Source organism: Salmo salar, chromosome ssa04, assembly GCF_905237065.1.
Source record: "Salmo salar chromosome ssa04, Ssal_v3.1, whole genome shotgun sequence".
Lineage (NCBI taxonomy): Eukaryota > Metazoa > Chordata > Actinopteri > Salmoniformes > Salmonidae > Salmo > Salmo salar.
The window spans coordinates 37,704,246-37,848,424 of record NC_059445.1 but is presented as its reverse complement, the minus strand read 5'-3'; the positions used below and the strand labels follow the sequence as shown (position 1 = coordinate 37,848,424).

Here is a 144,179-nt window from a genome sequence, read left to right as displayed (position 1 = left end):
CCAATGATGTCAAGCAAAGAGGCACTGACTTTGAAGGTAGGGCTTGGAATACATCCACAGGTACACCTCCAGTTGACTCAAATTATGTCAATTAGCCTATCAGAAGCTTCTAAAGCCATGACATCAATTTCTGGAATTTTCCAAGCTGTTTAAAGGCACAGTCAACTTAGTGTATGTAAACATCTGACCCACTGGAATTGTGATACAGTGAATTATAGGTGAAATAATCTGTCTGTAAACAATTGTTGGAAAAATTACTTGTGTCATGCACAAAGTAGATATCCTAACCGACTTGCCAAAACTATAGTTTGTTAACAATACATTTGTGGAGTGGTTGAAAAACAAGTTTTAATGACTCCAACCTAACTGTATGTAAACTTCCGACTTCAACTGTACCTTCTCTTTGTAGCTGCATCATAGCCGAGGGCATGGAGTCTATAAAGGGATATATAATGTTGTGCTAGATTACTGCACACATAGACTGATTAGGAGGTAGGTGTCCTGTTTCATGATTCTCCCCTCTAAAGGGCATGGTCCATCACACAACCGTTGGAATACAGCAGTAGCCACAACATGAGCCTACATGTAGTTTGACTGAAGCCTACCTACTCCCATTCTGACTTTAAATAATAGAGTTATTATCATGTCGTGAAATATAAAGTCTGTCGTAGAACTTTTGAAATGCAGCTACTTAAATAACATGGACATACTTGAGCACAAGAAAGGCCTAATTGTAGTATGTTCACTGTAGCCTACTCCCATTCTAACTTTGATAATAAAGTGATTCTACCCATAATCCGAGATTTTTGATTTATGTTCGTTTAAAAAACGTGTAGCATAAGAAAAATGTATGGGATGCAATTTTTTTCAATGCAGGGTCTAGACAATTTTCCTTGAGATGAGCCGCAACGGGCTTTTCTTGTATCAGGGGCAGAGGGTGGGTCCATGAAGGGGTCTTGTTTCATGTTCGGTGATGAGACGCGGGCGGAGTTTCAACAACCACTGAGAGGAGAAATAGTGCAAAAGATAGGCTAATGTAGGCTACTGTAAATATCAAACCATACTTGGCCGGCCAGTGTTTAGTGGGGACTAAGGAATGGTTATCAGCGTGCCTGGAAACGATGCAACTTTATAATGTGCAGTAGTAGCTTTCAAAGTTTAGAGGCCAAGTTTACAGAAGAGAAGCTTGGACGTTGTAAACGCAGAAGACCGTCATGATGACGAATGAGAATCTGCGGCAGAAACAATGTTTCCACTCTGCATCCTAGGATCATCAATTACGCGCGTGTGTCTACGTATTATTTCAAGAATGTGTGTAATACAAAAAGAAAAACCAGAGACTAGAGTGCGAGTACCCTAACGACTCTGTCCAAGTACACTCTAAAATCAGTAAAAATGCACGCAGTTACCAGCTTCTCAATGGTCAGTTTGCTAAGTTTTGGCTACCTATCCATGGACTGGATCAAGCCGAATCAAGTGGAGGAGCACACTCAAAACGATGCCTCTATTACGTTTGAGCCTAAGCAGCCACCACACATTATATTCATACTGACGGATGACCAAGGCTTTAATGACATAGGTTATCACAACCCGGACATTCGGACTCCAACTCTGGACAAACTGGCTGCGGAGGGGGTGAAGCTGGAGAATTACTATGTTCAACCTATCTGCACTCCGTCACGCAGTCAGTTGATCACCGGCAGGTAAGCATAAAAGCCTCACCATCAGCATCGGGCGTTTTGACACGGATATCCTTGAACATATGCTTGTAATTGGTTCTCTTGATCACAGATTAAACATAACACTTGTTGTTTTATGTAGGCAACATTATCGGCAATGAGAGTGTACAGCCAGGTGAGTAATTACAAGTATAGCGAAACCACAAAACGTTATAATGCATCATCTCCTGATCAAGATGCTGGTTGCGTTTGGTGATAAATATGTGCATGCATGGTACAATGCATTCCTTTGTTAGCCAACTTGTGTTCCCCTTAGGGCCTAAGAGTCCCTAAGACTCAGAGCCCCTAAAAATCTGTCGTTCTGCCCCTGAACAAGGCAGTTAACCCACTCTTCCTAGGCTGTCATTGAAAATAAGAATTTGTTCTTAACTGACTTGCCTAGTTAAATAAAGGTAAAAAAAATTAAGAAGACTGAACAGGACAGTGTTCTAACATATGTAGAGTACTTTTGAAATGTCTCATCCAACCCTGAAAACAACTGTTAAATGTTTATACTAATGGTGTGTCCCTTGAGCTGACTCATCCAGAGCAACCACAACATTTACTGGAAGTACTACTGCTGGCATCGACAGTATGTCATAACAGATGAGTTAGATGATCATTCATAAGGTTAGGAATTCTCAGCGAATGAAGGCGAGTTGGGAAAGCTAAACAAAACTGGTTCGTTTTCCCACAGACATTGAACAGAGGTTGAATACATCAACGATAGAGGTCAGGGATACTGTCATTTGCCAAATAGTCGACTTATTTGACTAAAACCTACCAGGAAAGAGCTGTACACTGTTGGGGAAGATCAATGCTGTAGTAGATACCTCTGTTTCTACCCAGGGTACATGAGCAGAAACATCTGCTGTTGAGAGCAATGTGGAGAGCTGCAGGATGAGGCCAGTATTGTGAAACAATGGCTGAGGGCTGCTAAAGACTTGATAAACACAACCATATGAGCGCCAGGGTAGGAAAATAATTGAAAGGGAACGACACGAATGCTTGGATGGAGTCCTTGCCTCCTCAAAGTTATGTGTCTCTGAAACACACACGGGCCATATTCCCTCTATCATAGTACTCAGAGTAGGTTGGACTTGTTGATATGTCCTAACATCGCTTAAAGTTCACAACTTGGGGGAGGTCTTATCAGGACAATGTACGTTTGTGGAAACATTTTGTGAAAGTGGATTGCTAGGAACTTTTTTCATTGCAGGGTTTGCTTGACCGACTGTTTTTGAGTGGTGAAGTTGACATACCACACAGCTGCTGCACTGCATCCTGAACAATAGCTGTGGGGCCGTCAATAACGTGCGTGCGTGCGTGCGTGCGTGCGTGTGTGTGTAATGGGGTTGGTTGGTAGCCTGTCACTCGGGGATCTCTCTTGCAAAGAAACAGTTCACCCCAGAGTCTGAATCTCCAAAGTGTTTCTAAGAAGAATTGAATGAGCTGTTTTCTCCCCAGCAACTCTCAGCTGATGAACAACCCACAGGGGAGGGTGATGAACAGGAGCAAGACAGTTGTTTTTTGGGCTGAGGAGTGAGGACATGACACACTCACTATGTGCCTGAAAGAGATGTGGACAGAAGGCCAAGGCCTAATAGAAACCATCCTATTGACTGCTAAAGCTGTGAGGAAGGGAGAGAGAGAATAGAGCCATGGAATGTTTCTGTATAGGTGTGTGTATATCTACACTGCGTCACCCATTACATGAACTCTCAGTGGACTCTCTCTCACCACATGCTCATTTGGACTTGGTGTGGGTCGTGGGAGGAAGGGACTTGTCTGAAGGAAGTGGAGTGTGTCTGCTTACTGCAGTGTAGACCACCCAAATATCAGACCACGCTAAGAACCTGGGTGGCCAGACAAACGGTATATAGGGACAAGGTGCAAGTGTTTTCATGTGGTACAGTGTAACTGAAGTACTACACAGTAATACAAATAGGCACATGTTCAGGACTGATGAAAACTTCAATATCTCTTCTTTTACCTGGAATGTTTTGGTATTTCTGTTAGTGGCCGCAGCACCTTTTCAACCTCAGCCATTGTGGTGTTTGCTATAGTTCAATAGGGGGATATACTCGTTCTTCTGATTCCTGCAACATTCCTTTGCTCGCTCACCCATATCCTTGCAAAGTATCCCGTCAGTACCCTTCTCCTTCCCTGGTGGGTGACAAGCTGTTGCACACTCCATAGAAGCACACTTCTGGCCGAAAACAGATGCTAATGTTTAGAAGAGTTTCCTTCAAGACTAATTAACTTAATGAATTGCCTTTTATGTCTTGAAAGCTGCAGTCAGGCTGTAAAACAAGCTTTGCCAACCACATAGTAATTTAATGGTTGGTAGATCACAGCCTACTTATCTGTGAGGAAAGTGTATCTTCAATAAGAGTGTTCTCAGCATCATGACTGTATTTATCAGCTCCAGCATTGAATGGGTTTATTTTACACAATGAGTGAAGATGAATAAGATGGACATTAAGTTGGACATTATTTCTCCCTACACAGATACCAGATCCACACAGGCCTCCAGCACTCCATCATCCGGCCTCGCCAGCCCAACTGTCTCCCCCTGGACATGACCACGCTCCCACAGCGGCTGCAGGAAGCGGGGTACGCTACTCACATGGTGGGCAAATGGCACCTTGGCTTCTACAGGAAGGAGTGTCTGCCCACGCGCCGAGGCTTCCACAGCTACTTTGGCTCTCTGACGGGCAGTGTGGACTACTACACGTACGGCTCCTGTGACGGACCAGGCCTGTGTGGCTACGACCTCCACGAGGGGGAGACCGTGGCCTGGGGCCGTGGAGGCAAGTTCTCCACCCACCTCTACACGCAGAGGGTACGCAAGATCCTGTCCACTCACGACCCTTCCCGCCAGCCCCTCTTCATGTTCCTCTCCCTCCAGGCTGTACACACGCCCCTGCAGTCGCCCAAGGCCTACATCTACCCCTACCGCGGGATGGGGAACATAGCCAGAAGGAAGTACGCAGCCATGGTGTCCATCGTAGACGAGGCTGTACGAAATGTCACCTACGCTCTGCGTAAGTACGGCTACTATCGCAACAGTGTGCTCATCTTCTCCACTGACAACGGTGCCCAGCCGTTCACTGGGGGGAGTAACTGGCCCCTACGGGGGCGTAAGGGGACCTACTGGGAGGGAGGTGTCCGTGGGGTGGGCTTCGTACACAGCCCCCTGCTGCGTCACAAGCGGAGGGTTTCCAAGGCCCTCCTGCACATCACTGACTGGTACCCAACCCTGGTTGGTCTGGCTGGGGGTAACGTGTCACTGACTGAGGGTCTTGACGGCTACAATGTATGGCCAACCATCAGTGAGGGCAGAGAGTCCCCACGCCTGGAGATCCTCCATAACATTGACCCCCTCCACCGGCGCGCTGGCCTGGCGTCTGGGTCTGGACAGGAGGCCCAGCATGTGTGGGACACCTCGGTCCAAGCTGCCATCCGGGTGGGGGACTGGAAGCTGCTAACAGGGGACCCGGGCCATGGAGACTGGGTCCCACCACAGGTACTGGCCAACTTCCCAGGCAGTTGGTGGAACCTGGAGCGGAACACTGAGGGAACAGGGAAGTCTGTGTGGCTTTTCAACATCACAGGAGACCCCTATGAACGCAGTGACCTGGCTGTGCAGAGGCCTGATGTGGTCAAGAAGCTGCTAGCACGTCTGGCCTACTACAACTGCACTGCTGTCCCTGTTAGGTTCCCCACCGACGATCCCCGGGCCAATCCAGACCGCAACGGGGGGGCCTGGGTACCCTGGGTCGGGGGGGACGAGGACGAGCCGAAATGGAACGGGGTCTATAAGAAAGGGAGGAATAAAAAGAAGAAGAAATGCAAGCTGTGCAAACTGAGATCCTTTTTCAAGAAACTGAATACAAGGATAATGTCCAATAGAATATGAGGGAAAGTCAATGATACTCAGTCACAAGTAGCCTATACATTTAACACTGCAAGAATAATCTGAGCCAGTAAACACTTTGTGTGTGTGTGACAATGGAAAATGATGTTTACTATACTGCATCTCTTTGAGTGTGCTTTCATATGTGTTTTGGCTGTAGGACTATTGGGTTCTATTGTTTTTATTAAATGTTCTATTTGATCCATTTGTAGTGTGTAGCTAAGTGAATTCAGCATGTTTATGTTGACCTACTCACTTGGGGTTATTTCAGCAGTAATGACATGAACTGACCTGTTTTTTTCTATATTTTTGAAAATATCTAAGTAAAGAAATAACAGTTTTAATTAATTAATTAATTAAACAGAAACTAATGGGTGATTTCTCATGAAATTAGAACAAAACAAGCCCATGATTTTGGGGATTCTCATATAATTTAATCGATAGAAGAGTCCTTTGGAGGAAGGATTGTTGACATGTATTTGACATTTGTATCTTTTTGGCCTTACCAGGGCCTCCGTTTAAAGCTGTGATCCGCGATAGTCAAAACAGAGCCATTGGCCGCCCCAAGCGCATTTGTTTTGGTTTGAAGAAACTAGCATCAAGTATTGTGGTATAAAAAAAAAATCGTAGTACATACTATACTTTTCTATCGCGTGTGCAATGATGTGCTGATGTCTGAGGGAAAAAACTGTTCGTTGTTTAAAAACATCTTTGTTATTGTAATATTGCAAATGGACATTGCAGTTTCACCGCTACCGATTGCAGCTTTAAGACTCGATAGTGTTTTACAGCTTGCTCTGTAATATGAGTAGTATTTGGAGTTAAATAATAATTGCCTTACATTAATTAATGCATTTTGTAAAATATAGACATGTAAAATGTACCATTTTTGATTTGGAAAATGTTTCTATTGTTGAACATAATATATTCAATGGACATATCTACGTTCCAGAGTGGGATCTTTGCTAGTTTTAAAGTAATGGTCCATTTTAAAGAGAAATATGTGCATGTTAGGCAGGTTTCCATTTAAGTTTATACTACAAAGCAAAAGCTATGTCGCAAAAAACATTGCAACATGTGTAATGGAAACTGCAGCTATAGGATAAATGTTCTAAAGATCAACTAAATGTTTATCCATTCGACAGGGGTGGGTTTTTTATGTTGTTTTTCTTTGTTTAGTGTGACAAATGATGTAACCTGTGTTTTTCGAATAAATGATGATTGCCGAATAATTTCGGAGGTACGTGGGGCATGTGAGGTCACCACATGACTACAGTGCCTTCAGAAATGATTCTTCACACCCGATGACTTAAAAAAATTGTTACAGCCTGAATTTAAAATGGATAAAATGTAGATTTTTTTGTCACTGGCCTACACACAATACCCCATAATGTCAAAGTGGACTTGTGTTTTTCTAAATGTTTACAAATAAATGAAAAATAAAATCCCGAAATGTCTTGAGTCAATACGTAATCCTACCCATTTGTTATGGCAAACCTAAATAAGTTCAGGAGTAAAAATTCACATAAGTTGCATGTACTCCCTCTGTGTGCAATAATAATGTTTAACAGGTTTTTTTAATGACTACCTCATCTCTGTAACACACACAAACAATTATCTGTAAGGTCCCTCAGTCGAGCAGTGAATTTCAAACATAGATTCAACCACAAAGACCACTGAGGTTTTCCAGCGTCTAGCAAAAAAGGGCACCTACTGTTTTGTTACATGGGTAAAAATAAAAATATATCCGTTTGACCATGGTAAAGTTATTAATTACACTTTATATTGCCGTATGAATACACCCAGTCACTACAAAGATACAGGCGTCCTTCCTAACTCAATTGCCAGAGAGTAAGGAAACCGCTCAGGGCCCATGAGGCCAATGGTGACTTTAAAACAGTTACAGAGTTTAATGGCTGTGATAGGAGAGAAGTTAGGATGCATCAACAACATTGTAGTTACTCCACAATACTAACCTAATTGAAAGAGTGAAAAGAAGGAAGCCTGTACAGAATTAAAATATTCCAAAACATGCATTCTGTTTGCAACAAGGCACTAAAGTAATACTGCAAAAAAAATGGTCTTGAATACAGGTGTTATGTTTGGGGCAAATCCAATACAACACTTACTGAGTACCACTCTCCATATTTTCAAGCATAGTGGTGGTTGCATCATGTCATGGGTATGCTTGTAATTGTTAAGTGGGGAGTTTTTTCAGGATAACAAAGAAATGTAATGGAGCCAAGCATAGACCAAATCCTAGAGGAAAACCTGGCTCAGTCTGCTTTCCACCAGACCCTGGGAGATGAATTCACCTTTCAGCAGGACAATAACCTAAAACAAAAGGCCAAATCTACACTGGAGTTGCTTAACAAGAAGACAGTGAATGTTCCTGAGTGGCCTGGTTACAGTTTTGACTTAAATCGGCTTGAAAGTCTATGGCAAGACTTGAAAATGGCTGTTTAGCAATGATCAACAACCAATTTGACAGAGCTTAATGAATTTTGAAAAGGATAATGGGCAAATATTGTACTTTCCAAGTGTGCAAAGCTCTTAGACACTTACTGAGAAAGACTCCCCGCTGTAATCGCTGCCAAAGGTGATTCTAATACGAATTGAGTCAGGGGTGTGAATACTTATATAAATGAGATATTTCTGTATTTCATTTTCAAGAAATGTGCAAATATTTCAAGAAACACGTTTAAACTTTTTCTTTATGGGGTATTGTGTGTAGATGTGTGATTTAATCCATTTGAATTCAAGCTGTAATACAACAAAATGTGGAATAAGTCAAGGTGTGGTGGAATACTTTCTGAAGGCACTGCATAAAGCTCCACTCCACATATGTAAATGCCTACTGCTTGCTAAATCTATGTTTCAACTATAAAAAAAGAATGTTTCTTTGCAGGACAAGGATTGTCTTGACTTTCAAGAATGCCAGAATTGCTTCACCTTGCTTTTCTGGTTGGCTGGATGCAAGATTCACCATCCAATTATTTCAGATATACAGGAGTGCAAGTCTCACCTTGTCACGGACCATGGCAATAGGCTAATTTGACACATGAGAATTATTAGAATAGGGCAAATATTAGTCTACTCTTGCATTCTGTCCATGCTGACTTGTGTGTGCTACCAGAGACATTAAACAAATAGGTGGGGAGGCATACAGGCTGTCGCAAATTGGATCATTTGTCAATAAGTAGAAGAGATCCTCTCCAGAACGTTGATATGCATGTAGAGTGTATTATGGTCAACAATATATTGAAAAATTAGCCAGATATATTTGTAAAAATATTTTTTCAATATTTATAACTATATGTAAGAAAATACTACTCATATTACATAGCAAGTGGTGAAGCTTCCTATGAGACCAATTTCTGCTTTGTAGCAGCTACAGATGAAACATTATGGAGTCTTAACGGACTTAACAGACATTTAGGTAAGGCCAAAATATCACAAACATTCGAACTTCAATTAATTATTTCCCAATTATGCTTTAAGATACAAATGTCAAATATATGTCAACAATCCTTCCTCCAAAGGACTCTTCTATGGATAACATTTTGTGAATATCCACAAAATCATGATCTTGTCTTGTTCTAGTTTTCACACTAATGTCATATTCCTCTTCACTTCTTTGTGAAAACCACAGACATCCTCACCTTGACAACAGACACGGACCATTGGTCGCTTCTTATACAAGTCACTTCCTTGAATATACTGTATGTCATCCTACACCAGCTGATAGGCCAACCTGGTCTCATAGACTAGACGTAACATAGTAAATGTCAATCCGGGACATTGCGATTAGTATGATATGTTACGTTTGGTATGTTAAATAAGACAGATGGATACTTAAGGCAAAGGAAAACTGAAAAGAAGAGTGTTGGTGAAATGCTTAGTCCGTAGTTATTATTTTCTGATTGCTCTCTTAATGTCACAACCGTCTGGTAAAAGTTGTTAAGGGGCTGTGCTGATAGTGTCTTGTCTCCAATGGAAACCATTAAACTCTGTAGTTAAAGATGCACTATGCAGAAATCTCTCAGCCATTTCCTGGTTGAACAGATCTACCACTTCAAAACTGCAATATGTAACTTTTTGGGTGACAAAACCAAATTAACATAGAAATGTTGTCGAATTGAAAGCAAGTCTAAGAAGCACATAGAATATGTTCTATGTGCGCTAATTCTATGCTTCCCGTTCTTAAGTTTTGTTTTTGAGTCTTTTACTTTGGTTTTGTACACCAGCTTCAAACAGCTGAAAATACTATATTTTTGTTTATGTAAAAGATAGTTCACAGCGGTTTAGATGGTACAAAGATTCTCTACACTATAGTTGCTTGTTTTGTCACATAAACTGAAATTAGGTGAACTATTATAATTTTAGCAACCAGGAAATGGCGGAGTGATTTCTGCATAGTGCATCTTTAATGATTTATTCAGAAGTCTACCAAGAAAGTACTGTAAGTGGAGCTCTTAGCAGTGAATTTAAACACAAAGGTCTGTCTGGCCCTCGTAGCCCTTTCCTGCAGTCAAATGACCTAGTGGCCTCATGGGTGGAATGCTATTAATATTTTTCATAATTACATAATTAATAAACTTTTTTTTAAACACAGAATATCTAGTGTTTCTATGTCAAACGGTTTTGTTATATTTCAGTCTTCTGTAATGTATATAAAGTGTAATATTGGGATGCAAACTCAAAATGGAATATATTTCAACTCTATATCTGACATGGTACAGGCGTCTTCTTTTTTCTAAGCCCATAACCTTGTGTGTGAGGTGTATACTTTTGTTTCAAAGTAGATTTGTTTAAGACCCTGATTTAGCCCACTGCAGTAAAAGGTTAAACACAGCTGGGGACTACTTCTTCTACACACTATAAATAATGTTTTCACCAAAACACTACAGTTTTAGACTGACTCTGCTCTCCGTCTTCCAATTTCCCTGAGAACAGCATGACACAAGCTTTCAGGAAGCTAACCAAGAAAACAACTTAACTGTAGTATAAAGTCAAAGTATTTACTGTGGCTTTCAAAAAGACTAAAGATCATTAGAGGAGTGAATACAGAAAGACTCATCCAAACGTAATTACCAGTATCTCCTGACCTAATCGGAGGCGTCCAAGAAAAACAAAATGTCCAGGAAAAATACTCGGGCCATTATCTTTTATCTGCAACTGTACAGTAAACTAGATGTAAATTGATAGTTTAATGGCTTGAGATAGCTGACAACATGCTTGGTTGAATCTGGCAACTTAAGAAATATTGTAGTTTTTTCGATCAGAAATTGATTTATCCATTTAATATCATTGGGCTCATGCCCAGAAAAGATATACATTATGTTTTGGAACAGATTAATCACACTAAAATGTTTCTCTAGATTATTGTTGTTTCTTAAAAGTCTTCCCTCTCCCTAACTTTGGCTAAAAGGTTAATTATTTCTGTCACAAATCAAAACATTTAAGAAAATGCATGCTAATTTAGAGCATGTCACAAAGACATAGTTTGTAACCGAAAGGACAGTTAATATCAAAGGTTTATTGTGACTGAAAATAGAGAAATCTGCCATTGGAGACCTCTCCAGTTGACAGTGAGTTGAAGAAGTGTTTGTTTGCGCTTTGAAGAAGGTGGCATTGAGCAACGCGCAGTCAGTCATTTGTTTTTTGTTGTTGCAATGGATGCATCTCAATCCATCACGTCCATTGGACACAATTTCACGTGTACAACATCTACAAAATTGGGTTAATTGCTTTTTACTGGCCAACTAGACAAGATGTAGTGGAACAGACGATTGTAGTCTACAACAAAGGGTGAAAAGGAGAATACCGTTTTAATTTATCGAGCTCTTCTAGAATAGATAGGGAGGCTAGGACCGCTAGGGCATACATTTACAAAAAATACTGTTATGGATTCAGCTGAATTTCCTGGCAGGGAGCCAAGCAGGCATCTGGTTAAGGGTTTTTAATGATATCCCCCCTCATCGCTTCCTTCCCAGGGATCTATCTAACACACACAAACACACGCAAACAAACAAACAAAAACCTGTATTTGTGCCTACCCAAAAAAGGGGTTAAATATGTGTAAAATATATATATATATTTATTTCCTGAGCTTTCTTATATCTCCTAGATATAGGACAAACACTTCAAAACCTAGTTTCTTATGATTAAAATCTTTACTGTCTTTTTAGCCATTTATGAATGTGTTCTTTTTTTTTTTATACGTAAAGGGGTCCTGAAATTCAAAATCCATAGTATGACCATCTTAACCCTCCTGCTGTGTTCCGGTCGAATTGGACCGATTTACAAGTTTTCTCTCTGAAAAATGTAGTTCATTTAATCTGATCGTCATAAGGTTCCATGACTTTGTCCACACAGGGCATCTGAACACACAAAATACATTTTGATGATTTTCATTACATTTTGGGTGTTTTATTTAACTTTTGTACACCTGTGGTGTTCCCGGTCAAAAATGACCGGTCATTTGAAATGAATGGGTGAGACTACAATTAGTGTATAACATTTTGTTCAGGCACATGTCCATTCATCAGATGGACACACTTCCTCTCCCAGGCATGTGTTTGAGCATACACACACACACACACCTCACTCCCCTTCTTGGCTTCCATGGCAACCCCCACGGGAACCTTTCCCCAATAGAATCTTACCCCCACGGGAACCATACCTGTTGGCCTTCTCACAAACAATCGCAACATTGTTTCAATAATATATAGAACTTTTCTCGCAGCTCTGGTATATAAAGCTTTTTTGAGGCCTTGCTCACAATCCATTCTGTGGCAGCACAATGACCAAAGATATACTGTATGTGAGATTCTTGATCATGTCTTTGATCATGACACTGGTGAGGAGGAGAGAGTCCTTGTTAAATTTTGCCACAAAGTAGTCTGTGATAAATAGCACAAAATGTTTCATCTGAGTATTTGTTATAGTGAAAATAATCCATACATTATGCTTTGTTTACTCAAAAACGAGTTGTATGAGCTCAGGTCATTGAGGCCTACAGGCCATCAATAGCAAATAGAAGTTCAAAACGTGTAATGTTCACAAGAACTTAAATTGATAAAAAGATCTAACACAACATTAGGTGATAATATATGTATTACTATGGATTTATAATCAGCTATAATGGGGCGGTAATTTTGAACCGGGAACACAGAATGAGTTTAGATGAAACGAACACAACAGGGGGGTTAAAGCAATTCCATATGTCATCTTTTACAATGTGAAGAGCTTTTACTATTTGAGCTCAGATCCTCCTGTGACCTTTACCAGTATGAAAAGGAGCATGGATGGTGTAAAATTGGCATGATTCACATAATATTTCAAATTGGCATGATTCACATGTATTTCAGACACTATCTCTTCTGTGGTATCCACTTCCGATTAGGGAATGTGTTAGACAGGTATATTTGTACATCTCACCACCACCTATTATAATCCCCTCAGAGAAGCCATCTCCATAACGAGACAGTAATGGCTGTCCCCCATCCAGTGGCATTAAAGGGCGACTGACTTTAAAAAGCAACGAATGCTTTTGAAAACGGCCTACAGTACGTGGCATCGATATAAGTCAGAAACAGATATTCTAGTGTCAAAATGTACTAGAAAGTGTAAATAGGATAATTTTGGTCATAAAGTCAGTCTCGTCTAAAACAGAGTTTGGAACCCCCATGCGTCACAACGGGTAAATTAAGGTTGGGTTTCGATTTGACGATGTCCATTTGCCCACTAACATGGGGTGAACAGCTGCGGTGATTGCTCTCTATCCAATAGCATAGACAGTGAGACAAACCTGCCCAGCAGCTCCAACTTCGTTTACACATTTTTTTTTACTTGAGAAATACTGCACCAAACACCTTAGTTAGATGTAAATTTGCACAACTACAACATCCTCGGAAAAAAACGTCAAAATGAATTACATATTTATTTTGTTAAAGTATTTAGATTCATTCTGGGGGTTTTGAGGAAGTGAAATAGGCTTCTGTGTCTACATTGTCTCATAAGGGACAAACATCGTTAACCAAACGCAGAATCGCTCAGGAAACACACCTCCACACACCTCCAAGACTGAAATCTTGTTTATTTTCTAATGAGCAACACATAAACGCACGTGCCAATCGACGTGTTCAGAGGTTCTTTAAACACCAGCCATGATGATAATACTCCGTACAGCCCTCTAGAATATCTTCAAGGAAAATGGTTAATTGTTATTGTCAATTCCCTGCTAGGAATATTAGACACATCTAAAGGGAAAGGGATGAATGTGGTAGAGGATTATTTATGATTTATTTCCAGATTGGTGGAACATTTCTATCAGTGAGCTCTCAGAAAATAAGCTTGTCGAAGTTCTTAGCTCAGTGCAGTTCTTAACTTCTCAGCAGACCTACTGAGCACAGACGTCAGTCAATTCAAGGTCTATTCCATGTTGGTTCAACGTGATTCCATTGAAATGACGTGGAAACAATGTTGATTCAACCAGTGTGTGCCCAGTGGGGAGGACTGTGCTGAGTGACTCATGCCTCTTTCACTCTCCATGTTCTTTGTTTAGGACCCTGATGTCCTAGTTCTCATCATTGTGGTTCGCTCCTTATCACTGTGTCAGATTTCTATCAGGACATTTCCGTCAAGAACAGGTTTTACACTGCTAGCTCATTGCCTGCCAGTTCTCTTTCAGAGCTTGATTCTATGGTATGCTGTAGCCCTGGCTGCACTCACAGGCCCTGCAGACAAACTCAACCTCAAAGTCTCCTAATCTGATCCAGCACTCTGCTGTACTGTCATGCCTCAGTCTCATCTCAGATTACCATGCTTTATTGACTACGACTGCCAAAGAATGTTCTCTGCTCACTGGTGGTCTGGAGACTCGGTTTGGACTATTAACATTAGTTACACAGTCACATCAACCCTTCTTGCTACCTGTGTACCACTGGCTTCTGACATCGCACACACTCCCGCACGCACGCACGCACACACACACACACACACACACACACACACACACACACAGAGACTGCCTACACGTTAACATTATATTGGCCTGCTGGCTACGTCATCAGTTCAGTTGTCAGTAGGTTTCCTGTCAGTGGTCATAGCTAATGATCTCACCCAGAGGTAATCTAATAATGTGGACTAGCAGATCCTCCAGGCACCTAGCTTCTGGACTGGAGTGCGCATCGTGCACACCAGCAGTCTCTCATGCGAGTGGCAACATGCAATAGTGGGGGAATAAGGTTACGGTCCACTTCACTGTAGAAACATAACTGAGGCTGTCAACATTGTTGATGTTCATGTGATTTACACTCTTCAGCATCATTAGCATCCTGGAGCCTGGGGGATAGTCAGACTTGACCTTTGCCTTGACTCGCTCTCACACACCTCTGCGTTTTCCTCTACACAATGCACAGCCTTTCAATCATAGTCAGATTGGGGTGGAAAGATCTGCTCAGACTTGTTAGACCTGAGTTTGACTTCTGTCTACAGAGCATTCCTCACCAATAATAGTATAGTAAATCTAGTAAATAGCCACATACACTTAGTATACCAAACATTAGGGGCGGCAGGTAGCCTAGTGGTTAGAGCGTTGGGCCAGTAACCGAAAAGATGCTAAGTCGAATCCATGTGCTGACAAGGTAAAAATCTGTCGTTCTGCCCCTGAACAAGGCAGTTAACCCACTCTTCCTAATTGTAAATAAGAATTTGTTCTGAACTGACTTGCCTAGTTAAATAAAGGTAAAAAACACCTTTCTAATATTGAGTTGCACCCCCCCTTTTTCCCTCAGAACAGCTTCAATTCGTCGGGGCATGGACTCTACAACGTGGTCGAAAGCGTTCCACAGGGATGCTGGCCCATTTTGACTCCAATGCTTCCCACAGCTGTGTGAAGTTGGCTGGCTGTCCTGTGGATGGTGGACCGTTCTTAAGACACATGGGTAACAATTGAGTGTGAAGAACCCAGCAGCTGTGCAGTTCTTGACACAAACCGGTATGCCTGGCACCTACTACCATACCCCATTCAAATGCACTTAAATATTTTGTCTTTCCCAGTCATCCTCTGAATGGCAAACATACACAATCCATGTCTCAATTGTTTCAAGTCTTAAATATCCTTCTTTAATCTCCTTAGTCTCCTTAGTCTCCTTCCCTTCATCTACACTGACTGAAGTGGATTTAACAAGTGACATCAATTAGGGATCATAGATTTCACCTGGGTTCACCTGGTCAGTCTCTGTCATTTTGCATACTCAGTGTATTTCTACTATATGAAATTAAATCTTCATACTTTTTATTCTAAAATCTTCTAACATCTACGTCCACTGTGTCTACAGTGTGACAGCTCTCCATTGAGTAGGCAGTGAGGGAACAAGTCTCCACAGGAGGCCCCAATCAGGAATAAATGTCAGTGGGAAGCTCTCTTGGAGACACTGAGCCTAGCATCGTACCCTGGCAGAGGTACCATTGATGCTGATTCTGTCTGTCAGGTAGCCAAGCTCCACAGGAGCAGAACTGCAGGAAGGAGCCTCGGGACTCCCTGCGGAACGCATGGCATTCAGTTCTAAAACGGGGTGATTAGATAAGCCACTGAATGTCATTAGATTAAAGGGCGGAGGAAGTTATTAAGAACTTGTTGTGGGGTTTTGCTATTGATGCGGTGGAACTGGAAGACTGTTAAAGCAAAGACTGCAGTTATCTGTATTATCACTTCTACATGTGTCAAGTTACAGTCTCTAGTGAATGCCTACACACCCCTTGCACAGTCTTCAGATTTTGCTGTCTTAAAACTAATTCTAAAAGGGATTAAAGTTGTTTTCTTTCCTACCGATCTACACAACTGACCGGACATACAGTACATCCTCTGTATTTATTCTCTGTATTCCTCTGTATTTTAAGGAATGTTGGTGGCAGCATCATGTTATGGGTATGCTTGTATTAAATATTAAAGAAGCAAATCCCAGGTAAAAAGTTAGAGGAAAACCCACCTGAGTTTTATTTTTCAACCGGACAATTACATAAATGTTAATGCCAAAGATACATCAGAATGAAGTGTTGTGATGGCTTGGAGGGGAAGGCTGCCATCTTATCGGCTCTTAACCAACCATGCTATTTTGTTTGTTTTTTCTCCTTGTTTGTAACTTGTTTTGTACATAATGTTTCTGCTACCGTCTCTTATGACCGAAAAGAGCTTCATCAGAACTGCGATTGCTCACCTCAAACTGGATGAAGAGTTCTTCTTCAATGAGTCGGATGGGAGGGATATAGTAAAGACACCCGACAAGGTCCAGATCCCTGTTATTCGCTGGAGAAGGAAACGCAGATTTCGCGGAAAGAGATCAATGTGCCTTGTGAGGATCAGGCGACGAGTGGCTAATCTGCCCATGCCTTCCGTCCTGCGAGCAAACGTTCAATCTCTGGAAAATAAATGGGACGAACTGAAGCACGTTTATCCTACCAACGAGACATTAAAAACTGTGATATTTTATGTTTCACCGAGTTGTGGCTGAACGACGACATTAAGAACATACAGCTGGCGGGTTATACACTCTATCAGCAGGACAGAACAGCAGCCTCTGGTAAGACACGTAGCGGGGGCCTATGCATTTATGTAAACAACAGCTGGTGCATGATATCCAAGGAAGTCTCGAGGTTTTGCTCGCCTGAGGTAGAGTATCTCATGATAAGCTATAGACCACACTATCTACCTAGAGAGTTTTCATCTGTATTTTTTGTAGCTGTCTACATACCACCACAGACCGATGCTGGCACTAAAACCACGCTCAATGAGCTGTATGCCGCCATAAGCAAACAGGAAAACATTAATCCAGAGGCGGCGCTCCTAGACTTTAATGCAGGGAAACTTAAATCAGTTTTACCTAATTTCGATCAGCATGTTAAATGTGCAACCAGAGGGAAAAAATGTATAGACCACCTTTACCCCACACACAGAGACAAGTACAAAGCTCTCCCTCGCCCTCCATTTGGCATATCTGACCATAATTCTATCCTCCTGATTCCTGCTTACAAGCAAAAATTAAAGCAGGAAGCACCAGTGACTCGGTCTATAAAAAAGTGGTCAGGTGAAGCAGATGCTAAACTACAGGACTTTTTTGCTAGCACAGACTGGAATATGTTCCAGGATTCTTCTCATGGCATTGAGGAGTACACCACATCAGTCACTGGCTTTATCAATAAGTGCATTGAGGACGTCGTCCCCACAGTGACTGTACATACATACCCCAACCAGAAGCCATGGATTACAGGCAACATTCGCACTGAGCTAAAGGGTAGAGCTGCCGCTTTCAAGGAGCAGAACTCTAACCCGGAAACGTATAAGAAATCCTGCTATGCCCTCCGAAGAAACCATCAAACAGGCAAAGCGTCAATACAGGACTAAGATTGAATTGTACAACACCGGCTCAGACGCTCGTCAAATGTGGCAGGGCCTGCAAACTATTACAGATGACAAAGGGAAGCACAGCCGAGAGCTGCCCAGTGACACGAGCCTACCAAGCAAGCTAAATAACTTCTATGCTTGCTCCGAGGCAAGTAACACTGAAACCTGCATGAGCGCATCAGCTGTTCTGGACGACTGTGTGATCATGCTCTCCGCATCCGATGTGGCCACAGTTTCATTGACATTTACAAGCTACCTTCAACCTGTCTGAGTCTGTAATACCAACATGTTTCAAGCAGACCACCTTAGTCCCTGTGCCCAGAAAACTAAGGTAACCTGCCTAAATGACTACCGACCTGTAGCACTCACGTCTGTAGCCATGAAATGCTTTGAAAGTCTGGTCATGGCTCACATCAACACCATTATCCCAGAAACCCTAGACCCACTCCAATTTGCATACTGGACCAACAGATCCACAGCTGATGCAATCTCTATTGCACTCCACACTGCCCTTTCACTCCTGAACAAAAGGAACACTTATGTGAGAATGATATTCAGCTCAGCGTTCAGCACCATAGTGCCCTCAAAGCTCATCACTAAGCTAAGGACCGTGGGACTAAACACCTCCCTCCACGAACTGGATCCTGGACTTCCTGTCGGGCAGCCCCCAGGGGATAAGGGTAGGTAACAACACATCCGCCACACTGATCGTCAACACGGGGGCCCCTCAGGGGTGCGTGCTCAGTCCCCTCCTGTACTCCCTGTTCAGTCATGACTGCGTGGCCAGGCACGACTAGAACACCATCATTAAGTTTGCTGATGACACAACAGTGGTAGGCCTGATCACCGACAACGATGAGGCAGCCTATAGGGAGGAGGTCAGAAACCTGATCATGTGGTGCAAGGACAACAGCCTCTCCCTCAACTTGATCAAGACAAAGGAGATGATTGTGGACTACAAGAAAAGGAGGACCGAGCATGCCCCCATTCTCATCGACGGGGCTGTCGTGGAGCAAGTTGAGAGCTTCAAGTTCCATGGCGTCCACATCACCAACAAACTAACATGGTCCAAGCACACCAAGACAGTCATGAAGAGGGCACGACAAAACCTATTCCCCCTCAGGAGACTGAAAAGATTTGGCATGGGTCCTCAGATCCTCCAAAGGTTTTACAGCTACACCATCGAGAGCATCCTGACGGGTTGCATCACTGCCTGGTATGGCAACTGCTCGGCCTTCGACCGCAAGGCACTACAGAGGGTAGTGCGTACGGCCCAGTACCTCACCGGGGCCAAGCTTCCTGCCATCTAGGACCTCTATACCAGGTGGTGTCAGAGGAAGGCCCTAAAAATTGTTCAAGACTCCAGCCACCCTAGTCATAGACTGTACTCTCTGCTACCGCATGGCCGCACCCTTACCAGCTGGGGGCGGCCTGTCAGGAAGTCTAGGATACAGTTGCAGAGGGAAGTGTTTAGTCCCAGGGTCCTTAGCTTAGTGATGAGCTTTGTGGGCACTATGGTGTTGAACGCTGAGCTGTAGTAACTGAACAGCATTCTTACATAGGTGTTCCTTTTGTCCATGTGGGAAAGGGCAGTGTGGAGTGCGATTGAGATTGCGTCATCTGTGGATCTGTTGGGGTGGTATGCAAATTGGAGTAGGTCTACGGTTTCCGGGATGATGGTGTTGATGTGAGCCATGACCAGCCTTTCAAACCACTTCATTGCTACCAATGTGAGTGCCACTGGGTGGTAGTCATTTAGGCAAGTGACCTTAGTGTTCTTGGGCACAGGGACTATGGTGGTCTGCTTGAAACGTATTAGGTATTACAGACTCGGTCAGGGAGAGGTTGAAAATGTCAGTGAAGACACTTGCCAGTTGGTCCATGCATGCTCTGAGTACACATCCTGGTAATCCATCTGGCCCTGCGGTCTTGTGAATGTTGACCTGTTTAAAGGTCTTTCTCACATCGGCTACAGAGAGAGTGGTCATACAGTCGTGCGGAACAGCTAGTGCAGTCACGCATGCTTCAGTGTTGCATGCCTCAAAGTTAACATAAAAAGGCATTTAGCCCGTTCGTAAGGCTTGTGTTGCTGGGCAGCTCGCGGCGGTGTTTCCCTTTGTAGTACGTAATTGTTTGCAAGCCCTGCCACATCCGACGAGAGTCAGAGCCAGTGTAGAGGATTCAATCTTAGTCCTGTATTGACACTTTGCCTATTTGATGGTTCGTCTGAGGGCATAGCGAGATTTCTTATAAGCGTCCGAATGAGTGTCCTGCTCCTGAAAGCGCTCTAGCCTTTAGTGCGGATGTTGCCTGTAATCCATGGCTTCTGGTTGGGATATGTATGTACAGTCACTGTGGGGACGACGTCGTCGATCCACATACTGATGAAGCCAGTGACTGAGGTGGTATAATCCTCATTGCCATTGGATGAATCCCGGAACATATTCCAGTCTGTGCTAGCAAAACAATCCTGTAGCGTAGCATCCTCATCATCTGACCACCTCCGTATTGAGCGAGTCACTTGTACTTCCTGCTTTCGTTTTTGGTTGTAATAAGGAATCAGGATTTGCCAAATGGAGGGTGAAGGAGAGCTTTGTACGCATCTCTGTGTGTGGAGTAAAGGTGGTCTAGAGTGTGACATGCTGGTAGAATTAGGTAAAACGGATTTAAGTTTGTATGCATTAAAGTCCCCGGCCACTAGGAGTGCTGCTTCTGGATGAGCATTTTCTTGGTTGCTTATGGCCTTATACAGCTCATTGAGTGCGGTCTTATTGCCAACATCGGATTGATGGCTACGAAAAATATAGATGAAAACTCTCTTGGTAGATAGTGTGGTCTACAGCTTCTACAGCTTATCAAGCAATACCGCAAGACTTCCTTAAAACCTCTCTTGGGGAGGTGGGACGCTACCGATTTCAAAAAGGCTTTACGGCGAAAGCATAAATTAGATTATGTTAGGAAAGTTCCAACACAAGGAAAACCACACAGCCATTTTCCTAGCAAGGACAGGCGTCAGAAAAACCAGAAAACCAGCTAAAATTATGCACTAACCTTTGACGATCTTCATCAGATGACACTCCTAGGACATCATGTTACACAATACATGCATTCTTTGTTCGATCAAGTTCATATTTATATCCAAAAACAGCATTTTACATTGCCGCGTGATGTTCAGAAAATATTTTGCCTCCAATACTGCCGGTGAATCAGCACAACAATTTACAAAAATACTCATCATAAACGTTGCTAAAATATTAAACTGTTATTCAAAGAATTATAGATGAACATCTCCTTTATGCAACCGCTGTGACAGATTTCAAAAAAGCTTCACGGGAAAAGCACACTTTGCAATAATCTGAGTACTGCGCTCAGAAAAAGACATCAAGCAATACAGATACCCGCCATTTTGGAGTCATCTAAAATTATTAATAGCATTGTAAATCAAATCAAATCAAATCAAATCAAATTTATTTATATAGCCCTTCGTACATCAGCTGATATCTCAAAGTGCTGTACAGAAACCCAGCCTAAAACCCCAAACAGCAAGCAATGCATGTGAAAGAAGCACGGTGGCTAGGAAAAACTCCCTAGGAAAAACTCCCTAAAATGGCCAAAAACCTAGGAAGAAACCTAGAGAGGAACCAGGCTATGAGGGGTGGCCAGTAAGCCAGTGACTCAGCCCCTGTAAAAGGGTTAGAGGCAGAGAATCCCAGTGGAAAGAGTGGAACCGGCAAGGCAGAGACAGCAAGGGCGGTTCGTTGCTCCAGCCTTTCCGTTCACCTTCACACTCCTGGGCCAGACTATACTTAATCATAGGACCTACTGAAGAGATAAGTCTTCAGTAAAGACTTAAAGGTTGAGGCAGACCATTCCATAAAAATGGAGCTCTATAGGAGAAAGCCCTACCTCCAGCCGTTTGCTTAGAAATTCTAGGGACAATTTGGAGGCCTGCGTCTTGTGACCATAGCGTACGTGTAGGTATGTACGGCAGGACCAAATCGGAAAGATAGGTAGGAGCAAGCCCATGTAATGCTTTGTAGGTTAGCAGTAAAACCTTGAAATCAGCCCTTGCCTTAACAGGAAGCCAGTGTAGGGAGGCTAGCACTGGAGTAATATGATCAAATTTTTTGGTTCTAGTCACGATTCTAGCAGCCGTATTTAGCACTAACTGAAGTTTATTTAGTGCTTTATCCAGGTAGCCGAAAAGTAGAGCATTGCAGTAGTCCAGCCTAGAAGTAACAAAAGCATGGATGAATTTTTCTGCGTCATTTTTGGACAGAAAGTTTCAGATTTTTGCAATGTTACGTAGATGGAAAAAAGCTGTCCTTGAAACAGTCTTGATATGTTCGTCAAAAGAGAGATCAGGGTCCAGAGTAACGCCGAGGTCCTTCACAGTTTTATTTGAGACGACTGTACAACCATCCAGATTAATTGTCAGATTCAACAGAAGATTGTTTAATCGTTTAATCAAAAGCTTTGATTTGGGAATTCTAAATTCCAACAGAACAAAGTGTGTACTGTAAGTGGTCTGTCCAGAAGAGGCCTACAGGGCAGTACAGCAAGCTTGTTAAAATATGTAGCTGCTATTTTAGATGGAACTCAACATGTCAGCTGTGTGCTCTCCCAAATGTCTAATAAATGAGTCTTTATAAACCAAGGTTGAAGCAAAGCAGATACACTGGTTTGTATGTAAAATCACAGAGAAGAAAAAATACTTTCTAAATAATGGGCCATTTAGTTTTTATATTCACTTACCTTTGATGATGTTCATCAGAAGGCACTTCAAGGAATTCCCAGGCCCACAATAAATGTTGTTTTGTTCAATGAAGTCCATAATTTATGTCCAAATAGCTCCTTGTTGTTTACGCGTTCAGTAAGCTACTCCAAGTGTAGGAAGCGTGGCCAAAATGTCACGACGAAAAGTCAATAGAAGTTATATTTACGTTCGTTCAAACATGTCAAACGTTGTATAGCATCAATCTTTAGGGCCTTTTTAACTTAGAACTTCAATAATATTCCAACCGGACGATTCCAATGTCTTGAAAAACGTTTTGGAACACAGCTACCCCTCACGTGAATGCGCTCCAATGAACTCATGTGCTTTCCTGAGTCAACAACTTCCAACTTTCTCTGTTCGCTCTCTGTTCACCATAGACGCCTCAAACAACTTTCTAAAGACTATTGTCATCTAGTGGAAGCCTTAGGAAGTGTAAAATGAATCCTAAGTCACTGTGTGTTGGATAGGCAATGACTTGAAAGGACTACAAGCACCAGATTTCCCACTTCCTGGTTAGATTTTTCTCAGGTTTTTGCCTGCCATATGAGTTCTGTTATACTCACAGACATCATTCAAACAGTTTTAGAAACGTCAGACTGTTTTCTATCCAAATCTACTAATTATATGCATATTCTAGTTCCTGGGCCCGAGTAGTAGGCCGTTTAATTTGGGTACGTTTTTCATCAGGCCATGAAAATACTGCCCCCAAACCCAAGATAGGTTAATATTAGACCTTGTGCCGCAGCAGTTATTAACAAATAGATACTCACCACCACCCCTCGTCTTACCAGACGTAGCTGTTCTGTCCTGCCAATGCACGAAAACCCAGCCAACTGTATATTATCTGTGGCCTCCCGAGTGGCGCCGCGGTCTAAGGCACTGCATCGCAGTGCTTGAGGCGTCACTACAGACACGATCTACAGATTCGATCTCAGGGTGTGTCGCAGCCGTCCTTGCCCGGAGACCCATGAGGTGGTGTACAATTGTTCCAGCACAGTCCTGATTAGGGGAGGGTTTGGCTGGCTGGGATGTCCTTGTCCCATTGCGCTATAGCGACTCCTTGTGGTGAGCCGGCCGCATGCACGCTGACTTCGGTCACCAGCTGTACGGTGTTTCCTCCAACACATTAGTGCGGCTGGCTTCCAGGTTAAGAGAGCAGTGTGTCAAGAAGCAGTGCGGCTTGGCTGGGCCATGTTTTGGAGGAATTATGGCTCTCGACCTTCACCTCTCTCGAGTCCATACGAGAGATTCAGCGATGGGACAAGACTGTAACTACCAATTGGATATCACAAAACTGGGGAGAAAAAGGTGTAAAAATCCTGTATAATATCCGTTTCATCATTCAGTCATAACTCGGTGAAACACAAGATATTACAGTTTTTAATGTCCCGTTGGTAGGATAGTCTCGAACGGAGCTCATCCAGTTTATTCTCCAGGGATTGCACATTGGCCAATAGAACGGATGGTAGAGGCGGGTTACCCACTCCTGACGTCTTTTATTTATATTTCTTTAATTTTCTTTCCCTTTGAAAATGTGGAGTAGGTTGTGTAGATCTATAGGAAAAAAATCTAATAGAATCACTTTTTAGATTTAATTTCAAACACACACACACACACACACACACACACACACACACACACACACACACACACACACACAGAATACATAAACAGAGTAAGAAAGACAGGGGAGAGAGAGAGAAGGGCCAGCTGTGCTCCAGAGATCAAGTGATGATGACTCATACCTTTGCGTTGCCATGGAGATGTTGGAATTTTTCTGGTAGAGGTACTGAGTGAGTGAATCTTGTGAGCATACAACAATTGCACAACCTGCTAGGAGGCAGCCGAAACACACACACCTATGTAGGCAAGAGGCGCAGTCACTCATCTCCTTTAGGCAGGCCAAAAATGGGGCACAGAAATGCATCTTCTTTGTTCCTTCCAGGATGGTTATATGATTCACCCTCTATGAGCTCACACTCGTAGTCCTCACTTTTTTCTTACCTCTGCTATTATTCAATGCAAAACTAGAACAAGTGAGATTATATGGTGTGTATTTAACAGTTGTAGTTGTATGAGTGGTGTGCAGGACCATGACTCATTTCAGTTCATGTCAATTTAAGTGTACAGGGATTGCCTTGCTCATACATTTTCATCATCATGTCATACTATCAACAAGACACATATTTGGTTTTCTAGATACACTCATAGAAAAAAAGGGTTCCAAAAGGGTTCTTCGGCTGTCCCCATAGTTAAACCCTTTTTGGTTCCAGATAGAACCTTTCTTGGTTCCAGGTAGAACCCTTTTGGGTTCCATGTAGAAGGGTTCTACCTGGAACCAAAACGGTTCTACCTACTACCAAAAAAAGAGTTCTACAAAGGATTTTCCTATGGGGACAGCCTAAGAACCCTTTTAGGTTCTAGACAGTACTTTTTTTTCTAGGTGTGTAGACCTTGTGATCTAAAGCTGAATTTGTTTAAATTACAATTACAAAGGCCTAGGAAAACCTGTGATCAAATCAGATATGTGACATGTATACTGAACAAAAATATAAACACAACATGTAAAGTGCTGGTCCCATGTTTCGTGAGCTGAAATAAAATATCCCAGAAATGTTCCGTACGCACAAAAAGCTTATTTCTCTCCAATTTTGTGTACACATTTCTTTACATCCCTGTTAGTGAGCCTTTCTCCAATGCCAAGAAAAGGCCATTCTAAAATGTGCAGTTTTGTCAAACAACACAGTGCCAAAGATGTCTCAAGTTTTGAGGAAGCGTGCAATTGGCATGCTGACTGCAGGAATGTCTTCCACAGCTTTCGCCAGATAATTGAATTTTCATTTCTCTACCAATGTCGTTTTAAAAAATTGGGAAGTACATCCAACCGGCCTCACAACCGCAGACCATATGTATCCACACCAGCCCAGGACCTCCACATCCGGCTTCTTCACCTGCAGGATCGTCCAGCTGGTGAAACTGAGGAGTATTTCTGTCTTAATAAAACCCTTTTGTGGTGAAAAACTCATTCCAATTGCTTGGGCTCCCCAGTGGGTGGGCCTGGCTCCCAAGTGGGTGGGTGTATGCCCTCCCATGCGCACCCATGGCTGTGCCAGTGCCCGGTCATGTGAAATCCATAGATTAGGGCCTAGCAATTGACAGATTTCCTTATATGTAACTCAGTAAAATAGTCAAAATTGTTGCATGTTGTGTTAAAATGTTTGTTCTTTATAGATTCAACGCATTGATGTGTGTCATACCGCCTGTAAACACTTGGGGACAGTAATGATCTTGTGTTATACTCCGCTTCATTAGTGCCTCATTAGTCTTCAAAAGGGGGCAATTATGCTGTTTGGTGACTAAATGCAGGGTTTCCCAAACTCGGTCCTAACACCCCCCCCCCAAATACACATTTTGTAATTGCCCTAGCACTACATAGCTGATTCAAATAACCAACTCATCATCAAGCTTTGATTATTTGAATCAGTTGTGTGGTGCTGGAGGTAAAACCAAAATGGGAAACCCTGACTTAATGCACCTTGAGAGTCCTTGAAAGCCCCTCTTCTCACCACATGAGGCAAATTAGCAGCTCTGTGAGTTGCCTGAATAGACGTGGATTCTAGGCACATTATAAACGAATATCAACATGAGCAGGCTGCTCTGATTGGGGCGATAGGCCGCCTGCCAGAAACCAACAGTGGATCTGAGTTCATTGAGTAGATTTGCCATGAGGAAATATTCCAAACATTTCTTCTTAATGAAGACTACAAGTAATATGAAATTATTTGATCAAACCCATGTGCATCGCCATAGATTCTTTATATAAACCTATTCTATTTGGTGAAGGACGGAAAGAAATATAAAAACTTTCAAGATTCACAATGCCAGAACTCCTGTCCAAGAGAGGAGCTTTTAAAGAGTCTTTGGCACACTCCAAATCTAGGCCTAATGCCTTTGAGACTTGATCTGAGGGACTAAACCTAACATTAATCCCATATGCCCTGGCAAAGGCTTTCAAGAGATTGGGATTTGCAGATGAGGATCAACACTGACCAGCCTGTATCTATCCATCTGTGGGTTAGCTCTGTCCCTAGCTGCACAGGTAGAGACGCTGGGTCTGACTTCATCCATAGAGATAGATAGATCTTTGTATCTTTGCTATTATGGCATCTGTTACAGCATGTGCAGTGCCATTAGGCTATCTCCATTTTAAAGTAGTAATTTACAAACCATAGGCAACCCAAATTAAATAAGATAATGCTCTGATCATTGGCTGATTGCTCCCAACTCATTGGAATCCCCACCCAGTTGACTACTTTAAATGGTGAAAGCACCTAATGGCAATGTCACTGCTAAAATAGGTTATATCAATCTAGATCAGGAATGGGCAACTCAGGGTCAGAGCTGGCCCTAGCCCTGTTGGGGGGCTCCCCCCACCTTGCAAACAAAACATTGACAACAGAGAGAAAGTTTTAGAGGAAATTTCCAGCATAGTTCCGCTACTGGTGACCCGCTGGTCGAATTTAGCCCGCGGGTTGTTTTATTGTGGCCCCAAGTTTTCTGAACAAAACATTTTCTTTGTTGGACAAAAAACACTGTAAAACACTGGAAATCAGCTCCAAGTGATTTTCATTTTGGAAATCTCTTCCCAAGTATTCCCACGCATAATACGATGTAATCGTGTAAGTGTAAGCAAAGTTTGAAATCATTATGTTTAAGTCAAGTAATATTTATCTGTTTGGGCTTCTGTAATTATGTTCCGGGCCCCCTAACCATCCACTCAAGAAAAATTCAGTCCGTGAATTTAGTTGATGATCCCTGCTCTAGACTTTTCTATCTAATTTCTTACCCGTTTATTTTTTTTACCCCTTTCTCTCCCCAATTGGTTGTTACAGTCTTGTCTCATCGCTGCAACTCCCGTACAGACTCGGGAGAGGTGAAGGTCGAGAGCCGTGCGTCCCCCGAAACACAACTCATCCAAGCCGCACTACTTCTTGACACAACGCCCACTTCCCACCCGGAAGCCAACCACACCAATGTGTCAGAGGAAACACTGTACACCTGGCGACTGTGTCAGTGTGCACTGCGCCCAGCCCACCACAGGAGTCGCTAGTGCGCAATGGGACAAGGATACCCCTGCCGGCCAAACCCTCCCCTAATGATGATGGGGCAATTGTGCGCCGCTCCATGGGTCTCCCGGTTGCGGTGGGCTGCAACAGAGCCTGGACTCAAACCCAGAATCTCTAGTGGCACAGCTAGCACTGCGATGCAGTGCCTTAGACCACTGCGCCACTCGGGGACTAATTTCCTACCAATTTCTTACTCAGTTTAAACAGCATCTTGTGTTAACCGAGACATTTGCAGGTGTCAATCAAAGAGGAGATTGATGCCTAACACTAAACCTTCAACCAAAGAACAATATATCTCTGTTCTGGAAAATGTTGGTGATATGGTATATTTCTAGCTGTATAGTCAATATGAATCATCCAGAGTCTTGATATTAAAGATAATAAACAGACAAAATGTATAATACATTTCCATGTCAGTTGAGAACTCTGGACATTAAATTGAACTACAATAAGATACAAAATCAGTAATCATCTGAAATTATAGAACACATATAGATTAACAGTGCCTTCAGGAAGTATTCACACCCCTTGACTTTTTCCACATTTTGCTTAAAAATTGATTAAATAGAGATGTTTTGTCACTGGCCTGCACACAATACCCCATAATGTAAAAGTGGAATTCTATTTTTAGAAATGTTTACAAATGAATAGAACATGTCAATCTGAAATGTCTTGAGTCAAGAAGTATTCAACCCCTTTGTTAAAACGAAATACACTACATGACCAAAAGTATGTGAACACCTGCTCGTCGTCGAACATCTCATTCCAAAATCATGGGCATCAATATGGAGTTGGTCCCCCATTTGCTGCTATAACAGCCTCCACTCTTCTGGGAAGGCTTTCCACTAGATGTTGGAACATTGCTCCGGGGACTTGCTTCCCATTCAGCCACAACCGCATTAGTGAGGTTGGGCACTGATATTGTGCGATTAGGCCTGGCTCGCAGTCGGCGTTCCAATTCATCCCAAAGGTGTTTGATGGGGTTGAGGTCAGGGCTCTGTGCAGGTCAGTCAATTTCTTCCACACCAATCTCAACAGAACATTTCTGTATGGACTCGCTTTGTGCACGGGGCATTGTCATTCTGAAAAAGAAGGGGCTTTCCCAAACTGCTGACATAAAGTTGGATGCACAGAATGGTCTAGAATGTCATTATATGCTGTAGCGTTTAGATTTCCCTTCACTGGAACTAAGGGCCATGAAAAATAACCCCAAACCATTATTCCTCCTCCACCAAACTTTACAGTTGGCACTATGCATTGGGGCAGGTAGTGTTCTCCTGTCATCCGCCAAACCCAGATTCGTCCGTCGGACTGCCAGATGGTGAAGCAGGATTTATCACTCCAGAGAACGCATTTCCATTGCTCCAGAGTCCAATGGCGGCAAGCTTTACACCACTCCAGCCGACGCTTGGCATTGCGCATGGTGATCTTAGGCTTGTGTGCAGCTGCCCAGCCATGGAAACTCATTTCATGAAGGTCCCGATGAAGAGTTCTTGTGCTGACGTTGCTGACAGTTTGGAATTCGGTAGTTCAACAGCACATGGCCTAACCACTTCACGGCTGAGCCATTGTTGCTCCTAGAAGTTTCCACTTCACAATAACAGCACTTACAGTTGACAGGGGAAGCTCTAGCAGGGCAGAAATTTGATGAACTGACTTGTTGGAAAGGTGGCATCTTATGACTGTGCAACACTGAAAGTCACTAAGCTCTTCAGAAAGGCCATTCTACTGCACATGTTTGTCTATGGAGATTGCATGGCTGTATGCTTGATTTTATACACCTGTCAGCAACAGTGTGCCTGAAATAGCCAAATCCACTAATTTGAAGTGGTGTCCAAAGACTTTTGTATATATAGCCTAAGTTCAGGAGTAAAAATGTGCTTAACAAGTTACATAATAAGTTGCATGGACTCACTCTGAGTGCAATAGTAGTGTTTACCTTGATTTTTTAATGACTACCCCACACATACAATTATCTCTAAAGTCCCTCAGTCGAGTAGTGAACTTCAAACACAGATTCAACCACAAAGGCCAGGGAGGTTTTCCATACGTCACGAAGAAGGGCAGCTATTGGTAAATGGGTAATTTTTAAAGCAGACATTGAATATCCCTTTGAGCATGTTGAAGTTATTCATTACACTTTGGATGGTGTATCAATACACCATCACTACAAAGATACAGGCGTCCTTCCTAACTCAGGTGCCAGAGAGGAAGGAAATTGCTCAGGGATTTCCCCATGATGCCAATGGTGATTTTAAAACAGTTACAGAGTTGAATGGCTGTGATAGGAGAATACTGAAAATGAATCAACAACCTTGCAGGAACTCCAGAATACTAACCTAATTGACAGAGTGAAAAGAAGGAAGACTGTACAGAATAAAAATATGTTTGCAACAAGGCACTAAAGTAATATTGCAAATGTTATGTTTGGGGCAAATCCAATACAACATATTACTGAGTAGCACTCTCCATATTTGCAAGCATAGTGGTGGCTGCATCATGTTATGGGTATGCTTGTAATCCTTAAAGACTGGGGAGTTTTTCAGGATAAAAAACAAATGGAATGGAGCTGAGCACAGGCAAAATCCTGGAAAAGGAGACAAAGGGCTGTGAGACAAAGGTTTAATCCTAGACACATGGAAAGTGGGATGTATGAGGGTACGGGGCAACAGAAGATGAACAGCAGAGGGGCTAAGGATTTTAGAGATGGGGAATGGACCAATAAAATGGGAGAAAATTTGTCGAGACTCCATCTGGAGGGGCAGCTCACGGGTGGAAAACCATACCCTTTGCACGGCCTGATAGCTGGAAGCCGGGGTACGGTGGTGATCCATCTGTTGCCGATACCTGAAGGTGGTCTTAAGAAGAGCGGACCGGGCTCTCTTCCAGGTACGCCGACAGCGGCGGACGAACATCTGGGCAGAGGGTATGCGGACCTCTTCCTCTTGCTCAGGGAAGAGCGGGGCCTGGTAACCCAATGAACACGGAAGCTGGGATGACAGGTGAGTTCAGAGGAATGGGCCCATTCCAGGATCGGGGACCAGGCAGAATCTGGGACGGACATCCGGTTACAAACATCCGTCTGCACCTTCGCGGTCCCAGCTCTCAGTACCTCAGACTAGTGTAGCTGCTAGACAGGAGATAGGGAGGATGGTCTCAGAGTTAGCTGGTGTAGTAGCAGAACTATACAGGCTTTATATTCTTGGACCCAGGGTGGTAAGCGATGGTAAAATTGAATCGAGTGAATAACAGAGCCCAACGAGCCTGCCTTGAGTTGAGGCGCTCGGCGGTGCGGAGATATTCGAAATTCTTATGTTCTGCCCCTTCAAGCCAGTGCCTCAACTCCTCCAGCGCCATCTTGACCGCAAGCGCCATCTTGACCGTTCCCCGATTTTCCACGTCATAGTTCCTCTCAGCGGAATTGAGATGATGGGAGAGGAAACCGCAGGGATGCAGCTTTTGGTCCTGGACAGAACACTGGGACAGGACGGCCCCCACTCCAATGTCCGAGGCGTCAACCTCCACCACAAACTGACGGGACGGGTCCAGATGGATTAGGATGGGGGCTGTGGTGAAACGGTGCTTCAGATCCAGAAACGCCCGTTCAGCAGCTGGGGACCACATGAACGGAACTTTGGGAGAGGTGAGTGCAGAGAGGGGGGAGGCCAGGGTGCTAGCCCCGAAAAAAGCGTTGGTAGAAATTAGCAAATTCCAGGAAGAGTTGCAGCTGCACTCTAGATGTGGGTTGGGGCCACCGCTCTCACCTTGTCAGGATCCATCTGAATGTTCCCTGCAGCGATGACGTATCCCAGAAAAGAGATAGCAGAACGATGAAACTCACATTTCTCCGCTTTAACAAATAGCTGGTTCTCCAGGAGGCGCTGGAGAACTTGTCGGACATGGAGAACATGCTCTTGAGCTGACCGAGAAAAGACAAGGATGTCATCGAGATAGACAAACACAAACCGGTTCAACATGTCATGGAGCACATCATTGACCAGGGCGTGGAACACTGCGGGAGTGTTGGTCAGACCAAACAGTATAACCAGGTACTCGTAGTGTCCACTAGCCGTGTTGAAGGCTGTCTTCCACTCATCTCCTTCCCGTATCCAAACCAGGTGGTAGGCATTCTGAATGTTAAATTTCGAAAAGATGGTCGTCCCCTGGAGAGGCTCGAAAGATGAGGAGAAGAGTGGTAGCAGGTATTGGTTTTTACAGGGATTTCATTGAGGCCCCAGTAGTCGATACACGGGAGCAGGGTTTTGTCATTCTTTTCCACAAAGAAAACCCTGCGCCGGCAGAGGAGGCAGAAGGATGCATGATCCCAGCAGCTAGAGAGTCCTCAATGAATACCTCCATGGTCCTGGTCTCCATGACAGACAAGGAATAAAGCCGCCCAAGGTGGTGTGGTGCCTGGGGGGAGGTCAATAGCGCAATCGTAGGGTTGATGCAGAGGAAGGGATGTGGCGCGAGCCTTGTTGAAACCTCCTGGAGGTCCTGGTACTCCGTGGGAACAGCGGAAAGATCCGAGACTTTCCTGCAAACAGGAGGATGTTCTAGGGCAGGCTGCGCCCCCTTAAGGCAATGTGCATGGCAGAACGGGCTCCAACCCAGGATATAATCTGTAGCCCAGTCGATCAGGGGGTTGTGCCTCTGGAGCCATGAAAATCTCAAAACCACAGAAACTGTAAGAACTCACAGTGATTACCTGACACTCGCAGGTTAATGAGAACCATACTGTGAGTGACCCTGCCAATGGAGTGTCCATCCAAAGCTCTTGCGTCCATAGGAATGGAAAGGAGTTGAGTAGAGATACCCAGATCAGATACCAGGGTAGCGTCCATGAAGCTCTCGTCAGCCCCAGAGTCAATGAGCACCCAGAGAGATTTTGACCGGTCACCCCACAGCAGGATAGCGTGGAGAGGAGTACGAGTAATGGCGGTTTGGAGACTCCCTGTATGGCCCACCAGCGTAACCACACCTACTGATAAGCCTGTTTTTTTACTGGACAGGTGGCTATGTAATGTCCTGTAGTACCACAATACAGGCAACTGTTGGAGCTCAACCTGAGTAAATGTTCACTAGGCGACAATCTTGCCCCGCCCAGTTGCATGGGCTCAGGAGGAGATGAGTCACCAGTCCCGGATGATCCCTGAGGGTACTCGGGTGATTTTGGATTCTTTCGGCAATGCAGACGTCGGGGACTTCCGGGGTTCTTCGGAGGCGAGGGAGAAACCGTGGACAAGCGAGTGTGGCTGAGAACAGACCTCCTCTCCCTCCTGTGTTCCCGTAGGCGCACATCGAACCTTATAGTCAAGGCTATGAGGGAGTCGAGGTCCCTGGGTAACTCCCGGGCTCCGAGTTGATCTTTGATTTTCTCTGATAATCCATGAAGGAAGGTGTCGAACAGGGACTTTGGGTTCCAGGCACTCTTGGCGGCCAGTTTACGAAAGTCTACCGCGTAGTCTGCCACACTGCGGGAGTCTTGACACAGACGAAGTAGCTTCCGAGCCACCTCTCTCCCGGACACGGCGGAATCGAACACCTTCCTTACTTCCGCCACAAAATCCTACTGACTAAGGCAAACGGCGGATTGTTAATCCCACACCGCCATTGCACAGGCAAGCACCCTTCCAGACATCAGTGTGGTGGATATCTTCGACCAATCCAAAGGAAACGAAGAGGGTTGCAGCTCAAAGATGAGGGAGCACTGGGAGAGAAATGCCCGGCAGGTTCCAGAATCTCCAGCATAGCACTCCGGAGAAGGTAAGCGGGGTTCTCGGAAAGCATCGCTAGTAGCGAGGTTACTCAGGACAGGCAGAAAATTCGGAATCGGAAGGCTAGAAAACTTGAGAACTGGTAACACAAGGAAAAACATGCTGGGTCAACTTGACGAGACAAGACGAACTGGCAACAGACAGACAGAAAACGCAGGTAAATACACAGGGGATAACAGGGTAAATAGGAGACACCTGGTGGGGGGTGGACACAAGCACAAGACAGGGGAAACAGATCAGGGTGTGACATCCACCAGACACTGGGAAACAAATGCACCTTTCAGCAGGACAATAACCTAAAACACAAGGCCAAATCTACACTGGAGTTGCTTAACAAAACGACATTGAATGTTCCTGAGTGGCTTAGTTACAGTTTTGACTTAAATCGGCATGACTTGAAAGTGGCTGTTAAGCAATGTTCAACAACCAACTTGAGCTGAAAGAATTTTTATAATAATGTGCAAATATTGTACAATAAGTGTGCAAAGCTCTTAAAGACTTACACTCTTAAAGTCTCACAGCTGTAATTGCTGCCAAAACGGATTCTAACATGCATTGACTCAGAGGTGTGAATACTTATGTAAATTAGATATTTCTGTTTTTAATTTTCAATAAATTAGCAAACATTTCTAAAAACATGTTTTCACTTTGTCATTACGGGATATTGTGTGTAGATGGGTGAGAAAAAATCTCTATAATCCTTTTTGAATTCAGGCTGTAACACAACAAAATGTGGAATAAGTCAAGGGGTACGAATACACAGTAAAAGGTTCTATCTCAATAATTAACATGGTGCAATACAGTCACATGTTGTACAACCTCAACATCCAACCATATGGTTGAAGGTTGAGATTGTACAGGTTGAAAGTTGAGATTGTACAGCATGAGACTGTATTCCACCATGTTAATTATTGAGATAGAACGTTTTACTAATGATGCTCACATTATGCGGTTGTTTAAGCTCCCACACATGAAGGCACTTATAGAAGACTCTAGATAAGAGCATCTGCTAATTTACTCCAATGGAAATGTACTTGGAAAGAAGGCCTATCTCTCTTCTCCTACAAGTTATTCCCCCTTCTGCCCCCCCCTCTCAATGTGCCAATCATTCTTGCAATCCCTGCATTCACTGAATCTCCTCTTATCCAGGGAGAAAATAATGGGAATCATTTTCTCATCATGCTCTCCCCTCCTTCCTTCTCATCCCCTGCTTTCTGAGGAGATGCTCTCCCACCCAGCAGACCGTAAATGCTCAGCCTTGTCCATGCTTGACAGAAATGCTTTCACTCCAGGCAGAACAACAGAAGGCAGCAGCAGGAACAAAGTTTGTGTGGTTGACGCGTAGCCTGTAACAGAAGTGATTCACTCACAAAGCCCTGGGCCGGGCGAACTGCTGGAGTAAGAGGAGGGGACTAGGGTGGAACCTTGTTTTTGTATCCCCCCCAGGGTTCTGTTTAGCTGGAGTGTCAGTATTTTCAATTTTAGCAGACACTCTTATCCAGAGTGACTTACAGTAGAGTGCATACATTTTTCATACTGGTCCCCCATGGGAATTGAATCCACAACCCTGGCATTGCAAGATTCATGCTCTACCAACTGAGCCACTGGACAGAAGAGGGTGGAGGGGGGCTGGGCAGTGATGGAATCATAATGAATCTCCCAACCGTGTCAGAGACCGACTGTGTATGTCACCAACGAGGAATGACCTATCAAGCTTTATGTTTTTAATCTGTTCCCTATGGGGTCTGCAGGTTCACAGTGGCCTTAATGTGTTAGTGGCTCAATAGGTTGTGATTGACAAAGGGGGTATGAAGGAATCATCAATGACAAATGCAGTACTTAAGGTATCTTCTTCATGGATAATTATATTCCCTTTATTCTATATGTGACATGGTTTGCACTAGACTAGCATCTGGTCACTTGGCCGTAGTATGTAATACATTAACCTGTAGGCTATAACTAAAGTGTTGTCGAATATTCCTCTGTTCTGTCTTATCCTCATTCATTGTTGGGTCATAGTGTTTCTTCCAAGCGTTGCCATTATTTTCATGATTGTACATCAGGGAAATATATTCAAGCTGAAGCAATAGAAAGATCAATTATTCCATAATAAAGTTAATTATTGATATCTTAATATCTTTGGGGCTTGACTAGTTACGTTGGTGGATTGAAATGGCTGTATATGGAATTGTTGACTGCATTAATATTACAGTTTGGTAGTATTTGTGTGTATGCACATGTGTTTATATGTGTTTGTGCTCATTTATGTGCTTTTCCATATGTGTGCACTGTTTGAACGCCAGTGTGTGTAGCTGCCTCCTCTCCTGCCTGCCTGTCTGTCTGTGAAGTGTGCACTTGGAGAGGATGGGGATGCAGTTGCCATGACAATGGGGCTGTGTATTCAGGAGTGCAGGCAGAGCTGCGATTGGAGGAACCAAGCGAAGCGGGCGGGTGAAATGCTGGAGCAAACCTGTCAGCCAGCATCCCCCATTCACTTCCACTCGGTAGATCAGGAAAGTGATAGAGACTCTTGGCTCTCATCAAGGCTTCCAACCATCTTCCACAAAACATTCGACTAAAGGCAAGGACCACCTGAAACCCACCACCTCAGATCCAGCATGGCCACCATTACCTGCACCCGCTTCACTGAGGAATTCCAGATGTTTGAGGAACTGGGCAAGTAAGTTCCACTGGAGATGTTACCTTTTTTTACTAATCCAAAGTGGTATTTGGAATTGCATTTCAGGCCTGTGTGACAATGAAAGATGACCTCTTAGTTCAGTTTGAGTGAGAGGCATATGTTTACAGCCAGTGAGGGAGGCAGGGTTGATTAAATATCTGGTGTCAGAAATGAATGACATTAGGCTTCTGAGGAATTCCTTTATGGTAGGGGAGGGGAAAGGTCTTTTTAGCTGATGAAATTGAATTTCTATGAGAGAAGGGGAGAGAAAGAATAAAAAGAATGATGAAGGGATGAAATAGAGCAGTGAGAGAGAGAGAGTGGCTTGGTGCTGAGAGTTTAAGAGGGAACAGGTGGCAGTGGCAAGTCAGGGAGAAAGGTCTCACTTCTGATGGAACAATGTGAAACGAAAGACATTTCCCGCCTGAGAATTACTTCAGAACTCTTGACAAATTCAATTTTGCTTCATGGAGTGCGTCTTGAGAGAGGAGCATCATCAGTCAGAAGACAAAACCGTAGGTAGCTAACTGTTATCACAGGAAGCTGGATGATGTCACTGAGTGTCTTATTGGAAATTCAGTGGAATGAGGCGAGAAGACGAGACTTTAATATTTTATGTCGGTGCTCAGTGGTTCACTTTCATCCTCTACTGGTAACACACGAAACACACATTCTCCTTCTTTCCCATTATCTGCTGCTACGAGACAGCGCAATAATGTCGATCGTCTGATAGTTCTCAAAGAATTCACACCGGGTCAAAGAATTTTGAATTGTTCTCTACCAATCGAGACAGAAAAGAGGACACATTGAAATTGCTTATTCTCTGTGTTATTGTGTTTATAAAATGTAATGTTATTTGTCACATGCGTTGAATACAACAGGTGTAGACCTTACCCTGAAATGCTTACTTACAAGCCCTTAGCCAACAATGTTGTTTTAAGAAAATAGAGCTAAGAAAATATTTACTAAGTAAAACTAAAGTTGAAACATTTTTATAAAAAAAGTAACACAATAAAATAACAATAATGAGGCTATATATAGAGGGTACCGGTACCGAGTCAATGTACGGGGGTACAGGTTAGTCAAGATAATTTGTACATGTAAGTAAGGGTAAAGTGACTATGCATAGATAATAAACTTTCAGATAGTCAGATAATTTCAGATAGTCCTTAGGTATAGGTGTTTGTGTTTGAGATGTTAAATTGTCCTGGATTGTAATGCTTGATGGTGCTACATGAAATGCTTGATGGTGCTATATGTAATGATTGATGGTGCTATATGAAATGCTTTATGGTGCTATATGAAATGCTTGATGGTGCTATATGAAATGCTTTATGGTGCTATATAAAATGCTTGATGGTGCTATATGAAATGCTTGATGGTGCTATATGAAATACTTGATGGTGCTATGTGAAATGCTTGACGGTGCTATATGAAATGCTTGATGGTGCTATATGAAATGCTTTATGGTGCTATATGAAATGCTTGATGGTGCTATATGAAATATTTGATGGTGCTATATGAAATGCTTGATGGTGCTGTATGAAATGCTTGATGGTGCTATGTGTAATGATTGATGGTGCTATATGAAACGCTTGATGGTGCTATATGAAATGCTTGATGGTGCTATGTGTAATGATTGATGGTGCTATATGAAATGATTGATGGTGCTATATGGAATGATTGATGGTGCTATATGTAATGATTGATGGTGCTATATGAAATGTTTGATGGTGCTATATGAAATGCTTGATGGTGCTATATGAAATACTTGATGGTGCTATATGAAATACTTGATGGTGCTATATGTAATGATTGATGGTGCTATATGAAATGTTTGATGGTGCTATATGAAATGCTTGATGGTGCTATATGAAATATTTGATGGTGCTATATGAAATACTTGATGGTGCTATATGTAATGATTGATGGTGCTATGTGAAATGCTTGTTGGTGCTATATGAAATGCTTGATGTGCCCCTTGTGTTTAGAGCATTGTACTCTCAACCATCTGAGAGTTGTGACACATCTACAGAAAGGGTCCCCACGCAACTCCCTCTCTCTCTCTCTCTCTCTCTCTCTCTCTCTCTCTCTCTCTCGCTTGTTCGCTAGCACGCACGCACGCACGCACGCACACACACACACACACACACACACACACACACACACACACACACACACACACACACACACACACACACACACACTCACAGGTAGCCAAAGCTGCTTACATAATTTCATTTGGGGGTGGCAATCCAATAGTTTGACATGGACATATTTCATAATACATACAGTACTATATATATACTACTGTTCAAAAGTTTGGGGTCACTTAGAAACGTCATTGTTTTTGAAAGAAAAGCACATTTTCTGGCCATTAACATAACATCAAATTGATCAGAAAAACAGTGTAGACATTGTTAATGTTGTAAATGACTATTGTAGCTGGAAACAGCAGATTTTTTATGGAATATCTACATAGGCGTACAGAGGCCCATTATCAGCAACCATCACTCCTGTGTTCCAATAGCACGTTGTGTTAGCTAATCCCAGTTTATTATTTTAAAAGGCTCATTAGAAAAACCTTTTGCAAGTATGTTAGCAGAGCTGAAAACTGTTGTGCTGATTAAAGAAGCAATAAAACTGGCCTTCTTTAGTTGAGTATCTAGAATATCAGCATTTGTGGGTTCAAATGCAGGCTCAAAATGGCCAGAAACAAAGAATTTCTTCTGAAACTCGTCAGTCTATTCTTGTTCTGAGAAATGAAAGCTATTCCATGCGAGAAATTGCCAAAAAACTGAAGATCTTGTACAACGCTGTGTACTACTCCCTTCACATAACAGCGCAAACTGTCTCTAACCGGAATAGAAAGAGGAGTGGGAGGCCCCAGTGCACAACTGAGCAAGAGGACAAGTACATTAGAGTGTCTAGTTTGAGAAACAGATGCCTCACAAGTCCTCAACTGGCACCTTCATTAAATAGTACCCGCAAAACACCAGTCTCAACATCAACAGTGAAAAGGGGACTCCGGGCTGCTGGCCTTCTAGGCAGAGTTGCAAAGAAAAAGCCATATCTCAGACTGACCAATAAAGAGAAAAGATTAATATGGGCAAAAGAACACAAACACTGGACAGAGGAAGATAGGAAAAAAGTGTTATGGACAAACAAATCTAAGTTTGAAGTGTTCAGATCACAAAGGAGAACATTTGTGAGACGCAGACAAAATGAAAAGATACTGGAGGAGTGCTTGACGCCATCTGTCAAGCATGGTGGCAGCAATGTGATGGTCTGAGGGTGCTTTGGTGGTGGAAAAGTGAGAGATTTGTACAGGATAAAATGGATCTTGTAGAAGGAAGGCTATCACTCCATTTTCAAACGCCATGCCATACCCTGTGGACGGAGCTTAATTGGAGCCAATTTCCTCCTACAACAGGACAATGACCCAAAGCACAGCTCCAAACTATGCAATAACTATTTAGGCAAGAAGCAGTCTGCTGGTATTCTGTCTATAATGGAGTGGCCAGCACAGTCACTGGATCTCAACCCTATTGAGCTGTTGTGGGAGCAGCTTGACCGTATGATACGTAAGAAGAGCCCATCAAGCCAATCCTAACTTGTGGGAGGTGCTTCAGAAGGCATGGGGTGAAATCTCTTCAGATTACCTCAACAAATTGACAACTAGAATGCCAAAGGTCTGCAAGTCTGTAATTGCTGCAAATGGAGGATTCTTTGATGAAAGCAAAGTTTAAAGGACACAATTATTATTTCAATTAAAAATCATTATTTTTGAACTTGTCAATGTCTTGACTATATTTCCTATTCATTTTGCAACTAATTTCAGGTATGTTTTCATGGAAAACAAGTACATTTCTAACTGACCCCAAACTTTTGAACGGTAGTGTATATATCTATTTTTTTTGTTAACGCTAAACTCTCACAGGTGATGGTTGTGCTGCGCACACATCGTGTCTGATGAATTAGCTGACATTTTGACATCATGAATGTAATGTGAGTGCAATTTTCCGGATCAGAACAGATCTGAATGTTGAAAGTGGCAATGATGATTACGGCGCTGAATGATGTTTGGCCGTGTCCCTTCTGTTTCCGTCCTTTACTGGCCTTTTTCCTGATGTGTACTGACAGTAGTACTGAGGAAATAAACGATGTTACAGTGGCCAGGGTGAAGCCCTGTCTCAATCTGGATCCATTATGGTAGGCAGCACACAATCAAGTTCATGTGTCGTTTCGAGACTCACAAGCAATTCCTAACACAGTAACTCAATTAACCAATCTTTCCAGAGAAAGAGAGAGAGACGATGCTGTCTGTTTCATCTGGTTTGGGAAGAATGAACTGTCTTGTCTGTGTGTGTCCCCCCTCCTCCCCCCCTCAACACACACACACACACACACACACACACACACCAAAAACACACACACACACACACACACACACACACACACACACACACACACAGCCGATCCACAGGGCTCCTTTGATCTACTTGCTGTTTCCCTAAGGCCACTTGAGCTACGCACACAGAGGGAAAAGGCCACAATGGTTGGATAAAAGAGATGGCAGATTAGGTTTGGAACAGAAGCTTGGGCTAGCACTGACCTCATGTCTCTGTCTTCAGTTTGAAAGGTGGTGGTGTCTCAGTCATGGGGATCGCATGTTCTTAAACTCCAACCTGCAATCGTGCTATTTGTACAACTCAAAAGTGTTTCGTGCCTAATGGCAAGATGCCAGTTCAAATATCAACCGCAGTATTTGTCAAATTTTCCTAAAAGAATGCCCACAGTGCAATTGTCAGGGAATGTATTTTTCCAGTTAGACTGTGAATGAGCGCTATAGCCTCGGTCTGCATTTAGCTTGCAGTTTAACTTTGACCATGAAATGAATGAGGCATTAATCATTTTAGGTGCAAAAACGTTACATTCAAGTTAATTGGAAAACGAAATTAATATTCACCATAACTGTGCAGTTCAATATGCATTTGTTTCTCCTGCTTTTTCCCAGGGGAGCTTTTTCTGTGGTGCGTAGATGCGTCAAGGTCCTCTCAGGGCAAGAGTATGCTGCTAAGATCATCAACACCAAGAAGCTTTCTGCCAGGGGTGAGTCTTTCTTATCCCACTCCAACTCCCCTAAATATGTTTTAACAGTCCTTATGGCCATTATTGTATTGTTGGGTTTTCAGTTTGCAAGAAAGGCATTTCATTGTACTTGTGCATGTGACATTGAAACTTGAAACTTGAAACGCATTTCATCCTCAGTTTTGCCAGAATCCTTAGTTGGGTACTGACAGACCTGGAAAACGCTGCTGGCTCACATTTTGAAAATGGTTTGAACTGACTGGATATCTGACTGTGGTTTTCCACAGTTTGATTGGCACATTCATTTTCAGTTCCCCCCCTCTAGTCCTAAAGAAGGCAGCCCTACTTATGATCATCTGTTAAATGAATCTGATCAATAACTACTGTTATTGATTAGTTTAGTCTGTGATCCTATGCTTGACAGCAGGTTTGGGGTAAAATACTTCTCCATAGACACCAAATTGATGTCGCCTTTACTCTTAGTATTGCTGGTCCATTGAAATGAATAACCTTAAAACTATTTGAGATAAACAAGTAGCAGTGAGTTCATAATAGTTTGTAATAGTTAATACTAGTTAATAATGGTTCATAATAGTTAATAATGGTTCATAATAGTTCATAATAGTTCGTAATAGTTAATAATGTTTCATAATATTTCATATTAGTTCATAATACTTAATAATGTTTCATAATAGTTTGTAATAGTTAATAATAGTTAATCATGTTTCATAATAGTTAATAATAGTTCATAATAGTTAATAATGGTTCATAATTGTTCATAATAGTTCATAATAGTTAATAATGGTTCATAATAGTTTGTAATAGTTAATAATAGTTAATAATAGTTAATAATGGTTCATAATAGTTCATAATAGTTAATAATGGTTCATAATAGTTCGTAATAGTTAATAATGGTTCATAATGGTTTATAATAGTTCAGAATATTTTATAATAGTTCATAATGGTTCATAATAGTTCATAATAGTTAATAATAGTTAATAATGGTTCGTAATAGTTCGTAATAGTTAATAATAGTTAATAATGGTTCATAATAGTTAATAATAGTTAATAATAGTTAATAATGGTTCATAATAGTTAATAATGGTTCATAATGCTTCATAATAGTTAATAATGGTTCATAATGGTTCATAATAGTTAATAATATCTAATAATGGTTCATAATAGTTCATAATAGTTCGTAATAGTTAATAATAGTTAATAATAGTTAATAATGGTTCATAATAGTTCATAATAGTTCATAATAGTTCATAATAGTTAATAAGGGTTCATAATAGTTCAAAATACTTAATAATGGTTCATAATAGTTCATAATAGTTCATAATAGTTAATAATGGTTCATAATAGTTCATAATAGTTCATAATAGTTAATAATGGTTCATAATAGTTCATAATAGTTAATAATGGTTCATAATAGTTCATAATTGTTAATAATAGTTAATAATGGTTCATAATAGTTCATAATAGTTCATAATAGTTAATAATGGTTCATAATAGTTCATAATAGTTCATAATAGTTAATAATGGTTCATAATAGTTCATAATAGTTAATAATGGTTCATAATAGTTCATAATTGTTAATAATAGTTAATAATGGTTCATAATAGTTTGTAATAGTTCATAATAGTTAATAATGGTTCATAATAGTTCGTAGTAATTAAAAATAGTTAATTACATTTACATTTTAGTCATTTAGCAGACGCTCTTATCCAGAGCGACTTACAGTAGTGAATACATTTCATAAATTTTTTTTTCCCATACTGGTCCCCCGTGGGAATCAAACCCACAACCCTGGCGTTGCAAACACCATGCTCTACCAACTGAGCCTCACGGGCCACGCTCGGTTCATAATAATTCATAATAGTTATTAATAGTTAATAATGGTTCATAATAGTTCATAATAGTTAATAATAGTTAATAATTGTTCATAATAGTTCATAATAGTTAATAATAGTTAACAATGGTTCATAATAGTTCGTAATAGTTAATAATAGTTAATAATGGTTCATAATAGTTCATAATAGTTAATAATGGTTCGAAATAGTTCGTAATAGTTCATAATAGTTAATAATGGTTCATAATAGTTCATAATAGTTAATAATGGTTCATAATAGTTCGTAGTAGTTAATAACAGTTAATAACGGTTCATAATAGTTCATAATAGTTAATAATAGTTAATAATGGTTCATAATAGTTCATAATAGTTAATAATGGTTCATAATAGTTCGTAATAGTTCGTAATAGTTAATAATAGTTAATAATGGTTCATAATAGTTCATAATTGTTAATAATAGTCAATGGCACAAAGGTGCCTTATAGCTGGAATCCTTAATGATGAAATTGCCACATCTGTTTGGGGTATTACAACAACAAAAAAGTTACTGCAAACAACGAACACTGTTTTCTTCCCGATGACATCATTGCACGTGCGATAGAACAGCAGAATATGTACTGCAATTTTTTGGACCAAACTGCTTGATGCTCCTGACCTCCGTTTCGTCTAACTAAACAAAAACAATAACAAAGTGGCTGAGGGAGGACAGCGGTTCTGTTTCCCCTAATGCGGATTCCGTCTTTAACGTTAATTAACAGGCTAGCATATATCAAGGCATTCTGAGGGACCGCACAGCAGCCAAAGTATTCTTCTTTTCATTTAAAAAAAATCGGATTTTCTGGTGCTGTTGAGATGAAAAACCTATGCTGTGTCTAAAATGGGATCCTATTCGCTACTTTTGACCAGGGCCCATAGGGCCCTATATAGGAAATAGGATGCCATTTCGGATGCAGCCCTACTGTCTGGTAGGAGTGTGGGAGGAACCAGAATGCCCCACAGGTACGCTAGTTATCAGCAACTCACACCTCCTACACAATGTTTATTTGATATACTGTTCATCAATGTATGTACCTTATCATATAAAACAGTAAAAAATCGATATATATCTTGTATAAAAACCATAGATAATATTCACATGCATGGCACACACACCACACGCACTCACTCAAGTCAAAGGAATCCATCCTAACTCAATCAAGACTTATCATGTCTCCTTGGGAAACACTGTAAGGCAGTCAAAAAAGTTGACGTCTGTCTTAATGCATCCACTTGCATTCATTTTGCGTTGTGCTGAGCTGAATTGGCCTTCAGGGGTTGAGCCAGAGCAGCAGCAGCAGTTGAGTGATACTACTCGACTGAAACATGTTGACATCTCTGCTACAAAGAGACTGTGAAAGAATACACAAGTAGTACAGGAGAATGGCTGGGAGTATGCAGGAATTCGTTTATGCAAATTGGACATTTGCATAATCTTACTGCCACGTATAGTCTTTTGACCTGGTGAGCCAGAATTTGGGTTTATACTTACAATACATTTCAGATTTGGGTGAATCTCCTTTTACGAGCATGTTACAGAGTGGTGGAGTGCAGGGAGCATGACTCCTCATTTAACTAACCCATGTAGCCTCATTGTATCACTGAGCTGCTGGCGGGCAGACAGGCAGAGAAAGTGCGCTGAACCAGAGGAGTGCACCAGAGAAAGAGCATGAATAGCAGAGCTATTCATAAAATATTTCCTCTCCTCCTCTCTGTCGGCCGAGAGAGAGAGAGAGAGAGAGAGAGAGAGAGAGAGAGAGAGAGAGAGAGAGAGAGAGAGAGAGAGAGAGAGAGAGAGAGAGAGATCTTGTATTAACAGGATGGAGGATATTCTAGCCTGAGGTAACTTCTGAGAATGTAATGAACAATAAATAGGCGATGGAGATTTCCTCTACTTTGCATCTATGTCTTCATTTAGATCTGTACTGTACCTACAGTTTTATGTGATATATTTAACTTTGCATCACAACATTTCATTATGTATGAGCTTTTTTTTACTTGAAAACAAAACATACAAACATCTACACTGTTTACATTGCTAACAGCCAGATGAAATTCAAACATCATGGCCGTGTATTGTAAACTGTTCATCTTAATTTGGGCATTTAATGGCTTTCGGGCCGTTCAGATTAACAGAGGAATGTGCTTGTTTTTCTTAATTGTATTTCTGTATTTTTTTGTTTCCTATGCTCCGCCTTGAATGAAATATGTATGTCTATATTTGATGTCTAATTGCTGCTGAGCTCCCTTGCAAAAGAGACTTTGGTCTCAGTGGGACTCCATGCTAAAATTAAAATAACAATACAATTAAAACAAATACCTAATCATCGTCAGGATTCCTGAACAGATCACGGCAGCAAGCCCTGAACTCTTGTGACCCCGGCCAAAATCCATGACTGTTAAGTTAGCTAAGTCAACTACTGCTGTAGTCAACAGCTGAACATAAAGTCAATTCAGAGTTGACAAGGTCCTCATCAGTAAGGGAGAAGTGACTGTGTAGCACAGCCACGCACACCCACTCACTGCCTGTGTGTCGACACACAGGACACTGTTGCCTGAGGAGGCATGAAAGCCTCAGTGGCTCCTTTGTATGGCAGCAACTCTCATCTGAAGTCATTAGGCTGTGCCAGACTGGCAGGGAATGGAAGCACAGCCACGACGACAAGTGCAATCTGACAATCTCCCCTAAACATTCCGACAGGCCCAGGTTCACTCCTCTCATACAGGGGTGGTGATCCAGTTTTAATTAGCTAGCTACAATATAAGCAGAATCAAACTGGTTTGAGCATGTTATTGGGTCCTCATCCCCTGGTTAAAGATTGATTCTAACAAAGACAGCTTCCTTGACCCCCTCACCTCAGCTGTGAAGCCCACTGCCTTACAGTGGCGGTCAGTTTTCTTGAGCATGGCCTTATTTCTATTACAGCATATTGGATGACTGTCATTCATATTCCGTTCATGTAGTTCAATCTAACAGCGATAGGTTTAGGCTGCTACATGATACTTGAATTTTCCCTATACCCATCATGAGGTTGCTGCAACCTAGCCTATGAATGACAGTTTACAAAGTAGGTGCCCACAGGTTGAGAGACAAATTTGAGGTGACAGACAGTGACATACGGACGGACAGTGACATTCAATACCGCCTTGCACACTCTTGCCTCCATCTAGCTGATATAGGGTATACTCATTAGTCCAACAGTTGTAAATGAGAGTTTCTATTGGACAAATTCAGGTATGTTTATCCCCGTTTTGCTTACGTTTAAAAAACGTCTTCAACAGAATCAGCGGAATGAATACACAGTTCATTTTCATAGCAGCCATGTTGTATTCCTTCACGCATCTATGCACTCTCCTCCTCTCACCTTTTCCCTTCACTTGGACTTCAATGTATGTGACCAGGCAAAAAAATAACATTCCAAGCCAAACCACTACATACAGTCTACATCGTTGTCACCATATTAACTAATGTAACATCATAGTCAGCATAGCTAATAGAACTAACATGTTAGTAAACCCGCTACAATCATGCAGTAACGTTACAGTGTACAGTCAGTAAGCAGTTATACCGGTGGGCCCCAGCGGCAATAAATTAGTAAATCCAAAAATGTACCTTGACATGGAAGAGTTCCAGTTTTGTGTTGGAAAGTCATATCCAGCTAGCTAACATAGCATCTCTCTGTTTGAGCAGGGTGTTTGCTAGCTGAGTAACATTAAGTGAAACTGAAAGTGGAAAAAAATTACTATGGCTCTCTCTCTCTATCTATTTCTCTCTTGCTTCTCCTTCATTTTGGAAGAAATTCAATTGTTCTAAACTGCTCAACTACTGTCTTTCTCTCTCTTTGAGTCAACTACTCACCACATGTTATGCACTGCAGTGCTAGCTATCTGTAGCTTATGCTTTCAGTACTAGATTCATTCTCTGACCCTTTGATAGGGTGGACAACATGTCAGTTCATGCTGCAAGAGCTCTGATAGGTTGGAGGACGTCCTCCGGAAGTTGTCATAATTACCGTGTAAGTCTATGGAAAGGGGTGAGAACCATGAGCCTCCTAGGTTTTGTATTGAAGTCAATGTACCCAGGCTACACCATGGTGCTACACCATGGTGCTACCCTACAGAGTGCTGTTGAGGCTAATGTAGACCTTCTTTACAAAATAGTGTGATTTAAAATATTATTTGGTGACGTGATTATATTTACTATAGTTTTATCTAAAAAAGGATAACTATTTAAGTTTTACAATTTAAATTTTTATGAAATTCACTGAAGAGCCTCCACTGCTGCCTTACTCTACCTCACCATGTCCCACATCTGTACTCAGTCTGGTCTCATAGACTAGACGTAACATAGTAAAATGTAAATTCGGGACACTCAAATTAGTATGATATGTTACGTTTGGTATGGTTGCATAAGACAGAAAGTGACTTAAGACAAAAACTAAAGTAGGGTGGTTGGTCGGGGTGGATGTGTATGCGTATAAGGCAAATAGCAACCCTAAGGTTGCATGTTTGAATCTCATCACGGACAACTTTAGCATTTTAGCTGATTAGCAACTTTGAAACTACTTACTACTTTTTAGCTACTTTGCAAGTAATTAAAATGTTTGATAAGCCTTCCCCAAACCCTTTAACCTAAACTTAACCCTAACCCTAAACCTTAACCCTAAACCCCTAACCCTAACCCCTAGCATAGCTAACGTTAGCCACCTAGGTAACATTAGCATGAGCCACCTAGCCACCTAGAAGTCACAACATATTGTATGTTTTGCAAATTCGCAACATATTGTACCAATTGTAATTCATAACATATGATACAAAATGGATGATGGACATCCACAAATTAATACATATATAGTGCCAGTCAAAAGTTTGGACACACCTACTTATTCAAGGGTTTTTCATAATATTTACTATTTTCTACATTGTAGAATAATAGTGAATACATCAAAACTTTGAAGTAACACATATGGAATCATTTATTAACCAAAAAAGTGTTAAACAAATCAAAATATACTGCTCAAAAAAACAAAGGGAACACTAAAATAACACATCCTAGATCTGAATGAATGAAATAATCTTATTAAATACTTTTTTCTTTACATAGTTGAATGTGCTGACATCAAAATCACACAAAAATAATCAATGGAAATCCAATTTATCAACCCATGGAGGTCTGGATTTGGAGTCACACTCAAAATTAAAGTGGAAAACCACACTACAGGCTGATCCAACTTTGATGTAATGTCCTTAAAACAAGTCAAAATAAGGCTCAGTAGTGTGTGTGGCCTCCACGTGCCTGTATGACCTCCCTACAACGCCTGGGCATGCTCCTGATGAGGTGGCGGATGGTCTCCTGAGGGATCTCCTCCCAGACCTGGACTAAAGCATCCGCCAACTTCTGGACAGTCTGTGGTGCAACATGGCGTTGGTGGATGGAGGGAGACATGATGTCCCAGATGTGCTCAATTGGATTCAGGTCTGGGGAACGGGCGGGCCAGTCCATAGCATCAATGCCTTCCTCTTGCAGGAACTGCTGACACACTCCAGCCACATGAGGTCTAGCATTGTCTTGCATTAGGAGGAACCCAGGGCCAACCGCACCAGCATATGGTCTCACAAGGGGTCTGAGGATCTTATCTCGGTACCTAATGGCAGTCAGGCTATCTCTGGCGAGCACATGGAGGGCTGTGCGGCCCCCCAAAGAAATGCCATCCCACACCATGAATGACCCACCGCGAAACCGGTCATGCTGGAGGATGTTGCAGGCAGCAGAACGTTCTCCACGGCATCTCCAGACTCTGTCACGTCTGTCACGTGCTCAGTGTGAACCTGCTTTCATCTGTGAAGAGCACAGGGTGCCAGTGGCGAATTTGCCAATCTTGGTGTTCTCTGGCAAATGCCAAACGTCCTGCACGGTGTTGGGCTGTAAGCACAACCCCCACCTGTGGACGTCGGGCCCTCATACCACCCTCATGGAGTCTGTTTCTGACCGTTTGAGCAGACACATGCACATTTGTGGCCTGCTGGAGGTCATTTTGCAGGGCTCTGGCAGTTCTCCTCCCGCTCCTCCTTGCACAAAGCCGGAGGTAGCGGTCCTGCTGCTGGGTTGTTGCCCTCCTACGGCCTCCTCCACATCTCCTGATGTACTGGCCTGTCTCCTGGTAGCGCCTCCATGCTCTGGACACTACGTTGACAGACACAGCAAACCTTCTTGCCACAGCTCGCATTGATGTGCCATCCTGGATGAGCTGCACTACCTGAGCCACTTGTGTGGGTTGTAGACTCCGTCTCATACTACCACTAGAGTGAAAGCACCGCCAGCATTCAAAAGTGACCAAAACATCAGCCTGGAAGCATAGGAACTGAGAAGTGGTCTGTGGTCCCCACCTGCAGAACAACTCCTTTATTGGGGGTGTCTTGCTAATTGCCTATAATTTCCACCTGTTGTCTATTCCATTTGCACAACAGCATGTGAAATGTATTGTCAATCAGTGTTGCTTCCTAAGTGGACAGTTTGATTTCACAGAAGTGTGATTGACTTGGAGTTACATTGTGTTGTTTAAGTGTTCCCTTTATTTTTTTGAGCAGTGTATATTTTATATTTGAGATTCTTCAAAGTAGCCACTCTTTGCCTTGATTACAGCTTTGCACACTCTTTGCATTCTCTCAACTAACTTCACCTGGAATACTTGTCCAACAGTCTTGAAGGAGTTGTCATATATTTTGAGCACTTGTTGCTGCTTTTCCTTAACTCTTTGGTCCAACTCATCCCAAACCATCTCTATAGGGTTGAGGTCAGGTGATTGTGGAGGTCAGGTCAACTGATGCAGCACTCCATCACTCTCCTTCTTGGTCGAATAGCCCTTACACAGCCTGGAGGTGTGTTGGGTCATTGTCCTGTTGATAAACAAATGATGGTCCCACTAAACGCAAACCACTTGGGATGGCGTATCGCTATAGAATACTGTGGTAGCCATGCTGGCTAAGTGTGCCTTGAATTCTAAATAAATCCCTGACAGTGTCACAAGCAGAGCACCCACACACCATCACACCTCCTCCTCCATGCTTCACGGTGAGAACCACACATGCGAAGATCAAGACAAGGCGGTTGGAATCAAAAATCTCAAATTTGGACTTATCAGACCAAAGGAAAGATTTCCACCAGTCTAATGTCCATTGCTCATGTTTCATGGCCCAAGCTAGTCTCTTCTTATTATTGGTGTCCTTTAGTAATGGTTTCTTTGCAGCAATTCAACCATGAATGCCTGATTCACACAGTCTCCTCTGAAGCATTTATTTGGCTGCAATTTCTGAGGTGCAGTTGACTCTAATGAACTTATCCTCTGCAGCAAAGGTAACTCTGGGTCTTCCTTTCCTGTGTTGGTCTTCATGAGAGCCAGCTTCATCATAGTTCTTGATTGTTTTTGCGACTGCCTTTGAAGAAACTTTCAAAGTTCTTGACATTTTCCTTATTGACTGACCTTCAAGTCTTAATTAAAGTAATGATGGACTGTCGTTTCTCTTTGCTTATTTGAGCTGTTCTTGCCATAATATGGACTTGCTCTTTTACCAAATAGGGCTATCTTCTGTATACCACCCCTATCTTGTCACAACACAACTGATACGCTCAAATGCATTAAGAAGAACTTCTTAGGGATCGCCCCCTTTTTTAAAATCTTCGCCTAAAATGACATACCCAAATCTAACTGCCTGTAGCTCAGGCCCTGAAGCAAGGATATGCATATTCTTGGTACCATTTGAAAAGAAACACTTTGAAGTTTGTGGTGGAAATGTGAACTGAATGTAGGAGAACATAACACAATAAATCTGGTAGAAGAAAATACAAAGAAAAAAACAACTGTTCTTTTTGTATTTTCTTTCTACCACCAGATTTGAAGTGCAACAGAAAGGTCCCACATCTAGCCTTCACTCTGGTTGTATTTACGATGGTGTCCACAAGAGGGCAGCAATGTATGTGCAAAGTTTCAGACTGATAACGTGAAGTATGAGCAAGCTACATGACATTTAGTGTGAAGTCACCCAGGTACATTTGGGCAAATCGTGAAGGGCACATTTACATGACATCTTTCTGCAAGAATATCATCAAATCTGTAAACTTGGACTTTGATTTAGCTTTTCCAGTATTAGTAGCCATATTGTAAGTTCAACATTTGCAAAACAGCCAGTTGTCATAACTTCATAACTCTCCATATTCTTGCAAATGTTGTCCAAAAAGAAAAGGCTTACTGTCGCACAAGGTTAGCAGCCAAATTTTGCAACAGATAGATACAGGGTTTCCGCATACTCCCGTAAAGCCCAGCTCATTGGCTATCTAGCTAGCTTTAATGCTTATTTGACAAAGTTACAGTCAATCATGTGAAGACCCGCCGTGTCATCGGCGCACCATGACGGCGTCGCTCTCTGACCAAATTTGGTGTCCTATAGGATATACTACACTCCTAATGATATAGTGAAGTCTGGTTACGTTCTAGGATCTCTGAGGAATAAATACGAACATAATTTGACTGGTTGAAACAACATTTAGGGTTAGATTTTCACAGATTCCTTTCTTTGCAAATTGAACGAGTGGAAATACAAAATCGATCGTGCATGCTTTATGGACCTTTTTAGGATATGAAAAAGGATTTTATCTAACAAAACGACACTTACTGTTATCTCTGGGACCCTTGGGATGACAAATCAGAGCAAAATTTCAGAATGTAAGTACACATTTCACCTTCGGAGGTGAATTTATCAAACCTATCGCAGTGAAAAAAGTGTTTTGTTGTTAGGAGCTCTCCTCAAACAATAGCATGGCATTTCTTCGCAGTAATAGCTACTGTAAATTGTATAGTGCAGTTATATTAACAGGAATTTAAGCTTTCAGCCGATATAAGACACTTATATGTACCGACATTTGTTGTTTCTCTAAAATCTGCGATTGTGACACACGGCGCTGCATGATTTATAACTACCCCGTTGACGGGACTCCTATTTCAGAAGGAAAGAAATTCCACACGTTAACTTTTAACAACCTGTTAATTGAAATGCATTCCACGTACTACCTCATTAAGCTGGTTGAGAGAATGCCAAGAGTGTGCAAAGCTGTCATGAAGGCAAAGGGTGGCTACTTTGAAGAATCTCAAATATAAAATTTATTTAGATTTGTTTAACACTTTTTTTGGTTACTACATGATTCCATATGTGTTATTTCATAGTTTTCATGTATTCACTATTATTCTACAATGTAGAAAATAGTAAAACTAAAGAAACCCCCTTTTAAATGGTACCATAAACGAAACGTAACATATAGTACTAATTGGAGTGTTCTGGTTTTATGTGTACTATGTTACGTCTACCAGTCCAGGTTGCTGTGCTGTATCATCCTCCTCTCCTTTATCCCTGGCACACAACTCCCATTTCACCCGGTCTCCCATCCCTCCTCCGCACAATAGATTCTTCTTTTATCCATTCCTTTTCCACTAAAGCCCAACACACTCAGTCCTATTAGGGGATTTTAAGGGTCACTGTCTGTTCAAGATGGTGCATTTCATGTTGCCATGATTCAAACTTAAAGTGTCATAATGAAGCATTGACTTTAAACTTGGCTTTCCAGGTCTTTTGCTTCACATTTGTTGAAGTGTTCCTGAACAGCATTAGTCACTAAGGTGAGAGAGTTACACAACTCTATACCTTCCCCGTGGTGGGAGTTTGTGCAATGTGCACATTCTTTGTAATACCAAGTCACTTTGTGTCTTGCGTGGGAGACTTTACTGAGAAAGACTGTGATGAATCAAACGCTCTGATTCATTAATATTAATGAGTTAACAATTCCTGTCTTTGAGTGTCATCAAAGGTTTTTCTTCAGTTGGTTGTGATGCAACCCATATAACAACCAACTGAGCTGCTGAAGGAAAGGCTCCTGAGCCAACTGATGGCTCAGTGGAAGACAACATCAATACCAACATATTTGCTTAAAATGGTTGAAATGTACTTGTATTGCTAGGAGGAATGCATATTGTATACTGACTCATCTTTCCAGAGTCAGAGTATACCTGAGCTTACTGCTCTTCCAGATAAGCACCACTTGCTTGATATTTAGTTTGAGTTTAAATAGGTAGTGTTGTGTGTTGTAATGAAGTATCAACATTTCAAAACCATTTTATTGTATGAGAACTACACTAAATATCTCATCACTAGAACCACAGCATTGTGACGCGGGCGTTGACCACCAGGAGAGTCTGATATTGGCTCGATGTTCTGACCATGTCCTCCTACTGGGCTCTCATGTGAAGGGCGCACGGTGACACATCATTTAAACAACAACAAGAGGCCGTGTTGGACTGCTGGGTGCAGCCTGATTGAAGGGCCCTCAGAGGACCTGGCGTGGGGCCTGCTGATTCCCCTGAGAGGGAGGAGGCGGAGGGAAGAGAGGAGGGAAGGAGGGGAAAGCGTGGAAGGAGGGAGGGAAGAGAGGGAAGAGAGAGGAGCGAGGGGAGGGAGGGAGTGAAGAGAGAGTAGGGAGGAAGGGGAGGTATAGGCAGTAGGAAGGGTACGGAGGGGAAGGAGAGGGTGGCAGACTGAGCACATGCTGAGTCTCTACCTACTGACTCTCTAATTGCTGACTCTCTCTAATACTGTTTTTCTACCACATTCTTGCCTGCATGCGCTTTTTATACCTGCCGTGCGCATGCCGGCATTGCCGGGGAAAAGTGGTGGTAGTGGTGTGCAGATGCTGGTGGGCGTCTATTTTAATAAATCCATTGAGAGTATACACCATCAAAAATAAATCCATTATTCATTAGTTTAGACAGGTCCTAAGAAACATCAGACTAATCAAATGTATTTTCAAAAGAATAGAATAGCATATTTTGAGTATAATGAGGCCTATGTACAGGTCTGTGCAGCCATGGCTGCCATCCAAATGAAATCAATAGTTCATTATTTTGTTTCATTAAACGGACAAGACACACCTACCCAATCACATTCAACAGACATATATTTTACAGTAAGAATATAACAGAATATAAAATAATAAAATACAATAATATTCTTGATTTAGGCTACGTTATTGCATGCTAAATGTTTCTGATGAGTGATAGATGAGCAAACTCACCTCAACCTAGCTAACATTTCACCAGCCTAATTGTAGCCGATAACCAATATCCAAACAGAGATTTAGTGAAAACAAAAATCTGACATTGATTTATCAAGAAGAGTCCCCACGCTTGTCTCAAAGCAGCGCAACGCTGCTGTTCCAATAATACCGGTGTTGATGTGGTTATCATCTCGTTGACCACACGCAGGTAGGCTATTGCTTCAAATGTTTTACAAGGATTGGATGACTTTAGTAGTTTTAGTAAGCAACAATTTGATACATGCTTTCAATTGGATTAGCCTACTTTATTCCAATATTTTCCCTATTCCATGATATTTATTACCACAGTAATTCCAGCCTGGTCTCATAGACTAGATGTAACAGAGTAAATGTAAATCCAGGACACTCAAATTAGTATATGTTTAGTATTGTGGGTGGGTGGTTTAAGTATTGTGGGTGGGTGGGTGGGTGGTTGGTTGGGTGGGTGGGTGTATAACACGAATTTCTAGCAACCCAAAGATTGCAAGTTCTCATCATGGACAACTTTAGCATTTTACCTGATCAGCAACTTTACAACTACTTACTACCTTTTAGCTACCTTGCAACTACTTAGCATGTTACCCACATAGCCACCTAGCTAGAATTCATAATGTATCATATGATTTGCAAATTCGTAACATATTGTACATTTTGAAAATGTGCAACATATTGTACATTTTGAAAATTCGTAACATATTGTACATTTAGAAAATGTGCAACATATTGTACATTTTGAAAATTCGTAACATATAATACAAATTGTAATTCATAACGTATAATACGAAATGGGTGATGGACATCCACAAATGAATACATACCATAAGACACATAACATATCATACTAAATGGAACTAACATATGGAATTGTTTTAAGATGGTCATACTGTGGATCCTTTAGATATTTCAATTTGAATTGTAGGACCCCTTTAGGTATCAAGAAAATAAATAAATGATTAGTTAAAATATTGGATTTGGCCTTTACTACTATAGACCAGAGAAACACATTGAATAACACATTCATAAATGGAAAAAAGACAGTAAAAAATAGCTAGAAAAAAATAGATAGATTGACTACTAAAAGACCAAAATATATCACTTTTGCAACGAACTGTCAAAATGAAGACCAGAATTTACGTGTTTCAACTATAACTATGCCAAAAACATCTGGTTTTCGATTAAAAAAAATTCTTCATGAAAGTTACTCTTTAGGAGCATAGTTTGTGCCAATGCCTCCTCAGCATTGTGCTTTCATACTAAGCTGTCATTTACTGAAATGATTACTTGTTTTTTTGGCGGAATTAAAAGTTTCGGCTTTGATTTAGGCAATACCTTTCAGATATAAAGAAAACGCAGAAAAAAAGTTGGCGGTATGGTAAAGTTGGTGGAAAAAGTATGAAAGGTACAACATTTGCCGTTTCTGAAAAGGACATATTTGGGTATTTTTGGAGACTTTGTTCATGTTTAGCCATGGCCCCCATACTGCAGAACAAGCAATGAAGAAGTCTACTGCTGGGGCGGTAAGTTTCTCAAAACCAAATGAAAGGAAATCAAAATCAAATGTATTTATAAAGCCCTTCTTACATCAGCTGATGTCACAAAGTGCTGTACAGAAACCCAGCCTAAAACCCCAAACAGCAAGCAATGCAGGTGTAGAAGCACGGTGGCTAGGAAAAACTCCCTAGAAAGGCCAGAACCTAGGAAGAAACCTGGAGAGGAACCAGGCTATGAGGGGTGGCCAGTCCTCTTCTGGCTGTGCCGGGTGATGATTATAACAGAACATGGTCAAGATGTTCAAATGTTCATAGATGACCAGCAGGGTCAAATAATAATAATCACAGTGGTTGTCGAGGATGCAACAGGTCAGCACCTCAGGAGTAAATGTCAGTTGGCTTTTCATAGCCGGTCATTGAGAGTATCTCTACTGCTTCTGCTGTCTCTAGAGAATTGAAACCAGCAGGTCTGGGACAGGTAGCACGTTCGGTGAACAAGTCAGGGTTCCAAGGCCGCAGGCAGAACGGTTGAAACTGGAGCAGCAGCACGGCCAGGTGGACTGGGGACAGCAAGGAGTCATCAAGCCAGGTAGTCCTGAGGCATGGTCCTAGGGCTCAGGTCCTCAGAGAGAGAGAAAGAAAGAGAGAAAGAAAGAGCGAAAAAGAGAGAAAGAGAGAATTTGAGAGAGCCTACTTAAATTCACACAGGACACCGGATAAGACAGGAGAAATACTCCAGATATAACAGACTGACCCTAGCCCCCCGACACATAAACTACTGCAGCATAAATACTGGAGGCTGAGACAGGAGGGGTCGGGAGACTTCTATAACGTCCCTTTTACATCAAAAATAGAGATTTGGTTAAAAAAAGTAAACCACTCCTTTAATATGACCTCCTCATGCGTTAAATCACAGGTCACAATAATATGATGCACATAATTAAGTTACTGTCTAATGAGTTGGTGTGCCTCTGTAATTGGCTATGGAAGACTTGGCAGACATTTCTTCATGAGATAAGATACATGCAGATGCTTTGCTCCAAAATGATTAGCGGGGATTTTACATGTACTATTTACTTTTTTACACAAAGCCTGCCTCTCTACTTGCTATGTAGAGACTGACTTTGGGTTGGGGACCCTCAGGTGTAAGGCTCAGGTGTAAGGGTGAACAGAATGGATTGCATGGAGCAGGGAAAGACACTTGGCTGAGTAGTAGGGGAGGTCCATTAGCATTCTGATAATATACTGCTAGGCCAGGAGGAGTTGGTTGGAACATTTAACCCAAATCAGCTGTGAGTGAGCTTTATTTCTGACTTTCGATTTTTAAAAAGGCATCACAGCAAAATGTGTATTAGTTATGGTAAAATCAACTCAAGGCATCACACTATCCAGAAGTGTATTTATTGTGCGTCTACACGGAGACAAACAGCAGGTTTTCGTCCAGGGTCAGGTCCATGTTTGCCTAGATATGAACCTTACAGGTTAAAGTCCATGCAGCAAGAGTGCAAAATAAGACCACCCATTGGCATGGTGTCTGTGTCGATGTGTTAATCAATACTGTTCATATGTTAAGTTGTAAATCCATTCACTGAACACTGAACACCAATGATACTGTACAAAGTTCCACTGGTATGGTGTATTGGACATATCATTTTCTACGGCTTATGTAATTTGCTGTTTGCCTGTTGTTGGGTAATACATGATTGGGAAACGGTTTTGTATGGTTCATTGTCGTCTCACACTCTCCTTGTATATTGCCGTTGACCTGTGCTCAGAGTTGTTGAAGCTTTTATTTGAAATCCTCCCCGTTGGATGATATATACAGGGTTATAATAACTAAGTTTGCTGTGACTTTTCCCTCTGTAGTTTTTTTTCAAACTCATATATCTTATAATTCTATTTCTGGTATATTCTGCCAGTGTTGCTTAGCAACACCATTTTCAAAGTCCAGAACATATCTTTGCTTATACATTACAGTGGATACAGTACAGTACAGGAGGTCTGTACGGAGGGGAGATTGTCATACACTTATTAAAACGCTGGTACGGCAGCAAATATTATAGAAGTAAAGAATGAGGTGATATTTGTTTCATATCTTGTCTGTCTAATGGTGGAATCACTGAAACATTACTCATTTATAATGATAAATGTAGCTGCTACACAGCACTTGGGGTTCTGTGAAGCTTCTGCTCACACGAGAAAAGCCTGGATGATGGAGGAGGCTTGGTTTATCCAATCTCCGACGCGATCATGAACTTGATAAAGAGGGCAATGCCTTTGTACGACTTTAGGGCTGATACAGGCCTTCTCTGTCCCTGATTGCGCTCTACAGATTGTGCAGACAGTGAAGGGCTGTATTATTAAATAGAGGGGTAGAAATTAGGAGGGAAAAGGGGGTCTCCTCTTCCTCATTTGCCAATTTGGATTGCTCATTAATACCGCAGAAAGCCCTCCGCTCTCACACAGGAAGGTAGCATTTATTTGGCAAAGCGGCATTGTTATTTCACTGGCTGCCCTCCCCCTCACTTTCATTAGTGGGGAAAGTGGCTCGTGGCGATGTGACCTCTCTCTTTTCCTGAACCTCCTCCTTTGCACCATGCCCATCATCACCCCCTCCCACCCTCCCACCCACACCCTCATTACACATTACCAGCACTGTCAACCATCAGCATCTACAGTGCCTTCAGAAAGTATTCAACACCCTGAGTCTATACATGTTAGAATCACATTTGACAGTGATTACACCTGTGATTCTTTCTGGGTAAGTCTCTAAGAGCTTTGCACACCTGGATTGTACATTATTATTTAAGAAATTCTTCAAGCTCTGTTAAGTTGGTTGTCTATCATTGCTAGACAGCCATTTCTAAGTCTTGTCATAGATGTTGAAGCCGATTTAAGTCAAACTGTAACTAGGCCATTCAGGAACATTCAATGTCGTCTTGGTAAGCAAATTCAGTGTATATTTGGTTTTAGGTTATTGCCCTGCTGAAAGGTGAATTTGTCTCCCAGTGTCTGTTGGAAAGCAGACTGAACCAGGTTTTGCCTGTGCTTAGCTCTAGTCCGTTTATTTTTATCCTAAAAAACTCCCCAGTCCTTGCCAATGAAAAACATTCCCATACCCAGGGCTCCCGAGTGGTGCAGCAGTCTACGGCACTGCCTCTCAGCTCTTGAGGCGTCACTACAGACACCCTGGTACAAATCCAGGCTGTATCACAACCAGCTGTGATTTGGAGTCCCATAAGAGTGGCGCACAATTGGCCCAGCGTCGTCTGGGTTTGGCCGGTGTAGGCTGTCATTGTAAATAAGAATTTGTTGTTAACTGAATTGCCTAGTTAAATAAAGGTAAAATGACATGATACAGCCATCATCATTTAGGTTAGTATTGTGGAGTAACTACAATGTTGTTGATCCATCCTCAGTTTTCTCCTATCACAGCCATTAAACTCTGTCACTTTTTTAAAGTCACCATTGGCATCATGGTGAAATCCCTGAGCTGGTTTATTGATTCACCATCCAACGTTTAATTAATAACTTCACCGTGCTCGAAGGGATGTTCAACGTCTGCTTTAGATTTTTTTTTACCCATCTACCAATCTACCAAGTGCTCTTCATTTGTGAGGCATTGGAAAACCTCCCTGGTCTTTGTGGTTGAATCTGTTTGAAATTCACTGCTTGACTGAAGGACCTTACAGATAATTGTATGTGTGGGGTGAAGAGATGAGGTAGTCATTCAAAAATCATATTAAACACTATTATTGCGCACAGGCAGAGTCCATGCATCTTATTGTTAAGCAAATACGATTTTCTCCTCCTATTTAGGCTTGCCAACAAAGGGTTTGAATACTTATTGACTCAAAACATTTCAGCTTTTCATTTTTAATTAATTTGTAAACATTTCTAAAAACATAATTCCACTTGGATATTATGGGATATTGTGTGTAGGCCAGTGACACAAAATCTCAAAGTAATCCATTTTAAATTCAGGCTGTAACACAACAAAATGTAAAAAAAGTAAAGGGGTGTGAATACTTTCTGAAGGCACTGTACAATATTTTTTCCTTCCGTATCATCAACACTGGTATTTATGGTCCAATGCAGCAATTTTTGTAATCTACATTTCAAATAATTTCTGGGTAACAATTAAGTACCGTATTGTGATTGTTTTCAATTAAAATGGTCAAAAAGAAACAAAAATTGCTTCTTAGAAAAAAGCAATTTTTCTAGGACTGTGAGGGTGTGGTCTAAGTGAGGGACCTAACTAAAGGAGCCTAATTGGAGGGATATGTATCCTGAAAAATAGCTGTTATTGGTGGAGAGGTTTGAAACTCCCTTTGTTATTTGTCTATTAACTTAAACCGCCTGGTGACTTCGCCAGGCAGGCCAAAACGCCAACTTGAAAAAATGCTGAAATTTCAGGCCTTATTTTCAAACATCTCTTAAGGAAAAAGGGTATTATAATAATATAATGGTATTATAAGAGTATTATTCAGTATTTAGTAATTTATTAGGATCCCCATTAGCTGTTGTCAAAGCAGCAGCTACTCTTCCTGGGGTCCACACAAAACATGAAACATGACATAATACAGAACATTAATTGACAAGAACAGCTCAAGTACAGAACGACATGCATTTGCTTTGCTCAGAGCTGTTGCTTTATCTGTTTTTTTAAACCAGGTTTGCTGTTCACTTGAGCAATCTGAGATGGGAGTTCCATGCAATCATGGCTCTATATATTACTATGTGGAGACTGTGGTGGGGTAAGTGTGTGAGTCAGAACTGTGTCAGAACTATCATTTGAATTTTTAATTACAATTTTTATTGAACGTTTAAAATATACAATATACTTGCAGTGAAGCCGCTCAACAACTACATCACATTAGTCATCTAACAGACTCCCATCCAGAGCGACACACAGAAGCAACCAGGGTTAACACCTTGCTCAAGGGCACGTCGACAGATCTCCCACAAGGTCAAAAAACGGGGACCTGAACCAGTGATCCATCAGCCTCCGGCCCAAGCTCCCAACCGCCAGCCATCCAAGACCCCCCCCCCCCCCACAGTTCCTCAAGAGCTGCCCCTCAACCATCCGAACCCCCCCCCCCCCCCACAGCCTCAGAAAATAAATAAATAATATATTTTTTTATTTTTTATTCCCCATTCCCCACCCCCAAGACCCAATGCACCAACAAAATGAACAAAAGAGAAAAAAAGAGAAAGGAAAACTGAAAATAACAATGCAAAAATCAACAAAGGCATCAAGGACAACAAAAATTATAACAGCAAGGCCAACTGTCAGTGTTTGAGTGCATGTACCGCACTATTTACCTGTGTGTGTGTCCGTGTATGTGCACATGTTGTGCATTTGAATGAGAGTGTGTGTAAATGCATGTGTACAAACACCTGCAAGGCATCAGCCTCAGGCAAACCAGCATTAGCTGTAAAAACACTGCCCCTTAGTGTCATTCAAACGTACTTTTAATTATGTTTTATTTTGACTTAATTTTTTTTAATACTTTTATCTTTGAACGTCATTCTATCCCCCGCCCAGCAACTCCACTCCCACTTGTCTCCAATTCCATATCCCAACCCTCAGCTTCCCTCAGCCCCTCCCACCTATCTCTGCTGGCCACCCTCTTTGGATTTCTACGCACCATATATCTTTCAGCTATGCTGTGTTGTTTAACATATCATTTCAATCTATCTAATCGAATAGAATCCACAGATTGTGAGTTGAAGATAAATACTTTTGCTAAGAGTATGAGTATATTATTAATTGACTGACCCGGTCTCTCCAGATCTCTCAACAGTACTATTTCTAGGGTCAATTTTAGATCGATGCTATGCATTTTCAGCCATTCCTGAACCTGAGACCAGAAACAGGCTACCTGAGGGCAATACCAAAATAAATGGTCTGTTGATTTTGAATCCTCACAACAAAATCTGCAGAGCTTCGATGATTGAATGCCCCAAATATTCAACATTTTGTTGGTGGCAAGAATTCTATATAATAATTTTTGCTGAAAAGCACGAAGTCTTGAATCTTGCAGCATTTTATATATCAACTCGTACACCCTGTAGCATGGAATCGGTAGATCAAATATCTCTTCCCAACTATTTTGCAATCTGTATGGCATAGCTGTCAACATCCTGGTCCTCAAATGAAACTGGCATACTTACCTATTTATGCTATTTTTATTCCTCCACCAGTTTTGATCCTTTATATTGGGCAGACAGACCAGTTCCCTACCTCCTCCCACTGCCACCTGCCTCCTCTATTTTTGGGGTAATGCTGTAATCAATTGGTTGTACTCTTGGATTGAGCAGACCTTCCCGTACAATTCTGATAACTCCATGAAGGACATAACTCTACTGTTCCAATGTACAATATCATTTACAAAATACAATTTCAAACATCTTTCCCATAAATACAGGTATTTTATCAACCAGCACATTTGAGTTCAGCCATAATATTTGTTGTAATATTTGTTCTATCTTTTCAGGGGGATAAAATTCGAAATAGTAGCCAGCTCTGCAATGCTTGTTTGAAAAAGAAAGATACTTTGAAAAAAGTATCATTTTCAATTAATCGAAAATGAGACATGGCAATCTGCACAAAGGCAAAAAGGCAATTATTAAAGAATGGATGAGCTTTTCTTAAAAGTAAAAAGTAAAACTTTTGAATAAGTGAAGCTTTTAGAGAGGTTTAGTGCTTTTATATTTAATGATCTCAACCCACCCAATTCATATTCATTATATAGATAGGCACACTTTCTTTTGTCTGGTTTAGCATCCCAGATAAAGCTAAATATTTTTTGCTCATATTATTCGAAAAACAAATCATCAGGATTAGGCAGCACCCTAAAGTAAGTTAGTAAACTGAGATATGACTAAGGAGTTAATCAGGGCAATTTTTCCATAAATAGACAGCTATTTACCTCTCCATGGTCGCAGGATCTTGTCTATTTTTACAAGTTTTCTATTGAAATTCATTGTGGAGAGCTCATTTATATCTTTTGTGATATGAATACCAAGTTTGTCTACTTCACCGGTAGCCCATTTTATAGGTAAACTGCAGGGTAATGTAAAAGTTTTATTTTTTTAAAGATCCAATACGTAATATTGTACACTTATCATGATTTAGGTTTTTGTCCAAAGAATCCAGAAAAGTTATCTAGACCTTCAATGAGACATTGCAGGCATCTAGCTTGCGGACTTAATATAAAACTTGAGTCATTGGCATACATGGACACCTTTGTTTTTAAGCTGTGTGTAAGTTGAATATGCAAACTGTTTGGAATTCAACACATTAATATTATAAAAAGAAGAAGTGATGCAGTCAGTCTCTCTTCTACTTTTAGCCAAGAGAGACTGGCATGCATAGTATTCATATTAGCTCTCTGATTACAGTGAAGAGCAAGATGTGCTACTCTGTTCTGGGCCAGCTGCAGTTTTTCTAGGTCCTTTTTTGCAGCGTGTGACCGGGCAATAATCAAGGTTAGATAAAACTACAGCCTTCAGGACTTGCTTTGTGGAGTGTGGTGTCAAAAAAAGCAGAGCATTTCTTTATCACGGACAGACCTCTCCCGAATTTTACAACCATTTAATCACTATGTTTTGACCATGACAGTTTACAATGCAAGGTAACACCAAGTCATTAAGACTCCTCAACTTTCTCAACAGCCACATAAATCATTATCAGATTCAGCTGAGGTCTAGAATGATTTCAGAGCCAGAGTGTTGAATAATCAGACGTACAGAGTTGCAGGTGTTATTGTAGTGTACAGTGAAAATCTTAGGCTTCGAGCTCCAATATGCAGGACAAAGTGAAATAAAAGAATCAAAATGGTAATCACGAAACAAACGGATTATGAAAATGAGAGAAAAACACAAAGTAGAAACCTGCAATGTTTTATTGGAGCTCAAGTCAAGGCGCCCTCTGTTGGTGCCATCTTAGCCATCTATCCGCAGATAACCAGCTCCATAGACAGCCCATCATCAGGCCACAGAGCTGCTGAACCAGAGCCAGACCAGCTCTGGCCTGACAGTTGAATTATTACACAGTTCTGTACATCGTATTTGACATGGAACCTGACAAAGACCCATGTCTGGGAAAGAGACATACTGTATCCTGCATTATGAACCTGTCTGTGTTTTTTTCCGTTTCAGATCACCAGAAGCTGGACAGAGAGGCCAGGATCTGCCGACTGCTGAAGCACTCAAACATCGGTGAGTTCTTTCGTTTTTGGAGGCCAGTCAGGTCATGCTGGCTTCCTCATCCTATTCTCACTCTTTCAGTATATCTCAGAAGCACTATGATCCATTCAAATAATTGTTTGGTTATTCTGTCTCATTGATTGGCTGACTCCACAATATTATGTGTTACGTTATATACATTCTTTCACACTAGCTAATATGAAGCAGTTCAGACTGGGACACTTCAAAAAGATACGTCACTAATCTTGGATCAGATTCTTTCGGCAGCATAGAAAACGTATTGTAAACTTACTGTTGTCTGCGTTGATGTAATCTGCCTCCATTGAGCAGAATCATGTGCCCAGTGAAAGTACGACAGCCATCCAGAGAGACAGACAGCTAGCTGACTGTTGTGGTTCCTGTGCGTACAGCCGGGGAACGTCACTCTGTGACAGCCTGAGGTGTGGCACCGTCAGAGCCGGCTCAGGACCACAATCGGTAATTTACTGATTAATAGGCTGAGAAGCACTTTCCTACTTTTCTCAGCCCCATACGTGTTTAATAATGCATCCCACTCGCTGCCATGGACAAGATTGACTGTACAAGATCTCTCCATCACAGTTGACTCCCCGGTGTCCCCCTCCCAGAATGCAAAGAACCTTGGCATGAGCCTGGACAACACCCTGTTGTTCTCTGCAAACGTCAAAGCAGCAACTCGCTCCTGCGGAGTACAACCTTTTCTCACACCGGGAATCGGCGGAGGTCCTAATCCAGGCTCTTGTCATCTCCCGTCTGGACTATTGCAACTTTCTGTTGGCTGGGCTCCCCGCTTGTGCTATCAAACCCCTGCAACTTATCTACAACGCCGCAGCCCGTCTGGTGTTCAACCTTCCCAAGTTCTCCCATGTCACCCCGCTCCTCTGCACACTCCACTGGCTTCCAGTTGAAGCTCGCATCCACTACAAGACCATGGTAATGCCTTCAGGCTACGCTCCAACCCTACCCCCCAAGCGAGCCCTCCGTTCTGCAACCTCTGGTCTCTTGGCTGTCCCTTACGGGGGTCAGGTCCTGTTCAGTCCAGTCCTAGCTCTTCTCTGTCCTGCTACTCCAATGCTGGAACGAGGTTCCTCCTGATGCTAGGACAGCATAGTCCCTGCCCATCTCACCGAAAACGTCTGAAACCCTACCTCTTCAAAAAATAATGTTAAATAAGACATATGTCTTATCCACCCCCCATAAAAAAAGCTTTCACTTTTATTTTTCTACTAGCACTGACTTTGCTGATAGCTACTTTATTGAGGAAAATTGTACTACTATGACTGTGATATGTGGTTGTCTCACCTAGCTATTTTAAGATGAATACATTCATTGCAAATTGCTCTTAATAAGAATGTCTGCTAGATTACTACATTGTAAATATAACTGCATTATTAATCTGAAGATGTTTTCAACCGTTTGAAGTGTGTGAGAGAGAGGGAGAGGGAATGAGAGAGGAAGAGAGGGAACACGACTTGACAGTACTGTACAGTATGTCTAACCCAGCCTCCGAGTGGTCAGAGAGAGAATCAATACGAGTGTGGCCTGTGGATGACCTCAGATAAGGTTGTATGCTGTTTTGTGATCTGTCAGGGATAGAGGAGAGAGAGAGAGGGGGAAGCTGAAACATCCAGCCTTCTATCAACATTAAACTGAATTCCTCCTGCTCCTAAACAGACAGACGGGGAGGAAAGGAATACATTATCTGCTGTCATCTCGCTGAAGATTTGCCCCTGTGGCCGTGTATGCATTTTATAGCCCTTGTGGGAAATTTGCCTGCACAGACTGCAGCTCAATAGAATAAAGATCATCAGCGTCAAGCTCTCCCCTGATAATGTAGTCATGTTCCCGGGTTCTGTACAGTATAGGCTCTGACGTGAGCTAGCTGCCTTTTTCTGAATCCGCTGGATGCATTGAGACACACTTCCCTCATCCTGTGCTCTCTATCCCTGAGCCTAACCGACCATCACAGGCTATTAACGAACTGGCCCATGTCCAGCGTTTTTCATGTGCTCCTACATCCACCATGCTGGTTGAGACGGTGCAGAGCACCAGTTAAAACCTCCCAATTGACTTTGCAGCCTTCGGATTGACTCGTTTTGTTTATCGGCACATTCTTTACATGGCAGCCTTCCTCTGCCGAAATCGGGGGCGGCTATTCGTCAAAGAGCCAAAGTCCGCCCACATAGATCCAGGAGAGGAGAGAACTAACGTGTTGGATGAATTGGCTCTAATACTCCTAATTCAGGCTCATCACGCCAAGGGCTAGGGGCCAGGTTTGGTACGTTTGGTTCTCAATAGAATATGCCAGTTTTTTTTGTTGTTGTAAGTTGTGTGATTCCTGGGAATGGTTTTTTGTAGAAGACCCACTCAAACCCATTACGACAGTAACACCCATATAGCGGTTTGGAGATATCCTAAAGGCTCATGCTTTTCATGTTTGGTGGATTGACAGCAGTCCCTACCTATATGATGATGTTGCCACACTTGAAGGCATTGTGTTCTGCTAGGGATAATTGGCGTATCAGTGTAGAGGCTCTCAACCGTGTAATAAAGCTTTCCTCAGTGTGTTGTCATATTGCTCTGTGGGAGAGACAAAGTACTTTAACCATCCCATCCCTATTCAGCTAGAATTCCTTCTTGAATAGCGGTGGTAAATGCTGTCCCTTGACTTGGACGCCACGTAAAAACAATTTCAAAGGACAAAAACATGACAAAGCATACCTTTTCTGTTTTATTTAACTGTTATACGAAGACATATGTAAGTCTGTTAAACTGCAAAACATCTATTTGTATGCATTGTAGAAACTACAGGGGACTAGCAAATTGGCTTGTCCCGCTGGATGTGTAGAGGTGTAGTGATATGTTTTTGGGGATTTAGAGAAATCAATCTATTATTATGAATGCTAGACAGTAAACAAAAGTATTTCATATATTATATAGGTCAATAAAAACAAGGGCTATTAAAATATAGAATGAATTATGTCACTTTTGTCAATTATTTTTAAAGGACTGATGACCGTAGATTTCTAGAAAATGTACCCAACATTTCTCATTGGTGTTACTACTTCTACTGGTGGCACAATGTTATCATAATGGTCAAAAAATATACACTGCTCAAAAAAATAAAGGGAACACTTAAACAACACAATGTAACTCCAAGTCAATCACACTTCTGTGAAATCAAACTGTCCACTTAGGAAGCAACACTGATTGACAATACATTTCACATGCTGTTGTGCAAATGGAATAGACAACAGGTGGAAATTATAGGCAATTAGCAAGACACCCCCAATAAAGGAGTGGTTCTGCAGGTGGGGACCACAGACCACTTCTCAGTTCCTATGCTTCCAGGCTGATGTTTTGGTCACTTTTGAATGCTGGCGGTGTTTTCACTCTAGTGGTAGCATGAGACGGAGTCTACAACCCACACAAGTGGCTCAGGTAGTGCAGCTCATCCAGGATGGCACATCAATGCGAGCTGTGGCAAGAAGGTTTGCTGTGTCTGTCAGCGTAGTGTCCAGAGCATGGAGGCGCTACCAGGAGACAGGCCAGTACATCAGGAGACGTGGAGAAGGCCGTAGGAGGGCAACAACCCAGCAGCAGGACCGCTACCTCCACCTTTGTGCAAGGAGGAGCAGGAGGAACACTGCCAGAGCCCTGCAAAATGACCTCCAGCAGGCCACAAATGTGCATGTGTCTGCTCAAACGGTCAGAAACAGACTCCATGAGGGTGGTATGAGGGCCCGACGTCCACAGGTGGGGGTTGTGCTTACAGCCCAACACCGTGCAGGACGTTTGGCATTTGCCAGAGAACACCAAGATTGGCAAATTCGCCACTGGCACCCTGTGCTCTTCACAGATGAAAGCAGGTTCACACTGAGCACGTGACAGACGTGACAGAGTCTGGAGACACCGTGGAGAACGTTCTGCTGCCTGGAACATCCTCCAGCATGACCGGTTTGGCGGTGGGTCAGTCATGGTGTGGGGTGGCATTTCTTTGGGGGGCCGCACAGCCCTCCATGTGCTCGCCAGAGGTAGCCTGACTGCCATTAGGTACCGAGATGAGATCCTCAGACCCCTTTGTGAGACCATATGCTGGTGCGGTTGGCCCTGGGTTCCTCCTAATGCAAGACAATGCTAGACCTCATGTGGCTGGAGTGTGTCAGCAGTTCCTGCAAGAGGAAGGCATTGATGCTATGGACTGGCCCGCCCGTTCCCCAGACCTGAATCCAATTGAGCACATCTGGGACATCATGTCTCGCTCCATCCACCAACGCCACGTTGCACCACAGACTGTCCAGGAGTTGGCGGATGCTTTAGTCCAGGTCTGGGAGGAGATCCCTCAGGAGACCATCCGCCACCTCATCAGGAGCATGCCCAGGCGTTGTAGGGAGGTCATACAGGCACGTGGAGGCCACACACACTACTGAGCCTCATTTTGACTTGTTTTAAGGACATTACATCAAAGTAGGATCAGCCTGTATTGTGGTTTTCCACTTTAATTTTGAGTGTGACTCCAAATCCAGACCTCCATGGGTTGATAAATTGGATTTCCATTGATTATTTTTATGTGATTTTGTTGTCAGTACATTCAACTATGTAAAGAAAAAGGTATTTAATAAGATGATTTCTTTCATTCAGATCTAGGATGTGTTGTTTAAGTGTTCCCTTTATTTTTTGAGCAGTATATATAAAATGCCATGCCCAAATGCCACCGTAATTCAAGAGCGACCCAAACACATCTATATTCAGATAGCCTAACAACAGCCTGGACAAGTGATTGGTAAAGGAAAGGTTCTTAAAGAGGCTGACATCAAAGATTTCCATCAAGAGTTCTCAGGAAATACACCATTTGGGACAACCTAGTCACAACCCATAACAGAGGGGATATGGAAAGCCCTGCCAAGAGAACCAAAAGCAGACAGCGACAGGCCAAAAGCATCACCATCAGGAAGTAACACCAGATTGGCCTTTTCCTCTGCTAAAACCCTCTTTGTGAACAAAACAGCAGTTCAGGATCACAAGGCTATCAAAACCGATGAGGACATTTAGAATGTCACTACTTCCATGACTACTTTTGAAAAGTTCCCTCTCTATACCTCCGTTTGGTATAGGATTTCTGCAGTTTTTAGGAAATAAGACATACTTTAAGTGTAGACAAAAACAACAAGCAAAACCCAGCAAAAAAGGAAGTGGGGGGGGTGTTGTTTAGAAATGTTGAAAGTGGCGAATGCAAATCAAAGTATTTTCCGGCAACGTTAAGCAGAATGAATTGAGATTGCTGTTTCAGGCTTATGTAATGGTGAGACGGTTGCTATGTATCGGTGTTGGCAGGTGAAGGTATCTAAACTGCAGTCTTCCACTTTGTTCCCCTTTCTATCTCAGCACCCACACACAAAAGCACGTGTGTCCTCTCCCCTCTCTCTCTCTCTCTCTCTCTCTCTCTCTCAGTGCACACACGCCCACACACATGCACACAGAGCAGCACAACACTGCCTGCTGGGGGAGGGGAGGAGTGTGGTGGGCACTGGTGGGTAGAAGAGAGAAAGAGAGAGAGATTCTCTCCATCGCGGAGATAACATAAGGACAGCAACAGGACATCAGAAGCACTATCTAAGCTTGACTAAAGTAATTCATGAACAGTATATACCACATCACTTCAGTTAGGCCTACCTATAATCAAAACCTAGATATTCTCAAAAAAAGTATGTGAACACCTGTTCGTCGATTGTCTCATTCCAAAATCATGGGCATTAGGGACTTGCAGGGACTTGCATTCCATTCAGCCACAAGAGCGTTGGTGATGTCTGGCACTGATGTTGGCTCGCAGTCAGCATTCCAATTCATCCCAAGGGTGTTCGATGGGATTGAGGTCAAGGATCTGTGCAGGCCGGTCAAGTTCTTCCACACTGATCTCGACAAACCATTTCTATATGGACCTTGCTTTGTGCACGGGGCATTGTCATGCTGAAACAGGAAAGGGCCTTCCCCAAACTGTTGCCACAAAGTTTTAAGCAGAGTCATCTAGAATGTCATTGTATGCTGTAGCGTTAAGATTTCCCTTCAATGGAACTAAGGTGCCTAGCCCGTACCATGAAAAACAGCCCCAGACCATTATTCCTCCTCCACCAAACTTTTCAGCTGGCAGTATGCATTCAGGCAGGTACTGTACCGTTCTCCTGACATCCGGCAAACCCAGATTCATCCGTCGGACTGCCAGATAGTGAAGCGTGACTCATCCCTCCAGAGAATGCATTTCCACTGCTCCAGAGTCCAATAGTGGCGAACTTTATACCACTTTAGCCAATGCTTGCCATTATGCGTAGTGATCTTTGGCTTGTGTGTGGCTGCTTGGACATGGAAACCCATTTCATGAAGCTCCCGACGAACCGTTATTGTGCTGACATTGCTTCCAGAGGGAGTTTGGAACTCGGTGAGTATAGCAACATGAGGACAGACGATTTTTATGCGCTTCAGCACTCGACGGTCCCATGCTGTGAGCTTGTGTGGCCTACCACTTCGCGGCTGAGCCGTTGTTGCTCCTAGATGTTTCCACTTAACAATAACAGCACTTACAGTTGACCGGGGCAGCTCTAGCAGGGCAGAACTTTGACGAACTGACTTGTTGGAAAGGTGGCATCCTATGACGGTGCCACATTGAAAGTCACTGAGCGCTTCAGTACAGGCCATTCTACTGCCAATGTTTGTCAATGGAGATTGCATGGCTGTGTGCTCGATTTTATACACCTGTTGCTGAAATAGCCGAATCCACAAATTTGAAGGGGTGTCAACATACTTTTGGCCATATAGTGTATTTTGGGGAATGTGAGACACTGTGATTTGACATATGCAGTGGACTGGGTGATTGAGATGTGTGATTTAGATATTTGAAGGTTATTGACTATGCATTCTATGTGTGAAATATTAGGGCTTTCCTGCATATGTTTACTTATTTTCTCTCTTTTCTCCATCCAGTGCGTCTCCATGACAGCATCTCAGAGGAGGGGCATCACTACCTGATCTTTGACCTGTGAGTAATGCACTGCCGTGAATTTATCTGCTGCATCATTCCGTCTGCTTTCACACACACAGTGAGGATGATTGACGTTAATGACACAGTGATGTTTCTGGTTTGGGCGGTAGCTTGACGTGAGTCTTGATGTGTGTCCTACTCTCACTGATCAGAGCAGTCCGTATAAGACGGAACCACAGTGAATCACTATCTACCATTAATATTAGTAGAGGTCCTGAATTCAATGAGCTCCTTAGTAAGCTATACAGTATAGGCTGTGGTTTGGATCTAACTGCTAGTTATGGCTAAAGAGCCCATGTAGTGTTGAGTGTACTTCGTTTGAGTGCACCATAATAGTTCTGTAAAAGTCACCATTATAAGCATTTTAAACACTCAAATGATGTAATACCTTTCAATGCCTTTCAAGGAACTGTTGATTTCAGTCTGCAAAACAGTGATTACAGTATTCTGGAGGCGTTGAATGCTTTTCATTACAGAAACTGGACACTTTAACATTGGTAAAGTCTTACAGTATTGTAACTTTAAGAGAACTCTTCTTGCATCCGTTGTGAGGTGTCTTCTTTTACCTGCCTCTTCCCTGTTAATGTCTCTGAATGAAAAACAGCTTTGTAAGTGTGAGACAGTGAGCAGCAGGACAAAGTGTTGCATAAGAAGATCTTGATGACAATGCAAGTTATTCTTAACTGATTTGAAACAGCAGGGTATTGTTAAGAAGCAGTCCCATGAGCACAACTCCATACAATATCTTCTCTTTGCTTATTGTGCCCTATCATTTGTTATAAGGCCCAGTGCAGCCTCCTGTGTTTTATAAATATTGCCACACTATGAGGTTGGAATAAATACTGTGAAATTGTGAAAATTATGATAATGTCCGTTTAGTGTAAGAGCTGTTTGAAGTTTCAGCCTGTTGTGGTGGGATGGAGTTTTGGTCTGCCTGGTGACATCACCATGCTGTGAATTTGTTAATAGACCAATAAGAAATAGTTCCAAACCTCTCTGCCAATAACAGCTAGTTTTCAGTTTCCCCCTCCCGACTCAGACCACTCCCAGACAGTCCTAGCAAAATTCTTGCTTGAGAAATTGGTCTTGCTAAGAAGCTATTTTTGTTTCTTTTTGACCATTTGACCACAGTAAAATACTTAAGTGTTACCCAGAAATGATTTGATACTGACATAAAAATGGCTGAATTGGGCCTTTAATTCTGTGAGATCAGCCACAGATACTTAGTGAAATTTCCAAAAGGACACAAATGAGAGACTAGGAAAATACAAACTAAATTACCTTGGATAGTCTTTAAAGCTGACACATTTTGGAGCAAACTGCTTTGTCAGAGCCCAATCCCTCTGTACTAGCAGGTTTATAAAATAGGCCCACAAATACAGTGCATTCGGAAAGTATTCAGTATTCACTTTTTCCACATTTTGTTACATTGCAGCCTTATTCTAAAATGGATTAAATAAAAATGTTTCCTCATCAATCTACACTCAATACCCCATAATAACAAAGCGAAAACAGGTTTTTATGTAAATTCCTTATTTACATAAGTTTTCAGATCCTTTGCTATGAGACTCAAAATTGAGCTCAGGTGCATCCTGTTTCCATTGATCATCCTTGAGATGTTTCTACAACCTGATTGGAGTCCACCTGTGGTCAATTCAATTGATTGGACATGATTTGGAATGGCACACACCTGTCCCACATTTGATAGAGCATGTCAGAGCTAAAACCGAGCCATGAGGTCGAAGGAATTGTCTGTTGAGCGCCGAGACAGGATTGTGTCGAGGCACAGATCTGGAGAAGAGTACCAAAACATTTCTGCAGCATTGAAGAACAAAGTGGCCTCCATCGATACTTACATGGAAGAAGTTTGGAATCACCAAGACTCTTCCTATAGATGGCCTCCCAGCCAAACTGAACAATTGGGGGAGAAGGGCCTTGGTCAGAGAGGTGACCAAGAACCCGATGGTCACTCTGACAGAGCTCCAGAGTTCCTCTGTGGAGATGGGAGAACCTTCCAGAAGGACAACCATCTGCTCAGTACTCCACCAATCAGGCCTTTATGGTAGAGTGGCCAGATGGAAGCCACTCCTCTGTAAAAGGCACATGACAGCCCTCTTGGAGTTTGCCAAAAGGCACCTAAACGACTCTCAGACCATGAGAAACAAGATTATCTGGTCTGATGAAACCAAGATTGAACTCTTTGGCCTGATTGCCAAGCGTCATGTCTGGAGGAAACCTGGCACCATCCCTACGGTGAAGCATGGTGGTGGCAGCATCATGCTGTGGGGATGTTTTTCAGTGGCAGGGACTGGGACACTAGTCAGGATCTAGGGAAAGATGAACAGAGCAAAGTACAGAGAGTTTCTTGATGAAAACCTGCTCCAGATCGCTCAGGACCTCAGACTTGGGCGAAGTTTCATCTTCCAACAGGACAAAGACCCTAGGCACACAGCCAAGACAACGCAGGAGTGGCGTTGAGGCAAGTCTCTGAATGTCCTTGAGTGGCCCAGCCAGAGCCCGGACTTGAACCCGATCAAACATCTCTGGAGAGACCTGAAAATAGCAGCGACGCTCCTCATCCAATCTGACAGAGCTTGAAAGGATCTGCAGGGAAGAATGGGAGAAAATCCCCAAATACAGGTGTGCCAAGCTTGTAGCGTCACACCGAAGAAGACTCGACGCTGTAATCGCTGCCAAAGGTGCGGCACCAAATTACTGAGTACAAGGTCTGAATACTTATGTAAATGTGATATTTTATAGTTTTTTTGATACATTTGCAAAAAAATCTAAAAAAACCTGTTTTTGCTTCGTCATCATGAGGTATTGTATGTAGATTGATAAGAAACATTTTTTAAAAAATCTATTTTAGATCAAGGCTGCAACGAATACTTTACGAATGTAGTTTATCTGACTCACCAACACCACAGGGACCAGCTCCCAGGTGCAACATTTCTCCCATGCAGCAGAAAGCCAGGCAGGGTGTTCTGCTCTGGAATCCACTATTTTAGTTGAGGCTGTCTGATAGATGGATGGCCTCACACCCACCTATTAAATGGGAGCATGGACTTCATCATACTGACAAATTGACAAGGCAATTTCCCCACACTTTCCCACACTGAAGGCTGCTTTGAACTTTGAAATGTCAGCACCCACGCCCTTGCACTCATTGCAATACATTACACACTGGTATGTGTTGCCCTAAGCCCTGAGAATGCATATTTTAAAGGATTCATACTCTCATAGTCTGTACTTTGCAACAGTGAGACGACGAATAGAGTTTTGTCAATGATTTGCCTTTTCTCACATCAGAAATGTACCATTGAGGTGCCTGTTAGGTTCCATGTCAACATGTCTCAGTGGCTGATATGAAGGGTACAGGGAAGGGTGTATTTCTCTCACATTGGCTCCATGCTCCAGTCCACCTGCATCCTTGAAACCGGCAGCCTCACAATCCTCTCTTCCTCAGAGTGACAGGCGGGGAGCTCTTTGAAGACATTGTTGCTCGAGAGTACTACAGCGAGGCCGACGCCAGGTCAGTGAAACCACCTCCCAGAGCGACTAGGGTTAAGTGCCTTGCTCAAAGGAACAGACAGATTTTTCACCTAGTCGGATCAGGGATTCAAACCAGGGACCTTTCGGTTACTGGTCCAATGCTCTTAACCGCTAGACTACCTGCCTCACACAGCATACACAGATACACACATCATACACCAAAACACAGATACACACATCATACACCAAAACACAGATACACACATCATACACCAAAACACAGATACACACAGCATACACCCAAAACACAGATACACACAGCATACACCAAAACACAGATACACACATCATACACCAAAACACGGTTACAAACATCATACACCAAAACACGGTTACACACATCATACACCAAAACACAGATACACACATCATACACCAAAACACAGATACACACATCATACAGATACACATATCATACACCCAAACACAGATACACACATCATACAGATACACATATCATACACCCAAACACAGATACACACATCATACAGATACACATATCATACACCAAAACACAGATACACACATCATACACCAAAACACAGATACACACATCATACACCAAAACACAGATACACACATCATACACCAAAACACAGATACACACAGCATACACCAAAACACAGATACACACAGCATACACCAAAACACGGATACACACATCATACACCAAAACACAGATACACACATCATACACCAAAACACAGATACACACAGCATACACCAAAACACAGATACACACAGCATACACCAAAACACGGATACACACATCATACACCAAAACACAGATACACACAGCATACACCAAAACACAGATACGTGAGAATAGCAATGTAGAGATTTCAACGTAATAATTTGAGCTGTAAAATGTATTAAATTAGGTGGATTATACAGAGGTCACCACACTCCCAATCCAGAGAGATTAGGGCGGACCTAAAGGCATAGATAAAGAACCCTGACATATATTGTCTAAAGATTTTTATCCCAGGCTATTACAACCCTTTTTTGTGATGTAGTCAGTCAGAGGCCTTTCTTTTCTTTCTTGAATTATTGGAGTGTTCATTTGGATTGATCAGCTTTACCTGCATAAGCCCCTTCATGGATAGAGAATTTCCCCACTTCACCTAACCAGTGAAAGCTACTGACTGGGCCATTGATTTGCAGTGACAGAGCGACAGGACAAATTAATGAATAGAATCAAATGGAAACAGATGGTTGTGGAGGTGTAGGAGTGACCTCCAATCAATGTACACGTTTCGCTCCGGGCTTAGTGTATCAGTCTCTCTCTCTCTCTGCGGACCGGGCTCTCGCTGCTCCACTGCTTGATTGACAGCTGAGTGTAGTGGCTAATTAGCCTCCCACTGACGCCCAGCCCAACATGCAGAAATTCATTAGACAGGCTTTGGCCCATGCTACTCTGTTGATCGACAGCTTTAGGAAAATGAATGGCCAAATCTAACGGCTCGTTGTGTCTTTATAGGTGCAGAGACCATTTTTTCCCCAAATGATGTGTGGATTAATGCTGAAGCAAAGCCCATTTTCAATAGCACTCAATTTAATGCCGCCGAACTCCCAGCCCACTCAGTCGTTCTGTTTTCTCTCTCTCTTCATAGTCATTGTATTCAGCAGATTCTGGAGGCAGTGCTTCATTGTCATCAGATGGGAGTCGTTCACAGAGACCTGAAGGTAAGATTTAAAAAGGAATACATTGAAAGACACTGACGATATTCGGCACAGTCACCGACTGTTTATCCACTGCAATACACTCCACTCTGATGGCATTGTTGTCATTTGTTTGTGTATCAAAATTCAGTTTATCACATTGGATTTGAATTTAAAGAAAGTATACCCGGAATGTTTAGATGATATATTTTGGGGATATTGTAATGAATTGAAATACATTTCACCCATTCATTTTAGTCGTCCAGACTCTTTCATTTGAACCTTAGAGCGACGATCAGCAGTCGAAACAATAAAGTGGTCTGCCCGCCACTGTTTCAGTAAAAAACTGACAGAGCTATGGATGCAAGGAGTCACCCTCCATGATGTCAAAAGTATAGTTGTAACCATGTTTTGAAGCTATACAGTGTACGTTTACATTTATTTTGCAAACATTGGAGTCAAACAACCTTATATTTTGGGTTCTGGTGGGGTACGACAGCTCATATGAGGCATTTATCAGTAATATTCTTCAAGAATCAATGTATATCATTCATTTATAAGTCCAGAAATGGATGTAGCAACTGCCGTAGCAATTACCCCTTTAAAGGACACGTCTATGTGTTCAATGTTTGCTCAGGCTTCAGACAACAGACCATTTGGGCTGTGATTAGAAGCTTTGTTCCTACTGAATGGTTCTGTGAGGACCACCTCTGTGAAATGTGACATAATTGCACTGTGGTTACAGTGGGGAGGGAGTGTAGGATGAGATGGGATGGGATGTTAGCAAATCTGTTTCCAGCCGTCACACCCCCACACTGTTCTCACAAAGAGGTCTGACGGGAAGAGGAGGAGGAGGAGAGGAAGAGGGAGAACTAGTCATAAAACATAAGGTTTAGTCAGCAGCATACGGGACAATAATAACTTTTGTTAATACCGCTACAGTCCTCAAGTCATACTTTATTCAGTTCAGGGACATTTATTTTGGGAGATTCAGCACCACAATGTCATAGCAGGTCAGTCCAGGTGGAACAAGGACATGATGGGTGGTTGGTTAGGGAATCCACCAATCACCTCCTCTGGTCCCCACAGTGAGTCAGGCGTTACTAAAGACTCCTGACCTGCCTCGCCTCGTGGCTTCGTCCTCCTGTGTGTCATAACTCTCTACAGTATCAACTGCATTCTTAAACTCTACTGCTATTTTCTCATGATGACTTAGTGCTTTATTGATTTATAGTCCAGGCAAATCATTCGTTAAAACCGATTTTAATAGTGCCACGTGCTGTAGCGGTCAATCTGTATCCACATTTATTTTCTCATCATCATATCCCATTAAGACGGATTTAGCTTGCAGGCCACAATCACTTGAGATGGCGATTGCAACTCAAAGTCATTACTGGGGTTGTGTGAATCTGATGGCACACCCTCTTCTATCCACTCCGTTTGGTTCTGTCTGTTCCATCTGTCCGTATTCTGGATGTTACTGCTGACCTGATGGCGACCATCAACTTCCTTCACACAGCACATTGACATGACAGACAGAGGAAATCGGCAGTAAGCAAGAGGAGAAGCAGAAAAATGTGAACAGAATATCAAAAGCCCATACAAAACATTCAGGGGACATGCTGCTAAGTCATGTCCTCTGCACACAGTTTGACGATTATAGAATAGGCATTCACTTACAGTGCAACAACCGTCAATCCGTTGTTCTGTTGTCAACTTGTCATGTACAGCACGTGCACTTCATATCTCAATGTCAGCTCGAGGGACCCATAAAAGAATGGGGTTTCTAATTTACAGTAAAAGCGGCAACAAAACCTCACACCATCTCCATCATTTCAGACGGCATTGTGTGTGCTACAATATCTGCTTTGTTGTTGTGTCAATGAAGGACAGATAAAGCACAGGATTGGTTCCAGTGCTGTCCCATTTATAGTCCTACATGTCCAAGAGCCGCTATCATAACCCCACACCCTTTCAGAGGTGCATTTGGCTGCGTTTACACAGGCAGCCCAATTCCGATCTTTTTTCAACTAATTGGTCTTTTGACCAATCACATCAGATCTTTTCGAATCAGATCTTTTTCAGAGCTGATCTGAAAACCAATTAGTGAAAGAAAGATCAGAATTGGGCTGCCTGTATAAACGCAGCCTTCTTGCTCAATCTTTCAAAGGTACATTTTTTAAATCTTTCTTACAGACTGCTTCAGCACTCACACTGTTATAAACATACACTAACAAATTCCCGTACAAAGAGATGCCCCCGAGGGAAGATGGAATGATAAAATGGATTTCTGTGTGTGTGGGTGTATGTATGTGCGTGTGTGGTGTATGTCTGTGTGTATCAGGGGGTAGATAACATCTCATAGCAGTAGCAGAGTGGGGGGGTGTCATTCCTCCACCTGTGTGGGAGGACGGATTTATCAGAGCTCTCTAATGCCGCAACCACAAAAGAAACTGAACACTATTCAATCAGGCCCAGAATCATGTCTGTCTGTCACCCTATTCCTGCTTGTGCTCAGGTCTCTTGTCTCTTCTCGCTGACTGATTGGCTATTCTCTCTTTGTACCCAGCCTGAGAACCTTCTGCTTGCCTCCAAGTCCAAGGGTGCTGCAGTGAAGCTGGCAGACTTCGGCCTGGCCATCGAGGTTGAGGGGGAACAACAAGCCTGGTTCGGTAATGGCTAATGGCTGATATTAATCGTAATTACACACACACAAAAAATAAACAGAAATGCAAATAAGGAATGGCTTCTAAAGCAGGTCTACTTATGCAAGATTTAAGATGTATAACCAGCAGGGAAACTGCATAGGGGGGTCACATAGAGTCATGAGAGAAGAAGAAGGAGTTTTCTGAGCACAAAGAATTCCAGTCTGAATCTTCAGAGGGAAATAAATAATTAAAAGACTCCCGTGGAATCCAATCAAAACAACTCTTTGCCTCGAACATCCTCAACAACAACAAAAAAACAGCTACTCTGGAGAAATACCAACAACTAAAAACAAAGGGAAACATATCATTAAAAAAAACACCAAGGTAGGAAAAAAGACTTCCGCAGCACCGACTACAACAGGGGAAACAGAAAATGGGCTGTTTGCTGCTTGTTTTATTTATGAATTGTCATCCAGAAGTAGAAATGTCACCACAGCGTCATCCAGATTCATTTGTAGTGAGGCCCGCTGTGTAAAACCGTCTTGTTGGAATAGGTTAGGCACAGCTCACTTTTCATCACTCTGCTCTAACTAACCTAACTGACTGACTGGTGCTGCCTTGTGATTGGTGCCCTTAGGTCCAGAACAGGGCCGTGAACAGACCTTTCCACACTTATTTATTTTTCATACAAATAATTATTTTTTTTGCACAGTCCTATTTATTTCTGCAAAAACACACTCACTCATCACAAATTGTAAGCAAGATAGTTACAGTGCCTTTTAAAGACATGATGGTCACAGAAAATCTATGATTTTTAATCCAGCCAATTCCATGAGCCCCTGGGATAGGAGCTCTCCCTTAACCAGGATGGAAGTCTCTCTGCTGTCCCAATGCTGTGGTTTTCCGTGCCTGCTTGAGGATGTCCTCAGTAATTTCTCACAGTGCCTCTCTTTCAGATGTTTCATCGGCCTGCCCCTCGGGACTGTGCTGTGTTCAAAGACACACTGAGCAGAACGTCCTGTGAACAGGTCAGGGTTCCATAGCCGCAGGCAGAACAGCAGAAACTGGATCAGCAGCACAACTAGGGCTGTGGTGGTCACAACATTTTCTGCACGACCAGGTGGACTAGGGACAGGGTCGGCCAGGTAGTCCTGAGGCATGATCCTAGGGCTCAAGTCCTCGGGGAGGGGAGAGAGAGAGAGAGATGGGAGAATTAGAGGGAGCGCACTTAAGATCACACAGGACACCAGATCAGACAGGAGAAATGCACCAAATAGGACAGTCTGACCCTAGCCCCCCGGCACATAAACTACTGCAGCATAGACACTGAGGACTGAGACAGGGTGGATCGGGGGACGCTGTGGCCCAATGGGACGATACCCCCGGGCAGGGCCAATCAGGCGGGATATAACCCCACCCACTTTGCCAAAGCACAGCACCCACACCACCAGAGGGATGTCAACAGATCACCAACTTACTACCCTGACACAAGGCGGTGTATAGCCCACGAAGATCTCCCCACCACAAGAGCCTGAGAAGACGCAAGACCGGACAGGACGATAACGTCAGTGACTCAACCCACTCAAGTTGAGTATAGCGGGGGAATAAAAGCCTGGCAAGACGTGATGCACGCCTCCTAGGGACGGCATGGGAGAGTGCTAGCAAGCCAGTGACAGCTCCCGTAATAGGGTCAGAGGCAGAGAATCCCAGTGAAGAGAGGGGAGCAAGCCAGGCAAAGACAGCAAGGGTGGATTGTCACTCCAGTGCCTTGCCGTTCACCTTCGCACCCCTGGGCCAGACTACACTCAATCATAGGACCTGATGAAGAGATGATTCTTCAGTAAAGACTTAAAGGTTGAGACCGAGTCTGCGTCTCTCAAATGGGTCGGCTGACCATTCCATAAAAATGTTGCTCTATAGGAGAAAGCCCTGCCTGCAGCGGTTTGTTTAGAAATTCTACTGTAGGAATAAGCAGGCCTACGTCTTGTGACTGTAGTGTACGTCTAGGTATGTACAGCAGGACCAAATAGGAGAGATAGGTAGGAGCAAGTCCATGTAACGCTTTGTAGGTTAGCAGTAAAACCTTGGAATCAGACCTAGCCTTAACAGGAAGCCAGAGGTTAGCACTGGAGAAATATGATACATTTTTTCACACACCTTCACGAGTGTGGTCTCAGTAGTATGATGGGGTCTAAAACCAGACTGTCTTCAGGAAGGTTGTGAGTTGCTGAGCAAAAGCGTTTTCAAAAAAATGTTAGGAGGAATGGGAGATTTGGCATATGCCGATAGTTTGGCTTTTTCAGGATATCATCCAAATAGAGGGGTGCTGAGGATGCTGCAGCACCCCCTGAAAAATCAAAAAAGAAGAAAAAAAATCACAAAAGTAGTGCACTGGGCCTTTACTAGTCCTTTATTAATGGATCGATATAGCTGTCTGTAGCGAGGGCAATTCCCCCCGACAAAAGTGGTGCACTGGGCCTTTACTAGTCCTTTATTAACGGATCGATATAGCTGTCTGTAGTGAGGGCAATTCCCCCCCCACAAAAGTGGTGCACTGGGCCTTTACTAGTCCTGTATTAACGGGTCAATATAGCTGTCTGTAGCGAGGGCAATTCCCCCCCACAAAAGTGGTGCACTGGGCCTTTACTAGTCCTGTATTAGCGACCGATATAGCCGTATGTAGCACAGGCAAAAAAATTATAATCCTGCACCACCCCGTTGACAAGAAATGATCAAACTATGATACTTACATTATGGTCACCGCTTGCAAGATCCACTGTCAATGATGGTACAGCGTCCATCTTCAAGATTAGCTTCCTGGCAAGACCCATCGAATGTTCTCCCTAATTGATAAAGCAACTTCGCTCGAAATGTGGACTGCACACGCATGACCTGATCTTCATTTTCTGTTCGGCCTGTCCATCCGAAATGAAAAGTAGCCACTGCTGTCATATGTCTTCATTCTTTGGAAAATAGTGTAGCATTAAATTTACACTGACTTCCAGTAACAACACTATGTGCTTTTGCCGGCATGCTAGCAAGTAGCTTGCTAACTAACAGTCACACCACAGATGAAAGGTTACCAGTATCTTTGGTAGTGTGTTCTGCTTGAGCTTACGGTTTGTAAACAAAGCAAGGGATAGGCGCACGTGTTGATGGTTTTAAGCCGGTACATATTTAAATGATTAAACCATGTTCAACTTAATAAAAACATGGTTTCCCATCTCCGGAGGTTAAATAAAACAATGACTATATCAAGTGCATATTAAGTGCCAAATAAAGTATAAAGGTTGAACGTAACAGGGTTGACGACTTCATCTTAGAGCTACAATATGAAACTTTTTGGGCGACCCGACCAAATTCACGTTGAAAGGTGAGTTATATATCTGTCATTCTCATTGAAAGCAAGTCTAAGAAGCGGTAGATCTGTTCTATGCGTATTATTTCTATGCTTCCTGTTCTTAAGTTTTGTTTTTGCGTCTTTTACTTTTGGTTTTGTACACCAGTTTCAAACACCTGAAAATACAATATGTTTGGTTACGGAAAATATTTTTCACAGCGGTTTAGAGGGTCAATGATTCTCTACACTATACTTGCTTGTTTTGTCACATAAACTGAAAGTATGTGAACTTTAGCAACCAGGTAATGGCTGAGCTATTTCTGCATAGTGCATCTTTACTAAATCAGACATAAATCCCTTTGAGACAGGGGAAATGGAAGGTTGTTATGTGCAACAGGGAGGAGCAATTGAATGCAAGCTTTTAAAAAAAAGGACATTTTTAAAACATTTCGAGCCTGTGGGTAACAGTTTTGTGAAGTGTTATGATCAACCAACTCAGTTTACCGCCAAAAAGAGTAGAACCAGCTCACCAGCTTTTACACCATATTTTGAAAAAAGAATTTCAAAGGGAATAGTTTAACCATATTAAAATGAGAGAGTTCAGTTCATGTAACAGGGTTGACTTAAAATGAATCACAATTTGTGTCATCACTAATCACATTAAGGAAATAATCATCTTCAGAAATGACTTTGTCAAAGCAACAAGATAAGTAGATCTTTACAAACTTCAGGGTTAAGTCACAGAGGGTGCACGGATGCAGAAAATGCTGAATTTTGGTACTTTAGCGAGTATTTTTTTCATATTAAAAATCTGATTTATCAAAATCTCTTTGTGGCCTATTTTAAATGCCACTTCCCTGAATATAACAGCCTTTTAAAATTCAAAAGGAATTCCTTTGGTTGAACGACCCATGTCGTTGTTTTAAAACTAGGAATGTCTTTTAGTATTCAGTTCATTTTTAATGAACCAGAGGACACTTATCCAATACCCACAATTCATTTTTAAAGACACACCTCTCTTAGATCAGGATGATGTTCTAAACCCTTTGGGGGATGCCTGGCTTGTTGCTATATTTTTTTGATTTTCTAAGAAGTGCTGGTGGAGCTGTCATCCACCTCTGCTGCTCATTATAATCAGGGTTGGGGATTAGGTGATTACATGTAATTTGATTAAAAACTTATTTTAACTGTAATCCGTTACGTTATTAGCAAACATATTGTAATCATATTACAGATACTTTTGAAAAATGAAATAATTACTTATTGGATTATTTTTGCAAAAAAATACATTATGAAACCTTTCTGTTTTCTCAATGACATTCAATTCAGCATTGAAAAGATGTGTAGGTTTAAGTTTGTTCCACCTGAGCGAGTCTGACCACAAGTCAGAGACCACATGATGATACAACAAATGCCTATAATGGCTCCTTTGGATCCTTTGTCTTTATCTAATGCCTCTTAAGGGGAAAGTAACTGAAAGTAATCCAAAAGTAATGTTACTTACCCAACCCTGATATAATTATTCTATACACATTACACATACACATTCATGGAAATGAGTCTCGATATTTCAACCTTTTCTTTGTTCACAGTGTGTCAAACCCCAGGTTGGTTCCATGGGTCTGGAGAATAAATGGAAGAATGTATTCTTCTTCTCTGTTTTGATGATTGATATATACAGTAATCCATAATCTATCCAAGTAGCAAGCAACCTTGTTAATTGTCAGTGATAATCATTTCACATGATTTGCAATCCATATTCTCTCCCATGGGCAAATTGATTTAGTTTAGTGGATCTGCTGTGACACAATGTCTGGAACAAAACGAGGCTGGAACATGAGAAGATGATGTGAATCCTTAAAATGAGAGTGAAATAAAGCTCTCATCACCCCTCATAAAGAGTTAATGTCCAGACTTACCAGAACGTTAGAAACCCGTCTGGTTAAGGTAGGTAATAAGGATACGGACTGCACACCACAAATTAAGCCCTATTGAGAGAAGTGTAAGGCAGGCGGCCCCAGGAACCTGTGGATGATGTCAAGTTAATTACACTCTCTTACATTCCGGGGGAAGATAATAATCAGAGCAGGTCTCTCTAACACTGTGCACTGTTCTTGGTTTGTGACAGAATACTAAGTGGATTTTCTACAGAGTTCTCAAGGAAGACTTCTGTCTTTTCTTTGTTATATTGCGACAAAGGTTGAAGTATTCTATGCATTCAGGAATTTGAAGATGGTTATCTCTTTACTGTACTGTATTACAGTATATAATGGATTGATATGGTTAGTGTCACTTCACACATAAAACAACATGTGCATTTGATCGAAACCTATATCAATATGTATTGCATAGCATTACGATACCAGTATTTAGAGCGTTATATGGAGCTATACTTTATCCCCCTGTTGTTTTACTTTCACTGAGAGTAACCCTTCTAGAGCTTTATAAAATGATCCGTTTGGATCCTGGATGTTATTCAAGATAATACATGATTAATGCCTGTGGTTTATCAACCCCCTGTCTCACAGCCCATCCAGGCAATTCATAAACTTCCTCTCCAATGGGAAAAAGCATCTCAACATTATTTCCCATTGCTTATTGCCTATCGTTTGATTTCAACAGAGCTGTATTATCTGTGACTCATTGCCTCTGTCTGGATGTGATGCAGGCTTTGCAGGGACACCTGGCTACCTTTCTCCTGAGGTTCTGAGGAAGGACCCATATGGCAAAGCTGTGGACCTGTGGGCTTGTGGTAAGCAGGGCGGCTTTCAGATATCCACCTCTTTCCTTGTTTGTTTTTCTCTACGTCTGAGTTGCTACTCCCTACAGAAAACATGATATAGACTTCACACCTGATGTGATGAGTTTCCTCATTTATACAACTTTGTCTTTATGTTGTCTCAGTTGGCCAGACTCGGGATTGCTTCAGATTCTAACCTACTAGAGTTATGTTGACAAAAAAACCTATGATTTAGTGCACCAGTTTATTTATGGGGGCCTGTTGGTTTCATCCCAAGGTGCAGAGATGAGTTCTCTGTCAGAGCAGAGGAAAGAAGGCAGCCGTGCATTGATCTGATCGGAGCTCTCTCTACACTCTTTGGGTTTCAAAAGGGTACTTTTAAGTTCCAGGTAGAACCCTTTTTGGTTCCAGGTAGAACTCTTTTGGGTTCCATGTAGAACCCTCTGTGGAAAGGGTGCTACATGGAACCCAAAAAGGTTCTATATAGAACCAAAAGGGTTCTACCTGGAACAGCCGAAGAACCCTTTTTGGTTCTAGATAGCACCTTTTTGTTCTAAGAGTGTATGTCTATGTACATACTGTACCACAGGCCTCTGTGTCAACAAGGTGGCAGAATTCACTCTCCAATTGGCCCTCCTCTGGTCTATTTAGATAGACGATCGAAATTATACCCGATGTGTGAAAAACTTTTACCTAGAACATAGTACATGTATATATCATATGAATCATATGTAAACATTATATAAACTTTGACAATATGCAGTGGTACAGGAACTTTTCACATTGTGCATTTGTCACATGCTTCCTAAACAGCAGGTGTAGACCACAGGAGGTTGGTGGCACCTTAAATGGGGAGAACGGGCTTGTGGTAATGACTGGAGCGGAGTCAATGGAATGTATCAAATACATCAAAAATACTCTTTCCAGGTGTTTGATTCCATTCCATTTGCACCGTTCCAGACATTAGTATGAGCAGTGCTCCCTTCAGCAGCCTCCTGTGGTGTAGACTAACAGTGAAATGCTTACTTACAGGCCCTTCCTAACAATGCAGAGAGAAAAATATAGAAAATATTATAACAAGCACAATGAGTAACGGTAACTTGGCTATATACACAAGGTACCAGTACCGAGTCCATGAGCAGGGGTACTAGGTAACAGTCGTGGCCAAAAGTTTTGAGAATGACACAAATATTAATTTTCACAAAGTCTGCTGCCTCAGTTTGTACGATGGCAATTTGCATATACTCCAGAATGTTATGAAGAGTGATCAGATGAATTGCAATTAATTGCAAAGTCCCTCTTTGCCATGCAAATCAACTGAATCCCCTCCAAAAACATTTCCACTGCATTTCAGCCCTGCCACAAAAGGACCAGCTGACATCATGTCAGTGATTCTCTCGTTAACACAGGTGTGAGTGTTGACGAGGACAAGGCTGGAGATCACTCTGTCATGCTGATTGAGTTTGAATAACAGACTGGAAGCTTCAAAAGGAGGGTGGTGCTTGGAATCATTGTTCTTCCTCTGTCAATCATGGTTACCTGCAAGGAAACACATGCCGTCATCATTGCTTTGCACAAAAAGGGCTTCACAGGCAAGGATATTGCTGCCAGTAAGATTGCACCTAAATCAACCATTTATTGGATCATCAAGAATTTCAAGGAGAGCGGTTCAATTGTTGTGAAGAAGGCTTCAGGGCGCCCAAGAAAGTCCAGCAAGCACCAGGACCGTCTCCTAAAGTTGATTCAGCTGCGGGATCGGGACACCACCAGTACAGAGCTTGGTCAAGAATGGCAGCAGGCAGGTGTGAGTGTATCTGCACGCACAGTGAGGCGAAGACTTTTGGAGGATGGCCTGGTGTCAAGAAGGGCAGCAAAGAAGCCACTTCTCTCCAGGAAAAACATCAGGGACAGACCGATATTCTGCAAAAGGTACAGGGATTAGACTGCTGAGGACTGGGGTAAAGTCATTTTCTCTGATGAATCCCCTTTCCGATTGTTTGGGGCATCCGGAAAAAAGCTTGTCCGGAGAAGACAAGGTGAGCGCTACCATCAGGCCTGTGTCATGCCAACAGTAAAGCATCCTGAGACCATTCATGTGTGGGGTTGCTTCTCAGCCAAGGGAGTGGGCTCACTCACAATTTTGCCTAAGAACACAGCCATGAATAAAGAATGGTACCAACACATCCTCCAAGAGCAACTTCTCCCAACCATCCAGGAACAGTTTGGTGACGAACAGTGCCTTTTCCAGCATGATGGAGCACCTTGCCATAAGGCAAAAGTGAAAACTAAGTGGCTCGGGGAACAAAACATCGATATTTTGGGTCCATGGCCAGGAAACTACCCAGACCTTAATCCCATTGAGAACTTGTGGTCAATCCTCAAGAGGCGGGTGGACAAACAAAAACCCACAAATTCTGACAAACTCCAAGCATTGATTATGCAAGAATGGGCTGCCATCAGTCAGGATGTGGCCCAGAAGTTAATTGACAGCATGCCAGGGCGGATTGCAGAGGTCTTGAAAAAGAAGGGTCAACACTGCAAATATTGACTCTTTGCATCAACTTCATGTAATTGTCAATAAAGCCTTTGACACTTATGAAATGCTTGTAATTATACTTCAGTATTCCATAGTAACATCTGACAAAAATATCTAATGACACTGAAGCAGCAAACGTTGTGAAAATTAATATTTGTGTCATTCTCAAAACTTTTGGCCACGACTGTACTATACTGTACATATAGGTAAAGGTAAAGTGACCTGACAACAGGATAAATAATAAACAGTAGCAGCAGTGTATGTGATGAGTCAAAATAGTTACTGCAAAGAGGGTCAATGCAGATAGTTTGGGTAGCCATTTGGTTAACTATTTAGTAGTCTTATGGCTTGGGGATAGAAGCTGTTCAGGGTCCTGTTGGTTCCAGACTTGGTGCACTGGTACCGCTTGCCATGCGGTAGCAGAGAGAACAGTTTGTGACTTGGGTGGCTGGAATCATTGAAAATTTGCAGGGGCTTCCTTTGACACCGCCAGTTATAGAGGTCCTGGATGGCAGGGAGCTCGGCCTCAGTGATGTGCTGGACCGAAATAACTACCCTTTTTAGAGCCAAGGAGTTGCCATACCAAGCGGTGATGCAGCCAGTCAAGATGCTCTCAATGGTGCAGCTGTAGAACTTTCTGAGGATCTTTTCATGCCAAATCTTTTCAGCTTCCTGAGGGGGAAAAGGCATTGCCGTGTATGTTAATTCATGGACCATGTAAATTCCTTAGTGATGTGGACACCGAGGAACGTGAAGCTCTCGACACACTCCACTACAGCCCTGTAGATGTGGATGGGAGTGTGTTGGGCCCTCTGTTTCCTGTAGTCCACGATCAGATCCTTTGTCTTGCTGACTTTGAGGGAGAGGTTGTTGTCCGGCATAATCTAGAATGAGCAGTTTAACCTTGTGGTTTGATAAAAAAAAAAAGGAGAAGGCTCATCGCTATGTATAGCTGTATTTCTCTGCCTTTTGATATTGACCTTGAGATGCATGTGGGCTTCATGGCCAATGGGTTCATGGCCAGGCTTCGGGGGAGTGAGAGGAAGTCACAGGATACATAAGGTTGATGGCTAAGGGGGGCAACAGTGTGGGAATGAGGGAGTAGAAATTACTAGGGGTAACCCATCTGAGAGACAGAGGAGGGTGTATGGAAGACATACACCATTGTGTGTATGCTTAACCCATCTGAGAGACAGAGGAGGGGTGTATGGAAGACATACACCATTGTGTGTATGGTTAACCCATCTGAGAGACAGAGGAGGGGTGTATGGAAGACATACAGCATTGTGTGTATGGTTAACCCATCTGAGAGACAGAGGAGGGGTGTATGGAAGACATACACCATTGTGTGTATGGTTAACCCATCTGAGAGACAGAGGAGGGGTGTATTGAAGACATACACCATTGTGTGTATGGTTTACCCATCTGAGAGACAGAGGAGGGGTGTATGGAAGACATACACCATTGTGTGTATGGTTAACCCATCTGAGAGACAGAGGAGGGGTTGATGGAAGACATACAGTCAGGTCCAAAATTATTGGCACCCTTGATAAAGAGGAGAAAAAAAATAATACAACTAACTAACTATTTTGTATGCAAAACTATATTATTTTATACTAATACATTACTCAGAGATTATTATAATTTTTTTACAAAATCTAAAAGATAGTGGTCAGAATTATTGGCACCCTTGTATTCAATACCGTTCAATACCTCACCTTGCAAGGCTAACACACTGAGCCTTTTTCTAAATTGTCATATGAGATTGGAGAACAGATTGGGAGAGATCTTAGACCCTTCTTTGCTCATCTTTATCAAGGTTGCCAATAATTATGGACCACACTATACATACATACAGTGGGGCAAAAAAGTATTTAGTCAGCCACCAATTGTGCAAGTTCTCCCACTTAAAAAGATGAGAGAGGCCTGTAATTTTCATCACAGGTACACTTCAACTATGACAGACATAATGAGAAAAAAAATCCAGAAAATCACATTGTAGGATTTTTAATGAATTTATTTGCAAATTATGGTGGAAAATAAGTATTTGATCAATAACAAAAGTTTATCTCAATACTTTGTTATATACCCTTTGTTGGCAATGACACAGGTCAAACGTTTTCTGTAAGTCTTCACAAGGTTTTCACACACTGTTGCTGGTATTTTGGCCCATTCCTCCATGCAGATCCCCTCTAGAGCAGTGATGTTTTGGGGCTGTCGCTGGGCAACACAGACTTTCAACTACCTCCAAAGATTTTCTATTGGGTTGAGATCTGGAGACTGGCTAGGCCACTCCAGGACCTTGAAATGCTTCTTACGAAGCCACTCCGTCGTTGCCCGGGCGGTGTGTTTGGGATCATTGTCATGCTGAAAGACCCAGCCACGTTTAATCTTCAATGCCCTTGCTGATGGAAGGAGGTTTTCACTCAAAATCTCACGATACATGGCCCCATTCATTCTTTCCTTTACACAGATCAGTCGTCCTGGTCCCTTTGCAGAAAAACGGCCCCAAAGCATGATGTTTCCACCCCCATGCTTCACAGTAGGTATGTTGTTCTTTGGATGCAACTCAGCATTCTTTGTCCTCCAAACACGACGAGTTGAGTTTTTACCAAAAAGTTCTATTTTGGTTTCATCTGACCATATGACATTCTCCCAATCCTCTTCTGGATCATCCAAATGCTCTCTAGCAAACTTCAGACGGGCCTGGACATGTACTGGCTTAAGCAGGGAGACACGTCTGGCACTGCAGGATTTGAGTCCCTGGAGGCGTAGTGTGTTACTGATGGTAGGCTTTGTTACTTTGGTCCCAGCTCTCTGCAGGTCATTCACTAGGTCCCCCCGTGTGGTTCTGGGATTTTTGCTCACCATTCCTGTGATCATTTTGACCCCACGGGGTGAGATCTTGCATGGAGCCCCAGATTGAGGGAGATTATCAGTGGTCTTGTATGTCTTCCATTTCCTAATAATTGCTCCCACAGTTGATTTCTTCAAACCAAGCTGCTTACCTATTGCAGATTCAGTCTTCCCAGCCTGTTGCAGGTCTACAATTTTGTTTCTGGTGTCCTTTGACAGCTCTTTGGTCTTGGCCATAGTGGAGTTTGGAGTGTGACTGTTTGAGGTTGTGGACAGGTGTCTTTTATACTGATAACAAGTTCAAACAGGTGCCATTAATACAGGTAACGAGTGGAGGACAGAGGAGCCTCTTAAAGAAGAAGTTACAGGTCTGTGAGAGCCAGAAATCTTGCTTGTTTGTAGGTTGACCAAATACTTATTTTCCACCATATTTGCAAATAAATTCATTAGAAATCCTACAATGTGATTTTCTGGATTTTCTTTTCTCATTTTGTCTGTCATAGTTGATGTGTACCTATGATGAAAATTACAGGCCTCTCTCATCTTTTTAAGTGGGAGAACTTGCACAATTGGTGGCTGACTACATACTTTTTTGCCCCAATGTACATACATACAGTATACACTACTTCTGTAGCACCTTTTCTTTTCAACAAACATAGAGATATTAATGTAACCACACACACACACACACACACACACACACACACACACTGTACATACATACATATATACATATGTGAGTGATCAAGGCTCAGATGTATTGATTTCTGCAGCACCTTTTCTTTTCACCAAAGGTAGATAGCTGTATCTACCTTTGCTAGTTCATTCTTGAGTAACTGGAGTGATGGGCAGTCTCCTATTGTATTGTGATGTATATTGTCTGTGCCAGGTGTGATCCTGTACATCTTGCTGGTGGGCTACCCTCCGTTCTGGGATGAGGATCAGCACAGACTGTACCAGCAGATCAAGGCTGGGGCCTACGATGTGAGTCACATCCCTCCTAGCTCCTGTTCTTAACAATACGATACCCCTCCGTTACTTCACTGCTCACGGCTGCTGGGCAACAGTTGAAATGCAGTGTCTCTTCAGGATTGTGTAACGCACCAGTTTCCAAGTAGATTAATCATTTTAATTCAGTGCCTGATATAATTGTGGCGTTCTGCTGGGAGGGAAAAAAGATCTGCATGTTTTTTCTTCTTCAATTACAGTCATAGTATCCCATGGCACACTCTACCGTTTCTTGTTCCTCTACTCTGCCTGCAGACTTCGGACAATCGTTTGTTTTGAACACCAATACACACCAATACATTCACTGTCACATTCATAACCTTTCTTATTCCTCTACTCTGACTACAGACTTTGGAAAATCGTTTGGGAAAGGGATTCTCGCTCATTCGAATATAATCACCGGCTTAAATTCCCATGATTTATTTCTATGTAAAGGCCATCAGCTCTGTGCTATGTCTCCTCTTATATGTACTGTAGTTCCCCTCGCCGGAGTGGGACACTGTTACTCCAGAGGCGAAGGATCTCATTAACAAAATGTTGACGATCAACCCTGCCAAGCGCATCACAGCCTCTGAGGTCCTCAAGCACCCGTGGATCTCAGTGAGTTCAGAGCGAGCACGTCCGTACATTCTCACGATGGCCACGATGTGCGGTGAGATTCGACCCTGTATCTAACCGGGCATGACTTTTGTTTCTCCTTTTCTCTCTGTCTCTCTACAGCACCGCTCCACTGTGGCCTCCTGCATGCACAGACAGGAGACGGTGGAATGCCTGAAAAAGTTCAACGCCAGAAGAAAGCTGAAGGTATTGCAGAGCTCCGGGGAGCAAAATGAAGTGTCGATATGATACTGGAACATAACATGGTAATCTCTGTATTGCCCAGAGTAGGGAGAGAAACAAATATCAGTGAGGGGGTTTGAGTCCAATAGGATGGTTTGAATGAGGATGGAAATGCGATCTTTGGCAAAATAGCCTTCATGGCGCGATCTATTGAGGCAAAATGTCTTTCATTAGACGAGTCCATGCACGGTTCAAGATGAGAGGACGTCTCTTTGTTTGATTTGTTTCACGTGGAAGCTATCTAATGCATTTGGTTTTGTACATACGGCTTTTGTGTTTGCCCTTTTACACAACCCCTTTCAGGCAGATCCATTTAATTGTAATGCATTCAGCTTCCACTTAAAAAATCTGAACAACCTACGCCTTAAAACTAATGAATTGTGATATTCATGCAGTAACACCAACTGCTTTTTGAATAGAGATTGCCAATGCACATTTAATTTGGTGCTGTTAAGACACAGAAACTGTTGAAGTACTCTAGGCCATTACACTGACACTAAGCAGCAATCCAAGCTGTTGATTTTACATGTAAGCAACCTACTCAAACTGTTAATACTATATTCTAGCCAAGCTTGGTTGCCAACGAGAACACGGTGGCGTTATAAACTCTCCTTTTTGATGAATCCGTTTGTTCTTTCATCTTATGTAACGATCCATCTCTCTTTGTTCAAAGGGTGCCATTCTCACCACCATGTTGGCGACCCGGAACTTCTCCGGTAAGTCATGCAGAGGTGCCCTGTCGGAACGGTCCTCCTCTCCATTCATGAGTGGGATTAATAATTGGCCATTAAGCGAATGCTTTTATCCAAAGCAACATACATGCATGCTTCCTTTCTGTTTTTTTTTTTATTTAATTTTTTAATGTACGGGTAGTCCCGGGAATCAAACCCACTACCCTGGCATTGCAAGCGCCATGCTCTACCAACGGAGCTACAGACTAGAGGACAGCTTAACGGTGTCCCTAGGGAGGTCACTGTCCTAAAGGAGTGACATGGTCTCAGATGGCTGCTCCTAGACTGGGGGGCTCCAAGCCCATGGAACAGGGAGGAGATGATGACAGTTTGTGGAACTCACTGGTCATGCATCAGGACACTTCCCCATTTAAATTGGCACCTCCCTGTCAGACACTTTGGTCCGGATATACCAATACATTCACTGTCACATTCATTGGAATGATGTCTGTGATTTCTGTTCAAAACGGACACATTGTAGGACATACTCTTTTCTCCAGAGACTAAAATCTTTCAAGGACATTTTGTGTTTAATCTGTAAAGCAATAGCTTAATGATAGTAGGGAGGCTGAAAGAGGCTGGCCGTCTGTTAACTAAAAGGCTAGTTGTTATCACAATGTAGATTGTTGATTGACAAAGGTGCATGTGTTGTTGTCATCCCAGCCCACTTACTGTGGCGGAGCCATCTGTTATTGGATCCCCAGTCCCTCCATGACTTCACTCAGATGGTTCTGTGCCATCGAATCCACCACTGAACTAGTGGAACATAATGTGGCTTTTTACCATCCCTATGTTGCTGTAATCTGCAATGTTTTGTCAAAATCCTCTCATTTATTATATTCCTCTTGGTTACAAGGAAGGGACGGCTTGATGAAGGAGTCACAGTTGAACATTGTTTTGAGAAGAAAAAAAAAATCAAAGCAGAGATGAAGGGATCCCCTTCCAATCTCACAGTTTACACATCTCTACCAATCTCCATCCAGCAGAGTGTATCTCCCCTCATAGCTCCACATAACCATTCTTATATTAAAGAAGTGGACCTGAAGGGGACAGCAGGGGAAATGAATAGCAGTGAGGGGCCATCTTTAAATGGGTACACATTCTCATACCAGTCAGGAATAGACCCCCACCCTATATCTCCCACCTGCCATTGAATTCTGTCTGAAAGCCAAGCCCCCACAGCATTGACCCTAGAGGCCTTGTGGACTTAAAACCATCTCAGCACCTCTAACCACTACCATGCATCTTTCCTTTTTTCCCCGGTCTATCTTTACCCTCCAGATAGCCGTTGAGAACTACAGTCCACAGATACTGTATACGGCAAGATTTCCTTTTTCCCCCGGTCTATCTTTACCCTCCAGATAGCCGTTGAGAACTACAGTCTACAGATACTGTATACGGCAAGATTTCCTTTTTCCCCCGGTCTATCTTTACCCTCCAGATAGCCGTTGAGAACTACAGTCTACAGATAGGGGCGGCAGGGTAGCCTAGTGGTTAGAGCGCTGGACTAGTAACTGAAAGGTTGCAACTTCAAATCCCCGAGCCGACAAGGTACAAATATGTCATTCTGCCCCTGAACAGGCAGTTAACCCACTGTTCCTAGGCCGCCATTGAAAATAAGAATTTGTTCTTAACTGACTTGCCTAGTAAATTTCTTTTTTAAATACTGTATACGGCAAGATTTCCTTTTTCCCCTGGTCTATCTTTACCCTCCAGATAGCCGTTGAGAACTACAATCTACAGATACTGTATACGGAAAGATTACCACTTTATGCCTATTTACAATAATGATAATGTCGCTGTAGCCAAATCTCCCCTTTAAGCTTTTAATAGCCTTTTCTTCTAGTCTATTAACTTCTCCTATTATGCTTGGGGTGGGTGCGGAAGTTCTGTGTAAACGCTAGTCCAAGGCCAGATTTGTTTTAAAATGGTAAATAGTGCGATTTGGATTAGGGTAGAGAAAGCGGACCTCAGGCCAGTGCTTGGGGTTACCAGAGACATTCCGCTGCAGACGGGGAGCAGACCAGGGGGAAATCCCATCGGCGTTCAGCCACAACCCCTCACAGCCCCCAGCAGCAGGAGAGATTGGGGTCACAGTGCCAGGGAGCTAGGGGGCTGCGAGGCGGGGATCAGGCTACGCCCCAGCTGACGAGAGGCCAGATGAGAGGCCATGCTCCACACGGCCCCGGCCCATTCCAGGGCTAAAATTAGTAGCCATGTTGATGAAAATAAAGTGGGGGAAACACCCTGGCTCAGCTCTCATAGACAGGACATAAAATAAATGATTCCAGCTCAGAGACGAGGAGGAGGAGAGGAAGGGAAGAGGATAGGTAGAGGGAGCGGGCAACAAACTGGACCAGAGCACTAGGAATAACAGGACGTGATGTACTGTATGGATCATAGCCAAACTCTAGAGAGTGAGGGAGTGGGTCTGGAATGTGCCCGTGGTATCTCCCTATCTCAAGTGCTCCTATATCACGGATCCCTCTCACCCACCCAGCCAGCCTCTGTAGCAGAGCCCAGTCTGGATCACCAGAACCTCTGGTGTTACGCTATAGAGTCAACCATTTGAAATTTGTGTTTTTCAATTTTTTTTAACTGTGCTTTATTTCCCTAAAATCTCTTATTTGACCAGTTGAATGACCTGAGAGAATCTTCAACAACCCGTTGGGTTTGGATGCTACTAGTGACCCTATATTACTGTCTCATCGAGTTTATGATCAGTGGAGAGCAGGAAGCGGGCTGGATTTGAAGAAAATATCACATTTTATTTCCCAGAGACACATGGATCTGATTTACTCCATTTTCTTCTAACTCTTTGCATTCGACTGAGTGTTGGCCATGCCCTTCGCCCTCCTCTTCTGGGCTTTCGTGCCCTTTTTGATCGCCCTGTCCCTTTTTCTCTTTGTGTCCCGCGCAGGAGGTAACAAGGCCAACAAGAAGACGGATGGTGTGAAGGTAGGGCTCCAGCTCCACAGGTTTCTCTTCTCACAGTGGAATAAACCTGACCTGGAGGAGGACTTTTGGAGGCTAGCCGTTTAGTGTATACAACACACGCTGTCGATAGACCATTATCATTCCAAAATCTGGCCGTTATTCAACATTTTGTGAAAGGTGAAAGGTGCTTTCACGTCAAAAGCTTCACTGCGAAATGGAATAATCAAACATGCTCTTTGAAAACGTCTGAACACAGATCTAAGTACAATATGGGATTATGGGAGTTTGACTGTTTGCTCCATTCTCTCTGAACATGCTGGCCCCACCCAAAGCCTTGATCTCCTCCAGTGTACAGAACTGGAGCTGCTAATAGCCCCCGCTTCCCTGTTTGTTTGCCCCCGTACACAGTCTATTGTCTCGGCCCCATGCCTTGGTGTGAGACTGAGCGGTGGAGTGGAGAGGTGTTATGTTTCGTTTTGCGCTCGTGTCCCACTGTTCAGATGCACAGAGACAGCTGGCGGAGAAGCAGTCCAAGTTCAGTCATCTTCCTTGACATAAGTCCAAAGTTGTAAATGCACACGTTTCCTGGTTTTTCCTAATGGCTGGACGAATTCCCCTACTAACATATGCAGTAGTACACAGGAGAACAGAAGATTCATAGCAACTCTGTTCGACAACATGCTTTGCTACAACGTCATCCAATGTTCAGCATATTGTCAGTTAGATAGGTAGCTAACGAGATTAGTGCTTGGACATCTTATCTGTCTGAGAGCCAAAAGGAGAGTTTGTCTGTTTATTGATGTCGTTCGTCTGTTCCAGTATATTGAGTCTGTTTTGTGAGTTAGTGTGTGTGAGTTAATATATACATGTATCAGGGGATATGCTCCACCTGTGGTAATCCCCCAGTTCCCCTGGGGGCCTTAAGGAGCAGCCAGTCCAGTCCAGGATGTCTGATACTGGGATAAGTGAGGCATGCTGCTGGCCACTCAGCCCTGCCACCTCTGCCTTATCAAAGGCATTCCTCCCTGACCACAGACCTGCCTGGCCCGGAGGTTTCCTACATGACACACCGCCACACGGCCTGCCAACCAGACGGCTCAGAGAGGTGTCCGGGGGAGACGACAAGGACACCGTGGCAATACGAACCCCAAACACACACAAACATCTTCAGCCTCAAACCCACACACACACACACGTCCTCCTTCTGCAGCATGGAGGTCTCCCTCTCCTCCCTCTGTTGCTCCCTGGCTTCCGTCTCCATCTCATTCTGCGTGTTACTGTCTAACCTCTTCTCATTTCTCTTCCAGAAAAGGAAGTCCAGTTCCAGCGTCCAGCTGATGGTGAGTGTGAATTTCCCCCCATCCTCTTGACAGCGCGTCTCTGCCGCGCTCGGCTTTCCGCCTAACAGGGAAAGTGATAATAGCTTTAAAAAATCCAAACGATCCAAAGAACAAGCAAATAAAGCTGTCATTCAAAATGGAGCTGGACTTTCTTTTTGTTTTTGTGTGTGAACATCCCATCTCTAACGTTGCCTAATCCCGCTGCTTTTTTATATGCTCTTGGGGGGGGGGTCATCGTGGGGTAACCCATCTCTCCTTCTCTAGGTTTTTTCCTCCCTCCTGTTCCTCCCTCCCATATCTCACCCTACTCCTCTTGCCACCCAGAACTCTGAATAACCAAATAGCCTGTTCTCTCTCTCTGAAAGGTGCAGACAGGGAGGAGGCTGTCCGTCTGTCCGAGGTGTGTGTGTGTGTGTGTGTGTGTGTGTGTCTTGACTCGGATCTTCCACTCACCCTCGTGTGGAGAGAATAACACCTGCTGTAATTGAGTGTGAATCTCTGAACCTGTCTGTGTGTTGTTTCTAGGAATCCTCTGAAAGCACCAACACCACTATTGAGGATGAAGACACCAGAGGTAAGGCTATTCCTTTCCTCTCACAGCCTCACCACCTGCAGACGATACATGTTAATAGGACAGGGTGACAGCTTTCAGGAGGAATATACAGTATCTCTGCTAAACCTAACAGATACCCTATGAGTATCATGTACTGTATGTTACGCACACACACACACACACACACACACACACACACACACACACACAGCTGTTGAGATATGGCTTTCTCTGGCTCAGAAAGTGACATTCAATAATGCTATAAATAACCCTAACACCAGCACAACACGGCTATGAATAGGTTCACTCTTACTTCAGTTACAGTCCACTTACAGTGCATTCGGAAAGAATTCAAACCCCTTGACTTTTTCCGCATTTGGTTACAATACAGCCTTTATTCCAGAATTGATTAAATCGTTTTTTCCCCTTATCAATCTACACACAATACACCATCATGTTTTTAGATTTTCACATTTATATAAGTATTCAGACCCTTTGTTCAGTACTTTGTTGAAGCACCTTTAGCAGCAATTACAGCCTTGAGTCTTCTTGGGTATGACGCTACAAGCTTGGTACACCTGTATTTGGAGAGTTTCCCCCATTCTTCTCTGCATATCCTCTCAAGCTCTGTCAGATTGGTTGCTGCACAGCTATTTTCAGGTCTCAAGTGATGTTTGATTGGGTTCAAGTCCGGGCTCTGGCTGGGCTACTCAAGGACATTCAGAGACTTGTCTCAAAGCCACTCCTCCGTTATCTTGGCTGTGTACCTCGGGTCGTTGTCCTGTTGGAAGGTGAACCTTCACCCCAGTCTAAGCGCTCTGGAGCAGGTTTTCATCAAGGTTCTCTCTGTACTTTGCTCTGTTCATCTTTCCCTCGATACTGACTAGTGTCCCAGTTCCTGCTACTGAATAACATCCCCAGAGCATGATGCTGCCACCACAATGCTTCACCGTGGGGATGGTGCCAGGTTTCCTCCAGGCGTGACACTTGGCATTCAGTCCAAAGAGTTCAATCTTGGTTTCATCAGACCAGAGAATCTTGTTTCGCATGGTCTGAGAGTTCTTTAGGTGCCTTTTGGCAAACTCCAAGCGAGCTGTCATGTGCCTTTTACTGAGGAGTGGCTTTCGTCTGGCCACTCTAACATAAAGGCCTGATTGGTGGAGTGCTGTAGAGATGGTTGTCCTTCTGGAAGGTTCTCCCATCTCCACAGAGGAATTCTGTCAGAGTGACCATCGGGTGCTTGGTCACCTCTCTGACCAAGGCCCTTCTCCCTCCGATTGCTCAGTTTGGCTTTTGATACCCTTCCCCAGTTCTGTGCCTCAACGCAATCATGTCTCAGAGCTCTCCAGACAATTCCTTCGACCTCATGGCTTGGTTTTTGCTCTGACATGCACTGTCAACTGTGGGACCTTATATAGACAGGTGTGTGCCTTTCCAAATAATGTCCAATGAATTGAATTGACCACATGTGGACTCCAATCAAGTTGTAGAAACAGCTCAAGGATGATCAATGGAAACAGGATGCACCTGAGCTCAATTTTGAGTCTGACAGCAAAGGATCTGAATACTTATGTAAATAAGGTATTTCTGTTTTTGCTTTTTAATACATTTGCAAAGATTTCTAAACCTGTTTTTGCTTTGTATCATGTTTCAGGTATGACCCAGATGCAGATAGGGTTGAAGAAACAAACGTTTATTTCTAAACACAGGGGCAGGAAAACGACAGGTCAAAGGCAGGCAGGGGTCAGAAGTCCAGAGAAGGTGCAAAGGGTCCAGAACGGCAGGCAGTCTCAGGGTCAGGGCAGGCAGGGGTTGATAATCCAGTGAGATGGGGCAAGATTTAGAATGGCAGGCAGGCTCAGGGTCAGGGCAGGCAGAAGGGTCAAAACCGGGAAGGACTAGGAAACAGGAGCAAGAAACAGACAGGAGCAGGGGAACAAACAATGGCAGGTTTCACGAACAAAACAAACTGGCAACAGACAAACAGAGAACACGGGTATAAATACACAGGGGAAGATGGGCGACACCTGGAGGGGGGTGGAGACAAGCACAAAGACAGGTGAAACAGATCAAGGTGTGACACTTTGTCATTATGGGGTATTGTGTGTCGATTGAGGCATTTTTTAAATCCATTTTAGAATAAGGCTCTAACGTAACAAAATATGGAAAAAGGGAAGGGGTCTGAATTATTCCAGAATGCACTGTACATGGCTACTGACTGACAACCTAACAGAGGGGGAGAGCAGATTCTAAAATCTCTGCTGTATGTTTTTTGAGACAGGTCTACTATGACAATTGACTACTGTGAAAACATTTCAGTTCATAAAGCAATGCAAATAGCTACTGTATTGACTCCCATTTGATACATTGACAGCGGCAGTACCCTTATGAATGAATATGAGTAAGTCAGTTAGATAACGGTTGGTGGGGGAGTTGCATTGCTATTGCTTATGTCATTAAGGGCTCCTTCAGTTTGAGCCTCCATGTTCTAGGGAATGGGAATAAATAGATAAAAAGACTGATAAAAAGATAAAAAAGACCTCCATCTCTTACCAACTACACTGAACAATGAATGCAAGTTATTCAGTGGTTCTTTCTCAGCTCTTAAGGTTCCCTGGAGAACTCTTGCCTGATAAAGAACCTTTGAGTTAATTGTGGGGTTCCTAACATGGCATCTACGGTTCTTCAGAATTCTAAAAATAAATTACTATTTCAAACATATGTTGATTCAGAGGTGGAAAATTACCACAGTGTTGGTGTTAATAGAGCTTGCCAGTTTGTAGTCCTAAAAACAGGAAATTAATTACCTCTGGTTCGTTCAGCCATTCCTATGGGGAAAATGAATGGCGAAAGAAAAAGGTTTTGGGGTAAACGGCAAAAATAAGGTCTGAGGTAAACACAGGTTATTTCATAGAACAGAACATTTAAACATTTAAACTCTCCTAAGCCTGTGTTTACCACAGATCTTATTTTCGACATTTATCCAAAACACTTAAACTCCATTAACTTTACCATAGGCTTTGGCCAACAAGCCATGACAGAGTTAATGCCTACAAAAAGACGCCATTACTATTGCTCTCTATGACCAGAGTTTAACCAAAACCATGCCCATCATTATCATATTTCCCAGCATGCTCTATTGCTGGTAGATTTGTTTGTAATTGTTTGTTGTTTTAGTGTTTTTGCATGTACATTGATTGATTCATTCATCTTAGGCTACTCAAATATAAATAACATACATATTTCAAAAATATTCCAATCTGTTACTTGGATTTATCGCACCCGTTACTGATATGATTGTTCCAGTTTAGATGTTTATGGTTGTCTCATACATTAGTCTTCCAAACCCTGGCAGTCATTCTAAATTCAGGTTGCGGTGTAATAAAACATTTAAATGTTGGATATCCCCACTCTGGCTGGATTCCAATAAGAATTACACATCACTTTGCAGGCCAGCATAATGTGACTTGCAGGCCTGATGTGGCTTGTAAACTATGAGTTTCAGGCCACTGTATTAGGGTATAACTAGGCCCTCAAAAGAAGGCCTTATGAAATATGTATAGTCTTGAATAATACCATTTTAATGACAACATATTCACTTAGGATCTCACTTGGTGAGGGCCACAGGACTGAAAATGAATGAATGCAACAACCATGTCTCTGTCACTAGCAAAAATAGACGTGTGGTACTGGTTGAAACGTTTCTGGTTTTGGATTTCTGAACGGTTCTTCAAAGAACCATCCCATTCATGATTCTTCAAAGACCTTAAAATGGTTCCCTTCTAACCTCGCTCTCAATAACCTTATTTGGTTCCAACTTGCACCTGTATATTTAAGAGTGTTGAAGAGAAGGGCCTGTGAGTTAAGGCTCCTCTTTGAATAGAGAGGCTCGTTGATTTTTTTTTGGAAACAAATGTGTACATTTCAACACCTTATCTCCTTCCACAAGATAGTTCCAGAAAATTGCATTGTGATTTCTCCAGGGAGGAGTGAGATACATGTGGCAGAACTGCAATTCGGGTGATGCAGAGAAACTGTGTGGGTGGAGTGGGCGAGACGAGAGATAGAACTGTGTTCTCTGCAGTGGTTGGAGGAGGTGCTAGGGGGCTGAAGGAAGGATAGAGAGAAAATTATAATTCTATCAGTTCTGTATTTACAGAAGAGGAAAAGTGAGTTATGAGGACAAACTGTGAGGATGTAACCCCTGTGAGCGACCCCTCTTTACCATATGCAAGGCGCGACCTTGCTTTCCCAACTCTGAGCTGCGACCCGGAGCTGGTGGGAGAAAAGCTCTCTCGACACAAGCAGCTCTCCGTGTGGGCAGAGAACAGCCCCTTCACACGCAGTAAAGCACTGGGAGGCAGTAGGCAGCACACACGGACACACACGTGGACACACACACTGACACACACGTGGACACACACATGGACACACACACGGACACAAACACAAGGCCACAGAGATGCATGTACGCACGCACACATGCACGCACAAACGCACGCACGCACACACACACACACACACACACACATTACTCCTACTATGTACTGTATCTTTGAAATGGTACCTCACAGTCTCATGCTACAGGAAAACTGTGTTGAATTTTAGAGGATATCTAATCAAATCCCAGGGCTTTATGAAGGAGGGATCTAATTTATTTCTTCCACTGCCAGGCATATTGGAAAATAATGCATTTTACTGCCGTCCCATTCATCATAGTGCTTGTTGTCAGTAGTTTCCGTGCAGAGCTGTACGTTTGAGCTGTGTGTTTGTTCTGTGTGTTTGAGCTGTGTGTCTGAGCTGTGTGTCTGTGTTTCACAGTGAGGAAACAGGAGATCATTAAGGTGACAGAGCAGCTTATAGAAGCCATCAGCAATGGAGACTTCGAGAGCTACACGTAAGTAAACAAATCATATACTGTACCTTCCCATTGCTGTTCACTCACTGTACTGCTGTACACTCTCAGAAAAAAAAGGCTTCCAAAAGGGTTTTTCGGCAATTCCCACAGAATAACCCTTTTTGGTTCCAGATAGAACCCTTTTGGGTTCCATGTAGAACCTTCTGTGGAAAGAGTTCTACCTGGAGCCCAAAAAGGTTCTACCTGGAACCAAAAAGGTGTTTTCAAAGGGTTCCCCTATGGGGACAGTCGAAGAAACCCTTTAGGTTATAGACAACCCCTTTTTTTCTAAGAGTGCATATAAGTAACACAGATGGAATAGAAACAAATGTTAGTAACATCTGTTCCAATGCAATTCCACTGATAGAGTCTGATGAGCTCAATTGTGACAGTGTAATTGATAACTCCGGGTTTGGCTTTAGACGTTAATCCAAGATGACATTAAGGTGGTTGTGAGGGGAGAACTCCTTAGGTCTATGTCCTTACTGATTTAGAGAGAACATCAGTCCCAGTGCATGTGTCTGGAGCTAAATTCCTCTGATAAAGGAGGGGAGAAAACTGTCTGCTTGGCCAATCGAGGCCATTTGGAGGCTTAACAAGCTGATCCCTTGGTCATGAATAGCTTGTGCATGTCAATAATTTGCTCCAAAATGTTGCACATATGCTGCATGGTAATATATTATATGCGAACCATATGAATAACGTTTTAATTCATTATATGCAGCTCTTGAAATGTGTAAATGGTAAAAGGGATCAATTCCATATCCCATCTGGAAGTGCTTGAGTAGTGTGACTCTCCCCCAGCCCACTGCACAGTGCCAGATATAGATTTCTTCAGCAGCAAGTTTTTCTCCAAACTTGGCATTCTGAGGGGAGTAGCAACCCCCCAGTCTGTCCCTCGCATGTCTGTCACAACTTGCGGCCAGGGGGTCACCGGAGCACCTGTTCAAAACCAAGGGTATAAAATTCCCATCCAGGCCAGGAGGGGATTTTTTCTTCTGTGGTTGTTAGAGGTTCACAGTCATGGTAGCGCTGTCTGCCAATTGCCAAGGCCTGGAAAGAATCTTCTCCCTGCATGCTCAACTCTTTTACAACCATGCAGCGATCTGCCATGGACACGGAAAACACTGTGTCGAGTGAGTCACATGCCCCAAAATACTGCATGAGCAGCTGTGACTGGAGGGTCAGTCTCATCGCTTCACTGAAGCACTTCAAAGAGCAGAACAGAAGATAACCCTGGCTCTATTTCTCTCCGGTTGTCTTACTGTCTCTACCCCTGACTCTGTCTGCTTCTGTCTCTCTTTATTTCTGTCTCACTTTTTTCCTCTTTCTCCCCCTCCTCCCTCACGTTCTCTCCCTCTCTCCCTCTCTCTCTCTCTCTCTCTCTTGTCTCTTCCACCTGTAGGAAGATGTGTGACCCCAGTGTGACAGCGTTTGAGCCAGAGGCTCTGGGTAACCTGGTGGAGGGCCTGGACTTCCACCGCTTTTACTTTGAGAACTGTAAGCTGCTTCCTTCCTCCCCCTTCACTCCTACTATGTCTTTTGAAATTATAAATATACATTTTACATCACACACAGACAGTTTCATGCTATAGGAAAACTGTGTTGAATTTCAGAGGATATGTAATAAAATCCCAGGGCTGTACACAGGATGACTATAAATCTCTTGCTATACAACAGTAACAATCAATTTATTGTCCCAGTGAGGGAGAGAGTGACACTATAGTATAATATATCTTTGGAATACACTTTAATAGCCCCTTCGTGCCAATAAGCTCTAGCTAACAGTATCCATAATAAGTGACAAAATGTAATTTATATTTCATTAGATGTGGTTAAGATGTTTTATTTTATTATAAAAACAATAGAACCACAAAATGCTTCATGAAAATACATGAAAACAAAATATACGCAAGATTATAACATGAAAACAAAGTACATCTCAAATCCATCTCATCAATAAGGAGGAAACCTTGAAAATGAAATAAAATTGATTACCAGGTAACATTCATTAAAACAAGTATACTTTCTCTAAGCCTGTGTAGTTGTAAAGCATTTTGCCCATAAACCATTTCTTATGGTTTATTTTAAAATTCCCTAGTGTAGGGATGTATTTTATATGGTTTGGTACACCATTCCATTCCTCTGCACCAGTGTAATGGAAATAGCTTTTTCCAGCCATGCTTCTATAGCGCAGCGGTCTGATATTGCCAACTGGCTCTGGTGTGATGGCTATGAGAGTCTCTAATGAAATGAATATAACCAGACAGGTAACTGGGGGAAAGATCATTTATAACTTTAAAAAACATCAACAGTTTGATCTGCACCACCAAATCAACAGTTCAGTTCCCTGAAATGTGCATCCTATGGCTGAGCTTGAGTGTCATTTTCCTTTGTTTGTTTTTGGACGTTTTACGTTTCTTTCAGATGTTTTGTTATGCCACTGAATCATGAGATACAAGCATCGTCATAGTGGCAATGTATTAGAGATGTTGCCAGGGTCCTCATAGACTCTGTATCCAGGAACTTGGCTACCCTTGCCAGGAACGTTGTCATGGAGTGAACCTTCCCAATGACCTTCAGAGCCATGAGTTCACCTGTCATGTGTTGGTCCAGTTCACATACCATGTATGTAACAGAGCATTTGTCCTTCACCGCTACACCATTTCACTTGACAGAGAAGTTGGAGGAGTTTCTTACTTTGTGTTTGGAACCAAACAGGACACATTCTGTCTTGCCTAAATGCAGAGACAGTTTTTGTCGGATAACCACTTACTGACTTTAGTCAGTTCGCTGCTTAGGGTCTTTTCAACGGTCTCCTTATTCTTATGTGAAACCAAGAGGGCAGAATCATCCACATACAGGAACAGAGGGCATGAACAGGCGGAGTGTATGTCATTTAGGTAGAGCAAAAAAAGCAATGGCCCCAAAATGATCCACTGGGGGACACCACAGTTTATCTCCTTAGCATCAGACAATGTCCTGCCCGCATCCACACTTTGGACCCTATCAGTTAGGTGTGGCTTCACCCATAATAAGGAGTTGGTGCCAAAACCAATTGCTTTCAGTTTGTACAACAAAATATCATGGTTCACAGCATGAAATGCTTTTTGTAGGTCAAGCATGTCCATACCACAGAAGTTTCCCTTGTCAATTTATTGCTTGATAAAATCTGTCAAGTATAGTAAACAAGTGCCGGAAGAATATATAACTGGACTGAAGGTCCTATAAAATGTACTTTAGGATCTGTTCATGGAGTGATCTTTAAAAACCCTTTTACAACACAGTCAAGACTGACACTGGTCTGTAGTACCCTTGTTCAACTTTGCTTCCTTTCTTGTATAAAGGAACAACTCTTGCATGTTTCACCTCTTGATTCTGAGGGTTACATAAGGTCCAAGATGATCAGCAGCATCACTCAAGAATCTAACTGGGACTTGAATGGGCTTGAATGAGTCCACCTCAGGAAGATCCGTTTGGGATACTTGGTTGAGTTCTCAATTGATTGGTCCTTTGTCCACTCTCCCACCACGGGTTCAACACAGTCCATCTTCACCCAGCGTTGGACCTCCGCCTCGGATGGTGGAGCGACCACCGCCTCCGCCTGGCACCTTCCGGCGTTAGTCGCCGCCAGTCTCCTTAGCCTCCGCCTGGCACCTTCCGGCGTTAGCCGCCGCCAGTCTCCTTAGCCTCTGCCTCACTCCCCCTCTTCTCTCTCACTTCCTGGGCTTTCCTATCCAAACATGGGCTTGCGGGTGTGGCTTGACTATATCCATCATCCCATCCATATAAGGGCACAAGGCAAGACCCAGATGGAGACACAGGAGGCAGATGGTTAGAGTCGTTGTAGTTTATTTATAATCCAAAAGGAGTAGGCAAGAGAATGGTCGTGGACAGGCAAAAAGGTCATAACCAGATTCTGAGTCCAAGAGGTACAGAGTGGCAGACAGGCTCGATGTCAGGGCAGGCAGAAGGGTCAGGCAGGCGGATACGGAATCCAGAAAAAAACAGGCAAGGGTCAAAACCGGGAAGACTAGAAAAAGAGAATAGAAAACAGGAGCACGGGAAAAAACACGCTTGTTGACTTGAAAACATACAAGATGAACTGGCACAGAGAGACAGGAAACACTGGGATAAATACACTGGGGAAAATAAGCGACACCTGGAGGAGGTGAAGACAATCACAAGAACGGGTGAAACAGGTCAGGGCGTGACAATCCAGCCCTGGTGGAGACTAGAATTGATGTCTTAGAAGAAGCAGGCTCTCCCGTGTGTACCGGTGTCTAGTTGCATCGTTAGTTTCCATGGTTACCACAGGTGAGAAGAACATAAAAAGCAGCAAAAAAGCAGCTAAAAGTCCTCTGTTTGAAGAAGTAAACCTTCATCCAGCAGTTGAAGCAACCATTCCGAAGCAATGTACAGAAAACTGCATGCATGAAAAACACAACGGTCTTTGGCTACGGGCAATGAGATGATATAGGAAGATCTAGGCTGGTATTTCAAATCAAAACAGCCAGCTAGTTTATTGGAGAAGTAGTCAAATATCCAAACTAATAAAAAATTGTTGATCAAAAAAATTTCTGTATTCCACTTGTAACGAAGACACAGGGAGTCAGGAAGCAGGTGCAGTTGGTGAGTTTAATAAGAACGAACAGAGTGGATACACGAATAAGAGTGGCATATGAACACAGAAACAATACTGCCTGATGGGTAATAACAATGGAGGGCTAGATAAAGGGTGAGTAATCAGGGAAGTGATGAAGTCCAGGTGTGCTTAATGATGAGGCACAGGTGTGCGTAATGAAGGTTGCCAGGTGTGCGTAATGATGGGTTGCCAGGTTCGGTGGTTAGTAGACCGGAAACGTTGAGCGGCAGAGAGGGGGAGCGGGAGTAGACGTAAAAATACTTGAATAGCTATCAACCGAAGAGGTCCTGCTTTAAATTACGTTGAGCTAATAAATGCTAACATTCGTGATAGTTAAAATCTGTTAAATTTGTGAACGTCTAAATCAACATTAAACAGACAAGGGGAGAAGGACTATGTAAAGGGCTCGATTTTTGTCATTGTGAGCATATGCCTCCGACATAAAAAACTAATGTTTGACTTCCCCACAAAATTACTTATTTACTTATTTTAGGTTTAAGGGTGTAGGTCGCATTCTTTATCGTAGAGCTATGAAAGTTTTGGATTTAGATCCGCCTGCTTGAGACAAATTCAGCTATTGCTTTGTCATGTCTGTGCCCTGATGCAGTCGAGCTGGATTCATGTTTTTCTACGGACCGCCCCTTTGACATAACGTTGCAGTGAAGTTATATAAATGGATGTAAAGATGCAGCTGACCGCCAGATAGAGGCAAATACAAGTTTATTCGACTGGGGATGTTGACATCGTCCTAGGAATGGCTGGATGGCTGTCTTCTGACTTCTAAAACAGTGGGTAACCAATAAAATAAGTAATGTAAACATATACAATATTCGAATATAAACATATTTGAAAAGTATTCAGACCCCTTGACTTTTTCCACATTTTGTTACGTTACAGCCTTATTCTAAAATGTATTAAATTATATATTGATTAAAAATATATCTGCACACAACACCCCTATCAAGTTGTATCAGATCTATCAGGTTGGATGTGGAGCGTCGCTGCACAGCTATTTTCAGGTCTCTCCAGATATGTTAAATCGGGTTCAAGTCCAGGCTCTGGCTGGACCACTCAAGATCATTCAGAGACTTGTCTTAAAGCCAATACTGCGTTGTCTTGGCTGTGTGCTTAGGGTCGTTGGAAGGTGAACCTTCTCCCCAGTCTGAGGTCTGGAGCAGGTTTTCATCAAGGATCTCTCTGTACTTTGCTCCATTCATCTTTCCCTCAATCCTGACTAGTCTCCCAGCCCCTGCCACTGAAAAACATCCCCACAGCATGATGCTGCCACCATCATGCTTCACCGTAGGGATGGTGCCAGGTTTCCTTCAGACGTGACGCTTGGCATTCAGGCCAAAGAGTTCAAACCTGGTCTCATCAGACCAGAGCATCTTGTTTCTCATGGTCTGAGAGTCTTTAGGTGCCTCTCGGCAAACTCCAAGCGGGCTGCCATGTGCCTTTTACTGAAGAGTGGCTTCCGTCTGGTCACTCGATCATAAAGGCCTGATTGGCGGAGTGCTGCAGAGATGGTTGTCCTTCTGGAAGGTTCTCCTATCTCCACAGAGGAACTCTGGAGCTCTGTCAGAGTGACCATCGGGTTCTTGGTCACCTTCCTGACCAAGGCCCTTCTCCCCCAATTGCTAAATTTGGCTGGGCGGCCAGCTCTGGGAAGCGTGTTGGTGGTTCCAAACTTCTTCCATGATGGAGGATACTGTGTTCTTATGGACATTCAATGCTGCAGACATTTTTTGGTACCCTTCCCCAGATCTGTGCCTCGACACAATCCTGTCTCGGACAATTAGTTCGACCTCATGGCTTGGTTTTTGCTCTGACATGCATTGTCAACTGTGTGACCTTTATATAGACAGGTGTGTGCCTTTCCAAATCATGTCCAATCAATTGAATTTACCACAGGTGGACTCCAGTCAAGTTGTAGAAACATCTCAAAGATGATCAATGGAAACAGGATGCACCTGAGCTCATAGCAAAGGGTCTTAATTATGTAAATGTGATATTTCATTTTTTTTATATACATTTGTAAAGATTTCTAAAAACTGTTTTGCTTCGTCATTATGGGATATTGTGTGTAGATTGATGAGGAAAAACATTTATTTAATCCATTTTAGAATAAGGCTGTAACGTAACAAAATGTGGAAAAAGTCAAGGGGTCTGAGTACTTTTTGAATGCACTGTACCTATTTTTTTTGTAAATCCAGTGCCCGATTTTGGGGACTGTCAGCTTAAGATGTTTTAAGCATTGTTGTGAACACAGAAAAATCCAATTTAGTTGTTTTTCTATTGAAAAGTGTGAAAAAACTGGGGAAAACCAGAAAAAAATGGGGGAAATCAGAAACCTGTTTTTTGCTGTGCATGACTGCACTTTAGAGCGTGTGTCATCCTGCAGCACTGCATTTTGGGGAAAGTTGAGGTCATGTCCAATACTGGCTATGCACTAAAAAGGGAAAGAGGTTGGGCCATCCTAGAAATATTTTAGAGTAATATAATATATACAATTTACCAGATGCTTTCATCCAAAGCGACTTACAGTCATGCATGCATAGATTTTTACCTATGGACGGTCCTAGGAATAGACCCCACTATCCTGGCATTTCAATGCTCTACCAAGACGCATGCCACTTTGAAGCCTATTTTAATATGATTTATAAAGCCTTTATTAAGCGGTGCTTATGCCCCCCTTTATAAAACACGGGTTTATGTCACATTTGACATTGGTGGTTATGTCACACAGTTATGCCACATTTATAAACCCTTTATAGAGCATGACATAAATGTGTGATTTCTGACACATTGATGTAGCGTTTAAGAAGACTATATCAGCTGTACGTAATTTAAAGCAGGACCAAAAAATATATTTTTTCATAAAAACAATGCAGGAGTAAACTACCAAGGCGACAATTACAGGATTACAGTAAGTTGTGGAGAACAGAAGCTTGTAGAGAACAGAACCTTGGGGCCAGTTTCTGTAAGTGAATATAGTGCTCATTAGCTGATGCAGTGGCTGTATCCAGCCGTGGCTGCAGACAGCACGCTTTTGGCTCATTTGCTCCCTGATTTCTCATTTGTGGTGAGTAATGGACCAACCCTGCTCTGCTCTAATCCTCTCATATCAGCCACTGTTCTCCCAGGCAGTGGAAACGGCTCTAATGGGCATGATTGGGCTATTTGGGAAAATGACAGAGCGAGAAAGAGGAAAAGAGAAATGGAGAGAAACATAATGAGAGTGTGGCAGGCTGAGAGAGACATGCTTATATGATAACATTAATGAACCCACTCAAATATTAATTCCATAAAGCATTGATAAGGGAAAAGTGACATCATCAGCAAGAGAGAACCTGGCACACCTAGTCATAAACCACTGTGGAAATCCCTGTCTTCCTGTAGAATGACTTATTCATTGACTGACTGTTGTCTTATTTGTTTGTTACTCCTCACCCCAGTGTGGTCTAAGAACAGTAAGCCTGTCCACACCACCATCCTGAACCCCCACATCCACCTGATCGGGGAGGAAGCCGCCTGCATCGCCTACATCCGCATCACCCAATACATCGACACCAACGGCATGCCCCGCACCGCCCAGTCTGAGGAGACACGCATCTGGCACCGCCGCGACGGCAAGTGGCAGATAGTCCACTTCCATCGCTCTGGATCACCCTCCGCCATCACCAAGTAAGTCAGTCTGGTGAGTCTCCTCGCCGCTCTTCTACTGTCTTTCTTGGAGACATTTATCTCAGATCAGGGATTGCCATCTTGTGGGAGATGTTGCAATTGCATGCAGGCCTATTATTACTCAATGCCAGAGATACATTAGCTGGACAGGGTTAGACTACTGTCATCTGTTTTCAGTGTTTCTTTTTCATCTCTTTAATTCTCTCCTATTTGTTTTTGAATGAGGTAAGTTAACCTTTCGTTTCTCTGTCTCTTCCCCTGCACCCAGCTGAGCTCCAGAGCGGTAGGGTTTGAGTGAGACATCTCTCTGAGTGACACCGGTGGGTGACCAGCTGGCTGCGTGGGGACACAGAGGGATGCCCACCGACCGGCCTGAGGAAACACGAGCCCACTGCATCTCATCTCTTTACTTGAAATCAGATTACTCCTCTCAACGCCGTCACAAGCAAATCGCATAAAATGTCACACCATGTCAGGCTCTCATGTATGTATATATGCTGTGCGTTTCAGGAACATCTCGGCCCTTGTCATTTTGTCTCTGCTCTGACTTTCATTTTTTTCTTGTCATGTTTCATTGGCAGAGGCACAATTAGTACAAATGGATGTATGAGCGGGGTTGAATCTCTAAAGCACTTGCCGTAATCTCCGCCTAGATTTTTTTTTTACACGTGACTTGGCCTTTTCAATGCAGTTGCACTTACACCATACCGTTACACACCGCCATGCAATCCTCTGAACCCGGACTTGAAAGCTATGATAGAAACATTAAAGATGTACCGTGTATCGTTGAACCAAAATATCTACTGTATATGTTGTTTAATTTGACATGGATTGGATTATGAGAAGTGGACAGTGAAATGTTCCTTTTGATTATGAATGTCTTATGGTGTATTCCACAGTTGATAATCCACCACCCCATGACCATAGTGCCTCGAGCACATTTAGCGTAGACGGAGGAAACCGTACTTTCCCCTCACAGGTTTAAAGGATTAAATGGTGGACCGCTGGTCTGAATAGCCACTCACCTCATGTGATTATATGACTAGGGCAACAAACTGCCATTTCTGGGCTTCAATACTATACACAAATACATCTCTGTAATCTACAGAAACAGCTATTTTTAACATGGTTAGGGTACTGTACGTGGAAGTAATATTAAAGCACTTCTTTCGGTTCTTCCAATGAGGACTGTGGGTGTACAGATCTTCCCTACCTATTAGTGTTATCAATACAAACCCTCTTGCTTGTTAGAGCAGTTTAACTTACTTGCAACGGATAGTGTAAAGTACAGTATTCTGCCTACTACAGTCCAAAGTAAGAAGCAATTTGCAAAAGACCACTAACACTACTCCAGGATTTTCTGCAATAAGTTAGATTGTTTTTTTAATACTGAATAGTGTGTTCTGATAAAGATTTGGTGTGGATTTTAAAATGGCAATGATTTTAAGTGATTTTGTTTAATTGACGTGTTCCATTCCTTCTGTTTCTTTCCTCTCCAGTGTTAGCATCACAGTATATTGCATGCAAGTGTAAAATGAGCATTGGTTCTCTCTGCTTGGGCTTGTAGTCCTCAAAAGTTGTTAAATGTGACATTTCAGATGTACTCTGAGATTTTGCAAGTGTTTTATCTTTTTACTGTCAGAAGAATGTAAATACTGGACGAATTCGAACATTATATCACCTCTATAAGCTACAGTATATGTTTCCCTATGTGCTAACAATGAATTCCTCACAGAATGTTTGATTGTGCTGTGAAAAACTGCCAGAATGGGATTTAGCTTCTTTCTTTTTTCCAAAGTTGTATACTATTGGCAGTTCACTATAGTTCACTTTGTACTGTAAAGCAATTTGTGAACAAATCTGCTGAATAAGACAAATGTTTTCCTCAAAATATTTGATAGGGAAGGATACACCAAGAACCCCAACAGCCAAATTCTCTGTGTCTTTTCTAGAACTGATTCTACAGAATGTATACTTGTTTTATACTGTAGTTTAGTCTTATGGTGATAATGGCCAGGCCTACTGCCGCTTTAATACAGTATTAGAACTTCAATCACACTGTTGCTCTGATGTTGCTGTTGTTCCTGTCTTCGCACTGTTGACAGGAGCACACTGAGGACCTTATGGTACTGTATAAGAGCACGGCATATTAGTACGCTTTTTATTATTCTGGGTAAGTTACACTTTCTTTTGAGGCATGCAAGTTTGTAATGTACCGAAGTTGATGTGCGTGTGTGTTTAGAAAAATACATTTTCTAAAGGGTCAAAGTAGTAATTTGCAATTGTTATATAATATATTGTGAATGTGGGGCTGTAAATAAAAGGATATTATAATGTAAAGGTATTGCACATCTTTTATAGTGTTTTAAGTGATCAGAGTTTTTGTAATGTGATATATAGGCCTTCAATCATTAGTGTTATTTTAATAATTGAATTGATTTGATTATCAAGACCCATTCCTGTTGCTGTGGAATAATGTTACTTTCTTTGACCTTTCTTTGAAACTTTTACCTTAAGGCGATTGACCGAGACCTATTTTCTCAATGCAGGATGCCATTTTTCTTTTCAAACTGCTCCACACTTTGAGCAGGGCCAGTTTTATGAAACCACTTCTGAGAGATGGAAAATGACACCCATTCTTCCAGTTACACTTTGGTGCTCCTCCCACTCTGTTTTCATGTTCAGGCCTACAGTGTCTGGTTTCCTTCCTGTATTGAGAGTTAGATGAACGTTCATGTTGTTTTTTTAATGAAGCGCCATACATTACATTTGTATATTAGTGACTACGGAGTCCTTGTTGTGTATAGCACTGCACATCTAACACAGAACTAGTCCAGATTCTATTAACGGTATTTAATGGTGTTTTTCAGCAAAGCACAATATTAATCAAAGCATGACATTCCATCTGTAATCCACAACGTCTGTCTAATCATCTATATGTGGTATCCCAATCTTTTTGATGGTATGGGCTTGCATTAAGAGGTATTGTTACTTTGCGTCAAACTAGTTTCATTAAAGATTTGTTTCATTTGTGTTTTGTCTAACACAAAATACTCATGATGACGCCTAACTTAACTTAAGAGACACCTTACAAATGGAAATATCTGTTTAAATGTATATATTCACTTTTAGGTTCCCTTTTTTTGTGTGGAAACGATACATAGAGAGTGTTTCAGCTGCCCACTAAGCCTTAAGACATTAAGACGTGCAGGTGGCAAACTTGGTCACATTCTGAGCGGATGTCATACGTCACACGTTAGTCACATTATTTCTTCACTTTAGAAGAGAGGACTAAGATGAGATGACAGCTATTCAAAGAGCATAACAATTTTCTAAAGCACCGTACATTTTGCCCACTTTCTCCAGGACTTTTTTGCCATTTTGACTTTGGTGAGGGATTCTGGTCAGTATACGTGTATGCATTTTCTCTATCTAATGAGTTATATGGAGATGGAAGTTGATACTTGAGGAAAAAGACAGGACTATCGTAAATCTAAGATAATGTAAGATCCAGTCTACTATAAATTGCATGCAGGACACACTAGTCCTGGACTGAAAAGCTATTTCAATGGACATTCTTTATTGATAATGCTTTGGACTAGGCTTACTCTCTGTCCAGGAAACTGGCCCACACAGTATTAACCATTGCTAATGAAACCAATCTTTACCAATAAAAAACAGTAACAGTTATTTAATTTGGATTTAAAAAAACAACCCATGCAATGATCATGTATTAAGAAATCTGGGATTATACAGTGGTATCAGGAGATTTTGAAGGTTTTGCCTATGGAAAGATTTAGCTCTGGGATGAAAGGAAATTAAAACATTTATATTAAAGTGTGGCAGCCGAAGCTGGACCATTTGCCTAGAGATTAAGTTGACCTGTTTGAGAGGGGCAGAAATGCTGTAGCGTGGCACACGAATGGGCAACCTTAACTCAGTGTAAACATGGTATGTGGATACAGTACTGAATAGCCTATAAAAAATATACAAATGAAAAACAATACCAACATTTAGACCTTTTGTTTGAATCTCTACAATGATATTGATAATAATGTTTGTGCAACTGTAATAATGTATCTCTATTCCATTGCAGCTAATTTAGATTGAAGGTAGTGACCTTTCATTTGTATTTTATTTCACTTTTATTTATTAAGAGGAGCCCAATTGAGACCAGGGTTCATTCTCAATGGTGCCCTGAGAACAAAACAATTCACAAATCAATTTGCTAATGCAATAAAACAGCAAAAAATAAACTACAAGATACAGATACTGTACTGTACGCTACATTTCAACAACACAAATCAATTAATACAATCTACCGAAACACTCGCAAACCTCAGTGAAGTCATCCCTCGTCAGCGTTCTAAATTGCCCTATTGGCACAAGGGATTCAAAACGTAATGAGGTTTATAAATGATTCCAAACACGGGAGCATTGAAACTAAAGGCTGGTTTACTTTGGTTGGTGGAGACACAAGGGACCTGAAGAGTTAACCAACCCTGTGAGCGGGTTTGGTGCCTCGTAATTGTATACATTAACAGAGAAGTGAGATATGTTGGAAGCTTGTGCAGCGGAGCTTTGCAAAACAAAAAGAGAGAAGTTAAGTGATCTACAGGAATTTAGAGAGGTCCAGCCGACCTTCTGATAAATGGGGTCAACATAATCAAGAGCTGGCAGGATGGTTGCATGTACAACCTGCTTCCTGTTGTTTCGGGAGAGGAATGATCTATTTCTATAAAAGAAGCTTACTTTAAATCTCAGCTTCTTAACTAGCTTATGCGTATGTTTTTGAAACCTCACATTTTTGTCAATCCAAAAGCCGAGATATTTATAGGCGGGAACCTGCTCGATGAGAGAACCATCCAATGCATAAACCATCTAAAATATTTCTATGAGAATTAGAAAAAAACATACATTTACTTTTTCCCGCATTAAGTACCAATTTTAAATCAACAAGGGCTTTCTGCAAGGCAATAAATTCAGATTGCAGCTCTAACATAGCCTGGTCAGCAGTAATATAGCCTGGTCAGCAGTAAGGGCATTAGTGTACATAATAGTGTCATCTGCATACAGATGAATGTTGCAGGTTTTTGCAGATACATAAATCTTATTTATATTAACAGTAAAGAGGACAGGTACCAAAATCAACCCCTGCGGGACACCTTTAGTAATATTGAGGTGACTTGACACCATCAGAAAGCACACATTGTGTCCTGTCTGACAGATAGTTCCCAAATCACTTGCAAGACTCCTAGTCGAGGCCCATTTCAGACAACCTTTGAATGAGTGGTGAATAGTCGACAATAACAAAGGCCTTAGATAGGTCTATTAATATTGCAACACAGGGATTGTGTTCCTTGGATTATGTTTTAGATGAATATGTTGTAAATACCTAACAATGTTCAGTGGAATAAAATACTAAGTTTGCAAGCAAGCAGAGTAGGCTAGTTATGGTTTGCTATTCACTTCAAGCATGCACCTACACGGGCACGCCATGCAGAACTGACAAAGTCTGTCTGTCGCCCTGACAAACTGTCTACAACCCTGTCTTTGATTTGTATAGTATCATCACATTTTGATCAGTTTAATTCAATTTACACCTTTTTGAAGCTAATGCTCCTCTGAGATTTATGCTTAAATTCATTCCTCTTAATTTTCATGCAGGCAAAAGATAAATGGATCCCCTGATAGTTATAGTTTTGGTGGTGACAGCAGCAACACAAGGTAAGACATTATATTACAGAGAATAAGAGAATAAGGCCTAGCCAAGCCATAATAACAAACAAACAAAAACAATCAGAAAATTATGCTAATTGTTGAAAATGTTCTGTTAATCCAATGTTCTGTTAATCCAGTTTCTATGATTACATAATGTTAAAATATATATTAAAAAAAGCAGTACATATTCTAGAAGAGTGGGTTCACTGTTAAATAAATAATCAATAACTGAGTGCCTTCAGAAAGTACTCATACCCCTTTACTTATTCCACATTTTGTTATGTTACAGCCTGAATTCAAAATGGAATAATACATTTAAAAAATCTCACCGATCTATATCCCACGAAGACAACGTGAAAATGTGTTTTTAGACATTTTTGCAAATGTATTGAAAATTTAATACAGAAATATCTCATTTACATAAGTATTCACACCCCTGAATCAATCACCTTCGACAGTGATTACATCTGTGAGTCTTTCTGGGTAAGTCTCTAAGAGCTTTACCACATATGGATTATACAATATTTGAACAGTTTTTAAATGTTTTATTCTTCCATCTCTGCCAAGTTGATTGTTGATCATTGATAGACAGCTATTTCCAAGTCTTACAATAGATTTTGAAGCCGATATAAGTCAAAACTGGGCCTCTCAGAAACATTCAATGTCGTCTTGGTAAGCAACTCCAGTGTATATTTGACCATGTGTTTAAGGTTATTGTCCTTGTAAAAGGTGAGTTTGTCTCCAAGTGTCTGTTGGAAAGCAGCAGACTGAACCAGGTTTTCCTCTAGGATTTGGCCTGTGCTTAGCTCTATTCCGTTTATTTATATTCTAAAAACTCCCTAGTTGTTGCCGATGACAAGCATACCCATAACATGAGGCAGCCACCACCATTCTTGAAAATATGACGAGTGGTACTCAGCAATGTGTTGTATTGGATTTGCACCAAACATAACACTTTGAGTTCACGACATAAAGTTAATTTATTGCAAAATGTCTTTGCAGTTTTTCTTTAGTGCCTTGTTGCAAACAGTTTGAATGTTTTAGAATATTTTATTCTGTACAAGCTTCATTCATTTCACTCTCATTGAGGTTAGTATCGTGGAGAAAACTACAATGTTGTTGATCCAGCCTCAGTTTGCTCCTCCAGCCTCCAATAAACTCTGTAAATGTTTTAAAGTCACCATTGGCCTCACGGTAAAATCCCTGAGCGGTTTCCTTCCTCTCCGGCAACTGAGTTAGGAAGGACATCTGTATTTTTGTAGTATTGATACACCATCCATAATGTGATTAATAACTTCACCATGCTCAAAGGGATATTCAATGTCTGCTTTATAAATGTTTACCCATCTACCATTTTTCGAGGCATTGGAAAACTTTCCTGGGCTTTGTGGTTGAATCTGTGTTTGAAATTCACTACTTGACTTAGGGACCTTACATATAATTGTATGTGTGGGGTACAGAGATGGGGTAGTCTATGTTAAGCACATTTTTACTCCTGAACTTATTTAGGCTTGCCATAACAAAAGGGGATGAATACTTATTGACTTAAGACATTTCAGCTTTTCGTTTTTTATTAATAAAAAAAAAAAAAAAACATAATTCTACTTTGACATTATTGGGTATTGTGTGTAGGCCAGAGACACAAAATCTACATCTAATCAATTTAAATGTAGACTGTAACACAACAAAATGTGGAAAAAGTCAAGGGGTGTGAATACTTTCTGAAGGCTCTGTATATGAAATATTTGCTTAGCATAAATTTCATTATTTTTAATTGTTTTATTTTTTTAGCCTTTATTTAACTATTATTTAACTATTTAACTATTATTTTGTATTGAGCTATTGTTAGATTTAGACTTTTTCACTTAAATGCACTTTCAGACTTAAATTAATGCAACACAAACATACATTACCTACTGACCTAAAATAATTACTCCACAGTTAGTGCCACGGCCTGTAATCTCTCTCATGATAATGGAACTCATCAATGCTATGGGGCTTTGGGAGAAGCTTTGTTCATTGTCCTGGCTGCAGACAGCAGTAATGAAGAAATAAGACTGACGAAAGGTGATAAATATATTCTGGACATCAAAACTGGTAAAGACTGGGAACCGAAACTGCAACCGGAGTTTAAGAATCGCTCTGAGTTATTTAATAATGGAACATTCAGGCTGGACAGAGTCTTAAAAAATGACTCTGGAGATTACAAAATGGAAATATTTAACTCAGAGGGATCACTGTTGCGCCATGTCAACATGCGACTTCAGATACAAGGTACAGAACCTTTTTGTTTTTTTAGTTAGGCCTAAACACTTAACGCATCCTTTTCCTGGTGAGGGGGGTTTCTGAAAGGTCACCAGGATGTCAGTACTTCAATAGGTTTATACTGCAGTACTTGGCAGCAGTAATACTACACAGAGAGAGGTTATTGTTAAGACATATACTGTAATGCTTTAGATATACATTTTGTATGAGTTAGTAGATTTTATGGCGTCTCTGTGTTTGTGTCTGTCAGCCCCGGTGTCAGTGCCAGTGTTGTCTCACCTCTGTCTGCCTCATGGAGAGACCCTGGTCACATGCTCCTCAGAGGGAGATGGTCTGCAGTATAGCTGGACCATGAGCGGCCAGACTCTGAACAGGAGTGTAGCCTTCAATGCTGTCACACTGAAGAGCAGTGAAATGGCAGAACTGACCTGCCTTGCTCAGAATAATGTTAGCAGAAGGAACTCAACAATTGATCTCCCGGCCTGCCCAGGTAATGTCAGGACAGTTGACTTCATTCCCACCTTTTGAATTAAGAGTAGAAATCATTTAATTTGCATGAATTATGAATCATGTAAAAGTGTACTGATGTTTTCTTTCTAGTTGTGTCTTCCCAGTTTCCTTTTGTAGCTGTGACAGTGGCTTTGATTGTTGGAACACTCACACTACTTCTTGCACTATATGTCGGTATTAACCATCTATGCAAGAAACGAACATCCAGATATGATACTTCAGGTAAAAATTACAAATAAATTGTACTTTTGTGCAGAACATACAACATGTCCAGATTGTACAACAACTTTCCTCTTCCTTCCATGTTTCAGTAAGCATTAACGAGGATGAGGATGTGGTATACGCTGATGTGAAAATAGACAAGCAAAGGAAGCAGAGGACCCCAGCCACAGACATGGTGGAGTATGGACAGATCAACATGGCTGGGAACCCAGATGTGGCAGGCAGCCCAGAGACTCAAGGGTAGACATTTTAACAACATGTAATTGTATAAAGCAGAACTAAGACAAGGGTTGACTGAACATTCTGTGCCCTGGTTGAGTTGGTCAGACAGACGATTGAACTAGTGACAAATGAACATCAAGAGATGACAACAAGAAAGACGTACTGCATGTCATTTTGAGTTTGTTAAGATTAATAAGTAACAGCTTTTCATTGTATTGTACAATGGTATGACAATTTTTAAGTATTTTGTCATTTTTCCTTAAAACCATGCTATCAATTTATCTGTATTTCAATGTTGAATGGATCCCGACTAGGGTGCTTGCAAGCCAGACCTTAGCTCTATTGCTTGAGAGAAAGTATCTGAACATTTCCTGTAAACAGCAATATCATACTGTAAATGTAATCCTTTATTTCTTCTGAGGCATCCACGTTGTTGTACCAATGTTTATTTGTGTTAAAATACTTAGTTATAACTGTTATATAATATATTGGGAACGGTATATAAATGATGATCTTCGGGATCGGGTGCCCTTCCACGGGACGGTTGAGCTAACGTAGGCTAATGTGATTAGCATGAGGTTGTAAGTTGCAAGAAAATTTCCCTGGACATAGACATATCTTGGGAGATAGCATAAATTCTTGTTAATGTAACTGCACTGTCCAATTTACAGTAGCCATTACAGTGAAAGAATACCATGCTAATGTTTGAGGAGAGTGCACAATTTTGAACATGAAAAGTTATTAATAAACAAATTAGGCACATTTGGGCAGTCATTGTACAACATTTTGAACAGAAATGCAATGGTTCATTGGATCAGTCTAAAACTTTGCACATACACTGATGCCATCTAGGGGACAAAATATAAATTGTGCCTGGGCTGGAATAATACATTATAGCCTTTCTCTTGCATTTCAAAGATGATGGTACAAAAGATTATTATATATTTTTTCTGTATTATCTTTTACCAGATCTATTGTGTTATATTCTACTACATTCCTTTCACATTTCCATAAACCTCAAAGTGTTTCCTTTCAAATGGAACCACGAATATGCATATCCTTGCTTCAGGGCCTGAGCTACAGGCAGTTAGATTTGTGTATGTCATTTTTGGAAGGGGGTAATCCTTAAGAGGTTGTAGATAAATAAAGACATTGCACATCTTGTACATCTTTTACAGTGCTTAACGTTTATAGAGCTATTCATATTATTTGTGTTTTCTTACGTATATTGCTGAAGTGATAACATTACAAGATTATATTAGTATTATAATAAGAAGACAAATGTATTTTAGTTGTTAAAAAAGGAAATCCAGTTGAGCTGACAAAATCTAGCCTACTATAAGTTAATACAATTTAACATTTTAAGTCTGTAGATAAATAAGTGTAGCCGACACCACGCCACTTAAGTTTGCTAAGAGTATTGGAACTATTTCCATGCAATAACGGCAGGTAGCCAAGTGGTTTTAGAGCGTGGGGCCAGTAACTGAAAGGTTGCTAGATTGAATCCCCGAGCTGGTAAAAATCTGTCGTTCTACCTCTGAACAAGGCAGTTAACTCCCTAGGCTGTCATTGTAAATAAGAATTTGTTCTTAACTGACTTGCCTAGTTAAAGAAAGGTTAAAAATAACAGCTCACAGGTGCTTTACAATTTGGTGGGAGCTTACAGCCAGGTTGCTGCTTTTATTGTGGTCTCTTGTAAAATAGTTGCATATAATCAAAGTATTTGGACAAAGAAACACAGAAAAATGACAATATAATGACACCCCCTTTGTGACACCCCCACTGTAATCTGTAGGCCCAGTTTGGTTCACTCGTTCCAGGAATGGGTTGTGGTGATGGTTCAAAGTTCTACACTCAACAAAAAAAAGATGCTATCTTCCACAGAGGGTTCTACATGGAACCCAAAATACTTCTACCTGGAACCAAAAAGTGTTTTCCTATAGGGACAGCTGCAGAACCCTTTTGGAACCCTTTTTTCCTAAGCATGTATGGGAGTAGCGTCAATTCCAAATGTCCGCACAAGAACTACAAGACAGAGAGAACTGGTGACAGTATGGCGTCCCACAATCACCCAACAACAATTGTTTAACGGGCTATAATGTCCAGTAAGGGTGTCGACGAATAACCCTCAAAACCAGTCTAACACTATTGCTCCCAGTGCTCACTCACTAGCCAAACACAAACACAGACACACACGCACCAGCAACTACACCACCAGCGATACAGAAATAACGTTCAATCTTGCGGCTGCTACTTCCCTTTCAAATCCACCCTCCACTCTTCAACACACACAAACAGTTTGGGACTAGCTCACCAGATACTGTTCGTTGTGTACATATTGCTGTATACAGTATATTGTTTTTGTTTATTATCCCCCCGGGGATAGACTATTCTACATGCCCAGGAGTTGACGGGCCCTGTCAGATGTGATGTTTTGCCTTGTGGAGGGTGTGTGGCCGCACGTCTGCTTCTCACCTGTGTTATAGATGACGACTCATCTACCCATTTTAGAATAAGGCTGTAACATAACAAAATGTGGAAAAAGTCAAGGGGTATGAATACTTTTCCGAAGGCACTTTGTAACTCAACATTGGGAACACGCGACTTGAGATGCAAGGTACAGAACCTTTTTATATCCAAAATCTCATGCATCCTAGTGATCATTGAAACATAACTGTCAGTATTATATCTACAGTATTAAAATACCATGAATGGCCAGACACTGACCAGGAGCGTAGCCTATGATGACCACTACCAGAGCAGTGTCATACTGAAGAGTGATATGACAGGAACCCTAACCAGTAAGGTTCAGAACCAAGTTAGCAGCAGAAACTCCACTATTCAACTCCCGGCCTGCCCAGGTAAACTGTTCAAATAGAAAGACTCAATACACCATGGAAAGTAGTGCACCTTAGCTAACATCTAGTGTTTTGGAGGGTGTTTGAATATAAACCCAATGTAAGTGGCATGATACACTGAATGTATTTCAAAACAGAATGGAAGTACTTTGAAACACCCAAAGTGGGCCAAAGCTACAGCAGGCCAAAATAGCAGTGGCTATTTAGTGTAGCAAATAGCATGTGGGTATGCATCAAACAGTAAATATAAGTCATAAAATTAGGAGGGAAACAAGCCAGCAGTGTTAACTAAAAAGCAGGCCTTAATTTGCATAAAAGTGCATGAAGCTGCAAACAATGCTATATGCTACACAGTAAATGTAGCATCAAGAAAACTGATCAATGAATCCAAATGGCTGTTTTAGTTGGACTATTAGCATTAGCGTCCGAAATGCTACACAAAATAAATGTTCTTATTGAGTGAATTCCATTTCCTTCTTCAATGGGATAAAATGTTATAGTGCTTTCATTGACGGATACTTTCTTCCATCTGTGCATTTGGTGTGATCTCACCTGTCTGAGTTCATAAAGGACCCAAATACAGGGAAGGCACCTGCAAACTTGCCTGTTTTTATACTGGATCATAGAGTTTGCTAGAGGGCACACCTGCCACAAATAGGACATCCACCTCCATGCTTCAGACTGGGGGAATTCTGAACAGTACAGGAGCACAATGTTCGAAGTTCACATTTTGCTAATTGTTTTTAGCTATTTCTGTCCCCCTGCAGAAAACATACACCTTTATTTAACTAGGCAGGTCAGTTAAAAACAAATTCTTATTTTCAATGACAGCCTAGGAACAGTGGGTTAACTGCCTTGTTCAGGGGCAGAACGACAGAGTTGTACCTTGTCAGCTCAGAGATTTGAATTTGCAACCTTTCAATTACTAGTCCAACACTCTAACCACTAGGCTACCCTGCCACCCCAGGGTAGGCATTGAGCCCTGCCGCCCCAGGGTAGGAATTGAGCCCTGGGGTGAAGTTTTGTACAAGTTATGTATGAGCCCCACTTTTAAATTAGCAGTCATTGCCTGCATTTTCCCCCCCATGAATGTGAACTATAATGCCACATTTCTATTGATTTTGAATAATAATATTAATACCTTATTGATCTTTGAACTGTCTTTACGTAATAAAAATATGTGAAAGACCTGTTCATGTTTTATTTAATAATTTGCAAATAAAAGAAAGTATTTGAAGCTTCAATCATGTCTTGAAAAAGTAATTTTGTACTCATGAATTATTATCCTGGACAAACGTATTCATTTACTTCCACAAAACTATATTTTCTTGTGTCCTTTGTTTGATCATTATACTGTACAATTTACCTTTAGGAATTACCAATGATGAGTTAATCAACACACCACATAAGAGCAGGGAATATACAATAAGAGGTTCTCCCATTTACAGTATTTGGAAACTCCAGAAGGGATCTAATCCTGCACTAGACAGGACTCAAAACACCATCATAGTGTTTAGGAGCTTTTGAGAGGGGGAACAACACCAAAAGAGAAATGATTTAATTCTGTACTACACAGGACTCAAAACACCTTTCAGTGCTCGCAGTCTCTGGCTAGGTTGTGCACAACTATTGATTAAGTGGTGTTACCTCAAATCATGTTTCAGAACACCTCATGATGAATGTTTCAGTATACTTTAAATCTGTCCCAATATCCTCACAACCATGTTTCAATACACCAGCAATGATATGGTTTTGTCTCCTTTATGGTGGTGGCAGCTCAGTTGCCGCTAGTTTTAGTGTTACAAAGCACTTTGTTTTTAACATGTCAGCACAGTTGACTTCATTCACACTTTCCGACTTGCCTGATTAGATCATTTTAATGATCATTTGTATATTTACAAGAGACCACATTTAATTACACACATTTAAAATAGCATAAGTATGACATTTTCAAAGTATTCATAATTGATGTGATATTTTGTAACATATCATACTATTTTTTATTTACATGATTCATCTAAACATATACTTTAACAAATATTGTTGCTTTATAAATCATCTCCCTCAGTTTCTCTATGAATAACATTGCAGTTCTGTTTTCTCGCTCATGTTCACTCATACTGCTACTCTACTGGACATAATAATCTCAATGAGTTTACACAGGTTACAGTAAAGTTAGGAGAAGTGTTTCCTTCAGGAATGAATCATCATGACCTCATGACCTCAGAACAACAGGCTCCACATATCTCACAGCAGATTGGCTACTACCACTGCTTAATACACTTTACCAGTTTGCAACTCATTGCTGTAAATAGTTTGGTTACACCTCAGTTGTACAGTAGCCAGACTATTATGTTTAAGAAAATAAAATGCCTTCAATTGCACTGTTCATTTTCTTTTCCGAAATGAATTCACTGTTATAGCAAGATGTGGGGAAAGTGTCTGAGGTGAGTCACTACTGATGTACAAATGTTACATCTGATGCACTTCATCAGAGCAAGGGAAACCACACTAGCTAAAGTAGGCCCAGAGTGTAATATGCATTGCATGGCTTAGCAGGTTATTCTATATTTGAGTGGTTATTGAGTTGATGTTTTGCAGAGTAACTGAAAACGAAACAACATGAGCAGCGTCCCTTTGTCACACCACACCTATTAATGTAGCTGTTTCTAAAGCTCAGTAGCTCAACTAGGCCGGCCTGTGGTCAGCCTGCTCATCATGAAGAGAAGAAGTGGAAAGTGAGGTGAGAAGCACGGCCGGCTTAATGTAGGGGCTTACTGGGGCTGAATCTCCTGAGCTCAGGCCTATGGGGGGCCCAAGAGGAAGAGAATGTATGTAAACACTTTCTGATTTTCTCTATTTTTGCAAATGTTTGATACTCAATGTTATAGATCTTCAACCAAAACCTAATATTAGATAAAGGGAACCTGAGTTTACAAATAACAAAAAATAAGCATACTTATTTTTACTCCTTTTTCGTGTTATCCAATTTGTAGTTACAGTCTTGTCCCATCGCTGCAACTCCAGTACGGAGTCAGGAGAGGCAAAGGTCAAGAGCCATGCATCCTCCGAAACACGAGCATGCCAAGCTGCACTGCTCACTTAACCCGGAAGCCATCCACAGCAATGTGTGAGAGGAAACACCGTACAGCTGGCACCCATAGTCAGCTTGCAGGTGCCCAAAGTCAGCTTGCAAGCGCCCAGCCCGCCACAAGGAGTTGCTAGAGCACGATGGGACAAGGAAATCCCAGCCGGCCAAACCCTCCCATAACCCAGACAACACTGGGCCAATTGTGCACCGCCTCTTGGGTCTCCCGGTCACAGCCAGCTGTGACACAGCCTGGGATCAAACCAGGGGCTGTAGTGACCCCTTAAGCACTGCAATGCTGTGCCTTAGACCACTGCGCCACTTGGGAGGCCATAAAATCAATTTTTATGCCATTTTTCTCGTAAAAAAGCGATAATATTCCGACCTGGAATCTGCGTTTAGGTAAACAGACGAAAGAAAACAAGGCATGGGGTCGACGCGGGCACGCGCCTGAGTCTCACAGTACTGTAACCAGCCACTACCCAAACGCGCTACTTTTTTTCAGCCAGAGCCTGCAAAGCCACGATTCAGCTTTTTGCCGCCTTCTGAGAGCCCATGGGAGCCGTAGGAAGTGTCACGTAACAGCAGAGATCCTCTGTAATGGATAGAGATAATCAAGAAGGGCAAGAAATTGTCAGACAGGCCACTTCCTGCATGGAATCTTCTCAGGTTTTGGCCTGCCATATGAGTTCTGTTATACTCACAGACACCATTCAAACAGTTTTAGAAACTTTAGGGTGTTTTCTATCCAAAGCCAATAATTATATGCATATTCTAGTTACTGGGCAGGAGTAGTAACCAGATTAAATCGGGTACGTTTTTTATCCAGCCGTGTCAATACTGCCCCCTAGCCCTAACAGGTTAACATATGTAGCTTAAGGATCGAGGTTCATGAAATCAGTAATTTGCTAGTAACAGATGACGTTCATATTCTGACTATCTCTTAAACTCACTTAGATAATTAATACCTTTGACGATACAGTGGCAGCAAGACAAGGTTATAACCTTTATAGAAACGATAGAAATGGTGGAGGTGTTGCTGTTTATATTCAGAACCACAGTAAAGATTGTAAAGATTAGAGAGGATCTCATGTCAAATACTGTTGGTTATATGGTTACACATTCATCTGCCTCATCTAAAGTCTATTCTGGTGGGAAGCTGCTATAGACCACCAAGTGCTAACAGTCAGTATCTGGATAACATGTGTGAAATGCTTGATAATTTATTTCTAATTTAACTAGGCAAGTCAGTTAAGAACAAATTCTTATTTATAATGACAGCCTAGGAACAGTGGGTTAACTGCCGTGTTCAGGGGCAGAACAACAGATTTATTTTTTTACCTTGTCAGCTTGGGGAATCAATCTAGGAACCTTTTGGTTACTGGCCCAACACTCTAACCACTAGGCTACCTTGATATCACATAATGTATATGATATCAACAGAAAGGTATATTTTCTGGGTGATTTAAATATTGACTGGCTTTCATCAAGCTGCCCACTCAAGAAAAAGCTTCAAACTGTAACCAGTGCCTGCAACCTGGTTCAGGTAATCAGTCAACCAACTAGGGTAGTTACAAAGAGCACAGAAATGAAATCATCAACATGTATTGATCACATATTTATTAATGCTGCAGAAATGTGCTTGAAAGCAGTATTCAGATCCATCGGATGTAGTGATCACAATATAGTAGCCATATCTAGGAAAACCAAAGTTCCAAAGGCTGGGCCTAAAATAGTGTATAAGAGGTCATACAATAAGTTTTGTAGTGATTCCCATGTTATTGATGTAAAGAATATCTGTTGGTCCGTGGTGTGTAATGAGGAGCAAACAGACACTGCACTTGACACATTTATGAAATTTCTTATTCCAGTTGCCAATAAGCATGCGCCCATTAAGAAAATGAATGTAAAAACTGTTAAATCCCCGTGGATTGATGAGGAATTGAAAAATTGTATGGTTGAGAGAGATGAGGCGAAAGGAATGGCAAATAACTCTGGCTGCCCAACCGATTGGCAAACGTATTGCAAATTGAGAAATCATGTGACTAAACTGAATAAAAAGAAGAAGGAACTACACTATGAAATCAAGATAAATTAAATAAAGAATGACAGCAAAAAGCTTTAGAGCACCTTAAATGAAATTCTGGGAAAAAAGGCAACCTGAGATCCATCATTCATTGAAACAGGTGGCTCATTCATCACAAAACCAACTGATATTGCCAACTATTTTAATGACTTTTTCATTGGCAAGATTAGCAAATGTAGGTATAACATGCCAGTAACAAATGCTGACAATACACATCCAAGTATATCTGACCAAATTATGAAAGACAAGCACTGTAATTTTCAATTCCTTAAAGTTAGTGTGGAAGAGGTGAAAAAATAATTGTTGTCTATCAACAATGACAAGCCACCGGGTTGTCATTGGATGGAAAATTACTGAGGATAATAGCGGACTCCACTCCTATTTGCCACATCTTCAATTCAACTGTCAGAGCAGCTCACAGATCACTGCACCTGTACATAGCCCATCTATAATTTAGCCCAAACAACTACACCTTCCCCTACTGTATTTATTTATTTATTTTCCTCCTTTGCACCCCATTATTCCCATTATTTATATTTCTACTTTTCACTTTCTTCCACTACAAATCTACCATTCCAGTGTTTTACTTGCTATATTGTATTTACTTTGCCACCATAGCCTTTTTTGCCTTTACCTCCCTTATCTCACCTCATTTGCTCACATTGTATATAGACTTATTTTTCTACTGTATTATTGACTGTATGTTTGTTTTACTCTATGTGTAATTCTGTGTTGTTGTATGTGTCGAACTGCTTTGCTTTATCTTGGCCAGGTCGCAATTGTAAATGAGAACTTGTTCTCAACTTGCGTACCTGGTTAAATAAAGATGAAATAAAATAAAGAAAAACATTTAAGCCTACTAGAAATTGTGTGCCCTCAGGCATGGAGGGAAGCAAAAGTAATTCCGCTACCTAAGAATAGTAAAGCCCCCTTTACTGGCTCAAATAGCCAACCAATCAGCCTGCTACCAACCCTTAGGAAACTTTTGGAAAGATTTGTGTTTGACCAGATACAATGCTATTTTACAGTAAACAAATTGACAACAAACTTTCAGCATGCTTACAGAGAAGAACAATCAACAAGCACAGCAATTACACAAATGACTGATGATTGGCTTAGAGAAATTGATGATACAAAGTTTGTGGGGGCTGTTTTGTTAGACTTCAGTGCGGCCTTCGACATTATTGATCATATTCTGCTGCTTTCCAAACATATGTGTTATGGCTTTACACCCATGCTATATTGTGGATAAAGAGTTACCTGTCTAACAGAACACAGAGAGTGTTCTTTAATGGAAGCCTCTACAACATAATCCAGGTAGAATCAGGAATTCCCCAAGGCAGCTGTCTAGACCCATTACTTTTTTCAATCTTTACTACTGAAGCATTGTATTTAGTGGCAGACATGCACTCAAACATATACAGTCGGCCTTGCTGTTATGATTTTAGTTGTCATTGATGTCTTTTGCTTTTTTTGCATTGTTGTTTTCTGTTTTCTTTTGTCTTTTTCCTTTTCTCATAAGTTCATTGTCTTGGTTGTTGATGCATTGGGAGGGTTCTTGGTAGTGGAGAATGGAATTAATTATATTTGTTATTATTTTATTTTATTTTTTATTTTTCTTGGGGGGATGACTGTGGGAGGGGTCTCGGATGGTTGAGGGACAGCTATGGGGAACTGTGGGGGGGATCTTGGAGGGTTCCCGTCCTCGTTCTTTTTGGCCTTGTGGGTGTCACGTTCGTCGTAGGAAGGAGACCAAGGCGCAGCGTGGGTATCATTCCACATCTTTTATTTTAATGTGAGACAAACAATAAACTATAAACAAAACACAAACCGTGACGGCAGAGGTGCTACATGCACTAACTCAAAATAATCTCCCACAAACACAGGTGGGAAAAACAACTACTTAATTGAAATGCATTCAGGGTGACTATCTCATGAATCTGGTTGAGAGAATACCAAGAGTGTGCAAAGCTGTCATCAAGGCAAAGGGTGGCTATTTGAAGAATCTCAAATATAAAATATATTTTGATTTGTTTAACACTTTTTTGGTCACTACATGATTCCATATGTGTTATTTCATAGTTTTGATGTATTCACTATTATTCTACAATGTAGAAAATCGTACAAATAAAGAAAAACCCTTGAATGAGTAGGTGTTCTAAAACATTTGGGTATGAAAACTTCAAGACTAGACTAGATTGATCTCAGGTTGTCAGAGTAGCCACGTATTTCAGTCATTTGTGTGGTATTAAAAATGATTAAGCTAATATATTTTTTCAGGAATGCTAACAAATCTTCACCATGTGTGAAAATCATTGGAGCCTGCTCAAGAGGAGGAAGGGGAGGAACATCCTCCTCAGTGAATTTCATGAAAAGTTAGTGTTTGTAGATAAAACTATACTAAATATATTCGCATCACCAAATAATTGATTATAACACACTGTTTTGCAATGAAGGTCTACAGTAGCCTCAACAGCACTCTGTAGGGTAGCACCATGGTGTAGCCGGAGGACAGCTAGCTTCCGTCCTCCTCTGGGTACATTGACTTCAACACAAATCCTAGGAGGCTCATGGTTCTCACCCCCTTCCATAGACTTACACAGTAATTATGACAACTTCTGGAAGACGTCCTCCAACCTATCAGAGCTCTTCCAGCATGAAATGGCATGTTGTCTAATCAATCAAAGGATCAGAGAATGAATCTAGTACTGCAGTGCATCAAATGTGGTGAGTAGTTGCAGGTCCTTCAGGTGGGGGTCTTGCAGGTCAGGGAGGGTGTCTCACCCAGACCAGCGAGACACCCTCCCAGACCTGCAAAACCCCCTCCTGAAGGACCGGCACTGAGAGAACCCATGCCAAGAGGACCTACACCCAGACCACAGCATCACCAGCCACACCCCAGCAAGCTAAGACCACCCCAAGCAAACCCTGGCCACACCCTATATAGGCCCCCCCATATCAGACCTATGCTCCTTCTGCCCACCCCATGCCCCCCGCCCCTGCGGCAAGGACATCAACATGACAGTAGGACATAAGCCCAGGCCGTGAGCAGAGCAACAGGCCCAACCCCCACTATTACACCCGCCCAAGCCCCATCCTGCGAACCAAGAGACATGTATTAGTGGCTCAACATGCTCTTATCACACCTAGAGTGATGGTCTGGGCCTAAACCACACAAAAACAACATTAGACATTATGGAACACAAAGCTTTTACTATCTCATCCTGGAATATACAAGGTCTGAGGTCATCTGCCTTTGGCCTTAAGAGCAGGAACCCAGACACTCTCATCCTACAAGAAACATGGTATAAAGGAGACGGACCCACTGGTTTCCCTCTAGGTTACAGAGAGCTGGCAGTCCCATCCTGTTACGGGAATTAAGTTATCAATGTTCTTAAACCGAACTTCAATTAAACTACTCAGTCTGCCCCACCAGAGTGTGTAAGATTCCGGTTGAATGAAGCAGACAGGGACCCAGCCAACAATGGTCAAAACGTGTATTTATGAGAGCTCTGAAAATCCTTACAATGTACAAAGCCTTTTATATTAACACACACACACACACACACACACACACACACACACACACACACACACACACACACACACACACACACACACACACACACACACACACACACCAGTAGAGAACTCCACCCAGCTTTAGGTGGCTGTATTTTTCCACAGTACCCAGACCACCTGTCTCCTTATCTTTTGCCAGCCTAGCTGTTCCCAGGCCGTTGTTTCTCTCCCTTACTTAGGGAGACCTCTTCTCCTGTTCCTTTCCCAAGGTCATCTTATCAACTCTGCCCTGCTCATTTTGAAGTGGTAACAGTGTCTTACTCACACACAGTATTGGAATATAGTTTTTAACCCATTATTATAGCCTTATTTTGAATACATTTCAACAGGTTATAGGGTTTCTGAGTGAAATCATTTAGTCAAACCTTTAATCATATCATTTCCATTACACATCCACCAAACTACCAGGTGCTAATTTGGTATAGAGCAGACCTAACCCACTCTATTAAATTAGTCAAAACAGGACGATTTTACATCTGGCTAATAAATAATAAAGAAATGATCTCAACAGAGAAAAATTTCTTCATGTGTGCTGCCTATATCCCCCCAATAGAATTCCCATACTTTAATGATGACAGCTTCTCCATCCTAGAGGGGGGAGATCAACAATTTCTAGGGCCAGGGACATGTACTAATCTGTGGCGACCTAAATGCCAGAACTGGACAAGGACCTGACACCCTCAGCACACAAGAGGACAAACACCTACCTGGAGGTGACCTCATTCCCTCCCCCATATGCTCCCCTAGACTCAACTACGAGAACATAACCAACAAAAATGAGTCACAACTCCTGCAGCTCTGTTGGACGCTAGGTATGTACATAGTCAATGGTAGGCTTCGAGGGGACTCCTTTGGCAGGTACACCTATAGCTTATCTCTTGGCAGTAGTACTGTAGGCTACTTAATCACTTACCTCAACCCAAAGTCTCTTAGAGCGTTCACAAAAAACTATTAGGCAACAACAAATTCAATCCCGTCTAGACAATTTCCTGGACAAAATGTTTCACTGTAATAGTGAAGGTGTAAACATAGCAGTAGAAAACCCAAACAGTATATGTGACCAGATTCAGGAAACTACCGTAAATTCCGGACTATAAGCCGCAACTTTTTCCCCACGCTTTGAACCTCGCGGCTTAAACAATGACACGGCTAATATACGGATTTTTCCCACATTCTGTGACGTACTCAGTTTCTTGGTGGCATGAAGCTTTCATTAGACCAATGAAATTGCCGAACGGGTTAAGGTCAAACAGTGACGAGAGCGACAATGAAAACGATCCAGTATCGGATGAAGCAATTCTGAGGCTATGACTTCAGTGGTTTCAGTGCACAGGAGGAGGAAGATAGTGACCAATGACTTTCTTGGTAGGCTACTGTTTACTGCTATTTTTTTATTTTTTGTTACAAGCCGTGTTTCGTTAAAGCCTATTTATTTTTGTTACAAGCCGTGCTTCGTTAAAGCCTATTTATTTTTGTTACAAGCCGTGTTTCGTTAAAGCCTGTGTAAAGTTCATTTGTTTCAATGTACCGGTAGGCACCTGCCGCTTATAGACATGTGCGGCTTATTTATGTTCAAAATAATATTTTTTTTTAAGTTTAGTGGGTGCGGCTTATATTCAGGTGCGCTCAATAGTCCGGAAATTATGGTAGGCGTATGTCACAAGTCACGACTTCACAGGAGAGCTGTTTTTTGGCAGTAATGCCTTCTTGAACATGTGAACTTTCATGTGCCTAAATATCAAACTTGTTTGACATCTGTAAATATTAATACAATTGTTAAATTAAGATCCTAGTTGGTTTAGCCACAGAAAAAGAGAAAAACCTTCCAGCTAACCAGAAATTGTCTGAGAACATGAGTGGGCTGGACATGCCGAGAGATGAGTTTGGATTGGTCTGCCCTATAGCATGCATCTGTCTATTGGAGCTGGTTAGTATGTCTAGGTAATCGAGTCAAACTTGGCTTTTTTTAAATGTAGCACGTAGTAAAACTGCATAAACCTAATGTCAAGTTAAAGTGTATTGTTAGCTAGCTAACGTTAGCTGGCTGGCTCGCTAGTTGCTAACGTTATGTGTATGCGCTCCACTTTCTGGAGGACCGAGTTTTGAAATCAGTGGAATTCGAGTATGATAGCTAAGGAGATGGAGAAAACACCAGTCTGGATTACATCATCAAACTAAGGGCAACCATGCATGGCATCAGACAGGAGACGCGTCCAACCATGATGTATACTGGTAAGATAGACTAGCTAGCTACATTTTCAGATATTACACGTTTTTAATTTTGACAGAAAGTGGTTTAATTTCAAGTGTACTGTTAACTAGCTAACGTTAGCTGGCTGGGTCGCTAGCTAACGTTGCGTATGATCTTATTCTTCGTAACTCAGACACATTTGCTTGACTAGTTATTGCCATAGAACCTGGTTGGTTGGCTACCTGCAGATTCATGCTGGGTAGTAACGTCATGAGTTGTGATTATCGTCCATTGTTTAGCTAGCTAACTAGCTACATGTCTTAACAAAATACTCCATTCAAGTATCCATTTCAATACAATGTCACTGCAACTGTTGATAGACATACTAGCTGGTAAATTAGCTCTGGCTATCTACTCCAATTTCAGACCATGGGTAAGATAGTCTAGCTAGCTGCATTTTCAGATATTACACATTTCTAATTTTGACAGAAAGTGGTTTAAGGGTTGTAATGTCATGAGTTGTGATTATGGTCCATTGTTTAGCTAGCTAGCTAGCTACATGTCTTAACAAAAGACTCCACCAATATTTTCATTTCAAGTTAGTGTACTGTTAGCTAGCTAGCCAGCTAACATTAGCTGACTGGCTCGATAACTAACGTTACATCATGAGTTGGGATTCATTGTTTACCTAGCTAGCTATCTAGCTACATTTCTTAACAAAAGACTCTCATCTTTGTGTGCCAGAGCGCAGAATATCTGTTGAATTTTTGAATGCTCAACACCCTTTGAATATGTCCGCTGTCAGTAAACATCGACAACAAAGTGTAATTCAATTGTTGCCAGCAGCATTGTTACAGTCACCAACGCTCGGGATAACATGCAAACTACCTAAACAACTCTGCTAGGGGGAGTAAAATGGTCAGAGTGGGGTGTTCTCTCATTATGAGTCTGGAAGTAGCTAGGAAGCTAGCCAATGTTAGCCAGTTAGCTTGGGTACTTGACTGTCGTTGTGAGATCAGAGCTTTTGGAACAACCCTACTTATTGGCAAGAGCGTCGAATGTGCGCTCTGATCGCGAAACGCTCTGAATTTACAAACTGACAATCTGACAGCACAGTTGCAGTCACCAACGCTCTGGTAAACATAACAGCCTAACCAGCTCTGCTAGGGCGAGTAATGTTCAGTGAGCTGTTCTCTCTCTAAGATGTCTGGAAGTAGCAGGCAAGTTACTACAGAATACACGGATCAACCCTTAAAGAGATGGGTGGGGCTAAGGCTGAAGAGGGTGTGAACAATGCTGAATGGGTGTAGACAAAGAAGGGCTCTCCAATAGTAGTACCAAAACATTGAAAGACGGTTTTCTCAAAAGTAAGTTGACAAGTTGATCAACTTTCAAAGCAGAATTACTTACCCATTGTTTCCTCAAATGCAGTGTATGATGTACCATTTTGTAGCTATGTTTCTCTACTTTTATCCAATGTAAAACACAGAACTTAAAATGTTGCTACATAAGACCAAATCCAGGTGGTGAGTCATATTTGACCTTTCGGCTTCCCTATCAAATCTAAAAATTTCAAGTAGACAACCTAAGAAAATGAACAACAATGACAAATGGTTTGGTGAAGAATGCAAAAACCAAAATGTGAAACCTATCCAACCAAAAACATAGAGACCCAGAAAACCTGAGCGTCTTCACTATGGAGAATTACTAAAACAATACAGAAATACTCTACGGAAAAAGAAGGAACAGCACATCAGAAATCAGCTCATTGTAATTGAAGAATTGATAGAATCTAACCACTTCTGGGAAAATTGGAAAACTCAAAAATTAAACACAAAGAGTTATCTATCCAAAATGGAGATGTATCCAATCTTTTTGGCTCTATAACAAAGAACAAACAGCAGAAACATATACACGATCAAATACAAATCTTTGAATCAATTATTAAAGACTACCAGAACCCACTGGATTCTCCAATTACATTGAATGAACTACAGGACAAAATACAAACCCTCCAACCCAAAAAGGCCTGTGTTGTTGATGGTATCCTAAATGAAATGATAAAATATACAGACCACAAATTCCAATTGGCTATACTTTAACATCATCCTCAGCTCTGGCATATTCCCCAAAATCTGGAACCACCCCAATCCACAAAAGTGGAGACAAATTTGACCCCGATAACTATTGTGGGATATGCATCAACAGCAACCTTGGGGAAATCCTCTGCATTATCACTAGCAGCAGACTCATACATTTCATCAGCGAAAACAATGTACTGAGCAAATGTCAAATTGGCTTTTGACCAAATTACCGTACGACAGACCACATATTCACCATGCACACCCTAATTGACAAATAAACAAACCAAAACAAAGGCAAAGTCTTCTCATGCTTTGTTGATTTCAAAAAAGCTTTTGACTCAATTTGGCATGAGGGCCTGCTATACAAATTGATGGAAAGTGGTGTTGGGGGAAAAACATACGACATTATAGAATCCTTGTACACAAAAAGTGTGCGGTTGAAATGGGCAAAAACACACACATTTTTTTCCACAGGGCCGGGGGGTGAGACAGGGATGCAGCTTAAGCCCCAGCATCTTCAACGTATATATCAACGAATTGGCGAGGGCACTAGAACAGTCTACAGCACCCGGCCTCACCCTACTAGAATCTGAAGTCAAATGTCTACTAATGGCGGTGGAGGGGATTGCTACCGTTTTCACAGGCTCCTAACCAACTGTGCTATTTTGTTTGTTTTTTCGCTTTGTTTGTAACTCATTTTGTACATAATGTTGCTGATACCATCTCTTATGACCGAAAAGAGCTTCTGGGCATCAGAACAGCGATAACTCACCTTGAACAGGGTGCCTTGTAAGAGTTTGCACTCCCTGTAGGCTGACTCATCATTATTGGTAATCAGGCCTACTACTGTTGTGTCGTCTGCAACCTTGATGAATGAGTTGGAGGCGTGCGTGGCCACGCAGTCATGGGTGAACAGGGAGTACAGGAGGGGGCTGAAAACACACCCTTGTGGGGCCCCTGTGTTGGGGATCAGCGAAGTGGAGGTGTTGTTTCCTACCTTCACCACCTGGGGGCGGCCCATCAGGAAGTCCAGGACCCAGTTGAACAGGGTAGGGTTCAGACCCAGGACCTCAAGCTTAATGATGAGCTTGGAGGGTACTATGGTGTTGAATGCTGAGCTATACCCAATGAACAGCATTCTTACATAGGTATTCCTCTTGTCCAGATGGAATAGGGCATTTTGCAGTGTGATGGCGATTGCATTGTCTGTGGATCTACTGGGGCGATGAGCAAGTTGAAGTGGGTCTAGGGTGTCAGGTAAGGTAGAGGTGATATGATCCTTGACAAGTCTCTCAAAGTACTTCATGACTTACTACAGACAACAAAGGGAAACCCAGCCGTGAGCTGCCCAGTGATGTGAGCCTACCAGACGAGCTAAATGCCTTGTTTACTCACTTCGAAGCAAGCAACACTGAAGCATGCATGAGAGCACCAGCTTTTCCGGACGACAGTGTGATCACGCTCTCCATAGCCGATGTGAGTAAGACCTTTAACTTTTCAAGGTATAGGGGGCAGTATTTTCATTTTCGGATGAAAAGCATGCCTAGAGTAAACTGCCTAATACTCGGGCCCAGAGTCAAATATTTGCATATTATTAGTAGATTTGGATAGACAACAGTCTGAAGTTTCTAAAACTGTTTGAATGATGTCTGTGAGTATAAGATAACTCATATGGCAGGCAAAAACCTGAGAAAAATCCAACCAGGAAGTGGGAAATCTGAGAATTGTAGTTCTTCTTTTGAATCCCTATCGAAACCACAGTGTCTGTGGGGTCACGTTGCACTTCCTAAGGCTTCCATTGGCTGTCAACAGCCTTTAGAAACGTGTTTCATCCTTCTCCTGTTACTGGGCAGAAAATAGGAGCTCAGTCAATGAGTGGACTGCCTATGGACAAAGGACTTGGTGATGCGCAAGCCCGCCAGCGCGCCGTTCATTTTTTTTCTTCTTGAATGAATACGCTATTGTCCGGTTGGAATATTATCTTAAAAATACCCTAAGGGTTGATTGTAAACAATGTTTGACATGTTTCTACGAACGGTAATGGAACTATTTGACTTTTTGTGTCTGGATTTACGCTCGCGCGTTATGCCTTTGGATAGTGATCTGAACGCACAAACAAAACGGAGGTATTTGGACATAAATATGGAGTATTTCGAACAAAAATAACATTTCTTGTGGAAGTAGGAGTCCTGTGAGTGCATTCTGACGAAGATCAGCAAAGGTAAGAGAATATTTATAATACTTATTCTGAGTTTAGTTGACCCCAGAACTTGGCGGGCATCTGTATAGCTTGCTTTGATGGCAAGCTATGTAGTCAGAATATTGAACAATGTGCTTTCTCCGTAAAGCTATTTTAAAATCTGACACAGCGGTTGCGTTAAGGAGAAGTATATCTATAATTCCTTCAATAACTGTTGTAAATTTTATCAACGTTTATGATGAGTATTTTTGTAAATTGATGTGCACATTCACCGGAAGTTTTGGTTTTTCTGAACATCACACGCCAATGTAAAATGGGGTTTGTGGATGTAAATATGAACTTTATCGAGCAAAACATACATGTATTGTGTAACATGAAGTCCTATGAGTGTCATCTGATGAAGATTATCAAAGGTTAGTGAATATTTTAGCTGTATCTTTGGTTTTTGGGATGCATGTCCTTGCTTGGAAAATGGCTGTGTGGTTTTTCTTGTGAAGTTTATGTCCTAACATAATCTAATTTTATGCTTTCGCTATAAAGCCTTTTTGAAATTGGACAACGTGGTTAGATTAACGAGAAGTTTATCTTTAAAATGGTGTATAATATACTGCTCAAAAAAATAAAGGGAACACTTAAACAACACATCCTAGATCTGAATGAAAGAAATAATCTTATTAAATACTTTTTTCTTTACATAGTTGAATGTGCTGACAACATAATCACACAAAAATAATCAATGGAAATCCAATTTATCAACCCATGGAGGTCTGGAATTGGAGTCACACTCAAAATGAAAGTGGAAAAACACACTACAGGCTGATCCAACTTTGATGTAATGTCCTTAAAACAAGTCAAAATGAGGCTCAGTAGTGTGTGTGGCCTCCACGTGCCTGTATGACCTCCCTACAATGCCTGGGCATGCTCCTGATGAGGTGGCGGATGGTCTCCTGAGGAATCTCCTCCCAGACCTGGACTAAAGCATCCGCCAACTCCTGGACAGTCTGTGGTGCAACGTGGCGTTGGTGGATGGAGCGAGACATGATGTCCCAGATGTGCTCAATTGGATTCAGGTCTGGGGAACGGGCGGGCCAGTCCATAGCATCAATGCCTTCCTCTTGCAGGAACTGCTGACACACTCCAGCCACATGAGGTCTAGCATTGTCTTGCATTAGGAAGAACCCAGGGTCAACCGCACCAGCATATGGTCTCACAAGGGGTCTGAGGATCTCATCTCGGTACCTAATGGCAGTCAGGCTACCTCTGGCGAGCACATGGAAGGCTGTGCGGCCCCCCAAAGACATGCCACCCCACACCATGACTGATCCACCGCCAAACCGGTCATGCTGGAGGATGTTGCAGGCAGCAGAACGTTCTCCACGGCGTCTCCAGACTCTGTCACGTCTGTCACGTGCTCAGTGTGAACCTGCTTTCATCTGTGAAGAGCACAGGGTGCCAGTGGCGAATTTGCCAACCTTGGTGTTCTCTGGCAAATGCCAAACGTCCTGCACGGTGTTTGGCTGTAAGCACAACCCCCACCTGTGGACGTCGGGCCCTCATACCACCATCATGGAGTCTGTTTCTGACCGTTTGAGCAGACACATGCACATTTGTGGCCTGCTGGAGGTCATTTTGCAGGGCTCTGGCAGTGCTCCTCCTGCTCCTCCTTGCACAAAGGCGGAGGTAGCGGTCCTGCTGCTGGGTTGTTGCCCTCCTATGCCCTCCTCCACATCTCCTGATGTACTGGCCTGTCTCCTGGTAGCGCCTCCATGCTCTGGACACTACGCTGACAGACACAGCAAACCTTCTTGCCACAGCTCGCATTGATGTGCCATCCTGGATGAGCTGCACTACCTGAGCCACTTGTGTGGGTTGTAGACTCCGTCTCATGCTACCACTAGAGTGAAAGCACCGCCAGCATTCAAAAGTGACCAAAACATCAGCCAGGAAGCATAGGAACTGAGAAGTGGTCTGTGGTCACCACCTGCACAACCACTCCTTTATTGGGGCTGTCTTGCTAATTGCCTATAATTTCCACCTGTTGTCTATTCCATTTGCACAACAGCATGTGAAATTTATTGTCAATCAGTGTTGCTTCCTAAGTGGACAGTTTGATTTCACAGAAGTGTGATTGACTTGGAGTTACATTGTGTTATTTAAGTGTTCCCTTTATTTTTTTGAGCAGTGTAGTTGATTGTTTGAGAAAATGAAATTATGAGATTTTTGCTGTTTTGTATTTCGCGCCATACTATTTCACTGGCTGTTGAATTGTGTCCCGCAGGTGGGACGGTAGCATCCCACATAGCCCTGAGAAGTTAAACAGGTCAACATTCACAAAGTCACGGGCCAGACAGATTACCAGGACGTGTACTCAAAGCATGTGCGGACCAACTGGCAAGTGTCTTCACTGACATTTTCAACGTCTACCTGGCCGAGTCTGTAATACCTACATGTTTCAAACAGACCATCATAGTCTCTGTGCCCAAGAAAGCAAAGGTAACCTGCCTAAATGATTACCGCCCCATAGCACTCACGTCGGTAGTCATGAAGTGCTTTGAAAGGCTGTTCATGGCTCATATCTACACCATCATGCCAGAAACCCTAGACCCACTCCATTTCGCATACCAACAGATCCACAGATGACGCAATCTCAATCGCACTGCACACTGCCCTTTCCCACCTGGACAAAAGGAACACCTACTTTAGATAATATGACATTTGAAATGTCTTTATTCTTTTCGAACTTTTGTGAGTGTAATGATTACAGTTAATTTTTTGTTGTTTATTTCATTTTTGTTTATTATCTATTTCACTTGCTTTGGCAATGTTTCCCATGCCAATAATACCCTTATATTGAATTGAAATTGAAAGACAATATTTGAACAGTTTTGAACAAATTAATTTCTTCCAAAATAAAGGAGAAGCAAGAGAGAGATCGATAGAGGTTTCGTTTTATTTTATTTTTTTCTCGGTTTCACTTACTTAGCTAGCAAATGCCGCTAGCTAGTTTAGCCTACTCAAACACCCTGCTCTATCAGAGGGATGCTATGTTATCTAGCTGGCTTTGACTATCCAACACAAAACTGGAACTCTTCCAAGTCAAGGTAAGATTTTGGCCAAGATTTTGGCCAATATGGCCATGCTCATGAAAAAAACGTGTATTGTCCTCCCTCATCTTAAGACAGCCACTGGTGGAAATCCTAAAAAGGACTCTGCTCAACTGTAGTTTATGCCACTTCGCAAGTGTTATTATGGCTTTATTATAAAGGGCCTTTTTCTTCAACAGTAAATGTACCACACATCAAATTGCATATATATATAAAATAATAATAATAAAAGAAATCATAGGTCACCATCATTTTTGGTAAAGAAATCTGTGCACCAAGATGCAATTTGATGTGTGGTAAATTTACTGTTGAAGAAAAAGGCCCTTTATAATAAAGCCATAATAACACTTGCGAAGTGGCATAAACTACAGTTGAGCAGAGTCCTTTTTAGGATTTTCACCAGTGGCTGTCTTAAGATGAGGGAGGACAATACACGTTTTTTTCATGAGCATGGCCATATTGGAAAAAAAAAGAAGAAGAATTTAAAAAAATATATATATATTTAACAACTTTAGATTCTACAAAACAACAAAAGAAAGTTGCTAGCGAAAGTCAGGATAATCACTTGTCACTTACATAACTGCCGCGTTCTCTCGCTTTCTTCTACCTGTCGCAAGGCATTCTGGAACTTGCAGTCAAAAGCGTAATCCAATACTAACTAATACAACAAAAATATGTATGTAGTTCTCTCAATCTCCAACACACGAATTCTAATACAATTACATATGTAAATAACTGTAAAGAAAATCTCTTTAGATACAGCTCAATGAATTAACTGTAAACATTAACTCTGTAACCCATTAAAGTTACAACAACTACACCATACCAGTCATCCAACAGATTCCCATTCAGAGCGACCCACAGAAGCATCCAGGGTCAATGCCCTGCTCAAGGGCACGTTGACAGATCTCCCACCAGGCCAAATAACGTGAAGCCGAACCCTCCAAGTTCCCCCCACAGTTCCCCAATAGCTGTCCCTCAACCATTCGAGACCCCTCCCACAGTCCCTCCCAAGGAGAAAAATAAAAATAAAAAATACAATTAATTCCATTCCCCAACCGCAAGAACCCACCAATGCACCAACAACCAAGAAAATGAACTTAAGAGAAAAAAGAAAAAGACAGAAGAAAACAGCAAACAACAATGCAAAAAATAAAAAATATATAAGGACTTCAAGGACACCTAAAATCATAACAGCAATGTCAACTCTATATGTTTGTGTGCATGTCTGGCACTATTACATGTACAGTCGTGGCCAAAAGTTTTGAGAATGACACAAATATTAATTTTCACAAAGTCTGCTGCCTCAGTTTGTATGATGGTAATTTGCATATACTCCAGAATGTTATGAAGAGTGATCAGATGAATTGCAATTAATTGCAAAGTCCCTCTTTGCCATGCAAATGAACTGAATCCCCCAAAAACATTTCCATTGCATTTCAGCCCTGCCACAAAAGGACCAGCTGACATCATGCCAGTGATTCTCTCGTTAACACAGGTGTGAGTGTTGACGAGGACAAGGCTGGAGATCACTCTGTCATGCTGATTGAGTTCGAATAACAGACTGGAAGCTTCGAAAGGAGGGTGGTGCTTGGAATCATTGTTCTTCCTCTGTCAACCATGGTTACCTGCTAGGAAACACGTGCCATCATCATTGCTTTGCACAAAAAGGGCTTCACAGGCAAGGATATTGCTTCCAGTAAGATTGCACCTAAATCAACCATTTATCGGATCATCAAGAATTTCAAGGAGAGCGGTTCAATTGTTGTGAAGAAGGCTTCAGGGTGCCCAAGAAAGTCCAGCAAGCGCCAGGACCGTCTCCTAAAGTGGATTCAGCTGCGGGATCGGGGCACCACCAGTACAGAGCTTGCTCAGGAATGGCAGCAGGCAGGTGTGAGTGCATCTGCATGCACAGTGAGGCGAAGTCTTTTGGAGGATGGCCTGGTATCAAGAAGGGGAGCAAAGAAGCCACTTCTCTCCAGGAAAAACATCAGGGACAGACTGATATTCTGCAAAAGGTAGAGGGATTAGACTGCTGAGGACTGGGGTAAAGTCATTTTTCTCTGATGAATCCTCTTTCCGATTGTTTGGGGCATCCGGAAAAAAACTTGTCCGGAGAGGACAAGGTGAGCGCTACCATCAGTCCTGTGTCATGCCAAAAGTAAAGCATCCTGAGACCATTCATGTGTGGGGTTGCTTCTCAGCCAAGGGAGTGGGCTCACTCACAATTTTGCCTAAGAACACAGCCATGAATAAAGAATGGTACCAACACATCCTCCGAGAACAACTTCTCCCAACCATCCAGGAACAGTTTGGTGTCAAACAATGCCTTTCCAGCATGATGGAGCACCTTGCCATAAGGCAAAAGTGATAACTAAGTGGCTCGGGGAACAAAACATAGATATTTTGGGTCCATGGCCAGGAAACTCCCCAGACTTTAATCCCATTGAGAACTTGTGGTCAATCCTCAAGAGGCGGGTGGACAAACAAAACCCCACAAATTCTGACAAACTCCAAGCATTGATTATGCAAGAATGGGCTGCCATCAGTCAGGATGTGGCCCAGAAATTAATTGACAGCATGCCAGGGCGGATTGCAGAGGTCTTGAAAAAGAAGGGTCAACACTGCAAATATTGACTCTTTACATCAACTTCATGTAATTGTCAATAAAGCCTTTGACACTTATGAAATGCTTGTAATTATACTTTAGTATTCCATAGTAACATCTGACAAAAATATCTAAAGACACTGAAGCAGCAAACTTTGTGAAAATTAATATTTGTCATTCTCAAAACTTTTG

General features: G+C 42.0%; 3 protein-coding genes across 5 annotated transcripts; all 3 read left to right on the top strand.

The window, feature by feature from the left end:
• Window positions 1–971: 971 nt before the first annotated feature.
• LOC106602937 (arylsulfatase I) lies at window positions 972–8,801 on the top strand. The gene is made up of 2 exons (XM_014195961.2): window positions 972–1,703; window positions 4,230–8,801. Exons 1-2 carry the CDS (start codon window positions 1,396–1,398, stop codon window positions 5,638–5,640), a joined length of 1,719 nt encoding a protein of 572 aa, XP_014051436.1. The 5' UTR covers window positions 972–1,395; the 3' UTR covers window positions 5,641–8,801.
• A 27,319-nt stretch (window positions 8,802–36,120) lies between these two features.
• LOC106602935 (calcium/calmodulin-dependent protein kinase type II subunit alpha) lies at window positions 36,121–113,586 on the top strand. Of its 3 annotated transcripts, none has more exons than XM_014195957.2 (19): window positions 36,121–36,406; window positions 41,424–41,518; window positions 64,179–64,238; window positions 71,220–71,274; window positions 74,744–74,809; window positions 76,443–76,515; window positions 79,061–79,163; window positions 85,148–85,231; window positions 91,501–91,595; window positions 92,097–92,219; window positions 92,340–92,423; window positions 93,133–93,175; window positions 96,111–96,148; window positions 97,435–97,467; window positions 97,993–98,041; window positions 102,842–102,917; window positions 104,323–104,417; window positions 111,018–111,246; window positions 111,515–113,586. In XM_014195957.2, the coding sequence occupies exons 1-19, from the start codon at window positions 36,345–36,347 to the stop codon at window positions 111,516–111,518; spliced, it is 1,467 nt and encodes a 488-aa protein (XP_014051432.1). In that variant the 5' UTR covers window positions 36,121–36,344; the 3' UTR covers window positions 111,519–113,586. The 3 variants fall into 3 exon arrangements, with proteins under 3 accessions (XP_014051432.1, XP_014051433.1, XP_045572838.1); XM_014195958.2 differs by having other exon boundaries at window positions 111,018–111,259; XM_045716882.1 differs by lacking the exon at window positions 97,435–97,467 and having other exon boundaries at window positions 111,018–111,259.
• Window positions 113,587–114,541: 955 nt separating this feature from the next.
• LOC106603008 (hepatocyte cell adhesion molecule) lies at window positions 114,542–120,962 on the top strand. The gene is made up of 6 exons (XM_045717652.1): window positions 114,542–114,649; window positions 116,914–116,973; window positions 118,909–119,241; window positions 119,483–119,722; window positions 119,833–119,964; window positions 120,054–120,962. The coding sequence occupies exons 2-6, from the start codon at window positions 116,925–116,927 to the stop codon at window positions 120,206–120,208; spliced, it is 909 nt and encodes a 302-aa protein (XP_045573608.1). The 5' UTR covers window positions 114,542–114,649; window positions 116,914–116,924; the 3' UTR covers window positions 120,209–120,962.
• The last annotated feature ends 23,217 nt before the right edge of the window (window positions 120,963–144,179 follow it).

Excerpts from the sequence above, each read along its gene's own strand:
- LOC106602935 (XM_014195957.2), top strand. The coding sequence starts at position 36,345 with ATGGCCACCATTACCTGCACCCGCTTCACTGAGGAATTCCAGATGTTT. Across the intron at positions 93,176-96,110 it reads GGCGACCCGGAACTTCTCCG|GAGGTAACAAGGCCAACAAG; the intron begins GTAAGTCATGCA and ends TGTCCCGCGCAG. Across the intron at positions 97,468-97,992 it reads GTTCCAGCGTCCAGCTGATG|GAATCCTCTGAAAGCACCAA; the intron begins GTGAGTGTGAAT and ends TGTTGTTTCTAG.
- LOC106603008 (XM_045717652.1), top strand. The coding sequence starts at position 116,925 with ATGGATCCCCTGATAGTTATAGTTTTGGTGGTGACAGCAGCAACACAA. Across the intron at positions 116,974-118,908 it reads GGTGACAGCAGCAACACAAG|TTAGTGCCACGGCCTGTAAT; the intron begins GTAAGACATTAT and ends ATTACTCCACAG. Across the intron at positions 119,723-119,832 it reads TGATCTCCCGGCCTGCCCAG|TTGTGTCTTCCCAGTTTCCT; the intron begins GTAATGTCAGGA and ends TTTTCTTTCTAG.
- LOC106602937 (XM_014195961.2), top strand. The coding sequence starts at position 1,396 with ATGCACGCAGTTACCAGCTTCTCAATGGTCAGTTTGCTAAGTTTTGGC. Across the intron at positions 1,704-4,229 it reads AGTCAGTTGATCACCGGCAG|ATACCAGATCCACACAGGCC; the intron begins GTAAGCATAAAA and ends CTCCCTACACAG.